Source organism: Pleurodeles waltl, chromosome 3_1, assembly GCF_031143425.1.
Source record: "Pleurodeles waltl isolate 20211129_DDA chromosome 3_1, aPleWal1.hap1.20221129, whole genome shotgun sequence".
Taxonomy (NCBI): domain Eukaryota; kingdom Metazoa; phylum Chordata; class Amphibia; order Caudata; family Salamandridae; genus Pleurodeles; species Pleurodeles waltl.
In genome coordinates this window covers 713,957,801-714,101,979 of record NC_090440.1, presented here as the reverse complement: position 1 = coordinate 714,101,979, position 144,179 = coordinate 713,957,801, and positions in this window count along the sequence as shown.

Genomic DNA, 144,179 nt, shown 5'->3' with positions numbered 1-144,179 from the left:
GTAATTCCAATTAAAAGTGAACCTCAGCCCCAACCGCAGTATCCTATAAAACATTAAGCTAAAGCACCTGTGAGAGAAATACTCACGCAGTTTAGAGTACTAGGGCGTGATTGAACCCTGTGTCTCCCCAATGAATAATCCATTATTCCCTGTAGTTAAGCCAGACCATTCATATCGAATAGTTTTAGAGTCAGATACTTAAACAGTCATACACGCACTTATGCTATACAAAACTCACATAGCACGGCACTAACGAATAATATAGTGCGAAAAAAATACAAAACAACACTGGACGTTTCCAATGTTTTTTTCTGCCAGAATATAGCGCCTGAGAGTAGAGACTTAACAAGTTTCAGCGCCCTAGGCTCCCAGAAAAAAATCTGTCATTTACCTCAGGGGTATAAGAACAGCCCAGGACTGTTCACAACTTACGGATGATGAACTACTACAACATCTAAGACGGGTAGCCCGCATTCTTGTAGGTTTTGCTGAATTTGGCTACAAATTCAATTTTAAAAAAACTAAAATTGCCTTCCTCAGCGCCCTGTTTTTGGGATATGAGCTGTCAAATGAAGGAAAGAGCCTAGCTCTACAATTTTTTGAAATTTTTTGAAAAATGTGCACAGTTACCAAATACGATTAAAAAACTTAAATCTCTATTGGGTTTCCTAAATTTTGGCAGAACTTACATTCTGGATTATGCTACACGCATAAAACCTTTATATGATTTGATTCGTCCCGATTTTTCAAGTAAATTCTGGACAATTGAACAAACACGTATTCTTCGAGATTTGCAAACAGACATGCTTGCAGCAATACACTTACACACGAGGGACAACAAAACACATTTGGTCATCAGAGTAATAGCTGGGGCCATCGGTTTCACCTACGTGACATTTAATGAAGGTGAGACAGTCCCGATTGCATACAAATCACACTTTTATTGAGCAGCAGAACAACTCTTTGCTCCCACTGAGAAAATTCTCACTGCTGTGCAGATGGCTGTCATTAAAGAAAGACCTCTTGCCCAAGGAAAATGCATTATTGTTGTTTCTCTGATCCCAGCTCTAGAGGCTGTTACAAAAGCCAGCGTTCCAAACGCAAAAGCATTACATCCACGTTGGATACAATGGGCTACGTCTTTGACAGCCACTGATGTAGACTAAATTTTTTACCTAAAATTACAAACTCAAGAATTTTTACAATACGAAATAGAATACCCAGTTCCAGCAAATACATTGCCCATTGAACAATATCATAGAGACATGTACACCGATGGCTCAGCACAACCTGCAATTGGCACAAAACACCAATATTCTGCTGCTTGCGCAGTCGTAAGTGTCTACATGAGGGTGATACATTTTGACCTCTACATACCTTTACGCAAACCCTAGGGGATGGCACAGCACAGTTGGCAGAACTAAAGGCTCTGCTGATGGCACTGGAACACATGGATCCTGCACAGCTAACGCTGATTGTCTGTGATTCATATTATTGTGTCCAGTCCTTTAATGAATACCTGCATTATTGGCACCAGAATGGGTTTAGAGATTCCAAAGGCAACACCATTAAACACAGATTTCTGTGGGGGAAGGTAGCAGATCTAAAAGAGATGCTACCAAATGTCCACATTGTACATACACTTGGACACCAGTGCGTTGGGATACACGTTGCTGGAAACACATTGGCTGATGAAGCCGCAAAGTCAGCAGTGGCTGTGGCCGCTATAGCTGCAGTGACTCGTTTGAGTTCAAAACCGGACACAGACATTTGGGCTGCCGTGACAGCTACGGCTGATGGTACGCCCTATCCTAAAGGATTTCCTAACAAGTATCACTACCGAATGGGAGGTATGCTGAACGCTGAGGTTAAGATACCAGGCATAGGTGTACGAGACATTCCAAATAGAGATATAAGATCACAATTGATTAAAGCAGTGCATGAGGGGGTGGCATCTGCCCATGCTGGTATGACGGCTACAATTTTGATCTTGCAGGCCCGTTATTGGTGGCCAAGTCTTTACAAAGAGACCAAACAGTATGTCCTTTGTTGTGACATGTGTAAACAAATTAAAGTCTCCACTGCCAAACCCCTCTTGATTTCAAACAAACCGTTACAATGTGTGTACTTGGACCACTCTGGTCCCCTAACACCGGATAGTGCATACAAGTATATTTTAGTCACTGTTCATTCATGCTCCAGATTTTTGTGGGTGTGGCCACAACGCTCAGCTGACGCTCAGACTGTTATTAAAGATTTGCGAGTCTTTATCAGTACATGTGTGGTTGCAGCTTTCCATTTGGACCAGGGCCCTGCTTTTGCCTCAAGGGCATTCAGGGATGCCATGGCTTCGTTGAGGGCCCAACTCCAGTACTCGTCTCCATTTCATCCCGAGGGAAATAGTGTTGTGGATCGATTAAACCGTGATTTAAAGCAATCCTTAACAGCCAGAGTCTTAGGTACGGGTTGTAGTTGGCTTAACCACCTATATGAAGTCCAGAGAGCACTAAATAATCTACCTAGAAGGTCCCTGGGGAGTGGTAGTTCATATGAGTGCCTGTTCGGAACTCAAATGTATGTTCCGGATCTTGATGGTCCTGGCGTGGAGGCAGCAGAAACACCTTTTAACATAAATGAATGTGTCACAGTCTTACAGGAATTGAAACAGTTCCGTGATGACAATTCTTCTATCAGTGCAGCCTCCACAGGAATCAAGGATGTGCCAGTAACATCTACCGGCTGGATTCCCAAAGTTTGGGCTCTTGTACGTGAGAAAGTCACTGTGAAAAAGGAATTTGGCCCTTCCTATCGAGCACCAGTCCCAGTATTAGGGATACACGGTACCAGAACTGTAATTCTACCACTATTGGCAGGTGCCAAAGAAAATTGTTCTGTCTCCATCGACAATGTCAAACTACACCATGTGGCCAATCCTGCACAGCTGACCAAGAGGAACATCCAGTAGCTCCCGAATCCCTCTTACTACTGGCGAAGACGTTCCTCTGCAAGTCGTTTATACCAACAACACCTCTCCGAGCTTGGGGAGGGTGGAAGATGATCTTGCATTAGTTCCACTAACATCAAACAATTTAGAAATATTTGACCAAGTTGACTCAACTCCAACACAGACGGATGGTGCTATCTATAGTGTGCCACCACAGGAAACACCAACTCCACCACTGACCACGGCTCCACCCTTTGCACAAACTGCCTCTGGATATTTTGCCAACTTCAATGATGACTTTTCAGACTCATTCGCCTCTTCGACAGCTGACTTGTCAAGTGCACGTAAGCTAAAAAACTGGCTTAAAGAAACGTATTTTATTTTTCCATGGAATTATCTATGGTTCTCTTTGACTGTCCTAACCTTTTTACTTCGGATTGGCTTTGTCATTACCTTTTTCTTACTAATACATGGTCACTTTCTTCCTGAAAAATCAACAGTTGAACTGTTGGAGGAGGTTTTAAAGCCACATTTCTCATCACATAAGGTCCGAAGAGACTTGTCATTTGTGAACATTTCCGCAGTACCAATTCCTGATAGGATTGTGTGGGACAAAGTAATGTTTGATATATATGTTCCCACGGAAGTCATTGAAATACAGTATGTGTTCAAATTATCAATGAATGATATAGTAATACGAGGCATTGTTTCTGATGATTGGGATGTGAAAACAGTTGATGACTGAATTACAATATTAAACTGTCTTTGAAAACAAAGATGTTTATCAATTTAAAGAGAATTATGGTGATATGTTTTGCTATAATTATTATGGGCACCATTTTATACATAGAGCGAGCAGCCCCAAAACTGTTTTTAATTATACACAAATGGGAACATTGTCCGAATCCACCACAGGGGAGTTCCAAAACATAATCCCAAAGTTTGCATTTTTTTCCGGGCACCATGTGAAAAATGCGGAGTCATATTATTTTAAGGTACCACCTACTAAAGATATACATATGTTAATGACCAATACGAAATGTATATATTCGGAATCCTTTGTTTCCCGGTTGTCTATAGAAGGCTATGAATACTGGCTGAAGTCGATCGTTATGAAAAGTATATGGGGAACAAAAAATTGGCAAATTAGGGGAAGGAAAGCTTTGTTTAGAGCATGGCTTATTCCAGTACAAATTATCTTTTTGAATGAAACAGTACAACAAACAAGTTGTTTAGGCTTAGCTCAAATTAAGGAATTAAACATGCCCAGTATACCTGCCCCCACAAAGTTTTATAAATGGCAAAAATATACAAATGCTACTAAAAATTAGCTCGACAAATGGGTCCAGAATGGTACGTTTAATGCTTTACTGACACCTCCTGGCGGGTGGTTATTGTGGCCAATAGATACCAATGGGTGTCATCAATGTTTTATTAACTCCTCTGGGTTTTTTCGAACTAGTAGGCCAGACCCTCGCTTTATATCATCAGAACATGCGGGTATAGTCACATCATTTAGTGTAGGAAAATTGTGCCAGCAATGGTTAAAATCATCCTCACTAGACGCAGTTAGAGAACACCTCAGTCTCCTGTCTAATACTACTGATTTACAGGACATCCTGTTAGGCCCCAGAACACGACGTAGGAAACGTTTCTTATATGAAGTATATAATGAAATTTGGATGCTTTCCCAAAAGGAAGCAGCTGCCCGATTAAGGCAAATAGACCAGGAAAATCTAAAAAAGGCATTAGCTGTTGTGGATAATAGGATTAATAACTTGTTCGACCGGATACATGCACTAAATAATATCGTCTCTTCTGCTATAGACATTATACAAACAGATATGTCTACATTACATCATGGGCAGAGTCAGCTAAGGTCCATTATGCAGTTGGGTTGGACGCTTCAAACATTGAAGGTGGGTCGCATTCCCTAGCAACATGTCAGTGCAAGGGAGATTTTTTCTTCCTTTAATTTAACGCAACAACAACTAATGGCTAAGAAGGAATCGACTTATGTCATGTTTAACATCGAGAAATTGGAAAGGTTGCCTTTTACTGTGGCCGAAATACTATCTGCTGAGTGGCTAATACATGAGGTCTTTAATCTGCCTATTTCAACACTTCAATTCACCTCCTGTTTAAAACACATTCCGGTAGGCAGATATGAGAAGCTGGGAGATAGTTACATTCATGAGGTGTGGGAGCTTCCCTTCTCGTACAAATGCTTCAATGGCATGACAGAAGTCTTTCTTAGCGGTAGTGAATGCGAGACTTCGGTCAGCCATTTGATGGTTTGTAAACAGCTGTCCTTGCATGGGGCGTGTAACGCCTCTGCTGCAAACTTGGCTTGTTATCTGAAGGGAGTTCCAGAGTCCTTGATTAGACCTACGTTCCAGGTGCTTTCAAATGGCAGCTACATCCTCCTCAATGGAGAAGACTGTTGTGGTATGCAGGCCAGAATAGTTTACGTTGTTTTGGTCTCTAAGGTCGTTACATGCTGCGGGAATGTACTTCCCCCCCCCCACTAAAATGAAGGAGGTAGCTGATATTTGGCCTCACATTGCTACTTCAAAAGTAAATTTTGACAAGTTGAGCAGACTTAAGGCTTTACTGTTTCAAAAGCATGTGGCCCTTACATCTGTGCACGAGGCCTACGCACTTCAGGTGGCAAGGACGTCGGCAGAGATACAGTCCCTATTAAATACAAACTTTCCGAGACACTTTGGTGAACTCGTGGGACGAATATTTAATGCGTCCAGTACAACTGGAATCGCAAATTTTTTCAAAGCTGTTGGTTCTCGTTTCATTCACACCTTCTCCTCCATATTCGGTTTGATACCATCAGCAATCCATTCAATTTTCTCTAGTATTTTCGGGGGATTTCCGATAACTTTGGCTTTATTACCTGGCATCCTGCTGTTGCTGTTTTTTATGCACAATGGCTGTCCTGCCGCTACGAGGAGAAATGAAGGCACTCCCATCAGCGCAGCTGTGTCGTGAACGCATGATGCAGTATTTTGGAGCAACACTCCTGGAGCAATTGGAGTGTGGCTGGTCTTTGTCATTCAGACCGGTTTTGCATTGTGTGCAGCCTGTGTTTAGGTGCCTCTGGTGCTCTTTCGAACATGCACTGGAAGTTTGCGTTTCGAAGCAGCGTTTGCCTTCATTGGACGCTGATCTGTTGATGTTCTCGCAGAGGGTTCATTAAAGGACATGCGCATTGAGGTTGCATTTGCTGCGTGAAGCTACTTATGAGTTGCCCTTCCTGGAGGAAGTAGTTCATGATTCATCACTGGGCACACCATGGAATGCCGCCTTGGCTGAGGCTGAGGCTACGGAACACAACTGCTCCTTGATCCTTCTTGGTGAGGATTTCCCGACTTTAACATCGGGCGAAGTGGAATCTCCTATTGTCTATGACTCAGGACTAGATTGGAACTTCTCTAAATTGACCTGCTCTTTGAATTAGGTTTTATGCCACATGCTCATGTTATAAATTGTCACGTAGGATGCTTATGTGTCCCTTCGACTTGTCCAAATTGACTTTGCTTTTTATATATATCTTAGGTTGAGCTTTTTAGCAATAAAATTTTTGCTTTGGCTTTGAACCACTTTCAACCGACAAGGGGAGGGTGTTGTGTAGCCATTTTAGTTATAGCTCCATGCACGTTATTTTTAACACAATAGGCCGCTGTGCACTCTATCCTAGATATATTTTATTTGGCTTAGTTTTTTTATTATTACAATAACCAGTTATATGGTCTTGTTTTATTTTCATCTATCTAACTGTTTTTGCCTAGGCCAGCACTCCGTTCTCAAACAAGACATTCTTGATCCCTCTGTGCTTCCTTCAAGACTCGGTACATTGCAGGTGAACATGGTAGAAGTTTAGTTTCCAACATTCGTAGAAATTACACATCCTTACGTAGGGATATTTTCTCAGAATATCAGCTGTGTTATTATATAAACACTTCCTTGTCCCTTACACGTTAGAGGGAGATTCCAGCCAGGGAACCACGACTGTATGCTGACTACTGAATCCTTCGCTACAGATGCTAAAACAGATCGCAGGCCCTTGCTCAGGTATGAGGGTGGATGTCTTCCCAGGGGAACCTGAAAGGCAGAATTAGAACTTAACATGCTGTGCTCAATCATAATCTAGATAGGCAATAATCCATTGATTATAGCGACAATATGATAGCGTTGTTTTTATGTTTCACTCTTCCCATCACAATTTTAATACTGTCATGTTGTGTTATCCTGGTTATTGCAGCTCACGCTTTGCTATCTAAGATGCAGTCGTTTTATTAAATCTATTATAAAAAACATATACTGCTTCTGTTTGTCATTTATATGTGAAACTTGAATATAAATGAGAGAACCGGATGAGACCTGAGTGACCACGACTTCCCTGAGTATGTCATGCGCTTGGCTGCCGAATCATCACTATCCTTTGGTAGGGGTGAGGCACTGCTAGTTAGCCGGAGCAAAACCTGGATTAGAGCAACAGGTGTCACCCGCAGTGGGTTGGACTTAGTCTCCCACGCCGCGGGCGGTTCTGCCACTCAAAATCCAGTAGTCTCATTAGAATAATGAGAGCCTACGCGACACCACGTTTTGGATTTTCGATCTCTTTAGAACCAGATAGGGTAAGTCACTTCAACAATGAAGTAATTAAATTACTTTGTGCAGCATTGAACATTGAGCAGAAGTTGCATTGTAGTTACCGCCCTGAAGCATCAGGACTAGTGGAACAGATGAATGGTACCTTGAAGTCAAGAGTTGCAAAATGTGTGCGTCCATGAATTTGAAATGGCCTTATGCATTGCCTCTAGTGTTGATGTCAGTGAGAAACACACCCAACAGGAAGACAGGATTGTTGCCGCATGAAATCCTTATGGGCCAAGCCATGAGGTTGCCAGCGGTGCCTGCAAATGCACTTCTCAACATTACAGATGATATGATGTTGGACTACTGCAAAGGTCTAGCTGATGTGGTTCACTCTTTCTCTCAGGAGGTGGAAGCCACCACACTGCCACTGATCCATGAGCCAGGGCACAAACTAAGAGCTGGAGACTGGGTTGTGGTCTGTAAACATGAGAGGAAAATGTGTTTGGAGCCTCGCTGGAAGGGACCGTATCAGATAGTTCTAACAACTACCACAGCTGTGAAGTGTGCTGGAATTCCGAACTGGATTTCTGCGAGTCATATGAAGAAAGTGGCTTGTCCACTGGATCATGAGGAAGAAGAGTTGTTGAGAGTACCAACAACAGCGAAACAAGTCTCAGGGCAGGAAAGAGAACAAAGGGGAACTGAGACTGGATCTGAGCCCGTTGAGGACGGTTCAGTCACGACTGTGAGAGACGAAGGAGAAGACTTCCAGGAGGGTGATGGAGAGCCTATCTCAATTGAGGCAGCAGGAGAGCCTAGTCAGAGGAGGGCTTACCCAGAAGCAGACGATCTTGAGAGACAAACAGAGCAATGGCCAGGCCCCTGAGGGGAAGGAGTTGCGGTGGATCAAACTCCTGAACCAATTGCAGGTCCATCAAGAGAAAACACCGCAGAACAAGGAGAAGGTTCGAGATTGACTCTAAAGAGAACACTGACAAAAGGTCCACTGAAGGGAGATAAGTGTCCAGAGTCGCAAGTAGAGAAAGGAAAAGAAGTGGCTGTTGAGACAACAATCGAGGAAGAAGTAGATATAACAAGGAGAGAAGATCTAAGTGAAGGAGAATTGAATGGTGATCTAAAGATGAAAAGGAAGAGAATAGCAAGTCGAAGATACGCAGGTCCTGAATGGGCATATGCAACTACAAGTGAGTGGCAGCAAGAGTTTTTGTCTTTTTGTTTTGATACAGACATTCCGGGTCAGTATTTTGGCACTTGAAGAAAGCTGATGAATTGAACTGTTGAAACGATCTGAAAGAACATTTTTGAGAAAAAGTGATTGTTGAAAGTAACCAGAAGAGACATTGATAACCTGATTTGACTTTTGAAACCTGATTTTGACTAGCTGCTTACCGATTTTGACAAGGGATCCTGGAAGTGAGACTGAAAGCTGTAAATAACTGCTGAAAGAAGAGTTGTCTCTTTTTCATTTTTTTGCTGCAGTTTTTCTAAATTTTCTTCTGCTTTCTGATTCTTTATAGATCATGAGTAACATGAGCCAGCAGGCTAGGAAATCAAGGCGCTGTAAATATATGAGCATTGGTTTGGCGATTATGTGTGGAATTTTGTTTGTGGTGTTGATTGTGGGTATGTCTGTTCTTGATAAAGTGAAGCCAACCATACTTCTGGTTTTGAGGCAGCTACTGCACTAACGGCAATAGAGAGGTTCAGGTTAGATGAGAAATATTTGCATGGGGATGCCAATGCGCACGGAGAACTTTCTTCTAATGTCTTCTATCACTTATTGAGTTAGTATGTTAAGATGAAGGATGCGAAGTATTGTTATGTGGGTACTCAGATTCCTTCATCAGTTGAGGAAGGAGTTACTTATCACAGCTTGCCATAAACTTACGGAATAAGTTGTAGCCTGCTACTATCAAGATTTTAGGAGTACATACAGTACTTTTACTCAAATTATGATGTTGTGTTTTCGTTTGTTCCGATAATTAGGTATTGGAATAGAGTAGTTAAGGATAATGACATGGTAATATTTAGAGGTTTCTTTGAGCTCACATTGACCTTTGGCACAGCTTATGTGCACAGGGATAACCTAACATGTTTGCTTACACCTTTAGAGAAAAGCTTCTTAGATCACACAGAAGACAGGTGAAAGGCATTGAAGGAGAAGTTAGAAAAAGGCTTAGAGAAAAGGACTTACAGGAATGATTATGCTTATAGTGCAATTAAAACGCAAAGGAAATTAGCTTTAGATGCGCAACACATAGGGAAACTTTGTATATATAGGCCTAAATCACGCACTGATACTTTGTTTGTGGGAACGAGTGAATGTAGGTATGTGTTTTTGTTTCAGAGTAAATAGATGTTTATGTTGAATGGACAGGACCCAGCGATTGCCAGAATTTATTATATCTGTGATCTTAATGCTTATTACCGTCTTCCAAGGGGATAGTATGGAACATGTTATTTGAGGATAGTTTTCCCAAATATATATCAAATGAATGATTTGAAGAGTTTCCGAAAATGACTGAATTACATCATATGAGACAGAGAAGGGAGTCTTCTTCTGGTGTAGTGGGAGATATATTTGGAGCAGTGATTCCTTTAGTTGGAGTTATTCTGAATTCGATAAAGATTCAAAAGTTGTCTACTATTGTGGATAACATGCTGGCAAATTTTTCAGGAGCCATACTCCTGATAGATACTGAGTTAGCTGCTGATAGAGCTATGACTCTTCCGAATCATCTTGCTTTAGACATTCTTTTAGCAAAGGATGGTGGAGTCTCTAGAATGATTAATTCTAGGCATTGTAGTTCGTATATTCCTTAGAACAGTAAAGAAATTAGAGACTTAGGGGGTCATTATGACCCCGGCGGTCTGCATAAATATGGAGGAAAGTACTGCCAACAGGCTGGTGGTACTTTTCTCCATATTATGACATTGCCGGGTTGGCTAAAGCCAACCTGCCAATGTACCACACCAACCGCCAGATTCTCTCTAGAGTCCGGCGACTGTCACTTGCCTGCCTCCAGGATTATGACCCCGCCTACCGCCATGGTTTTCGTGGCATCCTTAGCTCCATGAAAACCATGGTGGTAGGCACTATCAGTGACAGGGAACTCCTTCCCTGTCACTGATAGGGGTCTTCCCTGCCCTCCTCGCCAGGTTTCCCCCCACCCCCTCTTCCTCTCCAGACCCCCCCTTCATACACGCCGCTCCCTTCACACACGCACACACGCATACACACACCCATTCCAACATTCATCCACACATGCATACATCCATTCACACACATCCACACAACTCAACATACACGCACTCACATATCCATACATGCACACACACAACAACCCCCGCATACACGCACGCACAGACATACACACACACCCCCACACACACACACAACAACCCCTCCCCTGTCGGAGCACCCACTTACCTGTATCCAGGGGGTACTTGGGCAGGAGACGGGATGGGGCGCTGCTGCCAGCAGAACACCGCCAGGCCATATTATTCTCATAATACGGCTGGCGGTGGTCTACTGGCGTGGCGCTGCTGCTGGCAGCAGCCCCACCTTACCGCCATCTGCCGGCATGGCCACAGCCGGATTTCTGCCATCCTTCTGGAGGAAAGCCGCCTGTGGTCATAATCCGGCAGATGGCTGGTAGCTGTGGCGACGATCTTTAGGCAGCCGTCACCACAGCTGTAGGTGGTTCTTACAACTGGGGTCAAAATGAGTCCCTTAATTACTAATCTGACTAATGAAAGTGCAGATTTGAAAGAATTGAAAGAACCAGGTGTTTGGGAAAAGATTGTCAAAGTTTTGCTTCAGTGAGAAATTGGCTCAGCAACATTTGGAATGGGATTCTATTGAAAATATTGCAGGGAATATTAATTACTGTGGTTTGTCTAATTGGAATATGGGGATTGTGTAAATTATGCAAAAGAATTAAATTGAAAAGGTCAGAGAATAATCAGAGGAGGGAAGAAAAGAAAAGGGAAAAATTGTATAGGGAGAATTCAAAAGGGAAACAAAAATATGAACGAATTGAATTGACAGAATTTTAGCTGATGCAAAAATTTGTGGGTGATAGTGTGATGACACATTTAGGCCCTCATTACGTCCCTGGTGGATGGCGGTATTTTGGAGAAAGGTACTGCCAACAGGCTGGCGGACCTTTCCCCAAAATATGACATTGGTGGTTTGGCTCAAGCCAAACTGTCACGGTCCCACTCGCGGGATTATGACCCCACCTACCACCATGGTTTTCGTGGCAACCTTACCGCCACGAAAACCATGGTAGTAGGCACTATCAGTGCCAGGGAATTCTTTCCCTGATGCTGATAGGGGTCTCCCCCGCACCCCGCCCCGGAGTTCTCCCACATCATCTCCCTCCTCTCCCCACCCCCGACAATCAAAACATTCACGCACCAACATACACACGCATACACACACACATACCCACATTCACCCATGCATGCATATATTCATTCACACACACATCAACATACACTGACATACATTCTAGCACACATGCATTCACAACATACACGCACACTCACATCCATTCATGCACACACGCATTCCACATGCCACACACCTGCATGCACGTACACAGACACAAACACCCCCACACACACAAAACACCCCTCATCCCTCCCCCCCTTTTGGAGCACCCGACTTACCTGCTTGCAGGGGGTCCTCTGGCAGGGGATGGGATGAGGCGCTGCTGCCAGCAGCAGCGTCTGCCAGCAGAACACCGCCAGGCCGTGTCATGGATCATGATAATGTCTGCGTCAGTCTACTGAGGTGGCGCTGCTGCTGGCAGCAGCGCCACCTTACCGCCGTCCACCGCCATGATCGTAGCAGGAATTCCGCCAGCCTTCTGGTGGAATTCTGGCTACAGTCATAACATAGCAGACTGTAGGTATCCACGGCAACGGGGTTTTGGCAGCCGTCGCCGCAGCTGTAAGCAGTCATTACTGCCAGTGTCTTAATGAGGGCCTTAGTCATCAGAGAAGGGATTGCTAGCGCAGGTGTATTAACAAAAATTATTAATGAGTGTTTATGTTTTTTGAATACGTGATTTGTGTTGAAAATATAATTACATAGAAAAATAATGCACAAATTTTAAAAGGTGGTTAAGAAGAGTGGCCGCCAATGTTCACAAAGTGTACTTACTAGTGGATTAATATTGTGAAATGTTGAATATATGTTTTACTAATGTAGTAATACGTCATGTTAAGGGTTATGCATTATGTCCTAGTTTTATTAATTGTAAGCCTTAACTTAGCAAGTATAGTGGCCTACTTGCCAGGCATCAGGTCAAAAACTGTATTTCTTAACTTTTAATAAATGGCTGTCCTAGAGAGTTAAACTGTGATTTATTTAAATGTGCTCATAGCTGAAGTATTTTCTCATGAGAACCGACTGCTAGAAGATACTCTTCTTGCTAATGTAACATTTTATGTGCAATGTGTGTGAGACTGACTTTCTCAAGAGAAGGACAATGGAGATACTGACTGGAGTAGAAACTGCAACAATATTGTTACCTGACAAGCCGGATGATGAGGACATTGCAGGACAAACCAATCAACAATGTGTGAATGGAGTAATGGTAGAATTCATGGATTTGGAATTTTAGTTTTATTGGACGAAGTGTGAACATGCGATTGACTGACCAATGAAGATTTGGAAAAAAGTTTTACTAGTTTTAATTTAATGACACTGCACTGAGAAGAACGCAGCATTCACATTTGCCATAGCTCATTCTTGCCGATTGTGAGTCTTGACAAGAGACGTGCTTAACTTTAATGCTTAAAGAATTTGCGTTTTCTGAACTTTGATGCTGAATCCTTATTGCCTTGCTGATAGACTGATGTCCTGAGGTCGAAGACTGACTCTGTTTGCTGATTCACATTGATGATAGGTATTATGAATTAGACTGTCGACTATCATGCATATTTGTTTTTCCTTTCTAGCTACCAACTGCACTGTTTTGATAGAGCCATAGTTAGATGTTTTCCAAATTTGCGTTACTAAATTATTTTGCATGAAGTCCAACATGCTGATGCAAATCTGATGTTAGTTAAGGATCCTCACTAATGAAATTCTGGTAAGTGGGAATAATGCTGGATACATTTTTCTACTGAACTTAAATGTATGTGATCACTTTGAAGCAGTTGCCTTTGTTACTGATTTGCACCATAACCTTAGAATTTGTTGTAGTTCAAGGTGGGATTAGATTATGTTTCTTCCACCGCTTTGGACATCCAGTATTGTTTCTGTATATGTTTCATTTGATTTTGAGATTAATCTACATGGCCTTAGCATTGTTAATATAGGGAAATAAATATTCTAACTTTTACTAAATGGTGTGGTTATTCATGACTGAAAAGTCAAGGTGCGTGAAAATGACTGACTCCATTGATTATTGATGTTATTGATTGTTGATGATTATTGATATTGCGTATTGGTTATTGATATTGATTTGCATGTACTGGAGCTATGGTAGGAACATCTTAATTGCGAGTCAAAAGGTTCATCGACCTATTCGCGTCCCCTTGTATGTTTACTTATTATGGTCAGACACGCTAACAGAGATGGTAGCAGACTGATGGTTAGTTTCCTTAAGAGCTTATCATAGACGTCCAGTACGGAGCAACAGTTGTTAACCGAGGTGTGCTGCTTTCACCTTTATACACAGTGTGGGGTGTTGTGACCCCTGGGGATCTTCCTAAGAGGGGAACTCTTCATTGACTCAGGGTTCGGGGATTAACCTCATTCATTCCTCACAAACATTTAAACAAAATTAAAAATGCATTATGTAACCTGCAATATAAATAAAGGATTCACATTTATAAACATAAATCCTTTCAAAGTCAAAACTCTAAATAGCATCATAAACTCAAATGTCATGTTTTTGGGACATAAATAAAGATCTCATTGTCAACATTTTGCTTTTAATACTACATCACTTGAAAGAAAAGTTTTCAACTGTTTGTATATTCATATTAAAATTTCCGTTTTAAAAACAAAAGAAATCCCTTAAAAAGTTCAATAGGAGTTAAGGTTGGCTAGTATGCTGATAATGGCTTCACCATGAAAAATAAAAAGGAAGGAAATTCTCAGGTTAAGTTGCTAGGTTTGCCTCATGTTTTAATCCCACCATACGCCTCAGGCCAAACCCTGCATTCATCCTCCACTGTGCGTGGCCAAAGGCTGTGCGTTGTTCAGGGCAGAAAACATGATCAGTTGGTATAGGAACTGTGTCCAATCACTTTTAGACAGATTGTTACACTTGTGCCAGGACCTTACGTTAGGCTGCAAGCATATAGGGGAAGATAGTGAGCTTGCAACTTTGCCAGACAACATGACACAGGACTCAGTGCATTGTTCAGTGTTCTTGTGGCTTAGACTGCACAGGCAGTTCCACAGTTGCCCAGATGGGTGTTCTAGTGATTTTTGAGGAACATCAGATGTGATGAGCAGCAGTGGAACTGCAGAGTTTAGGACTGGATGAAAGAAGTCAAACTTGGAGGCATATTTATGAGGGAGTTTGCTTTGCGTTTGCACCACGCAATGTGGTATATGCGTGACACAACCCCCAAATTAGATTTATGAAGCTATGCAGATTTATGAAGCTACGAGTGGCTTCATAAATCTGGAGTAAAGCAATGCAGCTTAAATTGCTGTGTTGCCCTACTCTGTCCCAGGAAGACGTTCCCTGGGTGTTGCATGTTCCCACATAACTCCCACAAATTCTGATGCATTCCCAGATTTACCATAACTGGTAAACCTGGAAATGCACAAAAATGCTATGCTTTTGGAGGGAGGCATAAGGAGGAGAAATATCTTAATTTCTCTTTGTTACTTTCTCTTTCTGTGTGTGCTGCATTCTAGCACACATAGCTAGAGGAGTATGCCTTATGGGGATTGTTTTTGTCCAGGAAGGTGCCCCTTCCTTCACAATCCTGCATGCAACAGAGGCACCCTTGCATCGTGGTGCAAGGGTGCCTGCATTGGTGCTAGACAGCCAAAAAGGCACTAGCGCAAATTAAATGGCAGGAATGCAGCGTATTGATTTAAATATGAGGCATTCCCGCCCTTTCCCTGTCATGCAGCACGGCACAGCAAGGTGACTTGCTGCGATGCACTGCATGTCTTTTTCATAAACATGCCCCTTGGTCTTTTTTTGTGTGTGTCTCACTGGTGCCATTTGTGGAAGAAAGGGGCATGGCTAAGCCTTATGAAATGCCTTTTCCAAAATGGTTGTCTTTCCAGGGATTATTGTGCCAGCTTCCTAAACCAGGATAAAATTGAATTATTTCCTATGATGTCAGATCCTACTAGTACCACATATAAAAAGTCATTAATAAGTAATGAATGTTTCACAATACATGAGTTCCCTTATTTTTCCTCAAATTCATCACCCTCTAAGGTCAATCAATTCTTGTCCCTGATCTTTGCTCATAGCAGACTTTTAGTGCATAGTTTGTCTACTACTGCATTAATATCCATCTCCAATCGAGTGCTATAAGATTGCCCAGGAGGTTTTGTCCCTTGTGGCTTTTTCCTCTTACCCAGAATCCTCTAAAGGAAACAAGTAACAACCTTTGTGTGTACAATTAAGTGTAGCATGGCACCATGACTACTGAGAGGATTGCCATTTGTTTGGGCAATCAAGAAGGGAACGTTACAGACTTTCACGGTGTCCAGATTTTTCTAGAAAACATGCTATTAGTAGCACAAGATTCCACTTCAGAGGCATCTACACAAGGCCACTGTGCTTCTTTAATATGGTTGTATTTCAAGATACCAAGGACAACAATGTTGTGCTACAAAAATATTGATGCCAGAATATCAAATACCAATGTATTAGGAAGGTAAGTATAAATAGAATAGATTTACTATTCTTAACTTGCCATTTACATAACTTGAATATAGATAAATACACAGCTAGACAGACAGACAGACAGATTTTACCTTTCATGAATACATTTTTGCTAACATAATGTACAATCAAGAGGGCCATTGGATTTATGCATTCCGTGGGTGCCGTATTTACAGAATAATTATGCAATTAAAGCCTTTGCCATATAATTTTCCACCTAATTTGCATATTTCAAAAACATTTTTTTCGGCTTGTGCAATCAGCCAAAGACTGCTTGCAATGATGTTGACCATACCTGGCAGATTGGGTGCATGGCCAAGCTCATCAGCCAGTGCGTGTGTTGCTGCCTTTGTTGAGGCCACCCTTGCAGGAGTTGGCCACCAGGAGCCAGTAGACTCACAGTGCTCACTTAAGCCCCTCATTTTGTATTTATTTAAGTAAACACTGTGGCCAATGCTCCAGGTTTGTTAATGGTAGAAGCAACAGAAATTTTTCTGTGAGGGGCAGCCAATCACAGCACTGTGGATTCACAAATCTGCAGCCAGATTTGCAAATCCTCAGTGGACGATGGTAGAAAAAGATCCCTAGCCCAATGGTGTGCCTTTATTTTTTAAACTGGATTTAGAAAGCCAGAGGATCTGATGATTAATGGTCAAGATTACTCTAAAATTTCAACTGTTCATGCCCGGGCAGGAACACTTTTTAAAACATAGGGCCGTATTTATACTTTTTGACGCTAAACTGCGCTAACGCAGTTTAGCGTCAAAAAGTTTAGCGCCGGCTAACGCCATTCTGAAGCGCCATGCGGGTGCCGTATTTATTGAATGGCGTTAGCAGACCGGCGCTGCCTGGTGTGCGTGGAAAAAAACCACGTACACCAGGCAGCGCCGGCGTTGGGGAAAATGGCGTTAGGGCGTCTTAAAAATGGTGCAAGTCAGGTTGACGCTAAAAAATCGCCTCCACCCGATTTGCGCCATTTTTAACGACGCCGAGACGCCATTTACATGACTCCTGTCTTAGTAAAGACAGGAGTCATGCCCCCTTGCCCAATGGCCATGCCCAGGGGACTTATGTCCCCTGGGCATGGTCATTGGGCATTGTGGCATGTAGGGGGGCACAAATCAGCCCCCCCTATGCCAAAAAAAATATATAAAAAAAAACAAATTTATACTTACCTGAACTTACCTGAATGTCCCATCCTTGGGTGTCCTCCTGGGGTGGGCAAGGGTGGCAGGGGGGGTCCCTGGGGGCAGGGGAGGGCACCTCTGGGCTCATTCTGAGCCCACAGGTCCCTTAACGCCTGCCCTGACCCAGGCGTTAAAAAGAGGCGCAAATGCTGGGTTTTTTGACCCGACCACTCCCGGGCGTGATTTTTGCCTGGGAGTATAAATACGACGCATTTGCGTCGCAGTCATTTTTTGGACGGGAACGCCTACCTTGCATCTCATTAACGCAAGGAAGGCGTTCACGCAAAAAAATGACGCTCTTTACTCATACTTTGGCGCTAGACGCGTCTAACGCCAAAGTATAAATATGGCATTAGTTTAGCGCCGAATTTGCGTCGAAAAAAACGACGCAAATTTGGCGCAAACGGAGTATAAATATGCCCCATAATTTTTCCAAAATCACTGAACGTATTTACACCAAAGTGAACAAAAGCACTCCCTTGAGTAAAGTTCTACTTCAATGCCACGCTTGGTATAATGTGTTTTGTTTTTCCCAGTCTTTGCAGACTCTCTGTGTGTGACCTTAGAACTCTGCGCACTTCCCCACTGTCTGGCAGTGGAAAAGCAGATGTGCCCATCCTACCTATGATAGTAAGGGGCAGGTAGGGACATGGTTGAGGTGCTATACCCAAGAAGGCCCTGTGAAACAGGTATACCACATACCCGGGGTGGGTACCGCCCTGGCTACCAGGGGGTGGGCACTGGGTGTGCCACCCCCTAGGAGACACCATTAACCATGTTCTAGGCCTATGAAAGAAGCCTGCAGTGGCACTAGTGCGCCTGAGCTCAGGGTGGTAGTCCTGAAGCAGGAGCCAGCCCTGAACTGCCTTACGCCTTCCCCGGTGGACCCCGACGTTGGGGCTGGTGGTAGGCAGAGGGCTGGGATACAAAGGTGTACCCTGTCCAGGAGGGGTTACACCCCCATGTGGGTGTCCCCTATCTTAAGGGTGGGTCAGATGCATCCATTAGGGTGGGCCAGTCCTCTACTAGTGGCCGTGGGCCATGGGCACTGTCCCTCTGTCTGGGCAGGTGGAAGTGCACATGCATGTCTTCCCCTAGAGTGGAGTGGAAGTGGCACTGACAAATGTGTGTGGGTCCCTCCATTGCAGGGCCCAGTGTGTGCGCAGAGATCCATGAGGCCTTCAGAGCTATGGAGCCTGACATACCAGGCCAGTGTGCGCACACTTACATGATGGGGATTTCATGCATGTTGTGCCTGGCACAGCTTGCCAAGAGGGGCGCCCTTGTCAAGGGGCGCCAAATCATGTAGTGAGCAAGGCCCATGGGGCCTCTCTGTGTCCATGTGCACATTGGAGCTAATATATATGGGTAGCTTGGCATAGCTGGCCTTGAGGTGCCTACTTGCACCAGGGTTGACATACGCTTAAAGGAGACTGACACAAACTTGCCAGTGTGTGCATGCTTGCACACAGGTGTTGCCAAGTGTGAGTGGTGAATAGTAGCACTAGCCGGGTGTGCAAACTTGCACCCGGGTAGATTTACTATAAAGGTCCTGGAGCTAGCATCACTTGCCAGGGTGTGCACATTTGCACACGGGTATTCTAAGATAGGAGCTGAGCCTGATAGGACAGATCAGTATTGGAACACTGGCACCTTTGTAGTGGCTTTAACTAAAGTGTCCCACATGCCATGCAGGCATGGGTGTGCGCCAGGGCATATGTGCCCCAGGCAGTGTTGAATACCCATGTGTGTTTGCACCACCTATGCGAGCTGCTCTACCCATAGGGTCACATGTGAAAATGTGTCTTATTAAGTCTGGCTGCAATAGTGGATTGCAAGGAAGCAGCTTCATGATATTTAGTATCATTGGATTCAGAATGACAAACCCCTTGGGATAGTGAAGGTAGTTATGTCATTGATGCCCTAGAAATGCCCACTTCACAGAAGTGGGAATTTCTAGGTTCTGAAATGGTTCTGGTGTTCTGTAAATCAGGCTTCATTTTACAGGTCACGGGAGTAGAGCACATCTGTGCATTCCCAGGTCACCACTATAAAACTCAGGCATTCAGAATGACAAATCCCTGCCATTTGGGGCCTCGATAGATAGACTGAGAGGAGAAGTTATTGACACTTGGCCTCGCGAAGCCAGGGCATGGCCCCACTAAAGATCAAAATCTACATTCCAGAGCCTCACAGCAGACAGGGAGGAAATTTAGGTGAGGCATCCGTGGTTCAATGAGAACCCTTTGAACCACCCCAACTTCAAACAAACCTTCTAATATAACTAGGGGTACTCAACGTCTGCAAGGCAGAGTAACCTTTGCGGTGACACGGAAACGGTGCTGATGGACCACGTGGGCACACTGCCAGAGGCATCTATTGTGCCCAGCAGGATAACTGTCTGAGGAGGGAATCTGCACTCCCTTTCCCACTTAGAGGCTGGGCTGGGGACTGATTACCTGCTGCTGTGTAGCATCCCAAAGGGTAACTCTCCAAGGGCACATTGGCTTGCCCCCTGCTCTCGGAGGAGGTCTCTGGGACATCAAAGGCCTCCTGAGAGGGACTTACATCGATGACAAGTAATGTCTGGAGAGTGGTGCCCTCTGCTGCAGGTGTGCTGGACTTCACCTGGCAGCAGTGGCGTTTGCATGGCCTAATTATTATGTCCGGAATTGCCTGGTGTGGAGTTTGCCAAGGATTGCCCGCACTTCAGGTGAGTGGCACTTCATCATAGAGACAACTGCATGCCAAAACATCTTGTTGGCGTGGACACGACCATCCGGGCAGGCCAAGCGTGTCACATTTCTCTCATGTAAACCTGGGCTGCATTTTCATTGTGAGTGGTGCTATGTTCATTGGCTGTGACCCTCGGAAGTGAGGGTGCAAGCTACGTTGTGCTATGCTTGGCCTCGTGTGGCATGGTTCGACTTGCGTTGAATTGTGTGACCAGGGAGTCCAGTGTAACTACAAGTCATTGTGTACTAGACAGTGTGCCTCATATCGAGAGGTATGGAAACCAGGTTCCGAGTGTGACTGGATGGACCAGTGTGACTCAAGTCATTGTGTGCTAGACATTGTGCCTCCCAGAGGGGTGCAGGATTTACTTCCTTTTTAGGAGAATCCAGGAGGGTTTGGTGTGGTTCATGTCATCATGCACCAGACTGGTGCTTCTGTCCGAAGAGGTGCCTCCTTGGGAATTTGCTTGTGAATGATCATAAGGTCAGGGCGACAAGATCAGCGGACCCCTGATGTTTTGCCACCTATTTGGGAAGGTACACAACTGAGCACTTCTCACGTGGTATCATAACCACCAGGGGTCACTTGAGTCTTTGTGCGCCAGATGCAGCCTTTCCTGACACAAGAGGTGCATCCCTAGTAACTTATCATCAGCAACTTGAAGTGTGGAGGGTGACTCACATCAACAAGCCCCGGCGCGCCGCTCCTTTCCCAACATGCTGAAATTGGCAACTATTTAATAACAATGAACTGTCTGGCTGGGCTGGGCAAGGTGTCAAATGGCAGCCCTAGTGGCCCTCTAAATATGTTTTGTAGATCTCGGAGTGAACCTCCTTTGAGGATCCCAATCGTCTCCATCTTAATTGTTTACCAGCTGTTGTTTTTCCTTTTCCCCACCTTTATCCCGGAACCCTCAGACTGGTGACTAGCCGCGAGCAGCCCAGTAGCCAGGTAAAGGTTGATGAAATATTTGCTTTGTGGAGGTGCATGGATAGTTGAAGCTGGTTAGTGGGTGAGGGGTGGTTTGGGACCCAGGGTGCTCTCAAACAGAGTGGCATCAACTATCTGGGTATTAGGGAACCACATTAGGGTGCCAGGAGTGAGTGCATATGAGTGAGGTTGTGCACACGCCGGCTGATACCCATGGCAGTGCACAGTGTTGCAGAGTAGATGTGCAAGAGTGCATGCGGGTGAATGCGAAGGCAGTACTGTGTTGCTGCTGGTCACGTTTATCATGTCAGGAAGTTCATACAGTGGCATTACATCTTACTTGTGCGACTGCAGCCGCAGTGCTACGCAAAAGTGTTCCAAACCTTGTATGTACATTTTGCTGCTAATGATGGGAACCGGGGTGCATCCTGAATTGATGTGTTACAGTGAATGTGGAGAATTCTAGGGTAGGTCTCGTGCTAACCACTTAGGGCACCTTATCTGAGTGAGGGGGTGGAATGTGTGGTTTTCCTCATGTGTACATACTGTAGTGGTGTTTAACACAGCTGGGCCTTATAGCGTGCTTTCATTGCAAATTGGGGCAGAGGACCAGAGTTAAATAATACCCATACTGTGTTGACAAGGTGTGTTGAATAAAATTTCTTTATACATACAGTGTGTGTGAAATCTCCTTTGTGCGGGGCAGTGTGGTTGTGGCGGGTAAGTACTGTGTTTTTTCTTTACAGATTGCCTCTCTGATAAGCCTGTCTGCTGTGTGCCAAGCTACCTGAGGATGAGCACAGGTTATACAGTAAGTGTAATCACCCATTCTTGACAGGAGTCGCAGGTTCTGCCTGGCTAAGGTACTGCCTCAGCTAACCAGAACGTGCCACCTCCAACACTGTTCAGCTGGGTTTTCTCTATTGAGAAGTTAAGAATCCTATTGGAGTTAAAATGGGTAACGTCATTTTTGGGACCCTCTATTTTTGGCTACTGCTTGACGGGTCTGCAAGGAACTTTTAATAGCGAACCCAGAGTAGAGGAAGGTTATTTTTTAATGTGTCATCCAGATTTATCAAATGACACCAAAGGTATTAGCAAAACAAACATGTCTCTTAAATGGAAAGTCTAACTGAACCATAGCGCCTGGAAACCCCCATGGGTGATAAGTTTGCACTCTATAAATCTGCCTACATTACATTACATAACTACACATAGAGTATTGAGGCTCTGTGCTTTCTATCACTATTATTTTCAAGTACAAGTAAAGGGAATTCCTGAATTATGAAAAACACAGAGGCTAGCAGATTTAATCAAGTGGTAATAACTCACCTTATATAATTTTTCTTCACAGTTCCATGAACACCAATGCCCAGTGCTTAATTTCAGCAGTGGTTGCAGGTGGAACCACCCATCACTATTTTTTGGAGACTAGAACTTATTTTTCCATCATTAGCTTCAACCAGGAAAAGAGAGAGAAAGACAGACAGAAAAGTGGAAAAGAAAGAGGAAGTGAATGATGGGAAAATAGTCACAGGTGATGTCTGCAGGAACAAAAAAGTATATCGTAAAACAGCAACTCCACTAGTATGTGATGTCAAAAAGTGTACTCCAGGACAAGGTATTTAAGAAAACCATAGAATGTATTGGCAATGCGTTTCGATCAAAACAATCTTCTTCATCGCCATATTTCAAAATGCACCCTACTCCCCCTACAAACGTTTATGAACAAAAACTACAATAAACAGACTATCCCCACTTTTTCCTTTGTGAAAGAAACACTCATATGGCCTTTCCCACCATATAAATCCAAACAAATAAACATAACATCATACATTCATAGATATCTATACATCATCGCCCTATTTTACATTTAAATTTAACTGAGTTATGACCAAGTGGCCCAATGATTTTACCCATGTTAATGCTTAAACCAAAAATTCATTAAATGTTGATTTACTGTATAGTCTTAAATCATGGCCTACTGGTCTATCATTATTGCCCCCACAAATTACAATCCAACCCAAAAGCTAAAAAACAAAATCTCAAATTTAAACCTAACATTCCAAGGTTCAAGACATCCATTCCTCAAGCAATATATAAAAAATCTCCATCAGAAATAAAAAGAATATGCAAGAGTGATGTAAAGGGGTGCTAGCACAGGTGCTTTAATAAAATTAATAATGAATGTTTATGTATTTTAAATAATGAGTTTACGTAGAAAATAAAATACCGTAGAAAAATAATGCACACATTTGAAAATGTGATCTCGAAGAATGGCCACCAATGTTAACGAAATGTACTAATCAATGATTAAATAGTATGAAATATTGAATATATTTTAGACTAATGTAGTGATATGTCATATTAAGGGTTATGAATTAAGATTCAGCTTTAGCTTATTAATTGTAGGCCTTAATTTAGCGAGTGTCTTAGCCTATTTGCCAGGCCTCATGTACAAGCTGTATTCCTTAGCGTTTAATAAAAATGCTGACCAAGAGAATTAAACTGTGAAATGTCTATCGTATTGTTTAAATGTGCTCATAATGGAAGCTTTTCATGTGAATCAACTGCTAGGAGATGATGTTCTTGCTAATGCAACGTTTTATGTGTAATGTGTGTGAGACTGACTTTCCCAGGACAAGAACAATGAAGATACTGACTAGAGTAGAAGCTGCAAAAATATTGATACCTGACAAGCCGGATGATGAGAACATCGCAAGACGAACCAATCAACAATATGAGAACTGAGAAATATTAGAATTCATAGATTTGGCACAGTAGTTTTATTGGACAGAGGGTGAACATACGATTAACTAACCAATAGGAAATTAGGGGTTAGTTTAGGTAACTTTCATATAAGAAGCGGTCCTTTTGCCCATTTTTTTCCTGACTGAGAGGTTACAATTTTTTTATGTGTCTTGACTAGAGACGTGCTTAACTTTAATGCTTAATGGAGTTGCCCTTTTAAAATTCTGATGCCGAAGCCAGATGCTTTGCTGATCAACTTATGTCCTGAAGACTGATTCTGCTTTGCTGAGCCACCCCGAGGATAGGTATATTCCGAATTGTGATTACCATACCTATTTGCTTTTTCTTTCTAGGTATCAACTGTGCTGTTTTGATAGAGCCATAGTTAGATGTTTTTCAAAATTTGTGTTGCTAAAATTGTTTTGCATGAAGCCCAACATGCTGATGCTAATCTGACATTAGTCCAGGATCCTGACTTATGATAACAGGGCACTAATGCTTGATGAATTTCTCTGCTAAACTTCATGTACTTCTTTTCATTGACGCAGCTGACTTTGCTATTGATTTTCACCATAACTCTAGAATGTGTTGTAGTTCAAGCTTAGATTAGATTGTGTTTCTTCCGCCGCTTTGGACAACCAGTGTTGTTTCAGTATGTGTTTCATTTGATATTGAGATTAATCTACATGACTTTAGCATTGTTAATATAGTTAAATAAACATTCTAAACTTTTACTAATGGTGTGGTTATTCATGACTGGAAGGTCATGGTGCATGACAATTACTGACTCCATTGATTATTGATTTTATTGATTACTAATGATTGTTGATTACCGTGTATTGATTATTGATTATGTACTGGAGCTATGGTAAGAACATCTTAATTGCGAGTCAAAAGGTTCATCGACCAATTCGCGTCCCTTTGTAAGTTTACTTATTAAGGTAAAACGCGCTAACAGAGATGGTAGCAGACTGATGGTTAGTCTCCTTAAGAGCTTGCCATAGATGTCTGGTACAGAGTGATAACAGAGACAATAAGAGACTGATGGTTTGTCTCTCTAAGAGCTTACCATAGACGTGCAGTACACAATAACAGGTATTCCCAGAGATGGTAGCAGCTTGATGAGCTGGTCCTTTTGAGAATCATTATTATTGAAATTGGGGTTTTGTTTTTCATTGATGATAACTAGAGAGAAAATGATGTTCCCTTAAGCCCAGAAATGACTTTCCCAGATCCTGCTAATGGGTGTTTGAGGATGTTCCCGGCATTCTAGTAATAGTGTGAGTGAAATAGGTTCCGCTTGCACAGCTTAGGCAAATCACAGGTGAATTGTGAGGTTTGTGAGGATATTAGGGAGTTTGCGTATTCCAAATGAAGTTGTAGTAGGAGTGTGCGTACTCCGCAGTGTGAGAGTAAGGAAGTCGTCGAACTTCATATCAGTGTGGCGCTTTGTGCTCAAAAATTGTCCACGTGGTTGTTGATGTACGTACCCTGCGTGGCCTAAGACTCCGGAGTGTATTGAAAAAGTGTATGAGACACTTGGTTTATGTTGTAATTTATCTGGTATAGTAGGTTGATCGGGCGTGGTCAACAAGTCAAAAAGTCAGTGTATGAGTTAAAGTGAGTGTAAGAAAATTTCGACTGAGATTTGGTGAGTTCTATGTGCACCAGGACAGACCCATTGATCAGTTGAGAGTAACATTTGCGGGTAGAATTTTGCTTGCGTATCTGGGAGACCGAGAGAGAAGGAGTAGCTGTTAGTGCGGGAAGAGCCACCCGTGAAAAATCCATAAGGTTTCTAAAGCAATTGTGTTATCTTTCTTGTAGTAGACCAGCAGATTTGTTTTTGGTTTTTGATTAGTGCTTGCAATATTTTGGTGTGAATTGGAGTTTAGGAGGACGAGCCGCAAGACTTTGTAAGCCGCAGTTCCTGTGAGTGTGACGTCATTGGAGGTGCGCTGGGATAGGTCAGTTAGTGAGAAGGGTCACGCACGGATTGGCAGGCGTCCATGAGGGGCAATTGGTTGAGAACGTAGATGAAAGGAATCTTGGGATTAAAAGTCTCTTCCTGATTTGATTTTGAATAAACAAAAAGTAGAAAAGATGAAGTTTTTCAAAGTGTTAAAAAGTTCTTTAAGGGAAGATAAGTACATTACAGCGAGTGTAGGCGAGGCTACACCACCAGAGAATACACCAGCTTACATTGCAATGGAAGAGAAGGGTGTTGTGCCATGCCTTTGGCTAAAGCAATGGTGCAAATTGACAGAGAAAGATGGGAACTTAGCGTTTCCTACAAAAGGAACATTTAATTTGAGAGTTTTGGTGCATCTATGGATGGTGCTATATGAATCAAATCCCCTTCCGAGACCAGCACAGTTTGAGGCATTATCAATTTGGGAGCTGGTCACCAGACAGCAACAGCAATTGAAATTCGAGAGGAGGATGAGAAAGGCAGAAAAGACTCTAGCGGAGGCTAGATGAGATTGTGTTCAGAAGCCATGGAGAATGGAGACTTTGCAGTGGATTAAGTTGTTTCTGGCAATAACGCACAAGAATGAGAAGGAAGGAAAGAAAGCTACTAGGAAAACTAATAAGAGTCCATCCGAGAGTAAGGAGGCTAGGAAGTCCTCAACAGTAGGGGAAGAATTGGATGATGACAAGTTTATTACACAGTTATTGAGAGATCGACCACCACCATATCCTGTACATGAGAGTGGTCCAAGTACTGGTGTTGATCCAACAGCCCAACACAGGTTAATGGGACAGTGAGTCTGGTGCAGGTTATTGCTATCCAGCGGTACACAGAAGAAACACACTTTAGGTGAACAGGGAGTAATGTCCCAGAACTTAATGAGGGGAGGACATAATGAACATGTCCAGGTAGTCTCTCCTGTGGGACAGACTTTTGAGAGATCAAGATCATTGCTAGATCTTAGTCCATTTGTTGCACTTCCAGATACAGTGACAGGGTCAACTGTTAGTCAGAACTTGAAATTATTGACACTGAGGACTCCGAACGCAGTTGCACAGCAGGTGACCCCGGTCCAAGCAAGTAACATTTCGTTACAAGGACTGACAGCCCAGCAATTGACTGAATGGTTAGACAAGCTGAACACCCCGCAAAGTGCCTCTAAAGGAGAGGAGTGTTTGAATTGTGCGAGGCTAAGCATGGAAGCAGGTGAACTCATTGAGGGAACTATGGGGGTGAATAAGTTAGAATCCTACAGAGGCAGAATTGAGATATCTGTGCCCAAAAATTATGAGAGAAGTGAGCAAGGTGCATCAGAGATTAGCAGACTTGGTGGAGAAATACAGCATAGAAATTGAGAAAACAAAGCATTTGAAAAGGAGTTATGAATTAGATTTTGAGGCAAAAGATTTTGAACACATGAGATCTGCTGGAATGAAGGCACACCTTAAGGAATTGCTTCAAAGTGCTCAGACTTGGGGAGCATTAGACAAATGGGAAGGCAGATGGGTAAAGAAAAGAGACAAGAGTAAAGGGGATTCCTTGGAGCTGACTGAAAATGTGCAGCAGGACAATAAGAGAGATTCCAGTGGGAAATTTTGTTCATGTCCCTTGGAGCATAAGTGACATTTTATAATTTACAAATGATTATCCAACATTGAGAGAAAAGCCAGTAGAGTGGTATCAGCAGACAGACAGGTTCGTAAAACTTGTGAAGTGTTTGCAGGAGGACTTGAACACATTACTAGAGATAGTGGTTTCAGCTGACTTTTGAATAGAGTGTCAGAGGAGTGTAGATTGGCTAACAAGTGAACCAGAGAGAGACAAGAATACAGGTGCACCATTTCCTGAGGTAATGAAATATTACTATATGGTAAATGAGTTTCTGCAATCGAGAATTTCACCCATAAATATTGATTGGCAGAGGATTGACAGGACAGCTCAGGAAGCAAAGGAGTTGATACATGCATATCATGAGAGATTGTTGCAGACATTCAAGCATTACAGTGGTACAGAGACAATTGAGGTGAAAGACATGCTACATTTTGTGTTCAGATTTGTGGAAGGATTAAGACCTAAAATTAGCCAGATGATTAAGAGTCATTTGATTTGCTGGCAAGCAAAGCCGATTTATGAGGTGTTGCAGCATGTGAAAAACTTTAGTGATGAGATTGAAGCAGCCCAAATAGGAGTTCAAGGGAATTTTTCACAGCCGTTACAATAGCAGCAGCAGGGAAATATGATGTTTCAGCCTCAGATGAGAGGTAAAGGTCGTGGAGGCAATATGAATCGTGGTCCATACTTGACTACTGTGGTGGTTCAGAATGATGTGCAGGGAATGAAGAAGCTATTGCCATGTCACATTTGCGGAGTCGTGGGACATTGGAAACGGGAGTGTCCGATGATGGTGCAGGAATGTGTTGTTCAGCAGAGTAAGGATATCAATTCATTCCAGAATGTGGGAGGACCGAGAGTAAAGGGTCCAAATCCAAATTTTCTGAATAATGCAAATCAAGTGCAAACATTTCAGCCCATGCAGCAGGTGTAAATGCCCCGTGCACAAGTGTCACAGTTTCAGCCAATGCAGCAGCAGGTTCCCATGGTACCTAGACAGCAAATTCAGATACCCCAAGCCCAAATGGAGCAGAAACAGATAATGCTTTTTCAGCAGGTCACAGGTCAAACGCAAAACAGAAATAGTAACACAGTGCACCGATTCCCGTCACACAGTGAGAATGGAATAAGTGATGAATGGATGAGTGACAGTTCAGATGAAGAGCCATGTGTGCTTGCGACCTCCTTAGAAGTAGATCAAAGAGGACCCTATGTGAAGGAAAAGGTTATGGGTCACAGAGTTTCATTCTTGGTTGACACAGGAGCTACACGCTCTACAGTGACAAGTGCAGAAGTCCCAAATTTGCCCCTTTCAGGTAGGACAGCCCAAGTCATGGGGAAGCAAACCAGTATTTGACAAATCCAATTACAGATCCAGTTCAAGTGGAGACTGCCAATTTTCAGGGATTGCAGAAATTTGTAGTATGTGATTCAAGTCCGGTATCCCTACTGGGAAGAGACTTGTTGTCTAAAAAAAAAATGTTTTATTACTTTTTCAAATGATGGAATTGAGACCCAGATGAATAGTGATGATGAGGCAGAACAAGCCCCAGAGATAGAATGAGAAACGACAAATGAGGAGTACCCTTTAATTGGGTTTTTCCAGATTTTCACAGTAAAAGAGCTCCATCCTGATTTGCTGGGAACAGTAAAGGAGAAAGTGTGGGATCTGACAGGAAAAGAAGTATGTTTGAGAAAGGGGTTGGAGCCAGTCAAAGTTACCATGAAACCGAATGCAGTTTTTCCTCAACTTCCGCAGTACCATAATGCCGCAAGATGTGAAAGTAGCCCAGATAATTGCAGACTTTGTAAAGCTAGGGGTTCTGAAAGAAGTATTGAGCAGCCCATGTAATTCACCGATAATGGGTTTGAAGAAGCTCTGTGGGAAGGTTCGGATTGTTCAGGATTTGAGGAAAATAAATGAGATTGTGTTCAAATGTTGTCCCATGGTGCCGAATCCAGCTGTGATAATGTTTCAGATTCCATGTGATGCAGAGTGGTTCACTGTCATCGATTTGTCACAAGCATTCTTTTCTGTGCCTCTTCATGAGGAAATTCGATTTCTCTTTTGTTTTACATTTCTGGATTGAGTCTATTGCTTGTGCAGAATTCCTCAAGGGTATTCAGAGTCACCTTCCATATTCAATCAGATCTTGAAAAATAATTTTGAGTCGTTGGAATAGCCTTTCCAATCGACCTTGGTGCATTACATTGATGACTTACTGAATGCGTCCAAAACAGGGGATGAGTGCAAGTATGATACGATTGCCCTGTTGAATCACTTAGGAAAGAATGGTCACAAAGTGGCTCCGCTAAAATTGCAGTACTGTCAGAAAGTAGTGAAGTATTTGGGTCACCAGATTGAGAAGGGTTCAAGAAAGATTTCCAGAGAAAGGATTACAACGATATTGCAGATAAGTCCCCCAACCACACATAGAGATGTCAGGATGTTTTTGGGAATGGTGGGGTATTGTCGCCAAAGGATTCCAAAATTTTCAGTCATTTTGAGACCATTGCAGAAGCTGACTCATAAGGAAGTCACTGATCCCACAGTGTTAGATCAGGATGAAATGAAAGCATTCACTGAATTGAGAGAGAGTTTGTGCAGGGCTCCAGCATTGGGTATGCCTGATTACACAAAGGCTTTCACATTGTTTTGTCATGAGCGTGATGCATGTTCTTTGTCTGTCTTTACACAGGTCAATGGAGGTGTAAACCACCTATTAGCATATTTTTCAGCTACTTTGGACCCAGTTGCAGCAGCCTTACCAGGTTGTTTGCTTGTAGTTGCCGCAGGTGGTCAAAGCCGTACACAGTGTGAGGGCATTGTGATGGGATATCCTCTGACTGTAATGGTATCTCACTCTATTGAGATTCTACTAACAAGGACGAAAACCCAATACTTGACTGGTGCAAAGTTGAATGGATATGAAAAAGGCATTTGGGGTCACCAAATGTGTCATTGAAAAGATGTACAGTGCTGAACCCGGCAACCTTACTTCCGAGTGAAAATGCTGAAATTGAAAAAGAGGAAGATGTTGAACATGATTGTCTCGAAGTAACTGATGTGTGCACAAAACCAAGACCTGACATTAGAGATACACGATTGGAAGAAAATGACAAAATTATTTTTGTTGATGGTTCTTGTCTGCGAGACAATACAGGGACACTGAGAGCAGGATAGGCTGTGTGCACAATAACAAGAACATTGGAAGCTTCTTGGCTTCAAGGACTGTATTCTGCCCAAGTAGCGGACCGGGTAGCCCTTACTAGAGCATGCCATGTTTCTGCTCAGTTGAAAGTTACAATCTATACGGGTAGCCAGTACGGATTTGGAATAGACCATGATTTTGGTCAATTGTGGTCACAAAGAGGTTTCCTGGCCTCTTCTGGTTCACCAGTGAGAAATGGTGAGAGTATCAAAGAATTGTTCCATGCTATTCAAATGCCTGAGAAGATTGCCATGGTGAAATGCAATGCACATCTGAAGTCGCAGGACTATGTGTCATTGAGAAATGGATATACGAATCAAGTCACAAGGTTTTGCGCATTGAACTGTATATCATTCAAAGACAAGTGGGAACTGTTACACGAAGAAGATGAAAATTGTACAAGCTATGCTTTGAAAATAATTGACACTTTGGAAGAATTAAAAACGTTGTAGAATAATGTTGACAGGGAGGAAAAACGTTCATGAAGCAAAATGAAATGTGTACAAAGACAAGATGAATTGTGGGTTTCTGAGGAGGGTCAATTAGTTTTACCAAATAGCCTGTTGTCTCAAATGGCCAGGTACTATCATGGTCAAGCACATATTGGGAGAGATGCCATGGTTTGTTTGTTCAAACATGATTGGTTCAACCCAAAGTTTAGACAAGTTGCTGAAGCAGTTTGCCATTGTTGTGCCATTTGCCAACAGCTAAATGCAGGGAAAGGGACAGGGGTTAATTTCAGCCACATTGGAAGAGCGGGAGGTCCATTCAGCAGAATGCAAATGGATTTTATTGAGATGTCTGTGTGTGGAGGTTTGAGATATGTGTTGGTGATTGTATGCATCTTTAGTCACTGGACTGATGCGCACCCTACACGAAGGAATGATAGTCTCACAGTAGCGAAACTACTGCTCAGGGAACTGATACTGCATTTCGGGTTTCCGATCTCTTTAGAATCAGACAGGGAAGTCATTTCAACAATGAAGTAATTAAATTACTGTGTGCAGCATTGAACATTGAGCAGAAGTTGCATTGTAGTTACCGCCCAGAAGCATCAGGACTAGTGGAACAGATGAATGGTACATTGAAGTCAAGAGTTGCAAAGATGTGTGCAGCTGCAAATTTGAAATGGCCCGACGCATTGCCTTTAGTGTTGATGTCAATGAGAAACACACCTGACAGGAAGACAGGACTGTCACCACATGAGATCCTCATGGGCAGAACAATGAGGTTACCAGTGGTGCCAGCAAATGCACTTGTCAACATTACAGATGATATGGTGTTGGTCTACTGCAAAGGTATGGCTGATGTGGCCCGCTCTTTTTCTCAGCAGGTGGAGGCCACCACACTGCCACCGATCCATGACCCAGGACACAACCTGAGAGCTGGGGACTGGGTTGTGATCTGAAAGCACGTGAGAAAGACCTGTTTGGAGCCTCATTGGAAGGGACCATACCAAGTGGTCTTGACAACTACCACAGCTGTGAAGTGTGCTGGAATTCCGAACTGGATTCACGCAAATCATACGAAGAAAGTGGCATGTCTACTGGATCATGAAGAAGCGTTGTTGAGAGCACCAACAGTGAGATTGGTTCCAGGGCCTGAAAGAGAACAAAGGGGAACTAAGACCGGATCTGAGCTGGTTGAGGATGGTTCAGTCACTCCTGTGAGAGACGAAGGATAAAACCTCCAGGAGGGTGACAGAGAGCCTATCTCAACTGAGGCAGCAGGAGAGCCTAGTCAGAGGAGGGCTTTCCCAGAAGCAGACGATATTGAGAGACAAACACAGCAATTGCCAGACCCAGAAGGAGTTGAGGTAGATCAAAGTCAATGTGATCTGACTTCTCTTGAACCAGTTGCAGGTCCATCAAGAGAATACACCACCAAACAAGTAAAAGGTTCAAGTTCGATTCTGAAGAGAATACTGACAAAGGGTCCAGTAAAAGGAGATTAGTGGCCGGAATCACAAGTGGAGAAAGGGAAAGAAGTAGTTGTCGAACCAACAATTGAGAAAGATTTAGACACAACAAGAAAAGAAGATCTAAGTGAAGGATAGCTGAATGGTGATCGAAAATTGAAAAGAAAGAGAATAGCAAGTCGAAGATACACGGGTTCTGAATGGGCACATGCAACTACTAACGAATAGAAGCAATAGTTTTTGTCTTTTTGTTTTGATAGAGACGATCCAGGTCAATATTTTGGCACGTGAAGGAGATTAATGAACTGAACTGTTGAAACAACCTGAGAGAACGTTTTTGAGAAAAGAGACTGTTGAAAGTAACCGGAAAAGACATTGATAACCTGATTTGACTTTTGAAACCTGATTTTGACAAAGCTGCTAACCGATTTTGACAAGGGTTCCTGGAAGTGAGACTGAACTGCTGAAAGAAGAGTTGTCTATTTTTTATTTTTGCTGCACGTTTTTCTAAATTTCTTCTGCTTTCTGATTCTTTACAGATCATGAGTAACATTAGTCAATAAGGTAGGGATGCTAAGTGCTGTAAATATATGAGCATTGGTTTGGCGATTATGTGTGGGATATTGTTTGTGGTTGTGATTGTGTGTATGTCTGTTCTTGATACGAGAAAAGTCAACCACACTTCTGCTTTTGAGACAACCACTGCACTAAAGGCATTAGAGAGATTTAAGTTAGATGAGAAATATTTGCATGAGGATGCTAATGTGCAGGGAGAACTTTCTTCTAATGTTTTCTATCGCCTATTGAGTGAGTGTGTTGAGACAATGGATGTGAAGAATTGTTTTGTGTGTACGCAGATTCCTTCATCAGTCGAGGAAGGAGTCACCTATCATAGTTTGCCTCTAACCTACAGGATAAGTGTAGTCTGTTAATAACAAGATTTTATAACCAGGAGTCCATCCAGTATTTCTGTTCCAACTATGATGTTGTGTTTTTGTTTGTTCCTATAATTAGATATTGGAGTAGAGTAGCTAAAGATAATGACATAAAAATAGTTAGAGGTTTCTTTGAACCTACATTGACGTTTGGCACAGTTTATGCGCATAAAAATAATTTGACATGCTTGCTTACACCTTTAGAGAAAAGCTTCTTAGATCACACAGATGACAGGAGAAAGGCATTAAAAGAGAAAATATAAAAAAGGCTTAGAGAAAAGGACTTACAAGAATGATTATGCTTATAGTGCAATTAAAATGCAAGGGAAATTAGCTTTAGATGCACAACACATAGGGAAACTTTGTATATAAAGGCCTAAATCGCGCACTGACACTTTATTTGTGGGAACGAGTGAATGTAGGCATGTGTTTTTCAGAGCAAATGGACATTCATGTTGAATGGACAGGACCCTGCAATTCCAGGGATTTCTACATCTGTGGACTTAATGCTTATTACCGTCTTCCAAGAGGATGGTATGGGACATGTTATTTGGGAATAGTTTTCCCAAAGATTTATCAAATGGAGGATTTGAAAATGTTTCAGAAAGTGACTGAATTACATCATAAGAGACAGAGGAGGGAGTCCTCTACTGCTATAGTGAGATATATATTTGGAGCGGTGATTCCATCAGTGGGAGTCATTCTGAATTCAATAAAAATGTGAACGTTGTCTATTATTGTGGATAACATGCTGACAAATTTTTCAGGGGCCATACTCCTGATAGATACTGAATTAGCTGCTGATAGAGCTATGACTCTTCAAAATCGTCTTGCTTTAGACATTCTTATAGTGAAGGATGGTGGAGTCTGTAGAATGATTAATTCTAGGCATTGTTGCTCGTATATTCCAGATAACAGTAAAGAGATAAGAGACTAAGGGCCAGATGTACAAAGCGTTTTGCATGGCGCAAACTGCGAAATTCGCAGTTTGTGCCATGCAAAACGCGCACTGTGATGCACATTCCCATTTTGCGAGTCGGTAATAGGAAGGGGTGTTCCCTTCCTATTTGCGATTCGCACCGCGATGCAGAATTGCTTTGTGACCGCGAACATGGTCGCAAAGCAATTTGCAGTTAGCACCCATGTCAAGTGGGTGCTAACTCATTCGCACAAGGGAACGGGACCCCTTGCCCTTTGTGAATGTCGTCCAAAATATTTTTTCAGAGCAGGCAGTGGTCCAATGGACCCCTGCCTGCTCTGAAAAAATGAAGCCAAATGGTTTCATTTTTTCTTTTGTATTGCAACTCGTTTTCCTTTAAGGAAAACGGGCTGCAATACAAAAAAAACAAAACTGCTTTATTAGAAAAGCAGTCACAGACATGGAGGTCTGCTGTCTCCAGCAGGCCACCATCCCTGTGAGTGCAGGGAATCGCAATATTAATGAGGTGGGTCTTTGCGACCCCCTTGCGATTCGCAGATGGTGTCATGGACACCATTCTGCATATGATTTTGCGACTCAGAAATTGCGAGTTGCTCCGACTCGCAATTTCCGAGTCGCAAAATCATATACTTCTACATCTGGCCCTTACTTACTAATCTGACTAATGCAAGTGCTGATTTGAAAGAATTGAAAAAAACAGGTGTTTGGGAAAAGGTTGGCAAAGGGTTTGCTTCAGTGAGGAATTGGCTCAGCAACATTTGGAATAGGATATTATTGAAAATACTACAAGGGATATTAATTGTTGTGGTTTGTCTATTGGGGATATGGGGATTGTGCAAATTATGCAAAATAATTAAAATGAAAAAGTCAAAGAATAATCAGAGGAGGGAAGAAAAGGAAATGGAAAACTTTTACAGGGAAAATTAAAGAGGAAAACTAAATTATGAAGAAATTGAATTGTAAAAATTTTAGATGATGCGAAAATCTGTGGGTAGTAGTTATTGTGGTGACATATTTAGTCATCAGAGGAGGAATTGCTAGCGCAGGTGCTTTAATAAAAATTATTAATGAATGTTTATGTATTTTTTAATAATGAGTTTATGTAAAAAATAAAATAACGTAGAAAAATAATGCACACATTTGAAAATGTGATCTCGAAGAATGGCCACCACTGTTAACAAAATTTACTAATCAATGATTAAATAGTATGATATATTGAATATATGTAATACTAATGTAGTAATATGTCATATAAAGGGTTATGTATTAAGCTTTAGCGTATTAATTGTAGGCCTTAACTTAGCAAGTATCTTGGCCTATTTGCCAGACCTCATGTACAAACTGTATTTCTTAGCATTTAATAAAAATACTGACCAAGAGAATTAAACTGTGAAATGTCTATTGTATTGTTTAACTGTGCTCATAACGGAAGCTTTTCATGTGAACTGACTGCTAGGAAATGATGTTCTTGCTAATGCAACATTTTATGTGTAATGTGTGTGAGACTGACTTTCCCAGGACAAGAACAATGAAGATACTGACTAGAGTAGAAGCTGCAACAATATTGATACCTGATAAGCCGAATGATGAGGGCATCGCAAGACGAACCAATCAACAATATGAGAACAGATAAATATTAGAATTCATAGATTTGGCATAGTAGTTTTATTGAACAGAGGGTGAACATATGATTAACTGACCAATAGGGAATTAGGGGATAGTTTAGGTAACTTTAATATAACGACGCTGCAGAGACAGAAGACGGTCCTTTTGCCCATTTTCTTCCTGACCGAGAGGCTACTATTTTCTTATGCATCTTGACTAGAGATGTGCTTAACATTAATGCTTAATGACTTTGCCCTTTTAAAATTCTGATGCTGAAGCCTGATGATTTGCTGATCGACTGATGTCCTGAAGATGAAGGCTGATTCTGCTTTCCTGATCCACCCCTAGGATAGGTATATTACGAATTGTGATTACCATGAATATTTGCTTTTTCTTTCTATGTACCAACTGTGCTGTTTTGATAGAGCCACAGATAGATGTTCTTCCAAATTTGTGTTGCTAACATTGTTTTGCATGAAGCCCAACATGCTGATGCTAATCTGACATTTGTTAAGGATCCTGATTTATGATTTCAGTGGACTAATGCTTGATGAATTTCTCTGCTAAACTTCATGTACTTCATTTCATTGATGCAGCTGACTTTGCTATTGAATTGCACCATAACTCTAGAATTTGTTGTAGTTCAAGCTTTGATTAGATTGCGTTTCTTCCACCGCTGTGGACAACCAGTGTTTCTGTATGTGTTTCATTTGATATTGAGATTAATCTACATGACCTTAGCATTGTTAATATAGGGAAATAAACATTCTAAACTTTTACTAAAGGTGCGTTTATTCATGGCTGTAAGCTCATGGTGTGTCACAATTACTGACTCCATTGATTATTGATTTTATTGATTACTAATGATTGTTGATTATCATGTATTGATTATGTACTGGAGCTATGGTAAAAAACATCTTAATTGCGAGTCAAAAGGTTCATCGACTTATTTGCGTCCCCTTGTAAGTTTACTTATTAAGGTCAGACGCGCTTACAGGGGTAACGTATATAGGGCGGTGGAATTAAAAGGCATGAGGTGGAATAAACACAGTTGTTAATCAACAGCTTTATTTGGGTTTTTGAGAAAATGTAAGGAATGTCAATGATCCCTGCACATTAAAGACAGACGGTGGTTAGAGTATCAAGCTAGAGTACGTGAACAACTGTCAACATGTACAGCTTTAAATGAACTCGAAGTACTTAATATATATATATCAAATGTCCTGCGAGATTTATGTTTTTCTTTGTTTTTGTCCTGGAGTGAGTCCCTAGAGCAACGTTTCTCTGATTGAGGCATGAAGAAGCACTTAATAGCGGCCCATAATCTATTACACCCAGGACAAGGAAGGCCTATTGATTTTGTGTCACAGAAATGTAGGTAGAGCGTTTAAGCATTAAAATACACTCCCAGGATACTTTTCAGCGCAGCCATCTGCCTCACAAGAGCACAACGTATTTAACGATCTGTGGAGCACTGCCCCCTCCGGGTCAAACGTGTGTACTTAACCTTTGGGCCCGCCATGTTGTCAGCTTGTCCAGCTAGTTTATGAAGTGCGTGTTAACATGATTGGGAATTGGGGCCGGTGATAACTTGAACTCTCAGACAGGCGCTGCTGCGACACATCAATACAGAGCTGATCAGGGCGTGCTGCTAGCCGGGCTTCCCCCTGCAAATCCTCTCTCTGAAAGAGGGATTCGGTGCGCGCTCAGGCCCTGGACTGACAGTAAAATACATGAGCTAGGTCGGGAAATATTTCGTTCATTCAAACCCCTTCACTCTTTCCTTCCTAATATTTTAATTCAATATTTATTTACTGAGGTTAAAATTCCAATTTGATTGTCTGTGTGGCTAGAAACCAGGGCCTTGCTATTTAATGTTTAATGGTAAAAAACTCTAAATTTGTTCTTGCTTTTGCAGCACTTCAAATAATAATAGTACTGTTAATAATATTTGCATCCACATCCTAGTGCTAATTTGGTATATTCACCTGGTAAAAATACGACATTTGCATTAACTGTTAAACACTAGGTGGCTACTGTAAATGTTGGTATACTGTTGCTGTTTTCTTGTATTCATTGTTAGAAAGAAATTTGTTACAAGCACCAGATTGCAACACAACAGTCATGTCAGGATAAGCTGCTTATGCTTGACATTTGGGGGCATATTTATACTCCGTTTGCGCCGAATTAGCGTCGTTTTTTTCGACGCAAATTCGGCGCAAAACTAACGCCATATTTATACTTTGGCGTTAGACGCGTCTAGCGCCAAAGTATGAGGAAAGAGCGTCATTTTTTTGCGTGAACGCCTTCCTTGCGTTAATGAGATGCAAGGTAGGCGTTCCCGTCTAAAAAAATGACTGCGACGCAAATGCGTTGTATTTATACTCCCGGGCAAAAATCACGCCTGGGAGTGGGTGGGGCAAAAAACCCCGCATTTGCGCCAGATTTTAGCGCCTGGGTCAGGGCAGGCGTTAAGGGACCTGTGGGCTCAAAATGAGCCCACAGCTGCCCTCCCATGCCCCCAGGGACCCCCCCTGCCACCCTTGCCCACCCCAGGAGGACACCCAAGGATGAGGGACACACCCAAGGATGGAGGGACCCACCCCAGGGACATTCAGGTAAGTTCAGGTAAGTATAATTTTTTTTTTTTTTATACTTTTTTTTGGCATAGGGGGGCCTGATTTGTGCCCCCCTACATGCCTCAATGCCCAATGACCATGCCCAGGGGACAGAAGTCCCCTGGGCATGGCCATTGGGCAAGGGGGCATGACTCCTGTCTTTACTAAGACAGGAGTCATGTAAATGGCGTCTGGGCGTCGTTAAAAATGGCGCAAATCGGGTGGAGGCGATTTTTTGCGTCAACCGGACTTGCACCATTTTTAAGACGCCCTAGCGCCATTTTTCCCTACGCCGGCGCTGCCTGGTGTACGTGTTTTTTTTCCACGCACACCAGGCAGCGCCGGTCTGCTTGCGCCGGCTAACGCCATTCAATAAATACGGCGCCCGCATGGCGCTTCAGAATGGCGTTAGCCGGCGCAAAACTTTTTGACGCTAAACTGCGTTAGCGCAGTTTAGCGTCAAAAAGTATAAATACGGGCCTTGGTAACTTGGGACCTCTCTGCCCTCAACCTGCAATGGATTGTGTTCTCTCTACTGTATATTACCATGTCTCCCCATACGACATTAACCTCTGCTCCCAGCTGACATCACCCTGTGCCCACATAATGTATACCCACTGCTTTAAATGGGCAGGTACTGTCAAGTACCGAGTACCTGCACTTCAATTTAAAAGGAATAGTACCTGCACTCCTCAGCGCTGGTGCAATACTTTTAACAGGAGAAGTACCCACACTTTTCAGAGGCAAACAGGTACTCTGGAGAAGGCAATATTTGCACTTTGCTGCCCTGTGTTGGTGAAGTGTATATCACTCTATGCTCCCCTGTTCCACAGACCCTGTGCTCCCCTGATGGACCACATCTGTTGCTCCCCTGAAGCACTTGCTTTCATCAAGCACATCACCCAGTGCTCCCATTAGATGCTTCAACTTTTGCTTCATGTGGGCACTTACTTAATCCCCTACTGAATTAAATCCCCCAGAACCTCCAATGAGTCAGATCAGCCAATGTTTCCTCTAGGTATGTACATAACTACTGGTCGCATGCTGCACATCAGCCTACGCTGTACTTGCTGTAGTGCTTGAAACGTTTAGTCGAAGATTATGATGTTAGGAGAGAATTTCAAATAACAGTTGTACATTTGATTAGAAAAATGAAATGTAAGTGGATGCAATGTAATATCGAGCGAACTTTTAACCAGGAAAAATCTTTTTTTGAAGTATCTGGGCGGAGGAGAGGAGATTGACTACGGACCCAAAAAGGTATTTGAGCAAAAGTGTTTGAAATGTTTGCAGAAATTATGTGTCAGGAAGCAGAGGCTGAAACAGGGTGTACCTTTGTTGGTGACTCCACTGGTGCAAGGGCACAATGGGCCAGATGTATCATCCATTTTTGCATTCGCAAACGGTGCGAATGTCCGTTTGCGAATGCAAAAAAGCCTTTCAGTATTTATGAAAGGCATTCACAACGCAAATTTAAGGAATCGCTAAAATAGCGATTCCTTAAAATTGCGAGCCCGTTTAGAGAATCGCAAATTGCGATTCTCTAAATAAGAAATCGCAAATACGGAATCCTTATTTGCGATTTCGAAACCACATGTAACAAGCAATTCCTTAATGCGAATTGACCATTAAGGAATCACTAATACCACTGAGCTGAACTTGGTGGTAACCATGTGCAAATTTTTAAAATGCATTATAAATGCATTTTTAAAATTGACATGTAAGGCACACATGCCCCTTTAGCATGTGTGCGCCTTACTTGTCCTTAAAACAATTGTTTGGGTGCAGCAGAGGGGGCCTTAGGCCCCCAGCACCCGGGGGTTTGCATTTCCCAAATTTGTGAATTCAACTTAGGAATTCTCAATTTGGGAAATGCAAAAAAATTGCAGATATGGGCCTACAGGCCCATAGGTGCAAATGGGGCCGGTATCGCAATTTGCGATTCGGTAATAGCATTTGCGATTTTTAAGAAATCGCTATTACCGAATTGCAAATATGATACATAGCATTTTGCGATTCAGAAATAGCGATTTCTTAAAAATCGCTATTACCAAATCGCAAAAGGCTTTTTTGATACATCTGGACCAATATTCCAATTACCATGCATCGAGTCTGTCCAAAAGGCAGGGGGTGGCAGTGTTCAGAAAGTGTTGGTGCAGCCTTGCAAAAGGCTTTGCATGCTTGGAGAAGACACTACACAATGACATTCGACTATAGATCTACGTTTCTAAAAAATTCTTGAACTCTCACGATGTTTTGATATGGATCCAACTATCTTGGATTATCGAATATAAACTTCCTCATTTCTCATGGCGTCCTTGCTAAGCAATAATGCTGCAATGTTGCTGCAGCTAGGAACCTTAATTTGTGGATTTGTGATTCATGTTGGAAGGACAACTGCATCCTCAAGAGCTTGCAAAAGATAAGTATTCTAAATATCAGGTCGAACTTTTGCACATAGACTTTAGTAGTCAAAACTTTGTGTATTAAGTGCATTATTTTTGACCTCTTGGGTTCTTTCCTGAAAGTACAGAAATAATTCCTGCTCCTGCATGAAGTATTTTGTAATATGATATGTATATATAGCGTGCATTTTGGGTACAGATGGTATTTAGTAAGTGACTCCTGTTTTTAAGAATTGGAATTACAGAATGCTTACTAAATCTTATTTATTTTCGGGCTGTACAAAAGACAAGTCCTAGTCTAGACTAACAGCATCGGGATGTGCACACTATGAAGTTAGAGGTAGTTATCCTTCCAAGAGGGAAGGAGATTGGTGAGCATTAAAGTCTATCCTTTCACTGTTTAAGTTAAAGGCAGAACATTCATCACAGTGTATTAGATATCCCGTTTGCCATTATTTACCCTTTTCTTACTTTGTAAAAAAAACAAAAACAAATTTGTGCAGGCACCCAACATCATTTTAGCAGGCTGCTAACCACTCCGTCCTCTAGAGCAACCCACATCCACCACTGGGGCCATTCAGTTTCAAGCTAGCATCACTCACTGCTTGCATGGACAACGTGCACCCTGTCTTCTTCAAGGGGAGTACTACGAGATTTATGAGGTTTCAGAAGGAGGGTTGTTATCCTCCCAGAAAAGTTTGAGAAAACAGAGTCAAATAGTTCAATTTATACTTAATTTTCACTTAAAGTTGTTTAAAAGCCAGCAGCTATGAAATTGCACTCTTAAAATTGCCCATTATTGTCATGTGCCAGTTTGAAGATGGGGAGGCCTTTTTAGAGCACCGCGTATTAATAATTATACGGCTTCAGCTTTTGCATGTATTACGGACTAGACAAACGATTGATAAAGAAACGTGAGCCACTGTGTGCATTGCAGGAGTGACGTGGAAGACATGTTCCTGCTGACCTGTGTAGGGGTCAGGAGGGGTGCCTTTTGGGCATAGACAGTGCCAGGGCAGGTCATCAGGAGTCTGGACGTTGGGCACTGTGAACGCTTCAGTGCTCATGCATTATGCACACATAGGTAAATATGGATTTTTTTCTAACAGCAGGGGTTCAATTAAAATGGAGGTGTGGGGTGTAAAGAACAACTACTATAAGTGACACTTATGTTTCAATGAAGTTTTAGCAACTTATTCTTCTCAAGATAAGCACTCTTCATGTGAGTCTCCCCTTGTTTTCCATGACATAGTTACTTTGCATCACTTCTTCCTGTGCCAAAAAGAAACTGACCTTGTGTTCGGTAATCTGAGGCTCATGTAAAACGCTTTGATGGCTTTGGTACTAGTTCGAGCTATGTAAAAACTACGAAAAAAGGATGGGTGTGGTGGAGGTCGTCCTCTTCAAAGAGAAAGGGCAAAAGTCCTGTTGGATAGCTTCCCCTCACCCACTCACTCTGGGGAACAAACGCACACTGGCAGGGGTAGCTGAATAGGTTAAAATACATATGCAGCAGGCTTCCTTGTCCAAGAAACATATTCCACCCATAGATTATATTACATTTAGACAGAATGCGAAGACATTTGTATCTATCTTCACCCTCCAGCTTGAAGACCACAGTTGTGGGATAGTGGGTAACCCCCCCATCTCTCAACAAAAAGTGTGACTCCACTGATGGCATTTTAACACTAACAAAAACGTAAGAGCCTGCCCTGCCCTGCAACTTACATCATGGACAGTGTATTTCAACTACAATGGTCCAGGAAGAGCTGTAGACTAATCCATGTGGAAACCAAGGAGAAGGCTCCCGCTGCTTGGCTTGGAGTGTTAGACAGGGCCTGGGGAAAGTCTGCCACCTCCAGACTTTGTGCCAGATACTACTATGTTGTTGATCTTTTCCCATTGAATGGATGTGTGAGCCCCTCATCACGCCTCTGGCAGTTCTAGTTGATATTTGTACTGTAGACTGTTTCTCTCCCTGTGCAAGAGCTGCTAGTTGCCAGAAGTAAGTCCTTTTCCAACTGCGGGCAGAACCCTGGGGTCCAAAGTTAAGATTTTACCAGGACTTTCACCTATTGGACAGTCTCAGGAGTTGTAGTGGGCAAAAATAAGTGCTGCAGTGCCCACGGACAAATAGCTACACAATTAATGTTCTGAAGATGTCCAACTTTAAAAGTCCATGCCCAGCAGAGTGATGAGGAAGAGTAGTGATATCCAGTGATTCTACTTTCTCTCTTATACCATTCCCCTTTCCCTGCTTCTGTTTTTTGTCCAACATATTATACTGTTTGTGTACAGTAGTGGTTGTGGTGAAGAGTGGATTAGTGCATCACTATCACTGGAAACAGAGTACAAGGTTATTGTTTTATGCCATTTTGATACAATTGAGGCTAAATACCTCACAATTTATCATTGGAACGTCAAATGTCATTAAATTAACGTTTTACCAAAGCTTAGCTTTGAATTTGAGAATATCTTCCTTGATATTAATTAGGCTTCTTTCTGAAAGCTTGAGCGGCTGCATAACTCCTTATTTAGAAGGGGAAGATTCCTCAGTTCTTTTGCCCCAGCGTTTGTTCTTTATTTGCATTTGGCCAATGGCCTTTGCATGCACAAAGATTATCTCATGCTTTAAAATGAATAACCACACAAAAAGAGAGGTGACAAGGAATGATAGATGCATAAATAAAGTCTTAAAGGGATGATGGGTTAAGACAGAAAGAATAGAAAAAAAGGAGAAATGTCTCCGGTAAATTTTGACTCATACTTTATTCCCACTCACCATTTCCTGGGCTGTAGTCCCTGGGTTTCAGTCTTATATTTCAAATATACGTTTTACCACTGGAGGCATATGAACCAAAAGCCTTAATTGAAAACTGACTCTGGGAAAAAAGAAAGACTGAATCTTTTCCAAAATGTGAGGTGCAAAAGTTGGCATCTGATAATCACTTGTAGCTATCCCCATGCGGAGGTAACCCCTATAGCCATAACAGAGCCCCCATTCTGCACCACACTACCAGTCGTCACCGTCCCAGAGGCATTCATGGCAGTACCCTGAACAGCCACCTGGTCAGCACCAGCCACGGCCGGCACGACTCCCGGGAACAAACCCAGTGCATTCATGGTCACAGCCTGCATTTCTGCCTGACTAGAAGCTTCCAGGGCCGAGGTCAGACTCACCGGCGCCACCAGCACACAGCTAGGATCCTGATTCCCTGAAGTGGCCTGATCCATAGCATCCATGCTAAGCATCAGTGCTTCCAACAGCGCCTCTGTCCGGGATCACTTGGCACCCCTATGCCCACTTGCTGCCACTCTTAATGTGATCCTCAATGACAAAACACCACTACAACCCCTCTAGGACAAAAACAGTGCTATAAAGGCGCGCTACATGCACTAGACAGACTAAAATGACCAAAACAATTACCCACCAAATGCTGCCAACTTTAAGCAAAAAATGTAAAGCAAGATGCGATTCCTAGGTTAAATGAGGAAAATAAATACTTATGACTTATGAACACCCGCTGCCAGCAGTGCACTAGGGGACCCAGGAAGAACTCAAGATTAAATTGCCAGGAACACCAGCAAATAAAAATCAAGGCATTAAAACCTGCTTATGACCTCTCATCACAGAATCCCCTTAAAAACACCTCCAGTGACTATAATCCCAAACTACCCCTTTACCTGCAGCACCAGAGCCCCTGCCAGAGCCACCACCGAGCCACGCCCGGGTCAGGTGAGCAACGCTCGGACCTGTGCGGCTTTCAGCAGGGTGCAACTGGGCTGCTGCTGTGCCTTCCAATGAGCACGAGTGGAGCGTGTCTGTCCGACAATGGAAGGTGCAGAGTGCGAGCAGAGCATGCTGGACCTGTAGTAAAGACAAAAACAGAAATAAATGGCCTGAAAAATCCTTAAATCCCTGTGGGCAGCGAAGCGAAGTTGAGATCCTGTTGCAGTCGGTAAACGGAAAAGAAAGACCCACTGCTGACCACGACCCCTTTTGTGGGCGGGGTCGACATGCGCATTTCATTCTCATGGCGCATCCTCCAATGCCGGTGGCCTTTGTAAGAGGGTCAGGGGTGCGTTGTGCCCCTCCCCCATCCCACACAAGGTGCTTTCAGCCCGGTGCGGCCCCCTCATATGCGGGGGCCTCCCTGATTTGGGGAAGCCCCATGCATGGCATCTGATAATCACTTGCTTTTGCACAGCCTAACACATGTAACAACATTTCCTTTACTGCCTGGTGATTGTATTACGCCCCTCACCACTTGAGCGATTATGAAACAAGTTTAAAATTACTAACAGGGTCAGTTAGTGTTTGATGTAAGTGGGACATCAGCTGAAAAACAGCTGTGTTGGTCTATTGTACGCAATGTTCCCTTGCTTCATTTAGAGCATTGATACTCAAAGTACGGCCGGGGGGCCACATGCGGCCCCCCTGACCTTTACATGCGGCCCCAAAATCAAAAGCAGCAGTGGGCGGAATCAGCCCTAACACTGAGAAAGAAATTAAATAAACAAGAAAGCATTCATGTAAAGATTAACATGAAATTAAAGAAAGGAAGTAACTAGGTTATCCTGCACAGTTTATCTTTAGAAACAACTTTATTTTTAAAGCAATATTGTAAAAATATGATTAAAGCCAGTCAAAATTCAGAAAGCGTATTTCATTAACATATAAAACCGTTCCACCTTTGTACATCACATTTTATCAGTGCATTGAGACTATTTTTTTTAAAGCAATAGTTTTCAAACATGAATATACATTCGTTTTTCCAGTACACCCACTTTACTGGCACCATTCCCTGGAACTTTCTCCTTCTGAGTGCCACACTTCTGGCATCATCACATCATAGCCCAAAAATGTTGGCCCCCGGTAAAATGTTTGTGAGTACCCATGATTTAGAGCAAGGAAATTATTGGCAATCTTCAGTACACGGAGTCGTAGTCTTCCAGGTCACCGCCCTACATTCCCACCCACTCTTACCCAAAATATATATTTTATTTGGCTAGGAATTATCAAATATAAGATTGCTTTAAATTAACATTTCCATGTTAAGGGGTGGGGTCTGAGGGCTAGTGGTTGTCTTTAAACATTGTTTTTGTTCAGAAGAATAAGTAGGATGTGGGATGCAAGTGAGGAGACAAGCATCACTAGCAGGGACTGCTACAAGAAAGACGGAGGAGGAAGTAATGCCTTGTGCTTTCCAAAATGTGTGGAGTAGTAAGTTAACCACACACTAACACATTACGTTGTTTTGAAAGGTATGTTAAAAGTGACTATTTTTTTCAATGTTGTTGTTAAAAACAGTCTGCCATAAACAATATACACGTCAGAGGGCAGTGCTCTATCATCCACATTTCATAGTTTACGGAGCAGAGGTGCTTGGCTCATAGTTGATGTAAACACCTGCGAGGCACCCATAATGATTACAGCGCCCAAAGTGCCTTCGGCAGCGCTGGACAGTGTCCTGGTCTGGAAATCTGTCCATAATGGCCTCGAAGGAGGTGGTCACCCTAATCACAAGCCTTACAGTTTCAGCTGTCAACTGCCGTACATTACAATACATCTGCATGTCTTGACACTGCTCTATGTTCAGTTTTCTGAATTATACATATTTGAAGCACACATTGCTCATAGAACTGTATTATTTTATTTATGGAGTGTTTTTTAAGTGTGAGGGTAGCAAATGTTTTCTTTAGACTAGATGCAGAAACGACAACATCGCTCTCTGCAATTTTGCGAGTATGCTTCACAGAGTACGCCAACAAATACTTGTGCTTTGGGCAGCGTCTCCTAAAAGATGTGAACAACGAAGTTTTTAATGAACTCTTTCGATGCATTCCAGTGTGATGGAAAGTGGAAGTTGTCCTCTCTCTTAACCTTTACAAATGTTCGCGTGCAAACGAGTCAAAAGACTTGCACAGGTGATGCTACACATATTGCATCTGTATCAACCTCTGAAAGACCCCAGGTGTTAACTGAATGTCGTCTGCACATAATTTCAGGCTCATTGCAAAGGATGCCAGAAAACATGACCTATTTTCTTTAAAAATGCAGGGTGTCCGAGCAGCCCTGTGCTTCGAGGGAATTTTTATGTGGTTGATGAGCAGATTGCGCACAAGAAGACTTCCATCATTCACATAGAATGGAGTCGATGGTTGAAGTGTGCTAACACATTGCCCCTTGCTGTTTGCAGTGGTGGACAGAAGCAAAGTGTGAATGACAATTTAACAAGCAAATGAATGAAGGCTACTGACCAAAAGGCCCTTTATTTATGGAAATTATACACTATTTAAAAAATATTCTGGAGAGACAGAGGTCAGACCTAAAAAATGGGACAGCAAAGGATACTTAGACAGAATATAGGAAACAAAAATGTTGTGGGACAAAATATTGTATCAAGAATATCGAGGACCAAAATATCGAAAAGATAAGTACAAATAGGTAACTATAGATTTACTATTTTTAACTCCACATCTACATATCTTGAAGATATAAGAAGTAAGAACAGATGTCTAGGGGTATTCCTGTGCTTTGGGTTAGGGAGTGAAGGAACCGTGGAATGATAACTGCATTATAAGAAAAATAATGGCCCCAGGACAAAGCAATCCTTGGTAGCTTAATTCACCACTGGCATGGAGTTCTCATCTGGTCATAGGAGCGTCAACGCAAGAGGTTAAGGATGTGACAAAACATAGAATGCCCTGGTAGTTTGTGAGAATATTACCACAGTTGTCACTGGTGTACCTGACTGAATCTTCCTTACTCTTTCCTCACAGGTGAGGAGGTACATGTAAGCTTCACAGAGTATGTCAGAGTCGAGCATGTGTGAGATCCCCTCTCCACCATGGGTCTGGCTTGGTTTAGAGGGCAACATGTGTGTGTGGGATAGTGGTTGGCATCAGAGTCGGATTGGGAAGGTGGGCAGTCGGGAACTGGCCGGTGGGCTGGTGCTTCAGGGTCACATGTGGGCCGGTTTTATAAGTGCCTCAATTAACCGTTCCACAGAGCCTTACAGTCTGGCAGGCCTCTGCCAGGCCAATGTAATGTGTATTCATCTTGGTCATGCCTCCACCTAGTCGAGCTAGGCTGGAGGCCCTTGAGCCAGTCCCACCTCAGGCCCCTCATGGGTCTGACCCAGCACAGCAGCAGTTTTCCCCTGATGCCTCCCCCCTGGGCCACCACATTCTGGCCATGGGGAGGAGGGAGTATGCAGAGGCCTATGCCTATGGGGGGTGTCAGATGTTGTCACCATGTGCCTAGTTTCTTTTAGGCTGGTCGGGGTGTGGGGTTGTATAGGTCTCACTGTGAGGGGGGTGTAATGTTGTCACCATGCCCCTAGTTTCTTTTAGGCTTGTGGGGGGATGTGGGATTGTATAGGCCTCGCTGTGAAGGGGGTGTAATGTTGTCACATTACCCCTAGTTTCTTTTAGGCTGGTGGGGTTGTGGGATTGTATAGGCCTCACTGTGGTGGGGGGAGGTCAGATGTTGTCACCATCCCCCTAGTTTCTTTTAGGTTCGTGGGGGATGTGGGAATGTATAGGCCTCACTGTGAGGCACCATTCCCAGAGAGAAGAAAAAAATAGAAAGGCTGTAAAGTACTTTTGAGTGCCAGCATCCCTCGGATTCCTGTGTGCAAATCAATTATTGTCTCAAGGCCTAAATAAAACTGAATTTGATCGTGTGCAGTGTCACTAGTGCTCATGTAAATGGCTATGATACTTTTGTGCCGAGGTCACACCATATAAAACTACACAAAAAAATAAACAGCCAGATTCCGCAAAGGCCCGAGCCATGATAAATAAAGAGGACTCTTTACATAAAGACATCCATATTCCTTTTTAGATTGGATTTCCTGCCTTTTGTCTAGGACTAGGTATAACTCATCTTTAAGAAAATATTTTAATGTGCTTTTGCATTACATTGGCTTTTAGAGTATGTAATGACCAGAGTTAAAAATACCAGCTTAGGGTGAATTTCTTCATTTCCGTACCACCTACGACATTAAAATACTGGTCATGCTGTTATAAAAGAAAAAAACGGCCAGCTGGAATCCCGAGTCAGAAAAATGGTTGTGGCCGTTTAATTTCACCTTGCCAGCCTGGATGAACTGCAGTGCTTCTAGTTGTCACCAGGTTTACCAGCTCTATAAGCTTTCAAATGCCTAATTCAACAACATTTATCTAAAAATAAGTCCAATGAAACAATCTAAGAACATGGGCCACTTTTTTTGGGAGTGTCCGGGCCTAATTGTGATCCCTAACCGACACTGGTTGTCATGTCATGCAAGGTTCCTCCTAAGAACTAAACTACCAGATAGTCAGTGCAGCGGCGACCCCTGTGTCCGTCGCTGTCATATAAATCTGACACAAGCACACTCCAGCGAGGAATAACTGATATTTTTATATCCAATTTTGAAAGTTTGTAGGGCAGCGGCATCTTGTCTGAAAATAATCCTACAAGCTCTGGAAGCAGCTGAACCCTGCACACCGCCAGCTCGTGCACCTGCAGCAAATTGGCATCCTCTGTAATTAAAAAGTACAAATGTTTCGAGTTGACTATACCTTATTAGCATGATTTTTTGGAAAGAAGAATTTAATTTATTCACATTCGATATGGTCTGCAAATGTCAGCATCATCTGCCTTTCTCTGGCCTCTGATTAGCCGCGGATTAATAAAACTTTTATGCCTCCTTTGTCAGCCTTGTGTTGAACTCGGGTTTTGCATACTGCTCCTATTAAATCAATGAATTAGTGCCTGGAAATGTGTCATGCATATTACCTACCAGCAGGAAGCCGAGCACAGTGGTCAGCTACCGGCGCGCGATATAAATCCGAGCACGCTCCATTACCTGCTCGCGCCGACCCATTAAAAGGCGGCTGATTTAGTGCATCGCCGTATTTGTGCTTAACAATGGGATTTTAGTTAATTCGAGACAATGTAAATCATCCCCAATTACGGTATTTGAATGTCCGCTGCAATAGTATGGAGGAAAACATAAATAAGTCCGTGCAAAGGTTGAGTGGGGGCTTTGAAGGAGCTTTTTGTACCCAATATTGAAACGAGCTCTCCAGCAGCCCAGCATATGTGCTTGGACGAGGCACGATTCAGTCCCCACGTTTTAAGTGCGTCTGATCTCGAGAACTGCTTGTTTAGCTTTCTTTGATTCAGAGTACTAACCAACCTTCTGTCGGGATGCGAGTGATCAGGAGTCCTATAGGCCTAACAATTTACGGGTTGGAAAAGCGCAAATTTTCAACTTTTTTGCCTAAGCTTGAAACAATTATCATCTTCAGCTCATTCCAGATTATAAAGCCTAAAAAGCGAATAAGTGTCCTCTTTCGAACACGAGGGACACAGGTTTATACTAATGAACCCTTTTCATAGGAGCCATTCTTCTTAACGAACTTTGCATTGTTGTGGAAGTTTCACATTTGATCCATGCTACAGCTCGCAGCCGAGGAGCCCTGGAAGCCTTGGTGTGATGCGCTAGGTGGGAGCATCATTGCCTCCATTAGGACATGGCTGAGCTCAGATTGGCGAGGAGAGAGTACACTTGGGTGAACACCGGCAGTTCATCGCTGGTACTTGGAAAGAGGTGCTTCTAGTGTCTATTGTGAAGAATAGATTGGAGTAGATATGGAGTTGCTGATATATATACAAGATGTCCTAAGGATATCTCACGGCAAAGCCATTGTGAATTCATATGCGCTGTAGTGTGTCTCTGACAGACTGTTGAGTTAGCCATACCATGGACACCACAGTCCTTCACAATAGATTTTGAGGATTATTGACTGAATCCCTATCTTGCCCTATCACGGCCACACTTCACTTCCTGTGTGGCTCAGCTGGCTCTTATCTTCGATGCATACAAGGTGATCTACAATGAGTGCATCACTAATACTCATTCTCACCTCAGTATAGGAGTTAGAAGCTTCATGTAATGTTAGTTCCTAATCTATAGCAGGTACAGGGCTTCACATGCCTCGCTGTGTGCTTCCAGGGTACAGTGAGGCATTCAGATGTGATTTTCTTACCCTTCTATGAGCCACATACAGTTCGGAGGTGGATTAGGTTCTGGCATGGGGGAGGTCGCTATGCCGTTATTGAACCTCAACACTTGGGAGAAAGAAGGAACTGCTTTTATTTTGAGTTTCAGAGTGTAGGTGCTTGCTGAACAAATTGTTGTGTCCCTTTCTGACATACAAGAAGTAGTTGTGGAAAGGTTGGGGGATAATAGGAAAGACTTTCCTCTAGAGTAGGCATCGCAGTGGGCAAGCCAGATAATTCATAGGTAGAGCCAAGCCAGAGCCAAGTTAGAGGTCTGGTTTAGTTCCAAGAGCTGAAGTATGAGTCGAGGCAACAAAAAAACAAGAACAATGTTCCACAATGTCTGACAAGGATCATTAGTCATGCAGTGTGATTGCCTCTTCTGCCTTTTATTCAAACCCTCCCATTTACATTCATATACACACACACAAACCCACAGAGTCTCCCTGTCCTGCTGTTTTATTCTTCATCTCTTTCGCCCACTCCTTCTGTGGGCCCTCACCCTCCTCTGCTGTAGTGATTCTTGGCCAGGGACCGGGGGGGTTGGGTCTGTGAGGATAAAGGCCTCGGGGTCGGGCTTCCTGCCTCAGGTCTCACAAGTGCAGGCAGGGCAAGAGGCAGGAAGGGAGCTGCACAAGCAGCGTTTCACTTCCTAGTCCCAGTGTTGTGATGACAATGGACTATTTATGCCTATGTTGGCTTGGCCTCGGCCTTTTGAGGTTGAGTGCGCAAGTGCTTTGACCTGCGGTAAGTTTTGTTGGGTTTCAATCAAGCCCATCACACTCATCGCTTTCATTCATTCCTGGGCTTGCCTTTCATAAATCACTTGATGTCATTGGTAAATGCTTTAAGTTTGACTTGCCTTGAGGCTGTTTTTGTCATGTCTTACAGACTGCCCCTGTGACATGGATTATTGCACCATTGTTGATATACTTCAGCGTGGGCGATTTTTTTTTTCTTTTGTCTCTCCCTTTCATGCTGCATGGCGGACCTGGCTCTCACAGCGCAAACAGGCACAACAGCGTGAACTCGATCAGTGGTATTGGAGCACTGGTCACATGGTTCAGTTACCTTATCAGCGTAATTTCTTGTGGCTTTCCCCTTAAAACACTTGAAGTTGGTAAATGCTTTACATAAAACAGAAATCCTCAATGCGAAAACGGCTCTGCTGGCTAATCGGGCGAGCTGATACTACAATATTCACTGCACTCGGGAAATTTGTCCAATAATGCTTTGCAGGGCATTACTTCTACAAAACTTTTTTGCTCAAAACTCAGCCTATGGTGGTCCTAGGAAAATGGGGCCACCTACAAAAAGTTCAGCACGATGTGCTCATTCGGTCTACATCATCCAAAATAATAACCCCTCCCACCATTCAGTGCCTTTTTAAGCACTCTCATGGTTGGAACTTTTGTTTTACAGCTGGGAATAGCTTGTGTTTTAAGAGCCTTGTGTGAAATGTCATTGCTGTGGGTCTGCTATCCCTGAAAATGTTTAATGTACTGTGCTTTCTAGGGGCTAAATATACTGTTACACTGCATTATTTAATGTCATTTTCCTTTTGTGTGGTTATGCCCTCCAGGGGCCAACTATATAGTTACATGACCATGTTTCTGACAATTGCTATTTTCATTGTGGTGTACTCTAGGGGCTGTTCTAAGAATTACAGTCGTGTCAACATACTAAAATATTCATGGCATAGAAACGTCTCCCATAATGCTTTGCAGGGCATTACTTTTACAAAACATTTTTGCCCATAACTCAGCCTGTGGTGGTCCTATGACAAAGGGGACTACATTCAAAACATTGACTACAATGTGCTCTTTCTATTTACATAATCTCTGGGTCCCCACACTATGTTAGTGGGCACTCAAAAATAATAACCCCTACCACAGTTCATTATATTTTTAAGCTTCCTTACACTGGAGCTTTTGTTTTACAGTTGAGAAAAGTTATTGTTTATGGGCCTTGTTTGTGATACCATTGTAATAGGCTTGCTAATCTTGAAAATGTGCAATGCACTGTGTTCTGTAGGGACCAAATATATGGTTATACTGCATTATGTATCCCATTCTTTTTTCATGCGGTTATGCTTCGTAAGGGCTGACTGTATGGTTACATGACCATGTTTGATCTGAATATTGCAGTCAACATACTATAATATTCACAGCACAAACACATAATGCTTTGCAGGGCATTACTTTTACAAAACATTTTTGCTCATAACTCAGTCTGTAGTGGTTGTAGGACAATGGTACCACCTTCAAAAGGCTATTTCTGGGTACATCATCTCTGCCCCTCCCCCCCACTAGGTTAGTCAGGACCCCGAAATAATAACCCCTCCCACCATTCACTGTCTTTTAAGCTTTCTCATGGCCAGAATGTTTGTTTTACAGCTAGGAGACGTTTTGTTTTAAGGGCCTTGTTTGTTATATCATTGCAATAGGCCTGCTAGCTCTAGAAAACGGCCTGTAGTGGCTAAGTATATGGTTACACTGCATTACTTTGCCCTGTTTTGTTCATGGGGTTATGCCCATTAGGGGTTAACAATATGGTGACATGACTATGTTTGTAATGAAAAGCAGCTAGCAATCATAATCTCAGGGATGAATAGACTCTCCTACAAAATTCTTCACGGGCAGCACTAGGGGGAGTGAACAGCAATCGCAATCCATATTCTGCCAAGGACATGCATACCGTCCCCCAGGGGCATAGGTTACACTATGCCAGCTGAGCTTATTTTGCATTTTGGGCCCAATATCAACACAGTGTTGGAGAGGCAGGGCCAGGAGCATAATGTCAAGCAAACTGAAGGCTTGGACTGCTCCTCAGTAATGCAGGAGACTACACCCGTGTGGCCCAAGTAGATTAGGGGAAGATAGTCCTCAGTGCAGTGTTATTCTTTCTTTGTTGGAATCCCATGCAATCTTTGTACATATGATTTTTGTCATATATTATACCCATGTATACATTTTAGAGCAGGATGACTATATTGGTTTTGTGTAATATGTTTATGATTATGTAACATGGATCAGCTTTACTAAGCTGAAAGTTATGTTTGTGGTTTCTTCCGAATAAACGTTACCCGTTATCCCAAGGAATTCTTGTTTTGTCATTGACTTGGTTGAGTTTGGGAGGGGGCAAGGTCCAAACTGATGCTCTCCGTGTCCTATGCCTTTCTCTTCTCCACCCCCATTCTTACTCCGGGTCTTACTCTGTTTTCCTTTATCTGTTTCTCTCTTTCCTGCTCTCTCTCACATCCTTTTCTTCTATCTCTCTTCCCTCTTTCTCTGTACCCAACTCTCCCTTTCCTTATTAATGCGAAAACAGTGGCAACATAGTTTGGTACTATGTAAAAAAGAAATTCTATATAGTGCCTGCAAACCTTAGTACTCAACAGTGACTGGTAACTTCCTTTCAAGTGTTTTGTGGCATGTTCAACATGGGTTTTGCAATCAAGCCTTTGCATGCTGAAATTTTAACTTCTCATAATGAGAAAAGCAAACACTGATGGCCTGATGTATACTTTGGCGGATGGGTTACTCTGTCACAATGGTGAAAGATATCCCGTTGGCCGAAGCAGAAATCCCATAGGAAATAATAGAATTTATATTTCAGCGCATGGGATATCCATTACCGTTGAGGCGGAGTAACTTGTCCGCTGAAATGTAAGTCAGGCCCAAAGTTTCAGAATGCAAAGCATTACCAGCTAAAAATCCAGAACTGGCTGAAGACATCACAATTGCATGGAATCTCCTGGCAGATTTGGTTTATGCATGGGTATCCATGTGAAATAAGAAGTCAGTGTTTTTAAACGGCCAGACCACTTTGTAAGTAAGTTGTTTTTTTCTTTTCTGTTTTTATGTCTTGGAGGTTAATCAATGAATTGGGGGAGATGCTGGCTAATTTAATTCAAATTGCTGGTGGTGGACGATTTATAATAATTTAAGACAACAGGAATGTTAAAAGAAATTACATTGCTTATAACAATGTGCCCCACACCACCAACAATTGCATCTATGGAGAAACACAATGGCATACACCTCTGTAACTCACTGTGCTAGATTTTAGGATATTTGAAACCCCATGTGACCACAGCCCTCCTCTGATAAATTCCAGACAGCCACAAGCAGACTGCGGTGTCCAAACAGGAGCTGCTCTTCTGGAGCTCATGTACCAGCTCAGCTCAGGCTACTACTGTGAACCAAATGTGCTTTAGAACAGGTGCAGCACATTGCAAAGGTGCTCCCCTGTGAGTGCCGCCAGTGCTGTTAAGACAATATCTAACACTAGACAGGTAATGAAGGCCTTCTATTCAATGCTTAATTTGAACCAATGGTTTATGGTGCTCAGCACGCCACTTAATTGTCAAACCAGGCACTTGTGACAATTTACCACAAAGTGGCGCTGTCTGGCTAATATAGAGATAACTACAACAGCAGTTAATTATTAATTCAGTAAACATTAAAAGTGACTATTACCTGCTGCCCAAGCCATTCTTACAACTTTGAAGGCCTGGGATAGCCAAAAGTGCCACACTTGTAGGAGTGTGATGGTTAGCAGTTGTGTTGTTACTATCATTTGCAGCATGGCAGGGGTAATGTGTGGTGCAAGCTGCAGTGGCCTCCTGACAAGAGCCCTTGCATGTATTTATAACTTAAGCACTGCCTGAATTACTTCTCTTGTGTTAGACAAGGCCAATCAGTATTGCAAAAAGTTCTTGGCACTTGTGGGCCACACTGTAGCAGAAAAGGGACGAATGGCTAGTGCTTCAAGTTTTTTGCACTCTGTAATCCCTATACTTAAGGTATAAAACCCCACAATGAAGACCAGGCCCTCTTTTGCTGTGAATTTGTGAGAGGCAGAAAGGACAAAAACCGACATCAAAGCTGTGCTCAGCTCGTTTTTGGCTTCAGGGTCCTAGGTGACCTCCAGCCAAGCCAAGACTAGGCATCTGGTTCAAACCAGGCCTAGGCCACTCGTGGCTCACCCACTTCTAAGTAGGAATGTCCATTGTAGGCACAGGAGGGCTGGATCCAGGCCAGATTTCCAAGAAAGCCACAGATTATGTAAGTAAACTCCTTGAATGAGCTTTAGTTATGACCATCTGGTGTTCACAAAACTTTCAGAGGTTACTCCTGGAAAGCTCCGCCAGTGGCAGCTTTCCCAGAAAGGCATGATCCTGGAAAAGTTGTGTGAATATCCTTTGTGGAGGCATTTCAACAACAACTACACATTGTGAAATCCAAGTGCCCTTGTGCAAAGTAACAAATACCTTTCCTCTTGAAGAAACCCCTCAGCATATACCCCTATTTTTTGGTGGTGTTCCATTCCTCTACCTCCTTTGTACAGGGATTTACTACTGCTGTACAGGGATTTACTATTCCTATCCCTGAAAGAAGTAAATCTGGGACCGTTTCCAAGGTGCGAATGGGTGAGAGAGGGGGTTGTGAATGCTTATAATTATGGCGTTCACAAACTTCGAAGGGGAACAATGCCTTGGTATGCCCATTCCCCATTCCTTCCTTGAGATTTACTTCAGCATAATATTACATATGAGGTTCTATTATGCATAAGTGAAGGGGTTTCTGACTGCAAAGCCACCTTTTGTGAACTCCTTGCAGCCTGAAACCTAGTCATTCGTTTGTGTAAGTCAAATTTACACGCACAAATGAGATTTTGAATCGGGCCAATTCTAAGTAAATTTCACATATTTGGATAGTTTGACAATTTAAAGTAAATCTGACCTCATAGGCCCACTTTGGGCACCCAGTGCTGTAGAGGTATTTGGTAGTGGCTGCTGTTCCCTTGTAAGTCAAGCAAAGTGTTAACTTTTTCTTCTTGTCTTTGCTGAATTTCATTGGATTTATGTCTTTATTGGTGGTTTAAAACTGCAACCACGTGGCAGATCATTTAAAGCCTAACCCCTGTCTGGGTCTTACGTCCTTCCATGTTGGGCTGCCTTGTGTTCTACGTGGCAGGGCTGGGCCTGTGCAGAGGGGCCTCCCGCCCAGCAGCTTTAAAAAACCTGGCTCGGAGCCCGGCCGGTGCTCAGGCTCCTTCGCAGGGAGTATTTAACGTTTCTCATTCATCTTGATTGATTGATAATTAGAGCTGACAATTAAGCAATCTGCACAAATCACAAGGACAAAAAACATCTGAGACTGGCTTTAATGAGAATACCCCAAACCCTCTTTAGTGTTAATTGCCCTGTGTGAAGAAACTCACATTTACACTTCTGTTTGCAAATAGCTCAAATTAAGCCTTCACAGGTAATGAAATGCCAGAAAACAAGTAGATAATTATAGTCTAGTTGTTTCAAATGGGGTCTTTAGCTGACAGTGGTTTGCACCCTATCCAAGTAGGGACCCTCACTCTAGTCAGGGAAAGGGAGCCACACAGCTAAAATAATCCCTACTCGCCCCCTTGGTAGCTTGGCATGAACAGTCAGGCTTATTTCAGAGGCAAAGTGTAAAGTAGTTGCACACCCACATAGTAACAAAGGGAAAACACCACAAAAGTACTCCACACCAGTTTAGAAAAATAGCCAATATTTATCGAATTACACTTTACCAAAACAACAAGTATCCAACATACACAAACAGAGAACTCAGTTAAAAGATTAAATGTAATTATAGTTCCTTGAAATCCATGAAGCGCTTGACTGAGGAAAAGTACCTGAGATGTGTCAAAAATAAAGGTGATGCAGCCACAGGGGAGGTGATGCATCGAAATAGACAGAGAAGCGTTGGTTCCTTACTGTTGCAGGAAAGGTGCTGCGTTGGTTCCTTACTGCTAGTCAGGGAAGATGATGCGTCGTTTGCAGCACAAAGTGTTGGTTCCTCACTGCAGTGCAGTGTTTGTGAAGAAAATGGTGCCCACTGATGCATTGAAAGTCAAGCAGAGATGTTGCGAGCAATGCGTCGGAGTTAAGGCGGTATGTCACAGACTCCATTGATGCAGAGCTAAAAACTCACACAGCGGTGTTCTTCTGACACACTGCAACGGAAAGCTGGGGTTTGTGTGGAAAACATTGGTCATTTTATCAAGCGGGGACCATGCTCCAGTGCAGGCAGTGGCAATGCATTTAATTCTTGCAGCGATGCGTCAGTTCTGAATGGTGCAGAGAGTCGATGCGTGGATTTTCTTCTTGTAGCACCAAAAACCTCTTTCAAAGGCCCAGACTGGATTTGGCATCAATGGCAGGACAGGACTCTCAGCAGAGGAGCCTAGGTGCTGGTAGATGAAGTCCGTGATGTCCCAGAGACTTCTTAACAGGAGGCAAGCTCAACTCAAGCCCTTGGAGAAGCTTAGAAAGCAGGATGTAGAAAGAAAAGTCCAGTCCTTTCACTCACAGGACAGAATCAGCAAGTGGCAGACCAGCACAACAAAGCAACAGGCAGAGTGGCAGTCCCTCATACTGCATCCAGCTCTTCTTCCTGGCAGAATGTCTTCAGTCCAGAAGTGTTCTAACCATGTGGGGTCAGAGGTTCAGTACTTATACCCATTTCTGCCTTAGAAGTAGGCCAACTTCAAAGAGAAGTCTTTTTAGTGCATACGATCCTGTCTTCCTGCCCTGCCCCCCGACACACTCCAGGAGTTGGAGATTGCTTTGTGTAAGGGAAGGCACAGCCCTATTCAGGTGCAAGTGTCAGCCCCTCCCACCAATCTAGCTCAGGAAGACCCATCAGCCTGGTGATGGGCCATCAGGATATAGAGGGCATAACTCAGCTCCCTTTGTGTCTCTATCTAGGGTGAATACACAAACAACCCAATTATCATCCTGACCCAGACGTGTATTCCACAGGAAGCAGAGGCTAAGAAAGGTTAAGCAAGAAAATGCCCACCTTCTAAAAGTGACATTTTGAAACATACAATTCAAAAACAAACCACCAAAAGTTGCATTTTTAAATTGTGAGTTCACAGACCCCAAGCTCCCTATCTCTATCTGCTTCCAATGGGCTTCTTTGGGCCTGCTTTAGGGGTGACATACATGTAGTAAAAGGGAAGGTGTGGGCCTGGCAAATAGGTGCACTTGCCAGGTTGAAATAGCAGTTTAAAACTGCACACACAGGCACTGCGGTGACAGGCCTGAGACACGTTTGCAGGGCTACTCATGTGGGTGGCACAATCAGTGCTGCAGGCCCAATAGTAGCATTTGATTTACAGTTCCTGGGCACACCTGGTGCACTATACTATGGACTAATAGTAAATCAAGTAAACCAATCATGGAGAAGCCAATCACCAATATATTTTAGCCAGAGAGCATGTGCACTTTAGCACTGGTTAGCAGTGGTAAAGTGCCCAGGGTCTTAAAGTCAACAAAAACAAGTCAGAAAAAATAGGAGGAAGGTGCCAAAACGTTTGGCAATAACCCTGCAAAAAGGGCCAGGCCCAACACTAGTAATCTACAAATCTTATCACGAATTGCCATCAAAAGGCGTCCATATTATTTATTTATTTAGTTTTTATGTTGCTGGCATGTTAAAGAGTGCAGACCATTCTGGTTGAAGCAGCACTGTCCCAAACATGAGATGTTACAAAGAGATGCACTGCATGATGAATGGGGTCCTGTTAAGACGGGATTACCTGAACCAAGGTGAAGGCTACATGGCTAGCAGAAGAGACATATTACACCCCTGCTTCCTCAATTATAGCGCAGGCACTGACACCACATCCCATGTAGCCACATTACCATGTCACAGAACCAGTAACCCTGATGACATCACAAGAAATGACATCACTAGACTAAAAAATGTAAATAAGCACAGGGGTAAAAATATCAATATCATAGAAACAGTGACATAACATGACCTTAAAAGAAGTGCTATCACAAAATCCCAAAGCCTGATGACATTGCTGAAATTTCACCAAAGTAAATTAAAAAAATACTGAGTGCAAAGTTTATACAATTACTCTCTATATATATCACTGCCTAACAGCTAAAATGCTTCCATTGTATACCCGTCTTAAAGCCATGATTTACCAATGATTTAACCATCAACTACAATTCTATATATAGGAATGCCTTCCTTTCTGCAAAGTCCCCCTGGATTTATTACCTTTTGCTGGACCCTTTGTTTTTCTGGTTTTAGAACACTGTACACTTTAGTCCTGACAACAAGTGGCTAAGTGCCTGTGCTCCTCCGTTAAACATCATCTAATTCCTAGAGCACCACTCCTCACTGGGGTGTGGCTTTAGAACCCAGGGCCCAGAGGGCCACACCTTCTCCTGCACATGTGACTCTTTGACCATGGCAAGGGGGGAGTTCAAGAGTCCTTCTGGGATCCAAAGGGGATACCTGTTGCTATTCCTGCGAGTTGTGGGATCAATGACAGGAGGAGGACAAGGCATGCGGGATCAGCACGTCATTTCGGCTCCCGCGGCTACGATAGTTCAGCCTATTTAAGGCAAACTGCTCCAACCACCTCCTTTTCAGTGGAGACCGTTACAGCGGCTGGAGTGGATCCATTGGCACCCTAACAGCACAATTCACCCACCCATCCCACTTATTAGGTGCGGATGGCATTATTTCTCAGAGGGTGGAAAGTTTACCTTCAAGATTTGATTGTACAGTAATAAATATGACCTGTTTATCCAAAATAAATGATTGACTTGTCATTGACTCCTTTGGGTTTGAGGGGGTGCAATCAGGGTTGGGGTCTTTAGGTCTTATTGGCATATTCCTAATTGGTATATTTAACTTGCCTACAAGTCCCTAGTTTATGGTACAAAATGTACCCAAGGGCCTGGAAGTTAGATGCCACTACTGGACTCTGAAACTTTTTGTGCCATCCACTATAGAAGAGAAAACATAGCTTAATGCCTTCATCTGTAGCCTGGCTGTAGCAGTGCAAAACATGCACTTTGACGGTGACCTTTCAAAATTAACCCTTATTGTCAGGTGAAAACTCCTTTTTGAATATTATGAAGTCACTAATATGTAGGCTAACAGAATGTCAAGACACCTCTTGTGGATCCACTGTCTGGTTGCTGAAAGACTCTGCTTTTGTCCTACCAGACTTGCATCTGTGGGTTTATTGTGGGTGCTGTGACTGCGTCAAGCTGGATTTGAGTTTTTAATGTAGGAAGATAATAGGATTACATTAGTACTCTCCCCACAGATGCCTCCAGCCCTCAGAGCACAAATGTAATGTGACAGAAGACTTTCGCCATCTTTAAAATACCTAAAGTGGGTAGAGGTGGCTCTGGGAACAATCACCCCATTGTTCAGGACATGCTCAGGATCCGTTCCCACCTACTAACTAGTGCCAGGCATAAATATGGCACCTCCAGGCACCCACTTCAAAACACTTCCTCGATCTATGGAAGATCAGAAAAAGACCTGCTGTCTATGACCTGAGGGGAGCCCTGAAGAACTGAACCTACTCCCTCTTGTACCCAGGACAAAGAAGTGGACTCCAAGGGTCATATGGCGGACCTCCTGTTCTAGCTAGACTGATACAACGAGCATGAGGCCCTTCCTTGGAAGTACCCAGCTAACCAGTGACAACTGGACTTGGGATGGACACTCCTGTTGCCTCAGCCTGACACTCTGTGAGTCTCTAAGTACCTCCCCTGAGGTCCTAGTGGCTTTAGAAGTGTACTCCTTTGGTGGATTGGGACTTAAATTACTAAAGGCGTGATTTAGAACTCTGTGGATGGGTTACTCCGTGACAATGGTGATGGACATACCGTCCACCGAAATCTAAATGCCACAGGATAGAATGTGATTTAGATTTCGGTGTAACCCATCCACGAGTTCTAAATCAGGCTCTAAGTCAGAAGGTAAAATCTTGGCCCAAGCAAACCTGGCATGTACACAACATTATTCAGGTACATTATTGTCCTGATGATGACCCACAGTAACAAGGGTGGAAACGCTGTTGACTTTTTAATACTGCAGAAAATCTTTTGGCTCCTGATTTAATACATGACTCTCTATGGAAATACTTTCTTACCTTGAAGGTCATGTACATAAATCATTTATTTAACTTCCCTATATGCTGTTTCTTTCCTTCTTCTTTTTAACGTGTTTTACATGCTCCGTTCAGGGGCACTATGTGTTCACTTGTTTCTCACTCACTGTCACCTATCATTAATTAATGTTGATGCTGCTATATCTTTTCTTTATTATGGAAGCAATAATATAAATGCAGTTTTCTACTTAGTGCTCCTTCTGAGTTTTTTGTTTAAAATATGTTGATTTGTTGCCTTACTGATACCTTTTGGGACATGATTACAGATACCATAATTTGCCCAGGTCTGGGTCTACGGTATCCCTGTGGTTGGTTTTGGCTTATAGAGAGAAGGACCGACATGAGGTAAGGTATGTGTGTATGTATGGAGGAGTGCATGAGGATGTATGTGACCCTTGTACTTCAGAATGATAGCTGACTGCTTCTGGCATCTCGTTTTCCCCTGAATTCCTGGAATGAATAGGCTGTGTTGTGTACCCTCCAACACATTCCAATGCATGCATATCACGGGTTAAGCCAGACAACTGCTGACGGACTAAGGGAGTTACAGGGGCAAACCATGGGTTAGGGCTTGAACTCTGACAACCTAGGCCCAGCTGTCCCGAGTTTGAGAGTGCTACCATTTGTCCCTTAACAGCAAGATGGTGGCGTAGGTCTTGAATCTGATGTTTCTGTCATCCCAAAAGTCCAAACTCTTTCAGGAAATGAGCAACTGGCACTCCCATAGTTCTCATGCCTTCATCTTTCTCAGCTATTCTAAACTCCATAAATAATTTACTAATTTATATAAGGTAGCATGGAGTGGGTTTCTGTTGAGACCAAATTATATGAATCAAGATGTGAAGAGAAGGGGTTTGAGAAATAGGTAGCTGGGACAGTACTAATTAGCTCATGCAGCTGTCTAGTAGCCCAATGCCACATGGCATACCTTCATTGAACTCTTACTTTTTAACCAACATTCTTGAGCATTCTAGTGCCCGTAGTTTCCTGTTCGCTAATATAATTATGGATTTAGAAACTGATTTAGAGTTTGGAGGAGGGGGTAACTCCATCACAAACGTGACGGATTTTCCGTCCATCGTATTACAATCCCATAATAGTCTATGGCGATCGTAATAAGGTAGACGGGATATCGGTGTAAAGTGCTGTTGGCTAAAAAGCCAGGTCTATTTGAAAGTGATGCACTTGATGTTCGGCTATGTAGCAGTTATAAGATTGTTTTGTACATTTTTGATTTTACACCTGCTTACAACACACATATCAATTTGCCAAAATGACGGGGGTAACGGAAGTGACATCATGCACCTCCTGATTCCTCAATTACATCACAGGCAGTGACATGAGGTATCCTGTAGTCAAATTTCCACACAGGAATTCCTCTCACAGGACCCAAGACCCTGATGACATCACAAGAATCAAAATCACTAATGTGACTAAAAATGTGAGTAAGTGCAGTGGTAACAAAATCAAAATGTGAGGAACAGTGACAGCACATGATATGTCAACCTGAGGACCATACAGGAAGTCCTATAATAAAATCTTTCACCTTGGTGATTTCACTGAAATTGACAACACTGAAGTAAATTAAAAAAGGCAATAAGTACAAGATTTTAAAGTCACTCCCTATATTACTGTCTATCTAACATCTACGGTGCTTAATAACATGGCAGTCAAAAAGTCATGATCTATCAATAATTTAGCTGTCTCCTACAATTATATGCATAAACACAGTCACATGCAGTTGCAGCTAAGATGCCCAGGCATGACCATTGTGCATAGATGTGCAAAGCTGTAAAGCTTAACACTTGACAAACTCTTGTATCCACTACCATTGACAAGTGTGCTCAGGCCCGCTGGCTACCCCACACAGTGTCGCCACCATCAATTACTGTCTGTTTCTTCGCAACTGGCTGACCACATTCCACACCAGTTAAAACTCCTGATACTAAGTGCAGGGACATTTGCTGATTGGGGACTCATGGTGCAGTATTCCTTAATGAAGTATGCTGCTAGGACCCGCTCTGTGGTGTTAACCTGAAATGCACAAATGCTCTGACTTTGGGCAGAAGGTCAGAGGTGAAGATAATAAAAAGGGCCAGCCCCGCCAATGCGCTTCACTATGCTGCTGCATACCAGTTACAATTCTCATTGACACAGGCGCATCCGTCAACATAACCAGTCTGGCACAGTTTCAAACTCTGCAATTACGCCCCAACTTCCAACCTACCTCTGCCAAGATCTTCGCCTTTGAAAGCATGACGCCTATCCTGCTGGCTGGTGTGCCAACACTCACGGGGCACAAACTTTCACATCAAGATTCTTTGTTGCTTTATCTGGCTCTGAAATGCTCCTTAGCTGCAACTCCGCTGAGCTTCTACAGCTCATGCACTTCATTACAGCCACTTGTGACACATCCACTGACACTGACTGCATGGTCACTAATTTCCCACTCCTCTTAAGTGGTTTAAGATGCCTGAAAGGACCTCTAGTGTCCTTGAACATTGACCTCACGGTGTGATCAGTTGCAATAGAACACTGCAGGGTCCTTTTCCACCTCGCCCTGGTATAGAAGCAGAACTACAGAAACTAGAAGATGCTGGGGTCATTGACAAAGTGTCTATTCCCACCCCGTGGGTGTCACCCATGGTGGTCACAAACAAGCTCAAACAACCAGGCTGCATCTTGAACCTCCCACCACAGCTGGAAAAGCATCTCAGAAGAGGAGTGGGCTCCCACCCTCTATGAGCACCAGCCAGAGCACACCAGTGCCCAAAAGCCATCAAGAACCTCTATAGCTGGATCACTGCATGTGCCAACACCCAGGCTCCCCTCAAGCGAAATCCGATGGCAAGAACATGACTACAGGCCAGCTGGCACACAGAGAAACTCAGGCTGACACCACACCACCTCAAGCATTGGAACACAAATGAAGAACAAGTCAAGACACTGAAGATAATGACATTTGCAAGTCAGCACTAAGATGCTACTACAAGCAGATATGGAACACCAAAGGCACAGCTCTTGAAGATCACATCAATGCCAGCACTAACAGCAGTAAGCAAATCTTCATCATCATAAAATATTTCACTGCACCTCCTGTCACCTCCAGCAACATGACCCCCTCACAAGACCTCAACACCTTTACAACATGCTCTCGGAATTCTTCTCTAACGAAATCACTTTCCTATACAGCAACTTCGACCCTCAACAGAACACCATCACCGTCGCAACTCAACTTACCATTACCACCAATGAACAAACCCTGACCTTGTGGCCGCTGTCACCACCATCAAAATCACTGCTAACATGATGATCAACCACTCAGGAGCACCCTTTCTCTACTGCCCCCACCATGTCTTCACCAAAACAAATCCTATCAATCAGCAAAGCACTACCACCCATCCTCAATGCATCCATTGACTCAGTCATATTCCCAGACTCCTGGAAACATGCCACCACCATGCCCCTGACCAAGAAACCATCCTCTGGTCCAGCCATACTTTTCAGCTACAGACCCATCTCCCTCCTCCCATACACAGCAAAGGTCTTGGTCTTATCAACCAATGCCTTACTGACTACCTCAGCAACCACATGCTCCTTGACACCATGCAGTCCGGATTCAGGCCCAACGTACAGAACCAGCACTCATTGCTGCCACAGATGATATCTGCATGATTTTTGACAGAAGAGGCATGAAAGCCCTCATTCTCCTGGACTTCTCTGCTGCATTTGACACATTCTCACACTCCATCCTCATAACACGACTGCACAAGATTGACGTCCAAGGACCAGCCATCAGCTGGATCTGCTTCTTCTTAATGGATAGAATATAAGTTGTCAGTCTGGCACCTTACTCTTCGGAAGCCATCAAAATCAACTGCGAGTGCATCAAGGTTTATCGCTCAGCCCTACCCTCTTCAATGCATACAAGATCCCTCTAGCCATGCACACAACATCAGCATCCTCTCCTACACCAATGACATGCAACTCATACTCTCTCTCTCAGACTAAAACCCCCAACACAAGAAACAAGTTCACTGCCTGGATTACTGTAGTCGCTAACTGAATGAAAGCCAACTGTGTCAAACTGAACTCAGACAAGACAGAAGTGGTAGCCTTCAGCAAGAACACCTCACCATGGGACTTCAACTGGTGGCCGGCCACACCCATAACCATCACCATGAACTTTGAAATAGTTATAAGCAGCAAACTGGACATGACTGCACAAGTCAGTGTCATCACTGCATTCTGTTTCCACACCCTGAATATGGTGAGGAAGATTTTCAAATGGCTCCCAAGCAACACTAGAAAAACTGTCACTCACATCCTAATCACGGGCAAGTTGGATCATGGTAACACCTTTTATGCCTGGATTACCAAGCAACTCACTAGAAGTCTACAAACTATCCAGAAATTGGCAGCCAGACTCATCCTCAGCCTCCCACACAGAACTAATAGCATACCACACCTAAGGAGCTCTATTGGCTCCCAATAAATAAACATACTCAATTCAAGCTCTTCATGCACATTCAAGGTGCTACACAACTGAGACCCCACATACCTGAACAATTTTATCTCCTTATCATCCAGACACCGCTGCTCCGCTGCACTCCTATTAGCACACATCCCACACATACACAGACCAGATCAGGAGGATGGGCCTTCTCTTATGTCGCTCCTACACACACACCACTGCACTGCACATCAGAGTCTCATTCTCTATTCTTGAATTCCGCAAAAAGCTGAAGACCTGGCTTTTTACTGAAACAACCGACCACAGGCAGGACTAGGTTCACATCCCTGCTCAGTGCCAGGGTACCCTCTTCGGTGACAATGAGCTTTACAAATGCACATAGCGTAACATAACTGAGAAATATATGATACACAACCTAGTATTGATCATGATGATCTGGTACGTCATACTAATAGACTAAATCAAAATATGAATTGTGCCTTTTCAAATCTATGTGAGGAATATTTGAGACACCCTTCAAGTTGATATAGATGGGAACAATAATTGCTCCATAATTGGAAATTAACTCTGGAAGACCATTTGAGAGATCTTGTGAGAAAATGGGTTGTTGGTGTTGTGGAGTGGAAACCCTGCTCATGCAACAGCTGCAACCTCTGTCAGGGTGAACTACTAAAGTCACTAAATTAACCTGTGCTTTTGATTCTTGTAGTTCTGCACAAAAGCAGTCACGCTTAACTTAGAGACAATGAGAAAAATATTTATGGAGCACAAATATAGTAATAAAGTGAAAACACTACAAAAAAATCCCACAATTCAGAAAAGTAGCATACATTTTAATAAATTATTTGATACCAAAATGACAAAAATCTAATCAGTGGAACTGGAGTTAAGAAATTTTTAAAGTTTACGGCAAACAAATAGCACCTAAAAGATCAAAGTGCCTAACACAGACATGTAGTAAAGCCAGACAGGGTTAAAGTTGGAAAATATCGCAGACCCTGATGGAGCTCTGGTTAGAAACAAGAAATGGATTGGGCCTAGTCGGCACTTACCTTCGGACTAAGAAATTTAGTAGAAAAATGTCTGAATAGGTCAAGTTGAGTGGCACAAGGCTGATTCACTGGACAAAGTAATTGTGAAGATTTTTACGATCGGACGCTGTCTCTCTTTTTGAAGTTACAAATCTCTAGCGGGATGAAGCTGCAGCCAAAGAGGGCTCTTCGAGGCTGGATAACCCTTCTGTGAAGGGCTGTTGAACAAGATTTGCTTCTTCAGAGAAGAACATAGCGGGAGCTGCTGCAAAATCAGGCCAACCTGCGATGCACCTTGGGTGGCACCTTGGGCAGGTAGGTCCCAGTCTCCTCTCAGTTGTCAGAGCACTTTTAAGTCAAAAATCTTTTAACTGGTTCTGTGCCAGGGATGTAACGGTTATGTCCCGAGGGACAGTGCTCCTGTGCTGAGGACGTAAGCATTACGTCCTCATAATGGAGCATGGGGGAGCGCTAGTGCTCCCCCTTTGAGCGTCCCTCCCCAACCCCCCCAGAGCAGGGACGGAAGGGAAATCGTTCCCCTTCCACCCCCGCTCCCCTGACCTCCCCAGTGACATCTGATGATGTAAGTGCGCAATCGCGCGCTGATCTAGTTAGAGGTCACCTCCCATCGTTCTGGAAGCATGGCTTCCAGCACGACCAAGGAGAAACAGATTAGTTTCTCCTCCGTACGGGGGGCAGGGGAGGTCAGGGAGGCATGAAAAGGAAAGGAAAGCCTTTTCCTTTCCTTTTCATGTCTTTCGAGCATTCCTGCAGCACGATCGCATAGCAATCGTGCTGCAGGAATGCCACTAGACACCAGGGATTTTTTTTTTATTGTCATAATGGGAGGCGACCCCTTTGGCAAGTGTCACTCCCCAAGGGGGCATTTTTTCTAAGGCCATTTCTGCCCCACTGAGGGCAGATCAGATTATAATAATTAGGTTGATCTGCCCCGTTAGACACCAGTGTTTCTTTTTATTTATTATGTTTATAAGGGGAGCGACCCCTTAGGCAAGGGTCACTCCCCAGGGGGCAATTTTATTATTAGGCCTTTTCTGCCCCCCTGGGGGCAGATCAGCATATATTAATTAGGCCATAGTTGTTCTGCCCACCGGTGGGCATATGGGGCAATAACCCCTGATACAATCCCCGGGGGGGGGGAGATAGCCTACTAGATGCCAGGGAATAAAAAAAAAAATTGTGGGGTGTTGGCTACCAACCAGACTGTGCATGGTTATGTCCCCACCCCAACTGAATGGGGTAACAGTCTTTCAGCTCTCTCCCCGCACACTAAAACATCTTATCCCATGGCAAGCAAGAAGGCATTTGATTATTTTGGGGTTTGGTTTTACATTTGGGCCATGAGAGCTTGTCTAACTCTCAAAATTGTCCCACTTGGAATGGTGAGGGCTACACTTTTTGGACTTTGGGACGGTGCCATCTAGAAAAATCTACGAGATCTAGACACATCTGAAAACTAAACATCTGAGTGAGTCAAGGGTGGTGTGCTTCACATGCACCCGCACCATTTTCTTACCCAGAATGCCCTGCAAACCTTCAACTTTGCTTGAAATCACACATTTTTCCCACATTTTTGTGATGGAACACAAAATTCGTACCACCAAGCATTGTCGCATCTATACCGATTAAAATCATGCCTAAAAACGTTTTTTTCCAAACTGACCTTTTAAGCCCTCTTTGCTGTTCCCTGTCACAGGCACTTAACCCACCTACAAAAGTGAGGTATCATTTTGATCAGGAGACTGAGGGGAACGTTGGGTAGTAGGAAATTTGTGCCGGTGCAGTGATCCCACTTAGAAATTTGGGAAAAATTTGATTTTTCAGCTAAATTTGAGGTTTACTGAGGATTCTTGGTAGGAAAACACTGGGGGATCCACGCAAGTCACACCTTCCTGACCTCCCTCAGATATCTAGTTTTCAGAAATGTCTGGGTTTGGTAGGTTTCCCTAGATGGCTGCTGAGCCCAGAACCAAAAACGCAGGTACCTCCTGCAAAAACAGGAAGTTTTGTATGTGATAATTTTGATGTATCCACGTAGAGTTTTGGGGCATTTCGTGTGCCGGGCACTAGGCCTACCCACACAAGTGAGGTACCATTTTTATTGGGACACCTGGGGGAATGCTGGGTGGAAAGAAATCAGATTCCAGAACTTTCCATCACGGAAATGTGAGGAAAAAATATATTGTTTTGCCATATTTTGAGGTTTGCAAAGGATTCTGTACAACAGAGCCTGGTGAGAGCCCCACAAGTCTACCCATCTTGGATTCCCCTAGGTGTCTATTTAAAAAAAATGCACAGGTTTGGTAGGTTTCCCTAGGTGCCGGCTGAGCTAGAGGGCAAAATCCATAGCTAGGCACCTTGCGAAAAACAGGTCTGTTTTCTTTGGGAAAATGTGAAGTGTCCATGTTGTGTTCTGGGGCATTTCCTGTTGCGGGCACTCGGCCTACCCCCAAAAGTGAGGTACCATTTTTATCGGGAGACTTGGGGGAATGCTGGGTGGAAGGAAATTTGTGGCTCCTCTCAGGTTCCAAAACTTTCCATCACCGAAATTTGATGAAAAAGTGTTTTTTTTTGGCCAATTTTGAGGTTTGCAAAGGATTCTGGGTAACAGAACCTGGTGAGCGCCTCACAAATCACCCCATTCTGAATTCCCCTAGGTGTCTTCTTTTTAAAAAATGTACAGGTTTGCTAGGTTTCCCTAGGTGCCGACTGAGCTAAAGGCCAAAATCCACAGCTAGGCACTTTCCAAAAAACACGGCAGATTTCAATGTAAAAATGTGATGTGTCCATGTTGCGTTTCCTGTCATGGGCACTAGTCCTACCCATGCAAGTGAGGTACCCTTTTTTATCGGGAGACTTGGGGAAATACAGAGTAGAAGAACACGTGTTATTGCCCCTCCTCTTTCTTTACATTGTTTCCTTCCAAATGTAAGACAGTGTGTAAAAAAGACGTCTATTTGAGAAATGCCTTGTAATTCACATGCTAGTATGGGGACCTCGGAATTCAGAGATGTGCAAATAACCACTACTTCTCAACACCTTATCTTGTGCCCATTTTGGAAATACAAAGGTTTCCGTGATACCTATTTTTCACTCTTTCTATTTCACCAAATGAATTGCTGTATACTCGGTATACACAATGAAAACCTATTGCAGGGTGCAGCTCTTTTATTGGCTCTGGGTACCTAGAGTTCTAGATGAACCTACAAGCCCTATATATCCCCACAACCAGAAGAGTCCAGCAGACCTGACGATATATTGCTTTTGAAAATTTGACATCACAGAAAAAAGTTACAGAGTAAAATGTGGAGAAACATGGCTGTTTTTTTCACCTCAATTTCAATATTTATTTAATTCAGATGTTATTTTGTGTAGGAAAAACGTGTACGTTCTACACAAATGACCCCTTGCTGAATTCAGAATTTTGTCTACTTTTCAGAATGTTTAGCTGTCCGGGATCCAGCATTGGTTTTACACCCATTTCTGTCACTAACTGGAAGTAGGCTAAAAGCACAAAAAATAGTAAAAATAGGGGTATGTCCAAGTAAAATGCCAAACTTATGTTGAAAAATGTTATCTGATTTAAGTCTGCCTGTTCCTGATAGCTGGAACGATGGTGATCTTAGCACTGCAAACCCTTTGTTGATGCCATTTTCAGGGAAAAAAACACAATCCTTCTTCTGCAGCCCTTTTTTCCATTCTGTTTTAAAAAACAGAATGTTTGCTGTATTTTGGCTAATTTCTTGGTCTCCTCTAGGGGAACCCACAAACTCTGGGTACCTCCAGAATCCCTAGGATGGTGGGAAAAAAGGAGGCACATTTGAGGTGCACATTTGAGCTTATGTAGACAAAAAGTTATGAGGGCCTAAGTGCGAACTGCCCCAAATAGCCAAAAAAGGCCCGGCACAGGAGAGGAAAAGGCTTGGCAGGAAAGGGGTTAAGCTGCAAGTTTTGGATTTTAACTATCTGGGCACATTTAGCATGACTTCCACAGATCCAGGACTGGAGAGGTACCACTCAGGATCGGGCCAAGTGCAGGTTCAAGATGGTTGGAGCCTTTTTCGGTCTCTGAGGCTTTGATCGGGATGCTAGCCAGCCAGCTCTTCGAGTCACTCTGGTAGTCCTGGGTTCAAGCTGTGGAACAGGGCTCAAGTGGCAGGGCAGGCCTCTGAGGGTTCAATACAGGCTTCAGGCAGCAGAGTAGGACTTTGGGTAGAAGCCAAGCAGTCTTTCTGTAGAACACAGCAGGCCACAGCAGCAAGTAGACCTCTGACAGTCCTTCCGCGGGTCCAGAAAGTGGGTTACAAGGTCCTAATTTTATACCCCTGCCTTTTTTGAAGTAGTGGAACTTTCAAGAGATTTCCTTTGAAGAGGTTGGAATGTCCTGCCTCCCTGTCCTGGCTCCAGCCTAACTGTAAGCACAATGAACAAGTGTGAAATTCTTTGTGTGAAGGTAGAGCATATCCTACCTTCCAGCCAGTGATGGCCCATCCAGCCTACTGTGTGGCTGTCTGGGTGGAATATACAAAGTCCAATCTGTCAACTACAACCAGTCATGTGACTCAGGAACAGGCTCCAGGCACCAAATAGTAAGGGCAGAATAATGCTAACTTTCTAAAAGTCACATTTTCAAAATTGTGACTTATAATCTGACTTTACCAATAAAGAGGATTTGAAATTACAATTTCTCAGACACCAAACATGAAATTCTGAACTGCTCCCAATCAAAAGGTACCACATTATTAACTGTAATAGGGCAACCCAATGTTATCAAATGAGGGAGCTAGGCCTCTTAGTAGTGAAAAACAAATTTGTGAATTTTTCACTACCAGGACATGTATAACCTGAAAGTACATATCCAGAATTTTAATTTCAGTGCACCCTGCCCTATGGGCTATCTAGGGACTACCTAGGCACTTTAAACTTGCATTCAAGCTGCAATGACAGACCTGGGAAACGTTTTAAAGGGCTACTTAAGTGGGTGGCACAATAATTTAATTTATAGGCCCTCTTAGTATAGCACTTTACTAAGGATTTATACATTAAGGCCCATATTTATCGAAAGTTAGCACCGCCATAGCGTTTTTTTTTTTTTACGCTAAAGCGGCACTAACTTAACTTCATATTTATATTTTGATGCTAGACCAGTCAAAATATCAGAGTTAGCGTCATTGTTAGGAAGCGCCAACCAACTCTACATCGAATTAATACAATGATATGCAAGGTAGACAGTCCCTTCCTAAAAATGACGCTAGCCCCCAGCGCCATATTTACCTCCTGATGCAAAAATGGCGCACACTAAGGAGGTGGACTTAAAAAATGACACGAAGGCCGATTAGCGTCAAAATTTAACACCTGGTCAGAACAGGCATTAATGAGAGGCCACAGACCACCACTTAAGGAATACACACATGAAGAGCGTTATCAACCTCCAGGACAACATGGAAGTGCCACTACTCCAGCTTGGCACATGCCGCAGACATCACCGACGACAAGAGATTCCTCCACCACCACTGCAGTAACCCCAAACACCACCATAGCAGCCACATAGGCAGCACAGAAGGAGGGAGAGGATCTTACGACAGCGTACACTTGCGCTTCTTCTTCTCCTTCTCCTGGAATGTTAATGAACCCTCCAGGATGGTGGTTGGGGTCTCCCAGGGTTATCTCTTGCCCTGCAATCACCATCTTGCGCTTGATGTTGTCTGTTTTCTTGCTTGCGCGTTGGAGCTAACCCGTTTTGTGTGATAAATACTTGCAACAAAATGGGCTAGCGCCACTTTTGCTGCATTAGTTACATATTCCCTTAAGGCATATTGCAATGGTTAGCGTGGTTTCTTATGTTGCAAACCATTCCTTAGCACCATTGTGCGTCATTTTCAAAATATGGCACATGGATGGCGCTATGGAATGACGTTAGCTTGTGTTAAAAAAAATGATGCACAACTACGCTAGCGCAGTTGTGCATCATTTTTTATAAATATGGGCCTAAATATGTCAATCAGGTGTAAGCCAATTTTACCATGTTTCAGGGAGTGAGCATAAACACTTTAGCACTGGTTAGAGGCGGTACAGTGCACAGAGTCTTAAATGAATAAAAATGAATTCAGAAAAATAGGACCGGTTAAGGCAAAATGTTTGAGGGTGAACCTGCAGAGAGGGTTAAATGCAACAAATCCAGAATGCAGGGACTTTCTAAATTGAGGAATACTTTTCTAGTCTTAAAGGACCCAACACATTAGTTGTGGTGCTCAGTGTGCTCAGGGCCTGCAATTTCGAGTTTGGATGGATGGTACTTTGCATGCAGAAGCAGAAAATGTAAAAGGTGACGGTAAAAATACATGTAATTTACTGAATGTTAAATAGCTGACTAATAATAATTATTCTTTGTAGTTCGAGTTGAAGCTATATTACCAATTAACAATAAAAGTGGAAATAGCTCTCTAAAATGTTGTTATCCTTAAGAAGGTGCTTAACAATTGCAGAGTGATGATGAAGCACAGAGACAAGAAAGACAATTTTCTGATCAGGTATAGGTTTTAATCATTTTACCAGGGGATGACTGGCATCTTAAAATAATCTAACCAATCTAACTCCTTCCTGTTGAGTGATGAGTGTGTATGCCAATGGGTATTGTTTTTAGGGAATTTGTCCTGGTACCGTAGTACCTTCTTATGCCCCACCACCAGATGAACAGCTGCAGACAGCAAAAACAGACAATAGGCTCTCAGCCTAGGAACAGTTATGTTTTTCCCATTTATAGTTTATGTTTTACTTACTTGTGAGCTCCCCAGCAATATTAGATTTTTTACGACTGTTGTGTGTATTTTTTATGCAATACGCACACAGCAAGTTAGACTCTTAGGGCCTCATTACGAGTTTGGTGGTCCGAGGACTGCCATGTTGGCGTTCATGCCACCAACAGGCTGGCGGAGAAGAGCGCCAAATTATTACCTCAGCGGTCTTCCCTGCGGAATACAGCCAAAGCCCCACCAGCATTGCCACTGTTTTCAGACCGCCACAGATGACTGAAGGCACCTGCAGGCTGGCAGAGACCATGTTTCTGTTGGACATATTACGAGGGTGCACACTGCCAAGATTTCCACTGCGATCGCACCTCCACGGAAACCCTGACAGAAACAAACTTTATAAAAGGAGACACTGAACTTCAGGAAGCCATACACGTTTGGAGTCGCCATGGAGTCGCTGCTCCTGCTCGCCGGAAGACTATGGAATCTTCCCTGACAACAACAACAGCAGCCGTAAGTACACACCCTTAACTGTTACTGTTGTATATAGTTACATTTTGTACACTTAAACAGCATTCCATTGGGAAGGGTTGTGAGGGCGACACTTACACAAAACTGTACACTGACACACATACTCACATATAGCCACACAGAAAACCCCACGTTCACAGTACACACACTAAAAGCCAACACACACACATGTCAAATACACACACTTATGCACGGACACACAGCACAGGCCCAGTCTCACACAATAACACACCACAACACGTCACAACAACACCACAACTGCACCATCATCAACACATTGGCAAGCACTCACAATAGACACTACCCAGGGACACATCACACATACAACACAACCTACAACCAACATGGAACAAACACACACATTTACACAATCAGACAACTTACCAGTTGACACAAACATCACACACACAGCACATCGTGCCTTTCATCACATGCACACAACATGCACACTCACACAGTCAAAGCACACAGAGCCACACAACACAGCAACACACACATGTCAATACAAACACCACACAACACCATCACAACATGTCTGCTACATACACATGCCCATCACACAACACACACCCTATCCCTGAGGGACAAAAGCACTGCACACACCCACACATACTGGGCATAAAATACAGGAACACCAAGCATCACATATACACAAGTACTGACATACAACCAATGTCAGCCAGGAACAACTCCAACCTAGTAAATGAAATGCAGGACACAGATGTTGGTCTGAATGTATTTGTAGGAAAGAATATGAATAAAATCGAAGGCCATAGGCCAGTCCATAGTTCTGATAATGTGCACCGAAGGCACGTATTGGTGCACCTAACTTGACCCCTGATTGCCGTGAAACCTCCACAGGTAGGGGCATCAAGGGGGCAGACAGGCACTTCAGGGATTATCTGGGGAGTGGGCTGTGGGGAGGGCGGGTTTAGGCTTGGGAGGGGGGCTTTGGGATTTGGCTTGGGAGGGAGGGTTTCAGCTTGGGGGAGGAGTGGGTCTTAATGGAAGGGTAGACTTCTTGGAGGGGTATGGGTATTTGCAGAGGGTAGGGGAGGCCTTGGAGGTGGAAGGGATGGAGTTGGGGAGGGTAACTACACATTTAGAGGTTTCAGGGGGAGAAGAGTGGGGAAAAAGGGCAAACTCAGAAAGGAAAGCTTTTTTAGACACATGGGGACGGTCATAACAAAAGGGTTTGGGTGTGGAGAAAGAGGGAGTGGTTGTATGAGGTGTTGGTGTAGATACCTTGAGGGTGTGGGATGCATGTGGGTGGTGGGAGTTTGTTGGGTGGGTGAGTGAGGGTGTTTATGTGTTTTGGGCAGGGGGTGGAGGTGCTGGGAGATGCCATGGTGGGTGTGTAACTGTCTGTTGGGGTGGTGACTGCAGGTATGGTGGATGTGCTTCATGTTGGAATGTCAGTGGTTGTGGTGTCTGTGGGTGTGGTGGCTGGGGTGGATGTCTGAGGGTCTGCTGAGGTGCTGCTGTCTGTGGGTAGGATAGGTGTAGTGGTTGGAACTGTGAATGTTGGTGTGGTGTCTGCAGGTGTGTCTGGTGTACTGTCTGTGATGCTGGGGGTGTCAGGGCAGGTTGTGACTGTTACTGTGTGTGCATCTGAATGTTGTTTCTGTGCATACCGGTGGTGTGCCCTGTGGTGCTTATGTTTGTCTGAGCTACCCTTGGATGTTGAGGTGGATGCATGCCTGTCTGTTTGTGTGATTTGGCTGGGTCGGGGAGGAGGGGTTTGGGATTGGGAAGAGGAAGGTGGTGTGGGGAAGGTAGCCAAAGGGTTACTAGCTGCCATCAGCGTGGAGGCCGGAGCCTGAAAGTATCTCTGTAGGCCAGCCAGTGCACCATGAATGCCCTCCAGGAACGCATCACTCTGTTGGTTTTGAGTTGCTAGTCCCTGGATGGCATTCATGATGGTCGACTGACCCACAGAAATGGACCTTACTGAGGGCAGCAGGTCTAACAGGGGCTGGGGCAGAGATGCCTGTGGCAAAGGAGACACCCGCCCTCTTGGGTGAGCGGGCACGGCCAACTGGGTGGGGAACTGCAGGGAGGGCGGTGGTAGAAAGGGGGTGGCGGACAGTGATGGTGCTGGGTTGGTCCGAAATGGGTACGCCACCACCAGGGAGTGTCCGGATTCCAAAGATGATGAGGTGGATCCTGTCTCCCCTGTGGCACTCGCTTCGCCCTATGAGCCACTGGGTCACTCGTGTTGGTGGTATCTTGAGGTCCCGTTACCAGCAGCTTCCCCACTCAGCTGTACACATCAATCACATTACATCCAGTTGTACTACACCCCAGTTAGAACCAGGTTAGTGCCAACATCATGCCACAACTAGATACCATCTACACCCCTACATTACAAAAATGTCACACACCAGCTAAGCACACCTACTATATCATCATAGAAGTAGAGTTATCACAATAACCATGACAACCTGACTTTCCAACATGGTTCTGAGTCCCTATCCACATAGTCAACCAACAACCAAGCAATGTGAAATAGTGGTAACATTCATGTCAACATATCACATACACAAAATGCACACATACCTACATTATTAGCTGATGTAATGTACTAGGAAAGGAGCCTTATCATATGACAAACACAAGACAGCATGTTGCATTCAAGCCAAAAGCATTTATTGTCACAGAGTCTACAGACTTCACAATTGACATATGCAAACATGAAACAACTATATTTAGCATTTCCTAATTTAGAGTATGATAGAGTCTAAAGACGTCACCAACACATGTCCCAATAGTCATGTAATAAAGAATTATAAATTCTTTGTTGACCTACTCATCTGAGTCATTCTCCACCTGTAAATAAAGTCTTGCACACTCATAGGGGCCTAATTAGCCCATAGCATTTACCCACAGACAACCACAGGTAGCATAACAACTCCTTAAATATAATTTACATCTGTCATGCGCATGAAGGCCACAAACAGTACATCATATCATGAAATAGTGGTAACAACAATAGACCAATGTTTGAGTGGCAATATCACTATCCACACTTCAGACACGAGTAGTCTTACATCTGTATCAGAATTTGTCCATGACATGAAACCACATCTAAGGATACCATGATGGAGTTAGACACCCTGAGGCTAGCCAACTGACAGGGTACACAACCCATACCACCCACACATGAATGTGAACTACAACACCTGCACTACAATGTAGTCAGTGCAAACAATAGGTTTCCATACTAAAGGCAATCATAACATATGCAATTTAAAGTATGTCTATGATACATTACACTGTTTATTTATGACAGAACTTTACAATGTATGCATGATGTTGGCAAAATACGGTGAATAATGTGACTGTTCATGAGATGTCTTGGCCTATTTAGCATGCCCACAACACAATGAATGAGGAAATAGCTGTGTAGCCACTTACTGTTCAAATAAAATGTACATGGTACTAACATTCAGAGTTCTGATAACAATGTATGTGTTGCAATAGCAGTCTAGCATTACCTCCATGGTTTCCAGCATGTAAGATGTCTACTCAAATGAGACATTACAGGGACCTATGTACAGCCCTCACTTAGCAAATGGGTATCACCTCCCAACAGCTCTGAGTACGTTTAGAAAGTATGGCATGTGAAATGTCAGATGGACATCAAAGCCTCACATGAAGTTGTCACTCATCAGAAACCTCATGAAAAGTAGGTATGACTAAAACTTGTCAGACTCTATGTTGCACATAGACATGTATCAAGAGGCATTGGAATGGATGGAGGACAAATACCTGAACAACTTACCATCATGATCTTGCGAGTATGGATCTGTAGGTGGCAAGTATTAACCAGCAGAGTATGTATAGCAGTGTAGTGGTACACATATGACACAGTCACATGTGCATCATTATATGCTTTTGTACAGAAGGGATGACATAGGAGAGAAACATGTCCCTATTCACAATAGTATGTGCACACCTGTATACTAATGTTGAGGACTTCACATTTATGTGTTCTTTGGAGTTCTTGGACCCTTTGCACTTGCCACTTTGTCCCAGTTAAGTTTCCATCACTTCATACACTGACTCGGCACAGGGATGAAATAGTTTTAAGTCAGTACTTACCCCCTTGTGGCTGCTGTGCTGCCCTCAAATGCCCATCCAACTCAGGGTAGGTCACCGCCAATATGCAGCCCTTTAGCGGGGGTCAAAGTCCGACAGGCACCCCTTCCTCATTGGGAGGACATCCCCAGCTGGGCCTCTGCGGTCTTCCGAGCTCAGCGTCTCAGGTCCTCCCACCACTTCCTAGAGTGGGTGCCCCACCGGCTGTGGACCACCAGGGAACCACACTTTCTTGGCAATGGCACCCCGGATCCCCTTTTTCTGGTGGGCATTGACCTGCATGGATGACATAAACAAGAGGAGAAAGTCCTTTCCACATACACCATCCCAAAACAAGAAGGGTAAAAAAAAAAATTGTGCAAGTAGCCATACATACACTTCCTCCAATATCCCCTTCTATGTGGAATGACCATCTGCCGACAGGCCATGTGTGAAGTGGATAACATGCATAGACAGCTCCAGGTCTCCATGTCTTTAAACATAGTATAGGTATACAACTATTTTAAACACCACCTTCATTTATCATGTTATACAGTTTTTCTTTGGGTCAGGGTACATACATCACACACGCCCTACAATGTATCAGGTATAAAAACACATCTATGCACATGTGCACATGTCCATCTACTCACACATATCATCCCAATCCTTAATTCCATCCACATTTCATCCACATCACCATACACTCAACATTTCAGACATTGGTATTGCAGTGTACTTACCTGCTCCTCTGGTGCACCATAAAGCTGTTCATACAGGGGTAGGACCTCCTCCACAAGAATTGACCAGCTCTTCCAGAGAAAAGGCAGGGACCCTATTACCTGCAGGACGTGGCATGATTGCTCCCAGAGGCAGTACACAGCAGCTCAGGTCATGGAGGTCTTGCTGGCAGCAGTGTCAGGAGTCAAGTGAGGGATTCAGCAGAAGATGGCGGTCACGTACATCACATACAGGACTGTCACTGCCAGTGGACGTCCCCACCGGCCCAAGTCTGCCAAAGGCAGCAATGTGTTCCAACTGCAATGTCCACTGTGGTTGTGACCGCCTACCGCCATGACCACATCCGCCGGCGGAATTAGATCACTTCCTGATGTCCAGTACAGTAGGTCAGGCAGCTGCTATTTTGTGGCTCAATATATGTACGTTAAAGATATGATAGTTGCGTCATCAACTAAGATTCCTATTTGTGATAATGTGTCAACATCTGGCTCAATGCAAACATGTAGCAATGTGCATGTAACATGTCTAGGATGTGAAAATTAAGTATTCAGAGTCATGTACATGAACCAGTATTGTCAGCAGAGTAATGATGATCTGAACATACTATAGGTGTTCCAAATATGTGACACATGTTAAGTAAGTTGTTGTCATTTTTACGGTCAGTGACATGTTTCTCCATTCAAAGACCATGCTAGAGGTATTGGGATGTGATTACAGTATTTAGGCAAATGTTGCCTAGGTATGTGCTGAGTACAACTTTTTTACTGCTTCATGTGACATAATGTAGCTTTATCGGTGATGTTCGTGTGATCATACTCATGATGTATATATAGAGTCATACACACACTTTCTGGTTTGCTCCCAAATAGTTACCCTGGCATGAGAAGAGCAGGCATCCTCTAGTGTACTGTCCACTAGCAGACCTGCAGACCATGAAGGAGTGACATGTCATCCAAATATACCACCAGAATAGGCAGACAATCATGGATCTTTACTATCAGTTGGAGCCAGATCTATTGCCTGCCATTCGTAATCCCAATTGCATACCTCCCATTGTCCAAGTCATGTCAGTGCTACACTTCCTGGCCACTGGATCCTTTAAGAATACAGTGGCCCTAACTGCAGGGATGTCTCAGCCCATGTTCTGTCTGGTTTTGAAGGCCGTACTCTCTGCATTGTTGAAGCACCTGGACAGCTACATCAGATTTACCTAACGTGAGGATTTAGCCCGTGTAAAGGCTGCTTTTTATGCTTTAGGACACATTCCACATGTGGTTGGAGCCATAGATGGCACCCATGTTGCCTTGGTTCCCCCATGTGCCCATGAACAGGTATACAGGTCAATGATTCATTCAACATGCCGAACAACAATATCCCTCTGCTAATGACATGACTATACACAGAGAGGTCCTGGCTGGTTGGTAAGTCAGTCTGTACCTTTCATCTGCTACCACATCTGTGGATGTCCAAGATTCATGTTTGGATTGTTCAACTATTCCTTACAGGGGACGCTGGCTACCCAAACTGTCTTTGGTTGTTGACACCAGTTAGGTACCCAACCACGCCTGGTAAAGTCCACTTCAATGAGGGCCACGGAAGGACAAGGTGTGTTGTGGAGTGGACTTTTGGGTCCTGAAGGCAAGGTTTCGCAGCATTGATAAGACTGGAGGAGCCCTATTCTATGCACCCAACAGGGTTTGTAAAATTATTGTTGCCTGCTGCATGCTCCTGAGACATCAGATACCATTCATACCTGATGAGAGGGCGCCAGCAGTCCCTGTGGGTGGAAATGCAGATTTGCCAAGTGAGGATGAGCATGATGAGGATGAAACTAGAGACCTCAGGGCTAATCTCATCAATCAGTACTTCAACTGAATCAAGGTAAGTGATGTGATGTAATAATAGTGATTGAGTGGGGCATTGGGGAGGTTAGGAATGCCAGATAAGGGTCTTATTGTGACCCTTATGTAGGTCATAGGTGGATCCAAAGCCCATGACTCCTATATGCATGCAGATTGTTACTTGGAGCTGTGTACAGAACTGGTATGCACATAATCTAATGTTTTCAAAAAGGACAATCAAAGTGACATATGTACATATGCTTTAGCAGTGTAATGTACATGTATCAATCTGACTTGTACCTTATGGTTGTCAATTCCAGATTGCATATTGACTGTTTGGCTCATCCTCATATGGAAATATCAGACAGTGTCACAGGCAGATGGGATTTGCAGACTGACTTGTGAAGTGGACATAGATTAAAACAGGTACTGTTTGGCATGAGATTTGTGGTGTGTGAGTGTTATGCCCTGACTGTCAGGACAGTGGGCTGGTAGTGTCATTTTCCACACTAAGGACCTGTTTGGTATTGGAGGTGGGGCCAGTGGGTGCATGTGCGCGTTAATTGGTCTCTGACACATCTGATAATGTGGCATCCAGACCCTCCAGATCATAATGTTTTGTATTGTATGTGAACTAACTTGTACATAGCTGTCAGTGTGTTTTCACTTTGCAGACCAATGTGCATGTTCCCGAAGACTAACATAGGTGAATGTCAAGCCTACAGATACCTGACCATGGTAAGTGGGAGGTTCAATGACTGGGCAAGTTAGTAATGACCTCTGTCTGTTTCATGAGGTATGGTCATTTGGGAGCTGTGGTATTGGTATGTGATAAGGCTTTAGCTGATGATACATTGAACAAATCTGTTTGCCTCCTGGGACACTGAAAGACTGACTGACATGTCCCTAACTTCAGAAATCTGTGGGTTGGTAGTGTTTGACACCTATGCTTCAACACTGAAGTTAGCAACAGTACTTCACTATGTGATAATTGGCATTCTCCAAATAAAGCTGTGTGAATGTACAATACAAGTGATTTGTGTTGTGTATCTAATACATTGTCAACGCTATATGTATCCTGGTTATACAGTGCATGTGTAATGACCATGACAAATGTTTTACATGAGAGGGGAACATTTAGGATCGAGCCTTTCATACATGACAGTTGTATATGATTGATAAATCATACTAACACATGATCTGTGGTTAAGTGGTATTTATTGGGAAGTGCACAGCAAAAATAATGATAAGAAACCAAAATAACACAAACAAAACAGTGAATGGTTCAGTCATGGTGGATGAAATCATCAGGGTAGCTGCTACACCATTTGGATACACATGGTACCATAACAAAAATGGGGATAGGTTTCAGAACAGTCAACAGGTTGTATCTATACCACGCAAGGGGAACCAATCAGTAGAGGTTCACTTCCTGGCAGTGGGTTTGGTCTTGGCATTTGGTCCTCCTGGATGTCTGGCTGGAAGTCCATGTTAGGAGTGGGTTCTTCTGCTAGAGAGGGTGCGGTGTCTGAAATATTCCCTTCCCCTGGCTGGGCCTCCATTCCACTAACAGCCACATATATAGATGGGCCTAATGTTTCATTGCTAGTGGAAGAGGTCTGATGGGTACAATGCCTACTCAGGTTGGTATTCATGTCCCTCAGCATCCCAGCAATGGAAGCCAGGATGGCATTTGAGGCCTGCCACTGCTGCATGGGTTCCTGGTGGTTGTCCCTCTGCAGATGTCAGATCTCCCTCATCATGGTCAGTACCTGGCCCATCGTACCTTGGGAATGTTGGTAGACTCCCAAGACTTGGGAGACAGTGTCCTGGTCAATTGTGTCCGCTAGAGCCCCCATCCTCTGGGCCACACCATCCCTCTCATGCAGCCCGCCACCACATAGCTGTGCTCCTGGCACAGTGTGCCCACTCCCACTGGTGGCAGGACCATCATTGTCAGGGATGACGACAGGAGACTCAAGTACTTGAACTGGGGGGCACACAATGGAAGACACTGTCCTTGGGACACAGGTTTGGGGGCAAACGGTTGCCTGTGATGTGGATGCAACAGGGCTAAGAGGAGTCGATGTGGGCAGGGTGAGGCTCACACTTGGGAGTTGTAGTGCTGTCAGTCCCTATACTTCAAACGCCCTACACAAACACTGTGGCCCCAGGTGAGTTTAGTTGACATGTGGCATGTCATAGAGGGGTATTTAGACATTTGGACACAGCAATGGGGGTTGTGTTGGCATTGGGGTGGGGAAAGGTGATCAGGGAGCATGCATGACAAAACGTTTTGGTGACATGAAAAGTGTAGTGACTTACCAGATTCCACTCCTGCAGCTATTCCTGTCAGGCCCTCAGGATGCAGGATGTCCAACACCTTCTCCTCCCATGATGTGAACTATGAGGGAGGAGGTGGGGGTCCACCGCCAGCTGGTGCTTGGTAGCCATGGAACATACGTTCCCCCTGAGGTCGTTCCACACCTTCCTGAAGTCCTCCATTGTGCGTGGGTAACTGCCAACAGAATTCCCCCTATTGACTATCCTTTGCCACAGATCCATTTTCCTGGCTATTGATAATTGCTGGACCTGTGCTTCAAAAAGGTATGGCTCTACTCTGAATATTTCACCCACCATGACCCTCAACTCATCATCAGTGAAACATGGGTGTTTTTCTGGGGACATAGTAGTGGTGGAAAGGACTGTGAGGTAGTGAAAAATGTGTTAGAATATTTTTAGTGATGAGGTGTGGGTGCTGTGATGTGAGTGGGTGAAGTTTGTGGTGTATTGCGTGGGTTGAAAAATTGTGTGCTGTGTATGTTGTGCAAGTGAGAGATGAGTGCTGAGTGAAATGTGTAGGGATGACTATTGTTTGTTTTGCTAGTTCTTTTTTTTTGCTAGTCTCTGGCTGTGAGTAGCGTTCTGGTTGCAAGGGATTGTGGGCTGTGTAGGAGTGTGATTTATAGAGCAGTGTGTAGGTGTGTTGGGTGTGTGGATGTGTGTCAGGTGTGGGGCATTCAAACTATTCATTGTGGTGTTGTGTTCTGACTGATGTGACTTCGTACCGCCGGATTTCACACCGCCAATAATTTTCCGCCGTGGAAGAACAGCTCTCGTGATTTGTGGATCGTAATTTGATCAAAGGCTTTATAGTGGGCTGGCGGTGCTGGTGGTCGAACCGCCTTTTTCACATCCTCCAGTGTCAAAGTAGTTTTGGGAAATTGGCTGTTTTTGGCGGACTGAGCTGTGCAACTCTTAATAGGGAGGTTAAATGACCACCAACATGGCGGTCTTTTGGGGGCTGCCCCTGCAGCTATCTGACCACCAAAGTCGTAATGAGGACCTAAATGTTGAAATGATGTGTATACTGGAACTCATGTTTTAAGCCGACTGCCACAAATATAGCGCAGTATGTATAATGTTTTTTTCTTTTTGCAGCATACATCCTTAGATTATTTTTTACAGCCTACATCCCGTTTGGTATCTCAGAAAGCCATCTTCTACTATATTCCTAAAACCCTTAAAAAAACGGAACTTGACTTACTTCCACTTGATTTCATTCATCTTGATTCTTCTCCGTTCTATCTTCAGAGTGACCCTTTTCTTACCTTCCATCCTTCACATGCTTTCTATTTCTGAGTATAGCCTCCTCTCAGTCTCATACCTGTTTGCCTTAATTTCTCTTATTGTAATTCTGCAAAAAGCTGACACCGCATTTCATGGATCACAAATTCTCCTGCTTTAAACCCTGACCCTGCAACCTAGCATTACCTAATCTCCACCGGCCTTTCTATCTCACCAACCATTCACCTGACACTACCTAGCACCTCTAATGATCATACTTAACTGATATTAATATAATCTATCACAAAGTAACTGGAGTGAATGCAAGTTTTTTCTTAAGAACACATGACTAATTGCAAAATCCAAGATTTGTTCACTCGATTAACCACCAACCTTGGGTTCCGGAGTAGCGTGCTACTCACTATAAATCTCTTTAACGATGCATCAGGGTTAGTAAGCAATATATAAATACAATTACAATATAGTACTCATATGTAAAGTGTACTGTGGAAAGAGCTGCCTCTGTATATCTGTATAAATTTAGGTTGTGGTTGACTGTTTATAGTGGCCCACGATTGAGCTGTGGAGTTCAGAATAAAGGCAGAGCAAATTTCTCACACTGACCAACAGTGAGTCATAAAGGGGGTCAGAACACTTGTTCAGCCAAACCTTTGGCTGTCCACAGATTGCATAGCGCAATGGTCAGTTGTGCCAATTGTAAATGTGATTCTGTGTGAAAGTGTAAGAAGACGTGGTCAACTGTCAAAATAATGACAAGTCAAAAGATAAAGAAAAGGCAGGTGAGTCAGTGCATTTGTGTGTGTCTAAGGGGGGATGAGGGGATACAAGGAATATGTGCAGGAGAGAGTGAACAGAGTGCCCAGAAAAAGAAAGAAATGAGGTAGGAAATATCTATATGGAAAGTTTTACAAGGATATCAAGAGAAAAGGGGCATAAGAGTATACCTGAGTGTACTAAGGCTTTGCATAAGGTTTGCATCACAAAAGGGACACTAACCCAGCACAAAGAGTTTGGGTGAAATTTACTATGCAACCCAAACCAATATTTGCATTGGAAAGTTCCCCAAAGTAACAAAGAGATGTGTTATGTGCTACCTTGTACTACTTTGAGTCATGAGGACCTTTCATGGGCGGTCCATGGACATTCCAATGCACCCACCCATGGGTTTTGACAGAAATCCCTAACTACTAGTATTCATACACAGGGGTTTGCTCCAAAGCCTTACACCTCCTTGAGTGAGATTAACAAGGAGATATGTTTTGTTTTCACCTAATTTTTCCATTTTTGCATGTGTGCTGCGTTGTACTGAAGAAATACAAAGTAGGAAAAGTCTTGAAGGATAGGTTTTTATTGGAAGGGTACCCTTAGGTACAAAACCTAGCTATTAGATAACACACACACCCTTGCACTCTCTTCGGCCTCTTGTGCACCCCCAAAAAGTAATTTTTAGAGACACCACTGATCATGTTTCATCTGATTATATTGTTTGATCCTTGGATATTTCCATTATATTTGTTTAAGCATCATTATTACACTGCTTCTAAACTAAGAATGAAAAATAAAATCAACTGAATTAAATTTTGTATAAAGTGTTGCTCAGATCTATCTGGTCTGAAATGTTCACATGCTAGTGTAAGATTTTGTAATTAGGAAAACATAATGCACAGCATTTATTAATAGGAAAAAAGAAGCAATCCGTTCACCTACGGTGAATTTATCTAGGAGAGAAAGTTCAAAGTGGAGAGAACAACTAGGAGAGTACACTTGGGGGTGGAGCTTAGTGCCACAGAAAACAGTGGCTCTTTGTTAGAGCTCTGAGGAGAGAGGAGAGGTAGCGGACCTTTTCCTGCATCCCCACTATCCTCCCCTCATCATAATGCCAGAATCGCTGATTGGAACTATCAAGTTGACTTATGTGCCCTAGTCACTTGCTCTCAGCTGCATATAATTTTTATGATCTTGGATCGACCGACGGGGTTAACACAGATGCAAGAGAAGATGGCGGCTCAGGACCACTGTGATGAAGATTGAGGTTGTGGCTTGTCCTTTGTTTCACTGCACAATTGTGTGTTAAACTGGAGCGAGCTCCCATCGGCTATATTGAGATTGCAGCTGCCGTGGGTTGACTGTGTGTCTGTGTGCTTTGGTGCTTTTGGTGATTTTAGATAGCATAGGAGATCAGGGAACTTTGGGAGATCCCGGAAGGAAAATACGGAATGAACAGATCAACACTAGAGAAAATGGTGGCTCACGTCCAAGTCCTAACATCTGAAATAGAGCTGCCGCTCATTTCTTGCAACTGCGTTAATCCCTTTTTCATTGAATCCCTTTGCCTCAATATTATAATGTTACATCCTCATTTTCAATTTGGAGAACGGCACTTGGTGTAACCAACAACACTGACTCTGGTATTCAAACCTAACGTCAGAGGTAATCGTACCTCTTTCAATCACTTCTTGAATAATTTTGTGCCAGGCCGCCCTAGAAAACAAAGGAAGAAGGATCCAAAACAAAATATATCTGAAGTAACAACAGAGAGATAAGTAGGCAGAAGAGGATGTCCATGAAGGATGGAGAGGGGAAATAAGAAAAAGACGAAAAATAAAATATTTTCTATAATTGATCATGTTTTGAATTTTTAAAATTATCAGCAATCACACCAGATCTGCTGAGTCTGGTAAGTGCTAATGAATATAAACCAGCAATCACAAATGTAAAGGAGAAGGCATATTTCTAGACTGGTTTTATTGCTTCAAATGTTTGCAAATGTAATCTTAATTCACCTTTCTTTAAATGACATTCATATAGTTTTATGTCAAAGTAGATAAAGTTATGACAGAGGAACAAAGAGTAAGATGACATATCTGATGTCCTTTGGTTATCATTTCATTCTGGACATATTGTATAAAGCAAATTATACCTCTCCTCTAAGAATTGAACTGGTTTTGCTTGATATCTCAAGTCATTTTGGTGAGCTATACAAGGCTCTTGAATTACTTGCTTATCATTAACATTGGGAAACAAATCTAATTTCATCAACTGTTTATCCTCTCTCCTATTTCTTATAACATTTCATGTTAACATTTAAACATATTAGGCAATTATCATACAGCGAGGCTTCAATGTCTAATTTTGATAATAATAATTCAGCAAGCACAATGGCAAGTTCTTCAGATATTCCTACTCTAGCTACGGACACGCTACTTAAAGAGCTACTTGATATCAAAAACGCAATCTCATATGTAAATGCTGCAGTCTCTGCAAATACTCTGGAAGTACAAGGCGTAAGAGGGGAAGTAAATCAATTCCAATCCCGTATGCAAACAATGGATGGTCGTATCACAGAAATTGAAACACATCTTCACAAGATTCCTGATACAAATCATGACATTTGGTATCTACAACAAAACATGATTTATCTAGAAGATGTAGCATAGGGGAGAATATAAGAACATAGGGGAAGAATTTATAAGTCTTCCTGAACAACTTATTACATCACTCACCTACCCTTCTCAACTTGACTTTGTCCCAAGCCACTCTTCCTCCAATCACCTTCGTAAATTTTACATTTATTATGCCATTCAAGTAATAAAGCAGAAGAGAATGTTTTGTTATCCTTAGATGCAGATAAAGCCTTTTATAGAGTAGAATGGGGATATCTGTTCCGAACTATGGAAAAGATGGACTTAAGAAAATAAGTTATTACTTTAACTAAGGGAATGTATCACTCCCCAACTGCTGCAATTACATGTAATGGTTTTACCTTCCCCTATTTCAATATTCACCTCAGCACAAGACAAGGATGTCCTTTATCTACAGTGCTACTTCTTCTTGCACTAGAACTGTTAACCATTGCTATAGGACAAAATACAAATATAAAGGGTATTATGTGTCCTGCTTCGGAAATTTAGGCTTTTTATTATGTTGACAACACTCTATTGACCCTTTCACTTCCAAAATCTTAAACCACCTCTTTGTTTTCTCTTCTAAATAATTTCTCAACCTGTTTAGGATAGAAAATTATTTGGTGCAAATGTGAAGCATTACCAATAAATAGTACAACCACTATTGCCACTTTAGGGGCCATACCTTTTAAATGGAAACATTCTCAACTTAAATATCTTGGGATTCTTCTAAATCCTGGATGAAAAAATATGATGGATAAATTAAATCCTATTATTGAACAAGTTAAGCAAGATTTTCAGCTTTGGCCTCTTTTAAACTTATCATTGTGGGTAGGGTACAAATAAAAAAAAAAAATACAATTCCCAAATTTAAATATACATTCGGCATGCTATAGCTAACTGCAACTGCTAATTTTTTTTCAGAATATTACATTACACCCCTGGCGGTCGGTGGTAAAGCGGCGGTAAAACCGCCAACAGGTCGCCGGTAAAAAAAATTGAATTATAACCAATGGCGGAAACCGCCAACATAGACAGCCACTTTAACACTCCGTCCGCCACGGCGGTACAAACAAACAGCATGGCGGTCACCGCCAACAGACAGGCGGAAGACTATGTACCGCCCACACTAGTATGACAGGCAAATCCGCCACCTTTTCCGGGGCCGATTCAACGCGAATAAAAACACGTCGGAAACAGGACTTGGAAGGGAAAACACTCACCTCTACACACCCCATGAGGAACCAGGACACCATGGAGCCTGAACTTCAAATACTCCCTGCGATAGTCTTCCTGCTCCTCTACCAGGAGCACGACCAACGGCGGCGACAACCACAGTGAGTACTGCACCAACAACACATGGGAGGGGGGAGGGAAAAGAGAGTGACACACACACACACCACGCAACACCCCCACCCCCACCCTCACCCACAACAACACACACACCAATACATGCTGAAACATTACATTAACACCCCCTAGCCCCCTGGGAAGAACGCAAGGACAAAAGGAATTGATTGTAACTGTTGTAATCAATAAACATCCATCAGTCCAAAATTTATATACAATATAAACAAATATGTACACCAAGAATTCAAGTCCAGGTACTGCATCTATATAGTCCGTGGCCCATTGGGCCCAAAATGCATGGGCGAGGCCCACACAAGATACCCGATCGAAATGGAGAGAACACTGCAGGGGCATCAGATCGAAATAAAACAGACACCTCAGGGGGAAAGGAAGGAGGGGCACCTCAGCCGGATGAGTGCACAACGCCAGCTCCATGAGGGGGCTCCATTGATGTATCCTGGGGAGTGCAAAGCCACAGTCTCTCAAGTCTCTCCAGAAGGTGGGTTGCCCACTGCTTTATCCTGGGGAGTGCAAAACCACAGTCTCTCAAGTCTCTCCAGTGGGTGGGTTGCCCACTGCTTTATCCTGGGGAGTGCAAAGCCACAGTCTCTCAAGTCTCTCCAGTGGGTGGTTTGCCCGCTGCTTTATCCTGGGGAGTGCAAAGCCACAGTCTCTCAAGTCTTTACAGTGGGTGGGTTGCCCGCTGCTTTATCCTGGGGAGTGCAAAGCCACAGTCTCTTAAGTCTCTCCAGTGGGTGGTTTGCCCACTGCTTTATCCTGGGGAGTGCAAAGCCACAGTCTCTCAAGTCTCTCCAGTGGGTGGTTTGCCCACTGATTGGTCCTGGGGAGTGCAAAGCCACAGTCTCTCAAGTGGATAACAGTCTCCACTGATTCTGGAGGGGGCTTTGTGCCCAGAGTGCTTCATCCTGCCAAGGACTGTGTTTGTGGATGTCTTTCTCTACTGGTTCTGGAGGTGGCTTTGTGCCCAGAGTGCTTCATCCTGCCAAGGACAGAGGTAGTGGATGCCTTTCTCCACTGGTTCTGGAGGGGGCTTTGTGCCCAGAGTGCTTCATCCTGCCAAGGACAGAGGTAGTGGATGAGATTCTCCACTGGTTCTGGAGGGGGCTTTGTGCCCAGAGTGCTTCATCCTGCCAAGGACTGTGTTTGTGGATGTCTTTCTCCACTGGTTCTGGAGGGGGCTTTGTGCCCAGAGTGCTTCATCCTGCCAAGGACAGAGGTAGTGGATGCCTTTCTCCACTGGTTCTGGAGGGGGCTTTGTGCCCAGAGTGCTTCATCCTGCCAAGGACAGAGGTAGTGGATGAGATTCTCCACTGGTTCTGGAGGGGGCTTTGTGCCCAGAGTGCTTCATCCTGCCAAGGACAGAGGTAGCGGATGCCTTTCTCCACTGGTTCTGGAGGGGGCTTTGAGCCCAGAGTGCTTCATCCTGCCAAGGACAGAGGTAGTGGATGAGATTCTCCACTGGTTCTGGAGGGGGCTTTGTGCCCAGAGTGCTTCATCCTGCCAAGGACTGTGTTTGTGGATGTCTTTCTCCACTGGTTCTGGAGGGGGCTTTATGCCCAGAGTGTTTAATCCTGCCAAGGACAGAGGTATTGGATACCTTTCTCCACTGGTTCTGGAGGGGGCTTTGTCCCCAGAGTGCTTCATCCTGCCAAGGACAGAGGTAGTGGATGAGATTCTCCACTAGTTCTGGAGGGGGCTTTGTGCCCAGAGTGCTTCATCCTGCCAAGGATTGTGTTTGTGGATGCCTTTCTCCACTGGTTCTGAAGGGGGCTTTGTGCCCAGAGTGCTTCATCCTGCCAAGGACAGACGTAGTGGATGAGATTCTCCACTGGTTCTGGAGGGGGCTTTGTGCCCACAGAGCTTCATCCTGCCAAGGACTGAGGTAGTGGATGTGACAGTCCACTGACGGTGGGGCAACATGGAAGCTGCCCAGGCCCCTGGAACTGACCACCAGCCACGTACGTATGACCACTGAGGATGGCAGCCATGCCTGCGGTGGTGCCACTGGCTCAGGGTGTCGCGGGTCCGTTGGCGGGGCTGGCGACGGTGTCATTAGCGGCGGTGCTTGCGGCGGTCATTGTGGTGGCGGTGCTGGTGTCGGCCTCACTGACTGCGGTGCTGGTGGCTGGCTCACTGACTGCCGTGCTGGTGGCTGGCTCACTGACCGCGGTGCTGGCGGCAGTGTCAGTAGCGGCGGTGCTGGTGGCGGGCTCACAGACCGCGGTGCTGGTGGCAGTGTCAGTAGCAGCAGACTGGTGGCGGGATCACTGACTGCCGTGCTGGTGGCTGGCTCACTGACCGCGGTGCTGGCGGCAGTGTCAGTAGCGGCGGTGCTGGTGGCGGGCTCACAGACCGCGGTGCTGGTGGCAGTGTCAGTAGCAGCAGACTGGTGGCGGGATCACTGACTGCGTTGCTGCTGAAGGGCACTGTGTCTGCGGTGTGCATATGGAGTCAAGGCCAGTTCCGCAGCATGTTTTCCACTGGGCTGATTGGCTGAAACCTCCGATTTCTGAGGTTTACGCCGGTCAGCCCAGTGGAAACTATGTAATTGGCATAAGGGGAGACCACCAGCTCTGCTGCGGTCTGCTCTCCACGGGGCAGACAGGCTGTCACTTGGCTCGCCACCCTCGTAATGAGGACCTATGTTTTCTTTGAAGGTTTCTTGCATCAATTCTGAGATTTAACATGGTAACTCATCACAAATGTATATTGGATTTGCATTATTTGTATGTAGAATTTATTTACTACTAACTATTTCTTTTCACTTTCCTGATATCCTATTAAGATTATTGCTACAGATAACTTGCACACTTTGGATTTTATAATCCATATACATTGTTCTGCTATATATTCCTGTTATTTTTCGTGTTTTTGAAATTTTTTATAAAACTTTGATGAATAAAAAAATAAGGATAGGACACCTGAGCTGCACATGTGCTGCTCTGCTGCCTGAAATCTTCACCCATTAGACAAGCCCATCACTTTCCTGGTTGTTTGTAAAATTTGCTGGTGGCAGTATCTCTAGAGCCAAAAAGGTTATAATCACACATTGCCAACTGACAACTTGGCTGCCAAATTACAACAGTTACAATTGTGCACCTTCAAAAACATTTCAGACTCAGGCAGCTACTGTTTTTACATAAATATGAAGAAACTGAAAACAGAGGCCCTCATTACAACCCTGGCGGTCGCTGATAAAGTGGCATTAATACCGTCAACAGGCCGGCGGTAATACCAGCGGAATTATGACCGCGGCGGAAACAGCTCAGACAGACAGAGGGCCTGATTACAACTTTGGAGGAGGTGTTAATCCGTCCCAAAAGTGACAGTAAAGTGACGGATATACCACCAGCCGTATTACGAGTTCCATAGGATATAATGGACTCGTAATACGGCTGGTGGTATATCCGTCACTTTACCGTCACTTTTGGGACAGATTAACACCTCCTCCAAAGTTGTAATCAGGCCCAGACACTTTAACACACCGACCTCCAGGGCGGAATCGACAGGCACCACAGCAGTAACCGCCAACAGCCAAGCGGAAGACAATGTTCTGCCCACTGTATTATGACACACCAATCCACCACCTTTTGTGGGGCGGTACCAATGACATCAAAAGCCTGGCAAAAACAATACACAGAATGGAAACGACTCACCTGTGGAGACTCAGGGAACAACCATGCCGCCATAGAGCCCGAGTTGCATGTCTTCCCAATGTTGTTTTACGTCCTGCTCCACTACAAACACCAACGACGGTCAAGACGACCACGGTGAGTACTGCCGCCTAGCACACAGAAGGGGGGGGGGAGACAGTGACACACACACCAACACGAAACACCCCCACCCCTAACACCATGCACACAAGCAGATGCAGTAACATAACATATTCCCCCCGTACCCCTCAGTAATAATGCAAGGACAACTACTATAGAGTAAAAAGAGTGTAAAAAGATAAATTAGTAGCAAGATGTGCATCAGAATCCAAAAGTATATACATATTTACAAATCAAGGGACACTGCCCAGTCCTCAATGTTTGTGGGCCACAGGGCCACATCGCAAAGTCCCAACCTCACTCCTGCAACAACAAGGAGAGAACACTGCAGGGGCATCACGTCGAAAATAGCCAGGCACCTCAGGGGGATGGGGAATGGGGGCACCTCAGCCAGAAGATGGTACAACGCCACTAGTCCTGGAGGGGGCATGTAGGAGGCTGGCCTGGCTTATAGTGGGTACCTGATGGTACTTACACCATGTGCCAGGTCCAGTTATCACTTATTAGTAGATTAGTAGTGTTCTAGCAGCTTAGGCTGATGCAGGTAGCTATAGCAGAGCATCTTAGGCTGAACTAGGAGACATGCAAAGCTCCTACTATACCACTTATATCATTTAGAACTATATCATAAGAAACACAATACTCAGAGTTACTAAAAATAAAGGTACTTTATTTTAGTGACAATGTGCCAAAAATATCTCAGAGGATATACTCCCTTAGGAGGTAATTAAAATACACAAAATATACACACAAACCAAAATCAGGTAAGTAAATAGTTAGAAAAATAGTGCAAACACTGTAGAATACAATGGGATGAAATAGGCCTGGGGCAACACAAACCATATACCAAGAAAGTGGAATGCGAATCACTTAGGGACCCCTGGCCTACTGTAGTGTGTGGAGGGTCGCTGGGAGTGTAAGAAACCACCAAGGGTGTCCAAGATACCCCACCCCAATACCCTGAAAAGTAGGAGTAAAGTGATACTACTTTCCCAGAAACACACTAAACTTGTGATAGGAGATTCTGCAAAGACCACAACAGACAGCAAAGCACTGAAGACGGATTCCTGGACCTGAGGACCTGTAAAGGAAGGGGACCAAGTCCAAGAGCCACAATAGTGTCCACTAAACCCCGGATGAAGGTGCAAAATGGCTGCCTCCGGATGGTGAAGCTGAAGATTCTGCAACAACGAAAGGTGCTAGGAACTTCTCCTTTGTGCAGAAGATGACCCACGGAGTGCTGGAGGATGCAGCATTGTTTCTTTGGAGAAAGACCACAAACAAGCCTTGCTAGCTGCAAAGGTCCCGGTTAAAGAAAAAGGGTGCTGCCCGGGCCCAGGAAGACCCAGGAAGGACCAGGAGGTTGCCACTTGGAAGAGGAGACAGAGGGGGCCCTCAGCAACACAGAGAGCCCACGCACAAGAAGGCAGCACCCACGGAAGTACTTGAACATGGGTTCATGAAAGCTGAGCACAGCGGTCATCTCAACACTACAAAAGAGGGTCCCAGCGAGTTGAGCAATGCAGGATGGAGTGCTGGGGACCTGGGCTAGGCTGTGCACGAAGGATTCCTTGCAAAGGAGCACAGAAGTCCTAGCAGCTGCAGTTCATGCAGTATACAGGATTACTGTCTGGAGAGGGGAGGCAACGACTTACCTCCTCCAAATTTGGACAGTTGGACCACTGGATAGTCTGGGTCACTTGGGTCCACCACCTGTCTTCCAGGGGCCATGCTCGTCAGGATGAGAGGGGTCCCAGAGTACCGGTGACGCTGAAGTTTGGTGCCTGCTGGAGCAGGGGCAAGATTCCGTCGACCCACAGGAGATTTCTTCTTGGCTTCCAGTGCAGAGTGAAAACAGACAGCCCCCAGATCATGCACCACCAGGAAACAGTTGAGAAAGCCGGCAGGATTAGGCGCTACAATGTCGCTGGTAGTCTTCTTGCTACTTTGTTGCAGTTTTGCAGGCGTCCTGGAGCAGTCAGAGGTCGATCCTTGGCAGAAGTCGAAGACCGAGATGCAGAGGAACTCTGGTGAATTCTTGCAAGTCGTTATCTGAGGAAAAGCCCACAAGAGAGACCCTAAATAGCCCTCAGAGGAGGATTGGCCATCTAGTGAGGTAAGCACCTATCACGAGGGGCCTCTGAGGTCACCTGCTGGCACTGGCCACTCAGAGGCCTCCATTGTGCCCTCACACCCTTGGATTCAAGATGGCAGAGGTCTGGGACACACTGGAGGAGCTCTGGGCACCACCCCTGGGGTGGTGATGGACAGGGGAGTGGTCACTCCCCTTTCCTTTGTCCAGTTTCGCGCCAGAGCAGGGACTGGGGGTTCCCAAAACTAGTGTAGACTGGCTTATGCAAGGAGGGAACCATCTGTGCCCTTCAAATCATGTCCAGAGGCTGGGGGAGGCTACTCCTCCCCAGCCCTTAACACCTATTTCCAAAGGGAGAGGGTGTAACACCCTCTCTCAGAGGAAATTCTTTGTACTGCCTTCCTGTGACTGGGCTGCCCAGACCCCAGGAGGTAACATGCCATCAGTCTGTCCTGGGAAGTGCAAGGCCACAGTCTCTCAAGTGGGTGAATTGCCCACTGGCTCTGGAGGTGGCAACATGCACTGTGCTTGGTCCTGTGGAGTGCAAGGCCACAGTCTCTCAAGTGGGGGACTTGCCCACTGGCTCTGGAGGGGGCAACATGCCATGTGCTTCGTCCTGGGGAGTGCAAGGCCACAGTCTCTCAAGTGGGTGACTTTCCCACTGGCTCTGGAGCGGCCAACATGCCTGTGCTTCGTCTTGGGGAGTGCAAGGCCACAGTCTCTCAAGTGGGTGACTTGTCCACTGGCTCTGGAGGGGACAACAGGCCCTGTGCTTGGTCCTGGTGAGTGCAAGGCCACAGTCTCTCAAATGGGTGACTCTGGAGGGGGCAATATGCCCTGTGATCTTCATCCTGGGGAGGATGGGGTGAGTGGAAGGCTTCTCCACTGGTTCTGGAGGGAACATTGTGCCCAGTGAGCTTCATCCTGGGGAGGATGGGGTGAGTGGAAGGCTTCTCCACTGGTTCTGGAGGGGGCATCGTGCCCAGTGAGCTTCAACCTGGGGAGGATGGGGTGTATGGAAGGCTTCTCCACTGGTTCTGGAAGGGGCATCGTGCCTATTGAGCTTCATCCCAGGGAGGATGTGGTGAGTGGAAGGCTTCTCCACTAGTTCTTGAGGGGGCATCGTGCCCTGTGATACAGATCTTGGGGAGTGCAAGGTCACAGTCTCTCAGCTGGGTGTCATACCCACAGGATTTGCAGGGGCCAGGCTGCACAACAGCCCATGGACGCAGGACTACACACTATCCACCTGCGGTGATGGCTGCTCAGAGGTAGCAGTGGTGGTGCTGCTGGTTGAGCTGGTAGTGGTGGGGGGAGGCTCCACCCCATCCTCTGCAGCCTCGATGTCTGCCCACTGCTGGTGGTGGTGCTGGTGGTGGTGGTGGTGGTGCTGGTAGTGGTCGGGGGAGGCCCAAGCCCATCACCTGCAGCCTCGAACGGCTGCCCACTGGGGCTGCTGCTGCTGGTGGCGGTGCTGGTGGTGGTGCTGGTAGTGGTGGGGGGAGGCTCCAGCCCATCTCCTGCAGCCTTGGACGGCTGCCCACTGGGGCTGCTGCTGCTGGTGGCTGTGCTGGTGGCGGTGCTGGTGGCGGTGCTGCTGGTGGAGCTGGTAGTGGTGGAGGGAGGCTCCAGCCCATCCCCTGCAGCCTCGGATGGCTGCCCACTAGGGGTGCTGCTGCTGAGTCCCAGCACCAGGCCCCTTGTCCTTTCTGCCTGCTGGTACAGGCCCCTTGCCCTTCCTTTCAGCAGCTGGGGGTGGCACCTTTCCCTTCCTTTCAGCAGCTGGGGGTGGCACCGTTTCGTATTTCCTGGCGGGGGTCTTGGCAATAGTCTCTGGCTTCTGCCTGGATCGCAAGGAACATTTGTGGGGTGGTTCTTCTCTGCAGGGCGAGAGGTGCTGGTGGCCTGTTGGTCCTGTGGCGGGGCCTCCTGTCCACTAGTGGCAACGGAGGTGGAGGGCTGTCCAGTAGTGTGGCTAGTGTCAGGTGCCCGCTATTGTGCCACTGCCTCCCTCTTACTGTTGGCCATGTCTGCCAGCACCCCTGCAATGGAGATCAGGGTGGTGTTAATGGCCTTCAAGATCTCCCTGATCCCCAGGTACTGTCCCTCCTGCAGCTACATGTTCTCGTGCATCTTGTCCATGATCTGGCCCAGCATATCCTGGGAATGTTGATATGCTCCCAGGATTGCGGTGAGTGCCTCCTGGATGGTCGGTTTCCTGGGCCCATCCTCCCCCTGTCGCACAGCAGTCCTCCCAGCTTCCCTGTTGTCCTGTACCTCTGTCCCCTGAACCGTGTGCCCACTGCCACTCACCCCAGGTCCCTGATTGTCCTGTGTTTGTGGGGTGGCCTGGGGTCCCTGTAGTGGTGGACACACTGATGATTGAAGTGTCCTGGGAACAGAGGTATGGGCCCGCTGGGTGAGTGCTGTGCTGGTGTTTCCTGAGGGGGAGGCTCTGTGGTGGTGTGAGAGTGTGCCTGGGTAACCGACTGTCTGGAGGTCCTGGTTGGTCATCCAGATCCAGGGGACCAGAGCTGCTGTCATCACTGTGGGCCTCTTCTGGGGGGGACTGGGTGTCAGTGGCACCTCTTCACTGGTGACATTGGCTGGGTTACCTATGGGGATGTAAATGCAGTGTTATTGTTTCTGCATGTGACATCTTGTGTATGGGTGTGTTGGCCTCTATGGTTGTTATTGCCCTGGTAGCTTTGCCTTGTGTGAGTTGTTATTTGGTGGGATAGCTGATTGTCTCTAGTGTGCATGATTTAGTGATAGGTGTACATACAGGTCTGTGAGTGGTGTCCATGCATTGGTGGTGCCTGCAGGTCTTGGCATTGGGATGAGTGAGTTGTGATGGTGGGGTATGTGGGAGGTGGTGAAGTGATGGGAGTGAGGGTAAGGGTGGGCGGTATGTGATGGCAAGCAGGTAGGGGGGTGAAAGTAGTGAAAAGTTGACTTACCAGAGTCCAGTCCTCCTCCTACTCCTGCCCGGCCCTCAGGATGCATGATTGCCAAGACTTGCTCCTCCCATGTTGTTAATTGTGGGGGAGGAGGTAGGGGTCCACCGCCAGTCCTCTGTGTCTTGCTGCAATGGAACGCACCTTCCCCCATAGGTCGTTCCACCTCTTCCTGATGTCATCCCTTGTTCTGGGGTGCTGTGCCGTGGCGTTGACCCTGTCCATGATCCTCCGCCATAGCTCCATCTTCCTAGCAATGGATATCTGCTGCACCTGTAACCCAAATAGCTGTGGCTCTACCCGGATGATTTCTTCCACCATGACCCTTAGGTCCTCCTCACAGAACCTGGAGTGTCATTGTGGTGCCATGAGTGTAGTGTGAGTGGTGTGGGTGAGGGCATGTAGGGTGATGTGTTGGGGTGTGTGATGTGGGATGTGTGGGTGGTGTATAGGTGATGGTGGTGTGTGGCTGTGGTCTTGTCTGTGGTCGTGGTGTCAGTCTTGTGCCAATTGTTTGTAGTCGTAAGGGGTTGTGGGTAATGTGGGTGTGTTTTCTATAGTGGTGTGGGTGTGTGGGTGTGGTGTGTGTATGTGTGTCAGGTGTGTGTAGTTTGAATTGACCAATGTGGTGTTGTTTTGTTTGAGTGTGTGTATTTTGAGCGCAGCGGTATGTACCGCCAATGGTTTACCGCCATTGAATGTCCGCCGTGGTGATTCGTGGGTCATAATGTTGAGGGCGGAGTTCTGTTGGCGTAATGTTGTGGGTTTGGATACTGCCAGTTTATCACTGACCTTTGAGCTGGCAGACTTTTGTGTGTGGCTGTATAGTGATGGATTGGTGTGTGTGTGTCATAATATGGTTAGTGGATATCCACCGCTGCGGCGGTATGATGGCGGCAGTCGGCAAGGCGGTAAGTGGGATTTACCGCCAATGTTATAATGAGGGCCAGAATCTTTTGGCTTTAAGCTGTGATAAAGCACCATTTTCTTTATTTCAGCTCCCACCTTTGTGTCCTCAGTGGCCTGGAATTACAAGCGCAGTTCAAGGACTGCAAGGGGAAAGCCAGGAGTAACTGCTGCTTCTCTTCGGACCTTAAATGATATCCATACACCTTTGCTAGAGAGCAAGTCCGCCCTGTACAATAGCCATTACATGTATATACATACACAGGGCACCTTATCTAGGGTAATCATTCACAATGAGTTTGCATTTTTCAGAGCCCATTTCCACATATGTTCTCATAATATAACATAGTACCCCTCCTGAACATCACATCACATAACACTGCATACCGTCACATAGCATAACGTAACATCCCCCCATCCATCCAATCATTTCCATTTGTCACCCTCTATTCTTACACCAAACTGTTCATCATCCCACATTCTTCCAGTCTCCCTTCTCACGCTTACGCCACCCAGTCCTCTAAGCACCAACTTGGAAAGTCACACAACCCAATTCAAATTCAATCAGCTTCAGAGCATAAGTCCCCTCTTGCACTCTATAATAATCATGCTGGAGTTCAGAAAGTGAATGATCAACAAAGTTGCCTTTACATTTTGTTTTTATCTTGTCGCATTTGTTGTACATTAAAAGAGAGAGGTCAAATGTCAGGCTATATTGTCTGACAAATTGTTGCTCATTCCTTTAAAAAGGAGGTTGGTGTTTAGGTTTCTGGGACTGGGAAGTTATAGAATTTTGTAAAGTGAACTATGCCATAATTGTCCTGGGTGAGTGTCGAAGGAAAGGCTGCAAGATGAACTTTTTTCCTGACATAGAACACAATTTAAATACATGTGATGAACTGTACACAAATTTCAGTATATATCAGCAGTTAGGAAAATGAAACATTTTTTTGTAATTCTGAAGTGTGATGGAAACAAAGATTTTAAAGTGATCAAAAGAAATCGTTACACTTGGTAATGTGCAGATGAAATATTCGCTGAAACCCAATTTCCACACATTATTGTTTGTGTGCTGTATAGTTTTATCAATACAAATATATGTCTGTGCAAAACTAGTGGCCATTTCAATGGAAAATGTGCTGCCTTCACATAACAGTGCGCTTCCACAACATGCTTTAATTATATTGTGACAGTGTGCTGCAAAATGCAGCACCGGCTACATACCTCACCTTTACCACTCTCTCCTGCTGGATGAATTTGCTGCACTTGTTCTTTGTGTGACACTGATTTTTCACAATCCCTATGACTTCAGTGATGTAGCTTTGAGGTCAGCACCCCAACTCTGAAAAATCTTCCGGCACCACTGCTCTTCTGAACGTTTAAAACATCTCATTGCATATGCTGGTCAGTGTCATCAGGAAATTCTCCTCCTAGAACAGACATGAGTTAAGGGATGCATTAAATGTGGGTGTCTGTAGCCTGGGGTGTAACAATGGCTCCCACAACCGCTGTGGCGCGTGGGCACCCCTTGGCTTACACATCCTTTGAAGGAGGTCCCTGGGCCCGCACTGCACTATGAGTGTAATGTAAACAGCAGCTTGGGAAAGCCTCCGTGCCTTCCCCAAGCTGGAAGTATAAAGTAATAACGTGCAATAGGACCTTATTGTTGCAAGTGCCAAGGTATGGCCCAGCAGCAAGGCTCCTCAGTACCTGTCACTGTAATATGGTGCAGCCAAGCTGAGAGAGAATTCTAGGAAAGGCTAATAAGTGTCAGACAGTGGATAGGGGATTGAGGTTGTAGGGCCGTAATGCAGGCCCCTGCAACCCAAGCAAGCCCTTGCAGCATAGCGGCCCACCAACCTTTAAGGGGCCCGAAACTTTAAGGAGGGGCACATTCAGCGCCATGTCAATGTACATCTGTAATATATTGGAGACTCAGGGGCCCCTCATCACATTCTTACATTCTTCAGAGGGGGTCCCATCATTTTGCATTTCTCCCCTGTCTGTGACTCAACATTTGAGAATGACAGCGAGTTCCTACTGGTATTTATTTTCCAACAAATCCTGGAATGAAATAGGCTGTATTCTGCGCCCTCTACCACATTCCAATGAATGCAAAACTGTGGTTGGGCCTAGACCACTGCTAACTGATTAGAGCAGTCACATGGGCTAACCTAAAACTCTAACAACCCTGAACCTCTGAAGTCGGGAGAGACAAATCCTGGCTCTCAAAAACGAGCTGCTGGCCTTTGTCTTAAATCCAGATGCCCCCCTCTGCTTAAATGCCGAGTTTCTGGCAATGAGAGGAGATTGGTACTCCTCCAGCCCACATGCCTTCATCTTTCTCTGCAACTCTGTGCTCTCCACAATTATCAATTAGTTGGACAGAGTAGGGTGGCCTGTCTGTACCAACATTCAAATGTATCAACTATTGAAAGGGAACAGCCAGGTGGTTGTATACATCCAGTTCTTCTGAGCAACGTCCTGCGAACACACCAGAACCGGGACAGATGTGTACTGTCACTTATCCACAGACAGATGCAATATACCACAAACACACTTTCTCCTAACAGCATACCCATCCCTTCCTCAGCTTATTTATTCCTCACTCAGAGCAAACCTCACAGCTATCTGTGACCTGTGTCAGAGAGCAGAACTATACCACACATACTACACTTTCCGAAGATAGTTTAGCTGCTATTCAGCTAATTAAATAATAATTATTTCCTTTATTTTATTTTTACTTAGGATTTAAACAAACGCATAATCGAAAACTGTACCATATTTGGTATGCATTAAACAAGTATCTCTAATTAAATTATATAACATTTCAGGTTATGTAACATTACATTTTTTTTTTTAATTCAATATAGGTTATTAAGTATTTTATAATGAAATAATAAATATGTACTATTTGTGTATACTTTTTACATGAATGTATATTATTTATATTTTTACTATTTTAAAAAATGCAATTTAATTTAACATTATTTTCTATGGGGTTTTATTTTAGGTCCCTACTGCCATTATTTTTAATGGGAGGGTGGTGCAGCACCATTGGCCATGTATTTTTGCTGAACTTACTCCAAAAGTGTAAGTTGCTACAAACTGGAAGTTCCTACTACACTGCAGTTTGTGAATACCAAAAAGTAGTAGCCTTAATCAAAACTGTAAACTTACTTAAATGTGTAAGTCACCTTTGTGAATCAGGACCTCCAAGTGTAAGTTCCTGCTAAAAACAACAGTAACAATTCCAGCACTATACATGGCCAACCACTGGTACTTCAACATCCTCTCTTAGAAAATAATGCATTTTATTATTTTTCCCTAAAGTTTGCCACAGGCAGATGGGCAGTGTAGGGAAAAATAAAAAAGTTTATTTAACTCTAACATAAATATTGTTATTTTGAAAGTTAATGTAAATTCATTTCTATATTTACTTAAAATCTAGAACAAAATCCAAAACATGTTACAGCAATATTACATTTATTTTGAATTAAAACTTGAATTAATGGAAGTATATCACATTGAATTAAAATTATTTTTCCGAAGATTAATATAAAAAAAAAGAAATCTCCTAAAGACAAAAAAATAAATATGCAGTAATACTTATTAAAAGTGATGCATAATTTATATATTATAAAATGTGTTGTTGCATTATTTTTTAAATTTACAATAGGTTATTCAATTATTGTATAATTAACAATACAGATGCATTTTTATATTTTTATAATTAATATGTTTATTTACATTTTAACTAATTGTATTTAATTGAACATTATTTGCTAATGGGTTTTATTTCTAGTCCTTACACCATTATTTTCTATCGGGAGGGTGTTACAGTACAATGGTTGGCCATGTGTAGTGCTGGGAGTAATATTGTTTTTTTATTAGTAACTTACACTCTGAGTTTGTAAATACTGAAAAGTGGTAAACATACTCAAAAGTGTAAACTTACCCAGAGTGTAAGTTACCTCTGTGAATCCGGCCCAAAGTGTCTGCAAAACCAAAAACTGCTTCTTTCATCATTATGTTAAAAATATGTCTCCCCAGTTGTGTACACATGCTATGTAACTAGTACCTAATTGTCTTTTGCCAAGCCCCTTCCCTCTTCTCCTTCCTCCGACGTCCCCTTTTTCGTCCCTAGCTCTGTGCCATGTGCCTGTTTGTACCACATAGCGAGCTTCCTGCTAATGCATATTGGTGCCATGTAATACATTGATTACTTACATGTATGCTATCCACTGCATAGAGCATGTCAAATGATTTCTAATCAGTCTAAGAACATTAACAATTGAGTTAATATTAGTTAGATTCTTGAGAATGACTATTCAAAACGTGTACTGCCTGTTGCACTTGTGAGATAATCATCATCTAGCCATTAACGTTGCATTGAGGTTTGGCATCTTGAAACAGATTGCTTGGCTATCTAAGCAAATCATTTTTTTGCTTCTGGCTGAGATCGTTCTTAGTGTAGAGAGCAAAGCTACTTCTCACCTGTCTCAGGCCATTCACTTTGCAGATAGCAAAGCTCTCCTTGATTTGTTACATAAAGTAAAGCTAAGACAAGATAGTCCTGCGTAGGTGCGTACCTGTCTGACTATCTATTTGTATACATGGCAGTTTTATCAGTCTGGGGGAGCCAGTAAACAAGGAACAGATTCCCTTGTTGAAAAAGGACCTAAGAGATGACTCTGGTAGACAAAGATGTCCTCAGAGACAATGCCAATGATACACCTTAAAACGGGTGCAAGGAGACATGGGGAGAGAGGGATAGACACAGTGCAAGGTAGAACAGACCTGCTGTGAGTAAAGGTCAGCTGGGAAAGAAGATCCCCAGGGTGACATGTTTCAATTAGTACCAACATTGGGAAAATCACTTTGTAGATAACATCCAGTAGATGAATCACAACCACAGACTGATGTTTGCACAAAGGACAAAGAGACCAAGGTATTTTTGAATGTTGCACCATAAAATACCCAATAACATAACATAACATGCACATCTCTCAAGCCCTGTAATATGCTGTTTACATACATTCTTACTTGAAACAAGCAGCATGAGATTTCCATGTACATTAAATGTATATGGTCTGATCTGAAGATTGGTGGACAAGGGTACTCTGTCACAAATGTAACAAAGTACCCCAGTCCAACAAACTTTCTGTCCACCCATCCGATTTAGAGTTGGGGTACACCGAATGGCTCTGTCATTGGTAAGCTTATTCTGATGGCCTGAGAGAATGCCCTATTTAGGATTGTTGTCCTTTTTTCTGTTCCATGTACTTTGTTTTGTGTTCAAAACAAAGTACACGGAGAGTGTCCATCGTAGTTCATTAGGATGCTATATTGTCGCCTTCTCAAATGAGTTTATAAATATGGATTTTATATGATTATAATTGCGGCATCTTCACAACAACACCTGATCTGCTAGACCATTTAGCTCATAAATACTGTTACTGGAGGGAATGCAGACTTCAGTATTGGTATTTTTTATTGAACCTGTGAGGCTGTATTTTATTACCTTAATTAATTCTGGTGTTGATTTGCCTTTGCACCAGTCCTGTTGTAACTGATGTGTATCTTATTTTTTCCGTTTTTAGTATGAGCTGTGTATCTTTCGCTACACCAACGCCTTTCTGTAAATCTACATGTCCATTACCTGTTGAAGATACTTATGACATTTGGACCCCCAATTCTCCTCAACACATTTGCTCGTTCATCTTTGGTTATTCTTGGTAGTCAGGTAGTTTTCTGTTGTTAGTCTGTTGTTACTGCCAAGCAGTTAGTAACATCCCATGCTAAGACTGCATTGTTCCCTGATGTAGAGTCAGTTATTCTCTCTTTTTACAATTCCATTGACAAGGCCCAGGTTTATTGCACAAACATATAGTAGGGTATTCAAACGTCAATGCTGATTGAGCTGCACATGACACCTTTACAGGTATTCTCATTTATGAATCAAATATCTTATTGTGTTAGGTGTGTTTTACTTTTGATCTATTGCCCCCAAACTCTGAAACCTTTGTTTAAGTAATGCTATATATGATATTACAATTTTATGCTTATGTATTATTATTAGCAAACAAAATAAACCACTGACCCTAAATGTGACTGTATTCTTACCACAGTTTTCATGCCACTGTTCTCACCATATGTCATAATTATGAAACCACCTTCTCCATCGTAACTGTGAGAACTGAAACAACTAGGGCACGATGATCTGTCTAACAGGAGAGTAGACTGATACATCCAAATAGAAATATTTCTAAGAACATTTAGCATCTTCCCCAGTATTGCCTGCGACGATTTGTGGGCTGTTAGTTTGGCTGCCTTAGCTGCTGTAAATACTATATAGCTGCTAGTAATCAGCGCTAAATAATGTACACGAATTTATATAGACTAATATAATGCTGAGTTCTTTAATTCTGAATACTTTCTATGTGTTTGCTATTGCAATTGTAGTTGTGATTTTTGTCAAGATTATTCTCTATTGATTTGTCCTAGCCTGGCATGAAATAAAAACATTTAGCTTGTTAATCCATATCTCTCAGTTTGTGTTTTAATATGGGGCTATGCTCAGTGTAACACATATCTAACCTGTCAAGTCTCTGGCAGGACCGATTGTATCTACATTTGCCCTTCGTCTATTTAGTTCTGTGCTTAAATATTTCCTCTTTGTTTGAAATCCTCCTAAGTATGCCTCACGTTATTATCAGATTCCTGCATAGTACGGCCTAGATTTACAAGAAATGGTGTAAAACTACACTAGTGCAGTTTAGAGCCAAAAAATGTAATGCCAAGCTACCACATTTCCTTGCGCCATGTAAGTGCCATATTTACAATATGGAGCAACATGGTGGCAAGGAAAGCTTAGCGCCACAAAGAATGGCGCTACCATAAGTCACATGTTGCAAAAGTAAATGGCGCTATTGCCAGAAAGGTGGCGCTAACCTGATTTACAGCATGTTACCTGACGCTAATCATAATAGTGTCACTTTTCGGCTAAAAGTGTCCAGAAAAAGCCAGTGAAAACGCCAAAAAGAAACCTAAAAATAGAAAAATTTAGAATTCTGGACAGGAGAGACCTTAGCGAGACCCCAATGAGCCAGTTACCAGCCAGGATGTCCATGCAGATTCTCAGGATAAGGGGAAAAGGAAGAGGAAGTGCAGGTTCAGTCAGAAGGAAAATAAAATACTGATCCCAGAGGTGACAGAGCACCAACACCAGCTCTTTGTCACCTCTAAATTGCCAAAAGGTAGGAAGGAGGCCATTTGTCAGTCCATAGTAGATATAGTCAATAGTGTGGCTGAGGTCAGAAGAACTATGGTGGACTGTAAGAAGCGCTGGCTAGATTGCAAGCGCAGAACTAAAGAGAAACTGGCCAGCAACAGAGAGGCAGCACTACAGACCGGAGGTGGAAGTCCCGCACCCCAGGAGCAGCTGGATGAGCTGGAGGAGATGGTGGCAACGGTCATCCTGGCTGAGGTGGTGGAAGGAGTCCAGGGACAGGACACTGCAGCAATTGAGAAGCTACAACAAACACAGGGTAAGTTGCAGTGGGGGGGCAATGTTGTAACCCACAAATTAGATAAGGGTAAGGCACTTTGGAGGCACTGTATGCATTCTAATGGGTTGCGTGGGGGCACACTAATGGCTAAACATCAAATGCATGTAATGTTCACTAACCCTCTCCTCCCACATATGCACAGACCACTTCAGTACCTTCACACCACTACCTCCACTGTGTCAACTGTACCATCTAGCCATTTCTGATTCACAATGGGCAGCACGGACCAGGCATGTTGTGCGGGGAGCACCAAGGGCTGTGAAAGGCCTGCCTGTACCACTGGGAAAGGGCACTAATGTAACTTGCACACAACAGATGGGGCTCCACTGTCCTCACCACTTGGGCTGCTGCACATTTTGCTGCCAAGTGCTTATGCAGACACATTTGCACCATACTGCAAGGGGTCCTGTATTGAGGGGATGATCGTTTTGGGGCATAAAGGACACCTCCTTGTGTGGACACATACACACAATGTGGGTGCATCTCAGCATAGATGATGCAGAATAATCCATACAAAACAAGAGATCAAATGGAGGATGCACAATGACAGTTACCCTCCTTGCATCACTTCTACAACACATGTGGGTGCATAGGGACCTGGCACAGACCCTAAAATGCAGATCTGGCAATGCAACAGATTCTGCCTGATTCCATGGGTCTTGCATGGGTGCACCTCAAACAACACTCATGGCATCCGAATGCCATGCAATGTACACCACAAAATGGGCCACATGCAGATGCAAATGAGAAGCTGCATAACTGAGAGGTGGCATGATTTGGACATGTGGACTTTCACAATGTATCAACAGAGGGTTATTCAAATTCATGTCCTGGTGGCACTGTGTGCAGCCAGGGGCCCGAGAATGAGGAACTTGATATGTGGCTCAGAGCTATTAAAATTAGGCAATTTAAAAAAAAAACTTAGGACTAAATAGAATAGCTAGTACCGGACAAAAGTGACATATCTCTTTCTCATTGCAGAGACTGAAGAAATCCCTCCTGGCCAGCTGCCTGTCCTGGACTTCCAAAACGATCTTGATGGCCAGCTAGCAACCATCAATCCCAACACCATCCTGCAAATCCTGGGTTCCATTCAGTCACTATCACTAGTTGGAGGGAGGACACACTGCATTGCATGGTCTCCAGATGACTCACCCAACAGAGCACACACACCACCTGCCAGCTCACACAGAGCCCTGGACTCACAGGACCAGACATCTTTTTTCAAAGTCAAGTGGTAGGAGTACAGCGCGAGCTGGCACATAATGTGCAGGTGAAGATGGAGAACATGGCGGGCAGCTTAGCTGAAGTACAGAGGTGCCTCTGTCCCAATAGGGACAACTCTGCTGCAATCAGAGGCGTCCACTCCCTGCTGTGTGGACTGAAGCAGTTCCTGACCAAAACGCTGGCATCCTTAGGCAGAGGTACAAACAAATTACTTACCAAAATGTCATCAGCAAGGTTGCCAACAGGCTGGGGAAAATGCTTGCTGTCATGCAGTCCATGCAGCAAAAGCTGATATCCATCAAGGAGTACTTTGCTGCCAACAACTGTGACGCTGCTGTGTCAGAAACCAGCAATTTCTCCTTGCTGCAGTGATGCCTCGCATCTTCCCACAGATGACAGCTACTGGGACCTACGATTCAACTTCTTCTTACCCTGTTGTGTGTGTGCCTCCCTCAACTCCAACTCCAGCACAATCTCTTGCACAGGGGGCACCGCACACATCAGATGATGAAGATGTGGAAGAAACAAATCCCACCTGTAAAACATTCTGGTAGCTACAGTCTGTGGCCCATGGACAGCTTTCCTATACATCTGTGTTTAAGGTGCCAGTGTTGCTAGAACAATCTACGTCCCCACTTCTCTTAACCACTGTTGACCAATCAGACCTATGGACTGTGAATGTGCCCCATCCTACATAATGGCAATGTGACCACCTGCTGACTGAATCACTCCTCTTCCACATGTCTGGTTACATGTTCCCCTACCACTTCTATCTCATTGGGCATCCAATGAATTGGGATCCCTCATGGGGTCTATCTCCTGTGCAATGAATTGAATCAATAACTCACAAAAGCATATGTAAATAAATACACGTTACACATGATCTGGGTCAATCTGTGTCTGAGGTTGAAGCTTTTTGAACAGAATGCATCATGTGACGCGAAAACAATGCAGGCCTATGTACATTGAAATGGAGCTGTGCATTTCTACAAGTGAAGTAAATATACTGAGGTGTTTCATTCATAAAGTGCAGCGTGGGTAAACCTGAAAAGGAGCAAAGTCAAAGTGTGTACTTACAGTAGCTCATGTGTATGATCTACAGCCCAGCCCCAATGCAGTCATCCTAGCACCATGCTGCAATATGTGACAGGCTTGCAGGTAATAGTTGAAGTAGGTAGAGGAAGGAATCCCTTTCAGAATGACAACAGTCCCTAATGTATATTTGCACTCTTCATGTGTGTTGGAAAATTGAGCACATATAGTGAAAGCCAATCTGTGAAGCAATAATCGTATGACTCACAAATGTGCCATGCAAACCACACACCTAGGCTGGTGTTGGTAAATTATCTGTTGCCTCAGGTACATGTATCATGGTATGGCTGATGCTGTGTCAAATGTCATGATTTTGCTTGGGTATAGCCAAATCACCACTCATTGAATGCCCCTCTACCGTACTACCCTGCTGCAGGGGAGCTACACCTGTAAATTTGCATTGTGGCACCCATAGTACCACAGTGTCCATTTGTATTTATGTGTAAGAAAGCATCACCTCTGCATTGTGGCAATGAATGATGGCTTGGTGGTACCAGTGCATTGCACATTTGCCACTAAGTACCTACCAAAGGGATATGTGTGTCTGCGTGTCTGGAACAATGCCACATATACTGACTGCAACATGATTATGGTGACTGAGAATTATGAGGAGAACTAAGTGATATAAGAGGCATCCAAGCATGGCATGTGTCCTGTAGCATGTGTGTATCGTGACACATGATCTGTTGGTTACATCACACCATCTGTATGACAAATACGTAATGCATGTGTAAGATTGTGAGGGCCATGCATGAGTGAGCCTGTCCCAAAACCTTGACTTAGAGGGAATCCATTCACAAATATTCCATTCACAGTGGAAGTCACATACCTTCAACACCCAGTAAATTTAAATTAGATGACCTGTGTCAAGATGTGTATCCATCCACAACCAGAGTGCCACGTACCTTACAGAAATTTGGGCCAGATGTAGGAAGCCGTTTGCATGGTGCAAACTGCGAAAATCGCAGTTTGCGCCATGCAAACAGCCTTATGCGATGCTCATTCACAATTTGCGAGTCGGTACCGACTCGCAAATTGTGAATGCGACTCGCAAATAGGAAGGGATGTTCCCTTCCTATTTGCAACTCGCATCGCAATGCAGCATTGCTTTGTTACCGCGAATGCGGTCGCAAAGCAATTCGCAGTTACCACCAATGTCACACTGGTGGTAACTCATTCGCTAAAGGGAAGGGGTCCCCATGGGACCCTTCCCCTTTGTGAATGTTGCCAAAAAGGTTTTTTCAGAGCAGGCAGTGGTCCAATGGACCACTGCCTAGTCTGAAAAAACGAAACCAAATGGTTTTGTTATTTTTCTTATTTTGCAACTCGTTTTCCTTTAAGGAAAACGGGCTGCAAAATAAATAAAAAAACTACTTTATTTAAAAAGCAGTCACAGACATGGAGCTCTGCTGACTTCAGCAGGCCACCATCCCTGTGAGTGCAGGGACTCGCTATGGGGTCGCAAAATGCGACCCACCTCATTAATATTTATGAGGTGGGTCTTTGCGACCCCATAGCGAGTCACAGACGGTGTCTGAGACACCGTTCTGCATCCGATACTGCGACTTGGAAATTGCGAGTCACACCGACTCACAATTTCCAAGTCGCAATATCAGAAATTCGTACATCTGGCCCTTTGTCTTTAATAGCTGACATCACACTATTGGAAACCTGACAGGAACATCAGCACAGGTGATGATCATTATTGCATATGTCACAAAGTACTGATGCTCAGGTCACTAGAATGTGTAAAAAAGTTCCTGTATAGACATGTTATCACTTACACAATAGACATGATGGAGAGGAAGCTGTATGGTACAACAAGATTTATTGAGCACCATACCTAAGTCTATGTACACACTAACTAAATTACCTAACTAAACTATGCTAACCTACTCTATCTTATCCTACCTTATTACTACAACTATTTTAGCTTAGCCTAACCTACTCTAAACGTCAGATGTCACAAATGAACATCAGCCACCCAACCCCCTTAAATTACATCCATTGACAAGGACAACAGTGACTAAAGCTAAACATTGACTAACTAAACCTATATGCTAAACAAATACATATATATATATTATTTTTAATTTTATTCATGAAACGTTGACCTAAAACATCAGTCCCACCCACCACTATCACACTGACGCCTACCAACATCCCCTACTAATGTACAACTATAGCCTAAAAATACCTACATTAAACTAACATAACTATACTATCTAGTGAAACCCCAAATAAGAAAAAATAACAGTTTGAACAAGGGGAAGGGAAAAATGTCACAATCACAGGTCACCAAGATCAATGTCTCTTCTGGTTGGCCTGTGTGTCCTTCACTATTGTCAATATGTGTTCCACCTTATGCTCCAGCCCAGCAATCCTGTATTTATGATCTGCCAGTTCAATATGCAGGTCCTGAATGTATGGAGGCTCCACATTGTGCTGCCCTGACTGGTATCCTGCTGGTGGAGCCTGTACAGTAGGTGGCATAGGTACCGAGGATGGTCCTGCTCTTGATGGTCCTCCAACATCAGTTGTAGCTGACCTGCATGATGGTTGGGTGGCAGAACTACCATTGCCTCTTCCTGGTCCCTCAAGCGAGAATGCCCTCCAATTCCCTGAGTCCTTTTCATGGTCATAGAGGGCCTCCATTTTTACTGTACCCCTTGTGAACCTGCCTGATGTCGCGATATCGTTCTGCCCGATTACCAAAATGTATTTTTTCAGCAGGGGTCATGTTGGCAGCTGCATTAAAAATAGGACATGTTAGGCTACTGTCTGTCAGGCAAAAGACAAACAGGCATGCAGTGAAAACAGCAACTGCAAAGCCCTGACATTGATGCACGCATTTAAATAATTTATTCTTATGTGCAAGGTATTGACAATTTGGCCCATCTCCAACCTTCCTAGAAATGGGACTTGTTCAAGGTTTCACAGCTATCCACTGGGGACCGATACAAAATCACCACCCTTTATCATCTGCTAAGGACCATGACACCATTGACAACTTTTGTCATACACATCATCCATGTGACCATGGTATGTCATCCTCATTGTGTGGGATAGCTCTTCTTTGACCCTCATTCATGCACCATAGACCCCTGCTCTTATTTCCTGTACAAAACCCATCTAAGCAAAGAGCACTACAGACAGGTAGGCTCACAACAGTTAACATATTAATTGCATGTAGCACTAAAGCACTCAGTACCACCATATGTGGGTGCACACATGTCGAGGACCTATACTGTACTGGGAATTTGGGGCAGCACTGACTAATGCTGTATACAGTGTGAAGATGTTTGATTCACATCATGGACACTTACAGGTCCGGCACTAACAGAGAATGCACAACATAATGGAATCTGGTCTGACAAGGTTGCATGGACAGCCCTCAGCCCACACACACAGGTCAAGATGTCTGAGGATGACATGTGTTGGCAATGTAGTGACTAATGACACTGAGCATGGCACCACATGCAGGTTGAGATGTGGGTAATACTGAATTCTTGGACCCTGCCCACAATAGTGCATCATTTGGCTAGTAATCATATGGTGAAACATTTCACCATGTACTGAGTCGACGTGTGCCACGTGGGGCACATAGTGCAGTTACATCTTTAGCACAGAACATATGAACATTTTCCAAATATGTGTCTGATCCTCAAAATCATGCACATTTACCAACAGTTAACACTGTTATTGGGACTCTTGTACCATGACAAATATTTACAAGTCTCTACCAGTACATGTTGACACCAGTGCATTGTGTACTAGGGATTCACATCTCAAACACACGTGCAACAAATCGGTCCACATCCATGTTTTGCATATGAGGACTGTAATGGCATACATACAATTGCTCAAGAGCATCACAGATGACCATGGCACATCTCACACCATACTCTCACCACAGAAGATGTAAACATTTTGACACTTACTGGCAGATTTGGGGTCAGCAAAAGTGGAGACGTCTCTGATGGTATAGGGAAGGGGACCATCTGCAAGAGTAAGCATGAGACATAGCATTGTGGATGTTGATCACTTAACAGCATGGATACATATTGTACACCACACAGATTTACCTGAAGTACATAGAGGACGCAGGAAAATGATAACCCAAAAAGGCAAAGTGAGATGTGTGTGTGACATAAATTGCATAGGCGAGCTTGACATGTTAACATGTGTGCAGGGACAATACATACATGTCTCAGCCACGTTGTGCACATTTTGCAAAGGTTTTATCAGTGCATCATTTACCAATCATGGACAATCCTCAGGACCCAGCACATATGTGATTTATGGGACACACTCAGGCACGTTTCCTTTACTCCTGCATCACTTCCATCATCACATGTATGTGACTATGCAACATACGAAATCTGTCGGTCCTTTAGTGGTCAAGGACATATCTTCTAGTGAAAGTGTCCTATGCATCCATGACACAGTTGTAACAACATTTCTATGCATCTTCTCTGTGTCAAAGAGATCATACATACTATACTGGGGATAAGGTGAATGATGAGCTATTTGGCAACAGCATGTTGCTTCACTGGCCTTTTCATGCTTGCATATGTTCAGGTTGGACCCCACCCACTAGGCAGTCCTAATGCTTCACTTTGTAAATTTGGGCATATGTCAAACAGACATGCAGTAGCATTCGCACAACTGGAGTAACTCACAAAGTACTTATACTCACCAACTGTTCCACTGACCTCAATTCCAAGAACGTCTGGCAGGTCACGCTCATGCTCAATCGGGTCTGCCCATTGATGTTTAGTTTGCCAGACCGTCCTCTCCACCTGATAGATCCAGTTTATATGGGCCAGAACGTTGCTCCAATGCAGCTTTCTGGCCTGTGCGATAACCCTGGATCATCCCAGTACCCTGGTCCACCATGTGGGGGAGGTAGAGCTGGACCAACCATATGAAATCCCCTAACCTCATTAGCTCTAAAATGACAGGCCCTACCATTCCCCCAACATTCTACCCTCCCACAGCACCTTATACTCCCAAAACCATACAAACACTACCCTAACCCCAACTGACAGAACTTGTTAACTACCCCTAATACAAACAACACACAATACAATGACCACACAGTATACACAACAATTTTTACACACCAAATGAAAACAAGGAACCTTACAGGGACACAATCCTAGTCAGGGTAAGTCACACACAATCCTAATTATCCTGTGCCCTCCCTCTGGTAGCTTGGTACTGAGCAGTCAGAGTTAACTTAAAAGGCAATGTGTAAAGTATTTGTGCAATAAATCATACAGTAACACATTGAAAACACCACAAAAATACACCACACAGGTTTAGAAAAATAGAAGATATTTAGCTGGTTAAATTAAGGTCAAAACAATAAAGATTCAATAGGCACAAGTTGGAATATCACTTTTGCAAAGATTAAAAAGTGTTAAATCTTTGAAATCAACAGTTGTCAGTACCTGGTTTGTGTCAAAAATTGCACGCACGGAGACCGCAGAGCAGGGGATGCGTGGAAAAACAAGGTGTGTGTCAGAATTTCCGGCTCGGCACAGACTATGCTTTGTTTCTTTCCACATTGCACGGGGCTTTGAGTCGATTTCCGGCGTGCAGTCTTGGTTCCTCACTGCGATGCGGGTTTATCTTTGACGCCCAGTGAGATGCGTGGAAATCCTGGGCATGTTGGACGAAGTCACAGGCGTTACGTCGATCTGGTAGGCTACGCATCGGAGTTTCTGTCGCACAGCAGGCACTTGGGTTGCGTTTTTCTGGCTCGGCTGTGTGTCGATCTGGTAGGGTTGTGATTCGAATTTCCAGTCGCAACACAGGCACTGTGTTGATTTTCTCTCGGGAAGACGGGCTGCGTCGTTCCGGTTCAGCGGTTCGGCTATACAGTGATTTTCTCATCGCAGGGCAGGCTGTTCGTCGTTTACGGCAGACTGTGCTGCAATTTTCGGCACACAGGGTGTTCTTTGAAAAGATGAAGGGGGCCATTATGATCCCAGCGGATGGCGGTAAAATAGAGAAAAGTACTGCCAACAGGCTGGCGGTACTTTTCTCCATATTATGACATTGGCAGTTTGGCTCAAGCCAAACCGCCAATGTACCACACCGTCTGCCATGGTGGTAACGACCGCCAGGCAGGAGACTTCAGTCTCCAGCCAGGCGGCCGTCACTAGGCCACCCATGGGATTATGACCCCGCCTACCGCCATAGTTTTCGTGGCAACCTTACTGCCACGAAAACCATGGCGTTAGGCATTATCAGTGACAGGGAATTCCTTCCCTGTCACTGATAGGGATCTTCCTCACCCTCTCCCCCTCCCCTGGTTTCCCCCCAACTCCCCCCATGACATACATGCACCTTCACTCACCAACGTACACACGCATACACACACTCATACCCACATTCATCCACGCATGCATACATCTATCCACACACACATCCACACACACTGACATACATACATGCACACACTCATGCACACAACACAACATACACACATTTACACATCCATACATGTGCACACAGACAACACGCATCACACACCCACATACACGCACACACAGACATGCACACACACCCCCACGCACACACACAATACCCTCCAACCCCTCCCCTGTCGGAGAACCCGACTTACCTTTTGTGAGGGGGTCCTTCGTCAGGAGACAGGACGGGGCGCTGCTGCCAGCAGCAGCAACCGCCAGCAGAACACTGCCAGGCCGTATCATGGATCATGATACAGTCTGCGGCGGTCTACTGGTGTGGCGCTGCTGCTGGCAGCAGCACCACCTTACCGCCGTCCGCCTGCATGACCACAGCCGGATTTCTGGCATCCTTCTGGCGGAAATCCGGCTGCTGAAGGCTAGTAGCCGTGGTGACGGTCTTTTGGTGGCCATCACCGCGGCGGTAGGCGGTATGTGCTACCAATGTTATAATGAGGGCCAAAGTGTTTTTGGCCCTGAGACTTCAGAAAACAGGAGGCAAGCTCAATTCAAGCCCTTGGAGAGCACTTCTCAGCAAAGTCAGAGGGCAGCAGGGCAGCAGTCATTCATAGCAAAGCAGTCCGGCGAGCCCTTTGGGCAGCCAGGCAGTTCCTCTTGACAGGTTGCAGGTTCAGGTCCAGAAGTGTCTGAGTTGGTGGGATCAGAGACCCAATTTATATACCCAAAATGCCTTTGAAGTGGGGGAGACTTCAAACAGTGGTTTTGAAGTGCACAAGGTCCCCTTTCAGTACAAGCCTGTCTGCCAGGGTCTCAGAAGGGGGTTTGGCAGTCCATTGTATGAGGGCAGGCCACTAGCCTTTGAAATGTAAGTATCAGGCCCTCCTCCCGCCCAGCCCAGGAAGACCCATTCAGCATGCAGATGAGTGCAGGTGTGACTGAGTATCCTGTGTTTATGGTTATCTGGGTGAAATGCACAAGGGAGCTGTCAACCAGCCCACCCAGACGTGGGTTGGAGACAGGCTGTAAGGCACAGATGGATTTTAAGTGCAGAGAAATGCTCACTTTCTAAAAGTGGTATTTATAAAATAGTAATATAAAATCCAACTTCACCAATAAGCAGGGCACCAATAAGCAGGGTTTTGTATTACCATTCTGACCATGCTAAAAATGACCTTGTTACTCCTTTCTGATCAGAATGTGCCACTCAAACAGTATATGAGGGTAGCCCTAATGCTAGCCTATGAAAGGAGCAGGCCTCACGGTAGTGGAAAACTAATTTAGGAGTTTTACACTACCAGGACATATAAAAGACACATGTACATGTCCTGCCTTTTATCTACATAGCACCCTGTCCTATGGGTTACTTAGGGCCTACCTTAGGGGTGACTTACATGTAGAAAAAGGGGAGTTTAAAGTTTGGCAAGGACTTTTAAATGCCAAGCAGAAGTGGCAGTCAAACTGTACACACAGGCCTTGCAGTGGCAGTCCTGAGACATAGTTAAGGGTCTACTTATGTGGGTGGCACAACCAGTGCTGCAGGCCCACTAGTAGCATTCAATTTATATGCCCTTGGCATGTGTAGTGCACTTTACTAGGGACTTACAAGTAAATTAAATATGCCAATTGGGTATGAGCCAAGGTCACCATGTTTTTAGGGCGATAGCACATGCACTTTAGCACTGGTTAACAGTGGTAAAGTGTCCAGAGTCCTAAAGCCAGTAAAATTGAGGTCAGAAAAAGAAGAGGAGGAAGGTAAAAAGTTTGGGGGTGACCCTGCAGAGAGGCCATTTCTAACACTGGCCTTCTGCGTGCCCCAACAGCAGTATTAAGTAGTCCTCTTTCATGTGGTAGGGCATCATTGTCCTCATCCTCCTCCCTGGAATCCTCCACCTGTTACTCTAAGGGGACATTGGTCCTCACACTTGTATTGTGCAATGAAGAAACCACAACTATGATTTTGAACACAAGTGGTTGTGAGTACAACAGTTTACCTCCAGATAAATCAAGGCATCTGAAATGGCCCTGTAGAAATGTCCTCTTCACCACGTTCCTGGTCTTTTTGTGTGCCTCATTATACATCTTCTCAGAGTTTGTTTGTGGGTTAGCAAAATGGGGTCATCACCCAGGGCTGGATGCCATATCCCTGGTCTGCTGCAATGGGAGAGGAGAGACAGTGTTAGACTTGCCCTTGTGAATCTTTTCAACTGGCCTGGCACAGTATTGGTACATGAATTAGGGGATCAGACTTACTTCTCACATTGTATGAGTTCCTGTTCACATACATAATTATATTGGTGTGTTGTGGCACTCCTTCCAGTTGCGAGTGCAGCCCCAGGGGTGGCATGGGAATTGTGTTATTTGATTGGCATTACAGTTCACCCATGAAGGATGTATGTGATGTAGATGTATTTTGATGAATTTTCTTGCAATATGTAACCTACCAAAGGGCCATATTGTGTGAGTTTGATATCTTTGTGTGTCTTCTGTGCCATAAGACAGGTGTTGTGCCCTCTGTGTAGCCTGCAAACCACACCACTCCCCCCTTGGGCTTGGTACTCTTCCCCTGCCCAAATGGCTATTTTCCATATTTCCTGACTGGCATACATGTGTGTGTGTGTGTGTGTGTGTGTGGGCATCATCCAAAGTGTGGAATAGTAGCTTGAGATGTATTAGCATGTTTGTGTATTTTGGGGTAGCCCCTGTGGCACAGGATATGACAGGTATTGTCTTGTAGCCCCACCCTACACCACTGGGACATATCAGCAGTGTGCCATGAGTACTAGATATGGAGCATTGCTGTCCTCAGCCACTGTGCTGCCACTTGTTCAGTTGCCAGGTTGCAACATCAGCACCCTAGCACCTTAATACTATGATGCCTGCATTGCAGGGGTGATTGCTTATGTGTATGAATGTTTCCTTTACTGCACATGACGTACCAATGTTGAAAATTTGCTAATTCTATGTGTGCTTTAGACTGCTGTACACACTGGGAGATCCAAAACAACTGAAGTGTGAAGTTTTTCTCCTTTTTGCAGAATACTGTTTGCACCCCTATGGTGGGCTTAGTTTGTGGTTTTGTCTCAGGTGTACATATTGCTGTATATGAGTGCCTATGCCAATATGCAATATAGTATGTGGTGGCACATCCACATCACTGCACAATGCAAGGCCCTTCCACACTCAGGGATGCATGTGATATGGCTATGTTGACACAGCTGCTTAAAGAGCCAAATGAGTTGCTGAACACCACCTTGTGAATGCAGAGCAGACACTGCTATACGGAAGCATCATTGACAATTACACCTAAGTGGTGTTAGCGGCTTGTACAGTGCTCCTTATGTGTTTGGAGATGTGTTTTGGAAGTTTGCTGTATTGCATGTTGCATGTGTGTTGCTGATTGTTAATCCATGTGTCCCTATCCATGTGTAGGAAGTGCTGTGTGTGTATAGTTTGCACTATATGTGTTGTGTGTAGTAAGTGTTAAGTGATAGCTGTTTGTTTACCTACTAGTAGGCCATTTCCACATTGTCCATACTGAAAGTGTTGGTTGATGTTGGAATGCCGGAAGATGTAGGCATCATAACTACTTCCAGGATATATGGCCAGCACATTGACGAATAATCCATTGTGGTCCACAATGGCCTGCACGTTGAGTGAATGTGTGTGCTTCCTGTTTCTGTACAGGTATTCAGTTTCAACAGGAGGGGCAAGTAGCACATAGCTACAGAGAGAGCTCTGAGGAATGGTATTATTTAGCTCATCAATTCTTAAACTTTTGACTACTGCGGACATCCACCGAATGACTACTGGAAGCTGTGAGCTTCAGCCTAAGCAATTTTTACTATATGAACCAAAACAATAGGCAAAAACACACGGGCAAGTATACATCAAAGAAATACACAAATTATGAAGTGTTTCATTTTAATACATAAACAAAAAATATACAAAGATCACAATTTTAATGGGAAGGTTGTGGCTTTTCAAAAAGTGGTTTTATTTCTAAAAACAAGAAGCCACATGCTAAACTCTGGCATATCAGTTTCTCCTCTAATGTTTGATCTCTCTTTGTCAGCGCATAGCATTGGATCAGTTGAGGCCATCAGTCATGCATACTAGATTCTGTTTGCTATATTTGTGCTGCTCTAACGATTCAACTTAAGGATACCAACTTCACTTTTAGCCTAAAATTTTAAATTCTGTCACGTTTACAGAAAGTCTTAAAATCTTCGTCTTTTTGATTTTTTTTTAATGTATACATACTTTATATCTATGCTAATAGATTTAATTTTCTAAACAGACGCTGTTCCCTTAAGTAGCCACCTCTTAGAAGTGCCATGGTTTTTGCAGGGGTGTTATCTTCATTGTGTCAGCACTTTGTACCAAGAGAACTGCTATACGCGGTGTTTGCTCTTTGGCAACAATGTGTTTGATAAACACAAAATCACCATCTCCTTTAGTAGCAACATGATTTTTACACAAAGTAGGGTGACCTGTGTCAATCAATCACCTTCAGCTTCATCAGTCCCCTACTGCTTTCATCAATTCAGTGATTTTTACCACATACCATTGTTGCAGCAGATATGCTAATATGAGAATATGCTTATGATTTGCGTATACTTACTAATAAGAGGAACGATATTAATGAGTGAAATATACGTGTAATGTGCAAAATGTGCCCACGGGGAGTGGTCACCATCTGTGTTAACAGTACTGAATAATGTGAAAGTATTTCAAAGTTGTATTAATATGTCATAATTAACTATATAATCTATGTTTTGTAATGCCATATGCTTTTAGCTTAGCCAGAGGCCTAGTCTGCTCTGGTTCTTGCTTGCTTAAACAGAAGACGCGATGAGCTGCCGCAGACTGGAACGGGAGAGAAGAACCTTGAACTTTACAGAGTTCAACGACAAGCTGTATTAAGAAAAATCTGCAAACTCACCAGCGGACAGGAGACGATCAGAACAAATTGATACAATTATGTGTAGAGTAGGCTAAATGTACTTTCCCAGGACTTGAACAATGGAGCTACAGACTAAGAGCTGGGAGCAACAATATTGTTACCTAAAGAACCGGATGATGTTCTCATTGACAGAAGAACCAATCATGTTAATGGAACTTGACTCTCAAAATAACGTAGACAAGTGGTAAACAAAAATAATAGTTAAGAATCATAACCCCTGATAAGATTGACCAATGGGCAAATTGTGGGACAGACTGAGAGACCCTAATAAAAAGTCATGACATGAGGGGAAAAATCAGAACGGAGGGCGGAGAACGGAGAACAGAGAGGTGAAAGTTGATGATGTCAGGAGACGCTGTCCAAAGTGCTGAAACTTGGGCTTGCTTCTTGTGAGCCCGAGTCTTACTGATGACTGATGACCTGGAGACGAAGTCTGACTCATTGCTGATCTATTTTGGATAGGTAGCTATAACAAGAATGATTAATGGATGCTTTTCTTTCTAGGTACCAACTGCGCTGATTTAACGTTTCTTTGTTAGTTAGATTTTCCAACATTGATGATTTTTGACTAAATTGTTTTAGCATGAAGCCCCACATGCTGATGCTAATCTGGAAATAGGTAGACTAACAAGGGTGACTCAGGGTTACTCAGACTGACTGAGTTATATTGCTGAATCATTCAATAATCTCATGAATTGCTATTGACTTGTGTAAAAATTAATTGCATGTTAATAAGGTGATGAAAATTCATTGCTCATGTTGCTAATAAATAAATTTGAAATCATGATAATGTTGAATAGAGGTTTATGATTAGAGTTGTGACTAATAGGGAATAAACAGAACTAACTTTCATATGAGTCATGGTGGTTTTTCTGATTAGATTAGTTCATGGTATATTAAAGTTGATTGGATTGATTTGTTGATACTGTCTTTTACTCGCTATACTTGACTAGGATACCCTATGCGATCCAAAAGATTCATCGACCTATACGCGTCCCCTTGTAAGTTTACTTACTAAGGATAAGACGCGCTAGCAGTTTTTGGTAGCAGCTTGATGGTTAGTTTCCTTAGGGAACTAGTTAAGTAACGAGTAGAGGTTATGGTGGTAGTTTAAATTTGAGTATAGTTGTTTTGATTTTATGAGGTTTGAATTTTGTTTTTCTGAGTTGACAATGGCAGCAAAGATGATGTTCCCTTAAGCCCAGAAACGACTTTCCCAGATCCTGGATCCTGTGAGTAAGATTGAGTATGTTCCCAGCATATTCGAGATAGTATGAGAGTGATAGAATTGTGCTTGCCTAAGCTTAAGCAGATCACAGGTGAATTGTGATGTATGTGAGGTAAAGAGTAGGGAGTTTGCGTACTCCAGTTTAGGGTTAGTAGGAGTGTGCGTACTCCAAAAGGTGTAAGAGTAGGGAAGTTGTCGAACTTCATGTGTATGTGGAGCTTGGTGCTCAAAATTGTCCACGTGGTTGTTGGTGATGTACGGACCCTGCGTGGTCTAAGACTCCGGAGTATATTGACAAGTGTAGGAGACACTTGGGTATATGTTGTAATCTGTCTGCTTTTGTAGGTTGATTGGGCGTGGTCAACGAGTCTGAATGAATGTGCGTTGAATAAAAGAAGCTTCAACTAAAATTTGGCGAGTCCTATGTGCACCAGGACAGACCCAAAGGCCAGTTGAGAGTAAAATTTGCGGGTCAAATTTTACTTGCGGATGTGGGGGACTGAGAAAGAGGAATAGCTAAGGTCCCAGAGTGCGCCTTCTGGTGAAAATCTGTAAGGTTCCTGAAGCGATTGTGTCCCTTCCTGTAGTAAACCGGCGGATTTGTTTTAGTATTATTTGATGAAGACACTCGCAATATAATTGCATTAGTCGAATGAATTTGAGTTGAGGAGGGCGAAGCCGCAAGACTTTGTCAGCCGACATGTGTTAGTGTGACGTCAGTGTGTGCCACGCTGGGATAGGTCGGTTACTGAGAAAAGCCGCAACCAGATTGGCAGCCGTCCGCGAAAGGCAACTGGTTGGGCGAACGGGTGAAGGGAATTTCGGGAGTAAAAGTCATTTCAATTATTGAATTGTAATACACAAAACAGGCAAAATTACGTTTTTCAAGGCTTTTAGGAGTGCGATGAAGGGTGAATCTTACATTACGGCTTCAGTGGGGGAACCAACCCCCCCGGAGGATAGTCCAGCCCATCTCGTAATGACAGAAAAAGGCATAGCCTCTTGTCTTTGGTTAAAGCAATGGAGTGCACTGACTAAGAATCAAGGAACCTTAGCATTGCCAGAGCATGGAACGTTTAATCTAAGGATTCTAGATCAGCTGCGATTATCGTTGTATGACATCAGACCATTACAGAGACCAGCACAGTTTGAGGCTTTAGCAGTGTGGGAGCTAGTGGCCAGACAGCAGCACGAGCTAAAGACCAGTAGAAGGATAAAGAAGAAAGAAAAATAGCTAGCCAAATCTAGGTAGGATTGGGAACAAAAAAGATGGAGAATGGCAACCATGAAGGAGATTAAGATGTTCCCTGCAATCACAGAAGGAGATGATTCAGACAAGGGAGACGATAACAAGGAAAGGGAGGATGAGGAGAAAAGAAAAGGGAAAAAGACACATGTAGACAATGACGATTCAGATGTAGAAGATTATATTACACAGTTGTTGAGAGATAGACCTCCACCTATGACGACTTATGCAAGGGTACCAGGGAACATTGCTACAGCCCCTCCGGCTACACCTGTGACATCCCAGGGAGTCGCGGGTGGTGTGCAAACAGAAGGGGGACAGATACCAGGGGTAGTGCAGAGTACACCAGTTACAGGAACGGGAGCAGAAGCTCAAGTGCAGGTACCTACACCTTCTGCACCAATGATTTACCCAAATATACCCACTCTTGAGACTGTTTCAAATATTGTGGTGCCGAGGGAGCAGGTGCATCCACAACCAATGCTAGTTCAGACCAGCTCGACTCCAATGTTACTACCGTCAGCACAGGCACAGAATATGCCGAGACCTAATCAGTTAATGGGGACATCAGAGGATCTCGCACCAGTCATGAATCAGGCAATGGGAGTACCACTCACACAGAGTGCAAGTTCCAGTGTAGCTCCAGATGCAATATCGCTACCGATTACTGTTGGTCCAGCAGTACCCTTATATGCTCAGAAGAAATCAGAAGCAGGGGGACAAACAGAAATGGCGAGGAAAGGGAGACTTAGTACAGTCGACAACATCATCAAGTACTTGTTCGGGTGAGCCTAAATCTCCTGTGGGATTTAGTCCTCTTGTGGCATTACCAGATGCAAAACAGAGTATGGGACTTTTGACCCCACAAGCTGTAGGGAAAGGGATGCAACAGCTGCCAGCGACCAATACAAGTAACATTTTATTACAAGGGTTGACAGCACAGCAGTTAACTAGTTGGCTGGATAGTTTGAGTTCTTCGCAAGGTGTCTCAAGGGGGGCAGAGCAGCTGAATCGGGTAGGGCTAAACATTGAGGCAAAAAATTGGTTGAAGGAACAATGGGATTGAACAGGTTAGAGTCATATACTGAAGAAGAGCTGAGGTATTTGTGTCCGAGGATTACAAAGGAGGTAGGGAAAATACACCAGAAATTAGCAGAAGTAGCAGAGAAACATGACATTGATCTCAAGACAACAAAACATTTGAGACAAAGCTACAGATTAGATTTTGAGACAAAGGATTTTGAACACATGAGAACGGCAGGAATGAAGGCACATTCTAAGAGACTTACTGCAGAGTGTGCAAAATTGGGGAGCACTAGAGAAGTGGGAAGGCAGATGGGCGAAAAGGAAAGATAAACGGAAACAAGACTCAGAAGGGGAAACAGAAGGAGTAGAGAAAGAAGAAGCGGTTAAAATGCTACCCATAATGGAAATTCCGGGAGGGCAATTTGTTCATGTTCCTTGGCATCGAAGTGATATATTTTCCGTTACCAATGATTATTCTAAATTGAGAGAAAAGCCAGTTGAATGGTATCAACAGACAGAGAGGTTTGTGACTTTTTCCAAATGTTTGTGGGAAGACTTGAATACCTTGTTTGAGATAGTTGTGCCAGCCGACTTATGGGTCGAATGTAAAAGAGCGGTAGATTGGCCAACAAGCGAACCTGCAAGGGATAAGATTACAGGTGCACTGTCACCTGAGGTAATGAAAAATTATTATAAGGTGATTGAGTTTCTCAAAACTAGGATCTCTCCGAAAAACATTGATTGGAGAGAATTGACAGGACGGTTCAGGAAACCAAAGAGTCAATACATACCTATTATGAAAGGTTACTAAAGGCTTTCAAAGAGTATAGTGGTTAAAGAAGCAGTCAAACCAAAAGACATGTTGCATTTCGTGTTCAGAGTTGTTGAAGGGTTGAGACCTGAAGTAGGACAAATGATTAAGAATCATTTGATCTGTTGGCAGGCAAAGCCGATTGATGAGGTGTTGCAGTATGCCAAATACTGTAGTGATGAGATTGAACTAAAACAAAAGAAGTTGAAGGAAAAGGCAATGGTGATGCAGATTAAGGCACCACAATCAGGAGTGCAAGGAGCTTTGGTGTCGCCGATGCCGCCGCAACAGAGAGCTCTCGCGTTTCAGCCTCAAGCAACGGAAAGAGGACGTGGTACAGATATGATACGCAGTCTGGATCTGAATTCAGTGGTTGTTCAGAATGACATGCAGGGGTTGAACAGAATGTTGCCACGTCACCTGTGCGGAAACGTGGGACAATGGAAGCGGGAGTGTCCATTAATGGTGCAGGAAGGAATGATTCAGCCAGGTGATGTTAGTACAGTACAAACAGTAAGAGTCCCCAGAGTGAGGGGCCAAGTCCTGAAGGTTCAAACCCGAGGTCTAAACTTTTGACCAGTCCAACAGATGCAGGTGCCTCAAGCACAATTTACACCTTTAGCACCGGTACAGCAGCAGATTTCTATGGTGCCTAGACAGCAAATGCATATACCCCAAGCCCCGATGGAACAGCAACAGGTTATGCTTACTCAACCGGTCAATGGGACATAGAGTGCCATTTTTGGTCAATTCAGGAGCTACACGCTCTACAGTAAGGAGTGTAGAAGTACCAGATTTACCTCTTTCTGGAAGAACAGTGCAGGTTGTGGGAGTGGAAAATAGGCAATTAACGAATCCGATCACAGAACCAGTACAGAACGAAATCGGAAATTATACAGGACTGCATAGATTTGTGGTATGCGACTCAAGTCCTGTATCGTTGTTAGGCAGAGACTTATTGTGCAAAACCAAGTGCTCCATAAGTTGTACAGATGCAGGAATAGAGGTCCAAACAAACAGTGATGATGAGGACGAGCAAGCATCAGCTATGGTTCTTAATGAAGCAGTGGGAGAATGTCCCTTGATTGAGTTTTTCCCAATGTTCACCTTGAAGGAGATGCATGCAGATTTACAGGGAAGAGTGAGGGAGAAGGTTTGGGATTTAACAGGAAAAGAAGTAGGTTTGATCAAAGGTGTAGAGCCAATTAAGATCACTTTGAAGCCGAATGTTGAGTTTCCAAAACTTCCGCAGTACAATATGCCACAGGATGTGTTGATGAAAATGGCACAAATAATTGGGGATTTCTTAAAGCAGGGTGTTTTGAAAGAAGTGTTGGGCAGTCCATGTAACTCACCGATAATGGGATTGAAAAAGCTCTGTGGGAAAGTGTGAATTGTGCAGGATTTGCGAAAAGTGAATGACATTGTGGTTAAGTGTTGCCCGATTGTACCCAATCCAGCGGTGATACTGTTTCAGAGTCCATGTGAGGCAGAGTGGTTCACAGTAGTCGATCTGTCACAAGCTTTCTTTTCAGTGCCACTTCATGAGGATAGTCAGTTTCTTTTCAGTTTCAAATTCCTAGATAAAGTCTACAGCTGGTGTAGGCTTCCACAAGGGTATCCGGTGTCACCATCCTTGTTTAATCAGATTCTGAAAAAGAGTTTGGAGTCATTGGAATTACCTTGCCAATCGACTCTTGTACAGTACATTGATGACTTATTGATTGCAACCAGAACGAGGGAAGAATGTAAACATGATTCGATTGTCCTACTTAATCACCTGGGGGATTTCGGTCACAAGGTCTCACCTGCAAAATTGCAATACTGTCAAAAGTCTGTCAAATACTTGGGGCATCAGATTGAGAAAGGGTTGAGGAGAATTTCCCGGGAGAGGATTACAATGATACTGCAGAGAAATCCACCAACTTCCCAGAAGAATGTGCGCATGTTTTTGGGAATGGTAGGATACTGTAGACAATGGATTCCAAATTTTGCTGAGATTGCCAAACCTTTGCAACTATTGACTCATAAGAGAGTTACAGACCCCATTACCTTAGATAAAGATCAGATGAAGGCTTTCACTGAAATGAGAGAGAGTTTGTGCAGAGCGCCAGCATTGGGAATGCCTGATTACACAAAGCCTTTCACATTGTTTTGTCATGAACGTGATGCTTGTTCTTTGTCTGTCTTGACACAGGTCTATGGAGGTGATTATCGCCCAGCAGCCTATTTTTCAGCTACCTTGGACCCAGTTGCAGCATCTTTACCAGGTTGTCTGCATGCGGTAGCTGCAGTTGGTCAAAGTCTTTCCCAATGTGAAGGGGTAATCATGGGATTCCCAGTGACAGTAATGGTACCACATTCAGTCGAAATTTTGCTGACAAGAACAAAAACCCAACATTTGACGGGGGCACGACTGACAAGGTATGAGACGAGCATATTGGGAGCTCCAAATGTGACTTTGAAAAGATGTACAGTGTTGAATACAGCAACATTACTACCAAGTGATACAGTTGAAATTGAAGAAAAGGAAGACATAGAGCATGATTGTCTCGAGGTTACAGACCTCTGTAACAAACCTAGGGCTGATATTAGAGACACTCAACTGGAAGCAAATGATCAAATTGTTTTTGTTGATGGTGCATGTCTTAGAGATGGAACAGGCACCTTGAGAGCAGGATATGCTGTGTGTACAATTACAAGAACACTAGAAGCATCTTGGCTTCCTGGTGTATATTCAGCACAAGTGGCAGAATTAGTGGCTCTAACTAGAGCATGTTATGTCTCTACCAGGCTGCGAGTGACAATATACACAGATAGTCAAAATGGATTTGGAATTGTGCATGATTGTGGTCAATTGTGGTCACAAAGAGGGTTCATGACCTCCAGTGGAACCCCAGTACGAAATGGTGACAAGATAAAAGAACTGTTGTATGCAATACAGTTACCTGAAGAAATTGCTGTAGTTAAATGCAGTGCACATCAGAGAACCTCAGACTACATCTCCTTGGGAAATGGGTATGTGGATCAGGTAGCAAGGTTTTGCGCCCTGAACTGTATATCGAAATCAAATCATTAACATTTATAAAGCGCGCTACTCACCCGTGCGGGTCTCAAGGCGCTAGGGGAAAGGGGGGGTTACTGCTGCTCGAATAGCCAGGTTTTTAGGAGTCTCCGGAAAGCGGAGTGGTCCTGGGTGGTCCTGAGGCTGGTGGGGAGGGAGTTCCAGGTCTTGGCCGCCAGGAAGGAGAAAGATCTCCCACCCGCCGTGGAGCGGCGGATGCGAGGGACGGCAGTGAGTGCGAGACCAGAGGAACGGAGGAGGCGGGTGGGGACGTAGAAGCTGAGGCGTCGGTTGAGGTATTCCGGTCCCTTGTTGTGGAGGGCTTTGTGTGCGTGGGTGAGAAGTTGAAAGGTGATCCTTTTGCTGACTGGGAGCCAATGCAGGTGTCTCAGGTGTGCGGAGATGTGGATTTTGCGGGGTACGTCGAGGATGAGGCGTGCCGATGCGTTTTGAATGCGTTAAAGGCGATTTTGGAGTTTGGCTGTGGTCCCGGCGTAGAGGGTGTTGCCGTAGTCCAGGCGGCTCGTGACGAGGGCGTGGGTCACGGTTTTTCTAGTGTCGGCGGGGATCCAGCGGAAGATCTTGCGGAGCATGCGGAGGGTGAGGAAGCAGGCGGAGGACACGGCGTTGACTTGCTTGGTCATGGTGAGAAGAGGGTCCAAGATGAAGCCGAGGTTGCGGGCGTGGTTTGTGGGGGTTGGTGCGGTGCCGAGGGCCGTGGGCCACCAGGAGTCGTCCCAGGCGGACGGGGTGTTGCCGAGGATGAGGACTTCCGTTTTTTCAGAGTTCAGCTTTAGGCGGCTGAGCCTCATCCAATCTGCGACGTCCTTCATACCCTCTTGTAGGTTGGTCTTGGCGCTGGCGGGGTCCTTGGTGAGGGAGAGTATAAGTTGGGTGTCGTCGGCGTAGGAGGTTTATGATGATGTCGTGCTTGCGAACGATGTTGGCGAGGGGGCTCATGTATACCTTGAAGAGTGTCGGGCTGAGCGATGAGCCTTGAGGTACGCCGCAGATGATCTCGGTGGGTTCTGAGCGAAACGGAGAGAGGTAAACTCTTTGGGAACGGTTTGAGAGGAAGGAGGCGATCCAGTCCAGGGCCTGGCCTTGGATCCCGGTGGAGCGGAGGCGGGTGATTAGGGTGCGGTGACAGACGGTGTCGAAGGCAGCCGAGAGGTCGAGGAGAATGAGGGCGACTGTTTCACCGTTGTCCATCAGGGTTCTGATATCGTCAGTGACTGAGATGAGGGCGGTTTCCGTGCTGTGGTTGGTTCGGAACCCGGTTTGTGAAGGGTCGAGCAGGTTGTTGTTTTCCAGGAAGGTGGTCAGCTGTTTGTTGACGGTCTTCTCTATTACCTTGGCTGGGAAAGGCAGAAGAGAGATGGGGCGGAAGTTTTTCAGGTCGCTCGGGTCAGCCGTAGGTTTCTTTAGTAGGGCGTTGACTTCAGCGTGTTTCCAGCATTCGGGGAAGGTAGCAGAAGAAAAAGAAGAGTTGATGACGGTCTGGAGGTGCGGGGCGATGATGTCGTCGGCTTTGTTAAAGATGAAGTGAGGGCAGGGGTCCGAAGGGGCGCCGGAGTGGATAGAGTTCATGATGGATTTGGTTCCTTCAGTGTTGATGTGGGTCCAGTTATTGAGGGTGATGGCCGGGGGTGCGGGTTCGGTGGTGTTATGTTGGGTCTGGTGTCCGAAGCTGTTGTGGAGGTCGCTGATCTTGCGATGGAAGAAAGTGGTGAGGGATTCGCACAAATCCTGTGAGGGCGTGACGGCGTTGGCGTTGGGGTTGGAGAACTCCTTGACGATGCTGAAGAGTTCTTTGCTGTTGTGGCTGTTTTTGTCCAGTCTGTCGGTGAAAAAGGTCTTTTTAGCAACGCGGATCAGGCGGTGGTGTTCGCAGGTAGCGTTCTTGAGGGCGGTCATGTTGTCAGTGGTGTGGTCCTTGCGCCAGGCCTTCTCGAGGGCGCGACAAGTTTTCTTTGATTCTTTGAGGGTGTCAGAGAACCAGAGAGGTTTTTTGGTGTTGGTCTGTCGATGCGTGCGTTTGAGGGGAGCAAGGTTGTCTGCGCAGTTGGAGATCCAGTTTGTGAGGCTGAGGGCTGCGTCGTTGGGGTCGGTGGTGAGGGTGGATTGGTTGGCGGCGAGTGCTGAGAAGAGTTGCTCTTCGGGGATCTCGTTCCACTGTCGACGAGGGATGGGTTGAGTGCGGAGGTGGCGGGTCTCGCGTCGGAATGTGAAGTGGACACAGCTGTGGTCGGTCCAGTGTAGAGCGGAGGTGTGGCTGAAGAAGACGTGTTTGCTGGCGGAGAAGATAGGGTCAAGCGTGTGTCCGGCGATGTGGGTGGCGGTGTTCACCAGTTGTTTGAGGCCGAGGTTGGCGAGGTTGTCGAGCAGGGTGGCGGTGTTGGGGTCGTTGTTTTGTTCCAGATGGAAGGGGAGGTCGCCTAGGAAGATGTAGTCCGGTGAGACGAGGGCGTGCGGGGAGATGAAGTCGGCGATGGCGTCGCTGAAGGGGGCGCACGGTCCGGGAGGACGGTAGACGAGGGATCCTCTGAGGGTGATCCTCGGGTCGGTGCGAATCTGAAAATGCAGTGTTCAGCGGCGAGGGGGGTGTCTTCGGTGGAGGTGGTGACGCTGATGGAGTCTTTGGAGACGATGGCGATACCTCCTACTACTTGGTTGGTGCGGTCTTTTCTGGAGATCTTGTAGCCTTCGGGGATGGCAGTGGCGATGTCTGGAGCAGAGGAGGCGTTCATCCAGGTCTCCGTGATGAAGGCGACGTCCGGTGCTGTGGAGTCCAGGAGGTCCCAGAGTTCAACGGCGTGCTTGTGGACGGATCGAGCGTTGACCAGGATGCACTTGAGGTGGTTGATGGCGCGTGGGCTTGTGGTCGTGGTGGTTGCGTGGTGGAAGATGCGTTTGCAGGAGTTGCAGGCGAAGGGTCCATGGGTGCGTTTGGGGTGAGCTTGGAAGCAGGTGTTGGAGCGTCCTGGGTTGAGGGCGAGGAGGGTCGTGGGGTCGTAGCGGATCAGCGGGGTTTGGGAGAGCTGGGGACCAGGGGACGTGGCGCCATATGAGGTAGGAGGGGGGGAGGGGTCAGCTGGGGGCGAATGGGAGCTGGGGGGGCGGGGGCGAGCAGGAGGTCGCAGCGGGAAAGCGCGAGGGAGGGGGGGACAGGTAGAGTGAGAAGAGCTGGGGGAGGGGGGTTTAAGGGTGGAGAGGGGAGAGTGTTACGAGGTTTGGGAGATTTGGAAGAGAGATAGGAGTTGGGTTTTGAAGATAGGGGAGGACGGGTTGTAGAGGTGGGTGAGGGTGAGAGGTAGAGTGAGAGGATAGGAAGAATAGGTAATAGAGGGGGTGGCGGGAAGGGGGGAGAGATAGAGAAATAGATAGAGAAAATGGATAGATAGAGAAATCGATAGATAGAGAAATAGATAGATAGAGAGATAGGTGGATAGGAGGAGGTGGGGAGTGAGGGAGTTAGATAGTGAGATAGAGAGATAGGTGGATAGGAGGAGAGAGGGAGGTAGATAGCGAATGGGTAAGATAGGGTGATAGAGAGGGGGAGGCGAGTGAGGGAGGGGGATGAGGCAGGAGCAGGAGGGCAGGTGTAGGGAGAAGAAGACAGAAGGTGCAGAGGAGCCGAAGACAGAAGATAGAAGACAGAAGAACAGAAGACAGAAGAACAGAAGACAGAAGAACAGAAGACCGGAAGAACAGAAGAACAGAAGAACAGGAGAACCGACAAACAGGAGTCCAGGAGAACTCAGAAAAGCGGAAGTTCACAGAAGAGCAGAAGATCACAGATGAAGATACGAAGAACAGAAGGCAGAAGACAGGCAGAAGACCTCAGAAGAAGATGAAGAAGAAGAGAGGCGACAGGAGAGGCAGAGAAGCACACAGAAGAAGAGAGAAGACGGGGAGAAGAAGAGTACAGAAGAAGATTACAGGCGAGGAGCGAGGAGGAAGAACAGAGAAGAAGAAAAGAAGAAAAGAAGCAGGAGAGAGGGTGAGTAGCGCGGGGCAGGGTGAGGGGTTGGGAGGGGGGGGTACTTACTGTGAGGTGGGTCTCAGGAACTCAGGAACCTGGAGGAGCTAGAGGAGCTGGAGGAGCTGCAGCGGCAGGGGGAGCGACCTATCCTTGGGTCAACTATATCGTTCAAGGATAAGTGGGAACTAATGCAAGAAGAAGAGACCAATTGTACAAATTTTGCTCTAAAGGTAATTGACACTCTAGAGGAACTGAAAACATTGCAAGAAAATGCAGACAAGGAAGAGAAAAAGACGTGGATCAAGCTGAAATGTGTACAAAGGCCAGATGAAATCTGGGTATCAGAAGAGGGCCAGATGGTGCTACCCAATTATCTGTTGTCTCACATGGCTCGGTATTACCATGGTCAGGCACACATTGGAAGGGATGCCATGATTAGATTGTTCAAGGTTGATTGGTTTAATCAAAAATTTAGACAAGCAGCTGAGGCAGTGTGCCATAGATGTGTGATTTGCCAGCAGTTAAACGTGGGGAAAGGGACAGTGGTAAAGCTGAGCCACATTGGAAGAGCAGGAGGACCATTCAGCAGAATGCAATTGGATTTCATTGAAATGCCTACATGTGGTGGATTGAAATACGTGTTGGTGATTGTGTGTGTGTTTAGTCATTGGATTGAAGCATACCCCACATGCAGAAATGATAGTCTCACAGTTGCAAAGCTATTGCTTAGAGAGCTGATACCAAGGTTCGGATTTCCGATCTCTTTAGAATCAGATAGGGGAACGCACTTCAATAACGAAGTGATCAAACTCCTATGTTCAGCACTGAATATAGAACAGAAGCTACATTGCAGCTATCGACCAGAAGCATCAGGATTGGTAGAACAAATGAATGGTACTCTGAAGTCAAGACTTGCCAAAATGTGTGCAGCCACAAATTTGAAATGGCCAGATGCGTTGCCTTTAGTGTTGATGTCAATGAGAAATGTACCAGACAGAAAGACAGGGTTATCCCCACAAGAGATTCTTATGGGGAGAGCAATGAGACTGCCAGCAATACCAGCAAACGCTCCTGTCAATATAACAGATGATATGGTGTTAGACTACTGCAAGGGTCTAGCTGACGTGGTTCGATCTTTTTCTCAACAGGTACAGGCTGTTACCCTGCCACCTATCCATGACTCAGGTCACAACCTGAAAGCCGGAGATAGGGTCGTGATCAAAAAGCATGTGCGGAAAACCTGCCTAGAGCCACGTTGGAGAGGTCCATATCAGGTGGTGTTGACAACTACTACAGCCGTAAAATGTGCAGGTTTGCCTAATTGGATACATGCAAGCCATACGAAAAAGGTGGTGGGTCCCCAGGATCATGAAGAAGTGTTACTGAAAACACCAGCAGCAGCAAAGCGAGTAATTCTGCCAGAATCAGAACCAGAACGAGTTGAGCCAGAGGCAGACCCAGAATTGACGGAAGAAGGATCAATCACCCCAGTAAGAGACGAGGGTGTGTAGAATCAAGAAACACAACGTACAGACGGTGAAGAAAAGAGGCTAAGAGATCCATGCACGGGAGAAGTACTAACGCAAACCAGGGGGATCGAAAGACAAAAAGACACAGTGCCAGAACCTGAGGGGGAAAGAGTTGAGGCAGATCAAAGCAAAGGTGACCTGACTCCTCCTGAACCCGTTACAGGACCATCAAGAGAAGGCACACCAGACGAGATAAAGGAGGAAAGCCCTATCTTGAAAAGATTGCTGACAGAAGGCGCAAGAAAAGGGGGTAATTGGCCTGAATCTCAGATAGGCAAGAAGAAAGACTTGGTGATAAATGAAACCATAGAGGAAGAACAAGACACCACAAGGAAAGATTAACTGAGTGATGGAGAGTTGACAGTGGAAAGGAGGTTGAAAAGAAAGATAGTGGCAAATCGAAAATACGCAGAACCAGAGTGGGCATACGCCACAACAAGTGAATGGCAGAACAAGTTTATGTCCTTTTGTTTTTACAGAGAAGTTCCGAATGAATATTTTGATGCAACCTGAGGAAAGGAAAAGATAGACTGTGTGGTTAAACAAAGAAGAAGAAGATTAAAATTACTTACAGGAAAAGACATTAATAGCCTGATATGACATTTAAAACCTGGAGTTGACCAGCTGCAAACCGATTTTGGCAAAGGAAGAATGGGTCTTGTCATGTGAATTTGAAAGTGTGAAGAAGAGAAGAATATTTTTTTTATTTTTTATTTTTGTGTTGCATATTAAGTAGGAGTTAAAAATTCTGCTTTCTGATTCTTTACAGATCATTGCTGAGTTAGATAATAACGTGAGACACATTAGGTATTGTAGATATTTGAGTGTGGGAAAGGCGATTGTGTGTGGAATATTGTTTATAATAATGATTGTGGGTATGTCGATTCATGAAATGAAAGAAATAAGAGAAACATCTGTGCATGAAACTACTACACTAACAGCCATAGAAAGGTTCAAATTAGATGAGCAGTATTTGCATGATTATACTATATTATTATTATACTAATGCAAGAGGATAATTATATTCTAACCTCTTTTATCGTTTATTGAGTGAGTATGTTGAAACAATGTACACAAATACCTTCATCTGTAGAAGGGGTTACTTATCATAGTCTACCTTTCACCTATGGTATAACTATGGTATAACTTGTAGTCTGCTACTAACACGCTTCTATAATCAGGAGTACCTTCAATACTTCTATTCAAATTATGATTGGGGGCCAGATGTACCAAATCGTTTACGCAATAGCCTCACCGGTATTCAGAAATGCATTTTGCGAGTCGGATCCGACTCGCAAAATGCATTTCCGACTCGCAAATAGGAAGGGGTGTTCCCTTCCTATTTGCGACTCGCAATGCAATTCAATTCCATTTGCAACCGCGAAAGCGGTCGCAAATGGAATCGCAGTTACCATCCACTTGAAGTGGATGGTAACCCAGTCGCAAACGGGAAGGGGTCCCCATGGGACCCCTTCCCCTTTGTGACTGGACAAATAAATATTTTTTCAGAGCAGGCAGTGGTCCAATGGACCACTACCTGCCCTGAAAAAATCCAAAACTAAAGGTTTCGTTTTTTTTTCAAAGTGCAGCTCGTTTTCCTTTAAGGAAAACGGGCTGCACTTAGAAAAAAAAACTGCTTTATTAAAAAGCAGTCACGGACATGGTGGTCTGCTGACTCCAGCAGGCCATCATCCCCGTGAGTGACCCTACTCGCAATGGGGTCGCAAACTGCGACCCACCTCATTAATATTAATGAGGTGGGTCTTTGCGACCCCATTGCGAGTTGCAGAAGGTGTCTGAGACACCTTTCTGCATACCACATTGCGACTTGCAATTTGCGAGTCGCAGGGACTCGCAAATTGCAAGTCGCAATTTGGATTTTTGGTACATCTGGCCCTTAGTATTTTCCTTTGTTCCTATAATTAGATATTTGAGTAAGATAGCTAAGAATCACGATATAGTATTAGTGAGGGGATTCTTTGAGCCTACACTGACATTTGGCACGGCTTATGCGCATCGTAATAATTTGACTTGCTTATTAACTCCCATGGAAAAGAGCTTTATTGGGCATATTGACGATAGGAGAAAAGCATTAAAAAAAAAAATTGAAAAAGGATTAGAGAAAAGGACGTACAAAAATGATTATGCTTACACTGCTATTAAAACACAAGGAAAGCTAGCTTTAGATGCATTACACGTAGGGAAGCTTTGTATATACAGGCCAAAATCATGCACTAACACTTTATTTGTGGGAACGAGTGAATGTAGACATGTGTTTTTGTTTCAGAGTAAATGGACGTTCATGTTGAATGGTGCTGACCCTGTGATTCCTGAGATATATTATATTTGAGGACTTAATGCTTACTACCGTCTCCCTAAGGGATGGTATGGGACATGCCATTTGGGAATAATATTCCCTAAGATTTATCAGATAGATGATTTGAAAAAGATACCAAAAATGAATGAGTTACACTGGATGAGACAAAGAAGAGAAACAGCCTCTGCAATAGTAGGGGATATTTTTGGAGCAGTAATTCCTTCATTAGGAGTTATATTAAACGCGAACAAGATTCGAAAGTTGTCAACTATAGTAGATAATATGCTAACTAACTTTACAGGAGCTATATTATTACTAAACACTGAATTACCTGTGGATAGAGCTATGATGCTTCAAAACAGGTTTGCTTTAGACATAATTTTAGCAAAAGACGGAGGAGTCTGTAAAATGATTAATGCGAAACATTGTTGCTCTTATATTCCTGCAAATGAGAAGGAAGTAAAAGAACTGCTTATTCACCTAACTAATGCGAGTAAGGATTTAAAAGAGTTGAAAGAACCAGGAGTTTGGGAAAAGGTGGGAAAAGGATTTGTGACACTAGGGAACTGGTTTAGTCAAATTTGGGGTGGAATATTGTGGAAAATCATTCAAGGAATACTAATTGTGATCACTATTATATTAGGATTATGGGGGGGCATGTAAATTATGTTACAAAATTCAATTAAAAAGAGCTGAGAATAAACAGAGGAAGGAAGAACAACCCAGAGGAAGAATCTATAGGGAAGATAGAAACAGAAAAAATCAAAATGTAACCGAAAGTAACTTATGATTGTTTGACAAGAAAGGTGTGATGATATATTTAGTCATCAGAGGAGGGACTGTTGCAGCAGAAATGCTAATATGAGAATATGCTAATGATTTGTGTATACATACTAATAAGAGGAACAATATTAATGAGTGAAATATACATGTAATGTGCAAAATGTGCCCACGGGGAGTGGTCACCATCTGTGTTAACAGTACTGAATAATGTACAAATATTTAAAACTTGTATTAATATGTCATGGTTAATGATATAATCTATGTTTTGTAATGCCATACGATTTTAGCTTAGCCAGAGGCCTAGTTGGCTCTGGGTCTTGCTTGCTTAAACAGGAGACGCGATGAGCTGCCGCAGACTGGAACGGGAGAGAAGAACCTTGAACTTTACAGAGTTCAACGACAAGCTGTATTAAGAAAAATCTGCAAACTCACCAGCGGACAGGAGACGATCAGAACAAATTGATACAATTATGTGTAGAGTAGGCTAAATGTACTTTCCCAGGACTTGAACAATGGAGCTACAGACTAAGAGCTGGGAGCAACAATTTTGTTACCTAAAGAACCGGATGATGTTCTCATTGACAGAAGAACCAATCATGTTAATGGAACTTGACTCTCAAAATAACGTAGACAAGTGGTAAACAAAAATAATAGTTAAGAATCATAACTCCTGATAAGATTGACCAATGGGCAAATTGTGGGACAGACTGAGAGACCCTAATAAAAAGTCATCACATGAGGGGAAAAATCAGAACGGAGGGCGGAGAACGGAGAACAGAGAGGTGAAAGTTGAAGATGTCAGGAGACGCTGTCCAAAGTGCTGAAACTTGGGCTTGCTTCTTGTGAGCCCGAGTCTTACTGATGACTGATGACCTGGAGACGAAGTCTGACTCGTTGCTGATCTATTTTGGATAGGTAGCTATAACAAGAATGATTAATGGATGCTTTTCTTTCTAGGTACCAACTGCGCTGATGTAACGTTTCTTTGTTAGTTAGATTTTCCAACATTGATGATTTTTGACTAAATTGTTTTAGCATGAAGCCCCACATGCTGATGCTAATCTGGAAATAGGTAGACTAACAAGGGTGACTCAGGGTTACTCAGACTGACTGAGTTATATTGCTGAATCATTCAATAATCTCATGAATTGCTATTGTCTTGTGTAAAAATTAATTGCATATTAATAAGGTGATGAGAATTCATTGCTCATGTTGCTAATAAATACATTTGAAATCATGATAATGTTGAATAGAGGTTTATGATTAGAGTTGTGACTAATAGGGAATAAACAGAACTAACTTTCATATGAGTCATGGTGGTTTTTCTGATTAGATTAGTTCATGGTATATTAAAGTTGATTGGATTGATTTGTTGATACTGTCTTTTACTCGCTATACTTGACTAGGATACCCTATGCGATCCAAAAGATTCATCGACCTATACGCGTCCCCTTGTAAGTTTACTTACTAAGGATAAGACGCGCTAGCAGTTTTTGGTAGCAGCTTGATGGTTAGTTTCCTTAGGGAACTAGTTAAGTAACGAGTAGAGGTTATGGTGGTAGTTTAAATTTGAGTATAGTTGTTTTGATTTTATGAGGTTTGAATTTTGTTTTTCTGAGTTGACAATGGCAGCAAAGATGATGTTCCCTTAAGCCCAGAAACGACTTTCCCAGATCCTGGATCCTGTGAGTAAGATTGAGTATGTTCCCAGCATATTCGAGATAGTATGAGAGTGATAGAATTGTGCTTGCCTAAGCTTACGCAGATCACAGGTGAATTGTGATGTATGTGAGGTAAAGAGTAGGGAGTTTGCGTACTCCAGTTTAGGGTTAGTAGGAGTGTGCGTACTCCAAAAGGTGTAAGAGTAGGGAAGTTGTCGAACTTCATGTGTATGTGGAGCTTTGTGCTCAAAATTGTCCACGTGGTTGTTGGTGATGTACGGACCCTGCGTGGTCTAAGACTCCGGAGTATATTGACAAGTGTAGGAGACACTTGGGTATATGTTGTAATCTGTCTGCTTTTGTAGGTTGATCGGGCGTGGTCAACGAGTCTGAATGAATGTGCGTTGAATAAAAGAAGCTTCAACTAAAATTTGGCGAGTCCTATGTGCACCAGGACAGACCCAAAGGCCAGTTGAGAGTAAAATTTGCGGGTCAAATTTTACTTGCGGATGTGGGGGACTGAGAAAGAGGAATAGCTAAGGTCCCAGAGTGCGCCTTCTGGTGAAAATCTGTAAGGTTCCTGAAGCGATTGTGTCCCTTCCTGTAGTAAACCGGCGGATTTGTTTTAGTATTATTTGATGAAGACACTCGCAATATAATTGCATTAGTCGAATGAATTTGAGTTGAGGAGGGCGAAGCCGCAAGACTTTGTCAGCCGACATGTGTTAGTGTGACGTCAGTGTGTGCCACGCTGGGATAGGTCGGTTACTGAGAAAAGCCGCAACCAGATTGGCAGCCGTCCGCGAAAGGCAACTGGTTGGGCGAACGGGTGAAGGGAATTTCGGGAGTAAAAGTCATTTCAATTATTGAATTGTAATACACAAAACAGGCAAAATTAAGTTTTTCAAGGCTTTTAGGAGTGCGATGAAGGGTGAATCTTACATTACGGCTTCAGTGGGGGAACCAACCCCCCCGGAGGATAGTCCAGCCCATCTCGTAATGACAGAAAAAGGCATAGCCTCTTGTCTTTGGTTAAAGCAATGGAGTGCACTGACTAAGAATCAAGGAACCTTAGCATTGCCAGAGCATGGAACGTTTAATCTAAGGATTCTAGATCAGCTGCGATTATCGTTGTATGACATCAGACCGTTACCGAGACCAGCACAGTTTGAGGCTTTAGCAGTGTGGGAGCTAGTGGCCAGACAGCAGCACGAGCTAAAGACCAGTGGAAGGATAAAGAAGAAAGAAAAATAGCTAGCCAAAGCTAGGTAGGATTGGGAACAAAAAAGATGGAGAATGGCAACCATGAAGGAGATTAAGATGTTCCCTGCAATCACAGAAGGAGATGATTCAGACAAGGGAGACGATAACAAGGAAAGGGAGGATGAGGAGAAAAGAAAAGGGAAAAAGACACATGTAGACAATGACGATTCAGATGTAGAAGATTATATTACACAGTTGTTGAGAGATAGACCTCCACCTATGACGACTTATGCAAGGGTACCAGGGAACATTGCTACAGCCCCTCCGGCTACACCTGTGACATCCCAGGGAGTCGCGGGTGGTGTGCAAACAGAAGGGGGACAGATACCAGGGGTAGTGCAGAGTACACCAGTTACAGGAACGGTCGCAGAAGCTCAAGTGCAGGTACCTACACCTTCTGCACCAATGATTTACCCAAATGTACCCACTCTTGAGACTGTTTCAAATATTGTGGTGCCGAGGGAGCAGGTGCATCCACAACCAATGCTAGTTCAGACCAGCTCGACTCCAATGTTACTACTGTCAGCACAGGCACAGAATATGCCGAGACCTAATCAGTTAATGGGGACATCAGAGGATGTCGCACCAGTCATGAATCAGGCAATGGGAGTACCACTCACACAGAGTGCAGGTTCCAGTGTAGCTCCAGATGCAATATCGCTACCGATTACTGTTGGTCCAGCAGTACCCTTATATGCTCAGAAGAAATCAGAAGCAGGGGGACAAACGGAAATGGCGAGGAAAGGGAGACTTAGTACAGTCGACAACATCATCAAGTACTTGTTCGGGTGAGCCTAAATCTCCTGTGGGATTTAGTCCTCTTGTGGCATTACCAGATGCAAAACAGAGTATGGGACTTTTGACCCCACAAGCTGTAGGGAAAGGGATGCAACAGCTGCCAGCGACCAATACAAGTAACATTTTATTACAAGGGTTGACAGCACAGCAGTTAACTAGTTGGCTGGATAGTTTGAGTTCTTCGCAAGGTGTCTCAAGGGGGGCAGAGCAGCTGAATCGGGTAGGGCTAAACATTGAGGCAAAAAATTGGTTGAAGGAACAATGGGATTGAACAGGTTAGAGTCATATACTGAAGAAGAGCTGAGGTATTTGTGTCCGAGGATTACAAAGGGGGTAGGGAAAATACACCAGAAATGAGCAGAAGTAGCAGAGAAACATGACATTGATCTCAAGACAACAAAACATTTGAGACAAAGCTACAGATTAGATTTTGAGGCAAAGGATTTTGAACACATGAGAACGGCAGGAATGAAGGCACATTCTAAGAGACTTACTGCAGAGTGTGCAAAATTGGGGAGCACTAGAGAAGTGGGAAGGCAGATGGGCGAAAAGGAAAGATAAACGGAAACAAGACTCAGAAGGGGAAACAGAAGGAGTAGAGAAAGAAGAAGCGGTTAAAATGCTACCAATGATGGAAATTCCGGGAGGGCAATTTGTTCATGTTCCTTGGCATCGAAGTGATATATTGTCCGTTACCAATGATTATTCTAAATTGAGAGAAAAGCAAGTTGAATGGTATCAACAGACAGAGAGGTTTGTGAATTTTTCCAAATGTTTGTGGGAAGACTTGAATACCTTGTTTGAGATAGTTGTGCCAGTCGACTTATGGGTCGAATGTAAAAGAGCGGTAGATTGGCCAACAAGCGAACCTGCAAGGGATAAGATTACAGGTGCACTGTCACCTGAGGTAATGAAAAATTATTATAAGGTGATTGAGTTTCTCAAAACTAGGATCTCTCCGAAAAACATTGATTGGCAGAGAATTGACAGGACGGTTCAGGAAACCAAAGAGTCAATACATACCTATTATGAAAGGTTACTAAAGGCTTTCAAAGAGTATAGTGGTTAAAGAAGCAGTCAAACATGTTGCATTTCGTGTTCAGAGTTGTTGAAGGGTTGAGACCTGAAGTAGGACAAATGATTAAGAATCATTTGATCTGTTGGCAGGCAAAGCCGATTGATGAGGTGTTGCAGTATGCCAAATACTGTAGTGATGAGATTGAACTAAAACAAAAGAAGTTGAAGGAAAAGGCAATGGTGATGCAGATTAAGGCACCACAATCAGGAGTGCAAGGAGCTTTGGTGTCGCCGATGCCGCCGCAACAGAGAGCTCTCGCGTTTCAGCCTCAAGCAAGGGAAAGAGGACGTGGTACGGATATGATACGCAGTCCGGATCTGAATTCAGTGGTTGTTCAGAATGACATGCAGGGGTTGAACAGAATGTTGCCACGTCACCTGTGCGGAAACGTGGGACAATGGAAGCGGGAGTGTCCGTTAATGGTGCAGGAAGGAATGATTCAGCCAGGTGATGTTAGTACAGTACAAACAGTAAGAGTCCCTAGAGTGAGGGGCCAAGTCCTGAAGGTTCAAACCCGAGGTCTAAACTTTTGACCAGTCCAACAGATGCAGGTGCCTCAAGCACAATGTACACCTTTAGCACCGGTACAGCAGCAGATTTCTATGTTGCCTAGACAGCAAATGCATATACCCCAAGCCCCGATGGAACAGCAACAGGTTATGCTTACTCAACCGGTCAATGGTCAGAGATCAGATAATAGTACCAGTACAGTACACCAATTCCCATTCCACAGTGAGGATGAAATAAAAAGAATGGATGAGTGACAGTTCGGATGAGGGAGCTTGCATACTCGCTGCAGGGAAAGGAAAGGTAATGGGACATAGAGTGCCATTTTTGGTCAATACAGGAGATACATGCTCTACAGTAAGGAGTGTAGAAGTACCAGATTTACCTCTTTCTGGAAGAACAGTGCAGGTTGTGGGAGTGGAAAATAGGCAATTAACGAATCCGATCACAGAACCAGTACAGAACGAAATCGGAAATTATACAGGACTGCATAGATGTGTGGTATGCGACTCAAGTCCCGTATCCTTGTTAGGCAGAGACTTATTGTGCAAAACCAAGTGCTCCATAAGTTGTACAGATGCAGGAATAGAGGTCCAAACAAACAGTGATGATGAGGACGAGCAAGCATCAGCTATGGTTCTTAATGAAGCAGTGGGAGAATGTCCCTTGATTGAGTTTTTCCCAATGTTCACCTTGAAGGAGATGCATGCAGATTTACAGGGAAGAGTGAGGGAGAAGGTTTGGGATTTAACAGGAAAAGAAGTAGGTTTGATCAAAGGTGTAGAGCCAATTAAGATCACTTTGAAGCCGAATGTTGAGTTTCCAAAACTTCCGCAGTACAATATGCCACAGGATGTGTTGATGAAAATGGCACAAATAATTGGGGAATTCTTAAAGCAGGGTGTTTTGAAAGAAGTGTTGGGCAGTCCATGTAACTCACCGATAATGGGATTGAAAAAGCTCTGTGGGAAAGTGTGAATTGTGCAGGATTTGCGAAAAGTGAATGACATTGTGGTTAAGTGTTGCCCGATTGTACCCAATCCAGCGGTGATACTGTTTCAGATTCCATGTGAGGCAGAGTGGTTCACAGTAGTCGATCTGTCACAAGCTTTCTTTTCAGTGCCACTTCATGAGGATAGTCAGTTTCTTTTCAGTTTCAAATTCCTAGATAAAGTCTACAGCTGGTGTAGGCTTCCACAAGGGTATCCGGTGTCACCATCCTTGTTTAATCAGATTCTGAAAAAGAGTTTGGAGTCATTGGAATTACCTTGCCAATCGACTCTTGTACAGTACATTGATGACTTATTGATTGCAACCAGAACGAGGGAAGAATGTAAACATGATTCGATTGTCCTACTTAATCACCTGGGGGATTTCGGTCACAAGGTCTCACCTGCAAAATTGCAATACTGTCAGAAGTCTGTCAAATACTTGGGGCATCAGATTGAGAAAGGGTTGAGGAGAATTTCCCGGGAGAGGATTACAATGATACTGCAGAGAAATCCACCAACTTCCCAGAAGAATGTGCACATGTTTTTGGGAATGGTAGGATACTGTAGACAATGGATTCCAAATTTTGCTGAGATTGCCAAACCTCTGCAACTATTGACTCATAAGAGAGTTACAGACCCCATTACCTTAGATAAAGATCAGATGAAGGCTTTCACTGAAATGAGAGAGAGTTTGTGCAGAGCACCAGCATTGGGAATGCCT